Below are 144,179 nucleotides of genomic sequence, written 5' to 3' on the forward strand. Positions count from 1 at the left end.
ATACTGGTATTCTGAGAAAGCATGTGAGAAGGTGCCTAGATATCCACCAACTGGCTGAAAACTAGTGTAAAAAAAAATATTCATATGAAATATTTAATATGCATCTGACTGATACAAACGTGAGTCTCATGCTCCTACTTCCCTCCTCAATCGATCTTGGTACTCTTGCACTCACTCTGCACCGATTGGCCAATGAGAGTGAGCCCTCTCTGTCTGATTGGCTGGAGCCACACACCCCTGCCTCCAGTTGCTCTGGCTGATTGGCTGCACTTCTCTGCTGCTTTATTTAAGCATCTGGGCTTGTAATAGTGTTCCTGATCCTGGCTCCTCACCTGTGTCTCTGCTAGTTCCTGCCTTGTCTACCTGCCTTGCTGTTTCTTTCTTGGATTACTGTCTATTCATTTAGATTGATGTTCTTTTTTTAACTCTGTTAATTATAAAAAAAAGTGTGGAAACTTTTTGAAGACCCCTCCTATATTTCTGATTATAATGAATAATTACATAGAATATACATTAAACCTCTGTACGTTCCCTTTTTTTTAATTCTGATTTTGCAGTATTTTGGTTTGCTTATATTGTGTATTGAATTTTTCTCAGACATTACTAGCCAGTGATCTGATAAAACAAGTAAACAATTGCAACTCCTTAAATAAAAGAGAGAGAACAGAGCAGCGCCACCTGAGTGTAGCATTAAAACAATCCTTTATTGGCATAAAAGGTAATGCACTCACATGAGTGATAGGAAAGCAGGCTTTACTGCAAGTCATCCGATCCACTGCAGGGGAGGCAGGAGAGGTGTAGACAGCCCTGGTGCTAGCGTTCGAGGCATGCGTGCCCCTTCATCAAGCTAGCACCACCCCGCTTCCACTGGATGTGATGAGGGAGAAGCTGTGACACCGACAGGACACCGGGAAGTGCCAGAAGCCACTGACACAGCCAGGACCCAGGGCTGTCTACACCTCTCCTGCCTCCCCTGCAGTGGATCGGGTGACTTGCAGTAAAGCCTGCTTTCCTATCACTCATGTGAGTTCATTGCCTTTTATGCCAATAAAAGATTGTTTTGATACTACGCTCAGGTGGCGCTGCTCTGTTCTCTCTCTTCTATTTATCTACCATGCGCAGAGTCCCCTCGTAACTCTGATAGAGCCGGCGGCCACCCAGCCATCCATCTCTACATAGACTCTACTCCATGGACTTTGTATCTATATACACCTGAAACATTTATCATTATTGGTTTTTTTATCAATATTTTTTGATTCTCTATATCTGCTTTTATATCTATTGTTTACATTTGTTTTTATAAGTTTCCCCTAACACTGTGGGTTTATTAGCGCTGGTCCAGCATCTGTTATAAATTGCAACTCCTTAGCTACTTATTTATGTAAACTTTGGGGAACTACAATCCCCAGCAGCACTTCCACAGCAACAAGAAGTTGTTCTTACAAATCTTTTTCAAATTTATAGCACTTTACCATAACGCTCTAGAGTTTTTACGAATCCTCGAAAATTGCTGTTTGTACCTCAAACTCTAGGAACATTGGGGTTGATTTACTAAGGGCAAATAGACTAAGCACTCTGCAAAGTGCAGTTGCTCCAGAGCTTAGTAAATGAGCAAAAACTCTGCCGACTTCCATCATCCAATTATGTGCAAGCAAAAATGCAGTTTTTTTATTTTATTTTCCTAGCACATGATTGAGTACTTTTGGCAAAGTGACGCTTTACTTCATTTACTAAGCTCTGGAGCAACTGCCCTTGCAGAGTGCAATCTGCACTTTTCAAAGTGCACAGTCTATTTGCCTTTAGTAAATCAACCACATTATCTTTCTTACTATGTTTTCTGTTGACAACTCCTCAAACAATATTTCGATTTTATTTAATAAAGATACCTAACAGGTACAGTGTGATCTTTCCATAGGGACTCATACCTTAATTTTTTTATATTTACATTTATATAAATGTGTTGTTTGCCCAGTTTCTCTATACTAGCTGCCATTTTGTCTGAAAGGATGGCGCTAAAAATATTATTGTTTCCTCCTATGGGATAATTAGACAATAATTTTACTGCATATTTGATAATACCACTCCACCGAATATCACCTTCATTTTAGTTATCTGTTTTCTGATAGTCTCTTGAAACATTTTATACAGTTAGTCACCTATGAGTGTTAATAGAACTTCTTTATGCAAACATGCTGGTAATTTACTGTATGTTTAGTGGCCCTGGAAACACTGGTATTTCTGATATTAAGCGAATGTGCAGGTGGTATTGGTAATTTATTGCTTTACTCGTCTCAGCTTGTTTTGTCATAAAACCTGATTTGATTTGTTTTTGACCCCCCCCCCAAGTTCCCAAGTTTAAAATCGCATTATTATTTTTCCTTGCATGGAACGGTTTAGTGTGAATTAGCATAACAAGAAAATACAACAAAATGCAAAAATAAATATGATAGATAAGAACATTTTTAATTGCTAATTTATCAATGCTGTTGATCACCATGGTGATCATGTGGCTTTATTTTGCAACAAGGTGTTAGCATTAGGTCACTGATATGCCATGTTATGTTATTATTTATTTATTTATTTATTTTTTACCCAATGAATTTTCAAAGAAAGAACATTTTTATAAAAATTCAGTTTCTTCTGGGTAAAAAGTCATATTACATGGAGGGTATTGGCTGCACAGAAATATTTTTTAGCAATGGTATGTGCCAGTTCCTTACTATAAAACTGTAGTTTCTGTTTGACTACTGCCCTACCATCTTCATTGTTGTTTGTTGTTGTTTTTTTACTATTTAGCTATTTTTTTGTATTTTTTGCTTGATTAAAAAGTAATAGATTAGGGTTAAGGGCTCAATTAGACTTGCCATTGGGGGAGTAAAAAACACACAGTTGAGCCACAATTTTAGTGCCTTCAGCTGCCTGCCCTAAAGCTGCAAAGTCATGATGCTTTGCTTCCCCCTGGCAGCAAAAACTCTGCAAAATAACTTTTGGTGTTCAACCTCATGGGGAAGCACTGCAAACACCCCGCAACTATGTGCAATATGTTGTGGCGTGTTGGTTCGGCAATTACAGGGAAAAACTGGCAGCGAGGAGGCATCACATTGCCTGTGTACCACCTGTCGAACGTGTCTAAAAAGCAATATGAACATCCATTTACCATTTTCAGAGGCACAGCAGTTCAGGTGAAAGTCCAAACTTAGCCATAGTGTTTCAGATTACGGTATATATTTTATCAAAGGTATATTTTATTTTCTGTTGCTAGAGCCTTTTTTTTGTTTCAGGGTTTGCAGCATACATTTCTTGCTGACACAGGAAAAGCTACCCTTGCCCCTTGTACTCTTCTGCTAAACCCTCCATAGCTTTGCAAACTATCTATGAGAACTCACTGAATTGATTTGATCACATGCTTGTTAATTTGCTTGCAAGTGAAAGAACTTGGTCATAATCAAGCGTTCCTTGTTTCAAATATTGAGGGTAAGGAGGTTAGCACCTTGACCACAGAAGGAGAGGAGCATTTAGCCACACAGCAGTCAAGACTCAAGAGCTCTGCAGTATGGGCATTTTTATTTAATGTATCTGCTGCTCATAGTACAACTGTGGCCTGCAACCTCTGCCTGCAGTGTATCAGCTGCATAGCCTATGGTGACCAGATTTTTAAAATGAAATCCAGGGACATATTTTTTTTTTTTTATTGGCAAATGGCACAGGACTGCATAATACACAGAGCGCTGGACACAGGACTACATAAAACAAAGAGCGCTGGGCACAGGACTACATAATACACAGAGCGCTGGGCACAGGACTACATAATACACAGAGAACTGAGAACAGGACTACATAATACACAGAGCACCGGGCACAGGACTGCATAATATACAGAGCGATGGGCACAGGACTACATAATACACAGAGCGCTGGGTACAGGACTGCATAATACACAGAGCGCTGGGCACAGGACTACATAATACACAGTGTGCTGGGCACAGGACTCCATAATACACAGAGTGCTGGGCACATGACTACATAATACACAGAGCACTGGGCACAGGACTACATAATACACAGAGCGCTAGGCACAGGACTACATAATACACAGAGAACTGAGTACAGGACTACATAATACACAGAGCACCGGGCACAGGACTGCATAATATACAGAGCGATGGGCACAGGACTACATAATACACAGAGCGCTGGGTACAGGACTGCATAATACACAGAGCGCTGGGCACAGGACTACATAATACACAGTGCACTGGGCACAGGACTGCATAATACACAGAGCGCTGGGCACAGGACTACATAATACACAGAGCGATGGGCACAGGACTACATAATATAGAAGAGGGTGTTAGGCATAAAATACAGGGTTCACGTTTGTCCCAACATCCATAGCTCACCTCTGCACCCTTCTCTCACAGATTGTCTCTGCAGCCACCTCTTAGCCCTTCGCCCATAACAGCTAAACTCTCCATGCAGCTGCATCAGCTCTGACCCCTGCTCCCCCACTGCACTAACCTATGTACAAACAGACCCCCTTCCTCTGCTCATCTCCCGTTCTTAGCCCTCCACACAGTCAATTTTTAGCTCTGCCTCTCCTCCACTGAACAGCAGCAGGGGCGGCAGTGAGATCGTCCAGCAGGGGACATCTGCATTTGAGCCACCAGGCTGTTTCTCAGCCAGCATTAGATGCCCTGTCTACATTAATCCGGCCCTGAATCCGGGGATAAAACTGGGGACGGATTTGGACCGGGGACAGTGTCCTCAATCTGGGGATGTCTGGTCACCCTAGCCTGGGTCCAAGATCTGCATTAACAGTTACAACAAGCAATGTTGTAAGACATTATATTTTATGTTATTTTCTTGTATCTAACAATTCTAATAAAGAACAGTAAGAAAAAAAAAAGTAAGCACACAAATATATACACTTATAATTGGTAACAGGCAGTGAGATGCAGGGAGATAGTCTCTCGGGGGTAGTCTGGGGAAAGCCGAACCCGACAAGACTCCTTGGGCTGACAGGTCATTTTTTGAGCTTGACAGCTCTCTCTTCGTGGCGTCCACTAACAGGAATATCCAAGCCTCAGCTTCATTGCTCCAGCGGTCCTCTGCATAGTCAACTTCAGCTTTCCCTGGACTACTCCAGAGAGACTCTCCTGCATCTCACTGCCTGTTACCCAGTGTGAGTGTATATTTTTGTGTGCTTACTTTTTAATAATAAAATTGTGCTACACCAATGGCTGCTTGGCGCCTCTCTTCCCTTACCCTCTTTTGTCACAGCACCTGGGTTACCAGCCCTATCTGAGAAGGCAACCTGGCATGAGCCCTTATTACTAGCAAGCGACTGAGATTATCACTTTATTCCTAACCTCCGAGAATATATTATACTATTTTAGCTGAGTACATTGGGATACGTATCCCTTTTGTAATCAATGCATAGAAAAGGGTAGCATAGACAAGGGTCGGGCTGAGCGTGGTTTTCTGTTAGGGCTACTGAAAATGCTTCAGTGGAGTATTAAAAGAAAAGTGCGGAAAAACAAGATAATAAACATATACTGTACATTCACACCAATTTTTTTTTTCAATTACTTTCTTTATTATAATTAATTACAAAATTTACAATCATCACCACATTTATCATCAACAAGGAAAAAAAATTATAATACAAATTACCATTTCATCTACTTGGATCTGTTCTATCTCAACCATTTTTTTATCCTAGATGATTGTTTATATCAGAATACGCTATGGCCTCCATTTTTCTTTTATATATGGAACAAAATTCACATCAAATCATAAAGACAGACTTAATATAACAAAACTAAACGAGACAAGACAAACAAACAGACGAAAAAATAAAAAAAAATTAAAAATGGGGGATAAAGGGGGGAGGGGAGGGTAGGGACAAGAGGGGAAGGTGATAAGGGATCTATTAGGAAAAAAAAAAAAACTTCCATGTATATAAATATTTTTCTATTTTTATCTGTTATTACTTAGGCTCTTTATCTCCTCAAGTTCTATTCTGACAAATCACACTCCTTTGAACAGACAAAGTTGTTCCATTTACTCCATTTCAGGATATATTTATCTAATTTATGGTTAGCACTTAATACCCAATTTTCCAGTTTATTAATCTCCTCCACTTTCCTAAACCACATTTTTATGTCTGGTGGCGCTGTACTTTTCCATTTTAATGGAATACATATTTTAGCTGCATTCAGCAACTGAGGAATTATCGAATCTTTATATTGATTTTTAGGGCTGCTGGAGGCGTGTAAGAGGAAGAGTGCCGGGTTTGACCCCAACTGTTGATCTGTGAGTTTCTGAATTATTTCACTGATCTGTGCCCAGAAACACCTCAGTTTAGGGCATGACCAGAAGATATGTAACATTGTTCCTCTTCCTGTCGCACATCTCCAGCATCTATCAGTATTCACTCCTGACATTTTGTTCATTTTAACTGGTGTTTGGTACCATCTCGTTAAGATCTTATAGTTAACTTCTTGTATCTTTGTACATATTGATGAAAAGAATGTTGATTGAATTATTTGTCCTTTCTTTTCTGTGGAGAGGGTACATTCAAGTTCCCTTTCCCACTCTGTAATATAAGGGAGATGGTATCGTTCCTCTGGTCTTATCAACATCGTATATAGTCTAGATATTGTGTGTGTTAAAGGTCCTCTTTGCCCACAGAGTTCTTCAAAAGGTGTCAGTTCTTGGTCTTCCTGATTAGATATTGGTACAGAATTTAGAAAATGTCGAAGTTGCATTGCTCTCCAACTATCTAATTTAAAATCTCCTATTGGGTCCATCAGCTCTTTCACTGTGGGCCATCCTGTTGGTGTCACAAAGTGATTCCTCTGATAGCTTCCTGTTTCAATTAAGGCTTTAAATCGTTTATCTAAGTATCCCGGAGTAAATTGGGGGTTTCCCAGAATTGGGAATAGGGCCGAATTTTTTTTTATTAATCCAAATTGTGTAATGATTTTTGAACATATTTTAATTGTGTGTCCAATGATTGGATGTGTATGCATTAGTTCCGGTAAAGTTTGGAAACACCATGGGGCTCTCTTTAGAGGTATCTCAAATTGTGCTTGTTCTAATTTGGTCCAAGTTTTTAATTCTGTATGTCGACACCAATCTATAAGTCTCCCTAATTGAGTAGCTTGGTAGTACTTCCTTATATCTGGTACCGACAATCCTCCCTCCTCTTTCGGCAGTTTAAGAATTGTTTTACTGAGTCTAGGATGTTTAGAAGTCCAAATAAATTTCATCAACATGGTTTCAAGTTGTTTAAAATAGTTAGATGGAATATTTATTGGCAAGGTTTGGAATAAGTATAAGAACTTTGGGAGTATACACATTTTAATTATGTTACATCCCCCAAACCATGAGTGGTATCCATTACTCCAGTTTCAGGCTGAAACTTAGTTGTATTTGTCGTATCATTGATTGTGTAACCCCCCACTCCCATTGCTTCCGACTTATTTAAATTAATTTTAAGGTTGGACATGACTCCATATTCTCTAAATTCGGATAGGAGATTTGGTAATGATATCACAGGGTTTGTTAAGGAAAACAACATATCATCAGCAAACGCTGATATTTTATATTGAATTTGTCTCACTTTCATCCCTGTGATATCCTGGTTTAGCCTTATTTTACACAAGAAAGGTTCCAGTGATAATATAAAGAATAAGGGCGAAATGGGGCAACCTTGCCTAGTCCCATTCTGAATCTGAAAGTCTTCAGATAGGACACCATTTGCCTTTACTCTTGCTGTTGGATTTGAGTAAATTTGAGTAATCCAATTGAACATGACATCTCCTATACCAATATAGCGGAGAACAGCAAACATAAAGTCCCTTTGGACTCTATCGAATGCTTTCTCCGCATCAATACTAATTGATATACTCTCCATATGTTTCTGTCTCGCTATTTCTATCAAGTTTAGTACCTTTATTGTGTTGTCTCGTGCCTCCCTGAAGGGGACAAAACCCACCTGGTCTAGATCGATCAATTGCGGAAGATATGTTTGAATTCTAGTAGCCAATACCTTTGTGAAAAGTTTAAGGTCTGTATTCAACAGAGAGATCGGCCTATAACTTGAGCATGATGTGGGATCTTTATCTTCTTTTGGAATGACCGTTATATGTGCCTGTAGTGTCTCCTTTGGGATTTTATTTCCTGTTCCCCACCTATTAAATGTTTCTACCATGTTCCTTTCCAATTGCGGAAGAAACATTTTATAGTATTGGATGGTATACCCATCTGGGCCTGGGGCTTTTCCTGCCTTAGTGTTGGCTATTGCTTCCGCCAGTTCTTTTTCTGTTATCTCCGACTCCAGGGCCTCCCTATCACTTTCAGTCAGACATGGCATCCGAGATGCAGTCAAATATTCCTTCATTTTGGGTTGTCCCGGAGTTGGAGATTGCAAGTTGTATAGCGACATATAGTAGGATTTAAATTCTTGAGCTATTTGTTTAGGGAGACTGGCTTTCTGTCCTGTACTTGTTACTATTTGTGGTATATATGATGCTAGCTTTTGTTCTCTCAGGGACCTGGCTAATATTTTACCACATTTATCTCCTGCTTCATACATAATTTTATGGCCTACTTGTATTGCTGCTTTTGCTTTGTAAGAAAGTAGATCGTTAATTTCCCTCCTTGTTATCATAAGATCTTTCCCTATAGTTGGGGAAACATTATGTTTATGTAAAGCTTCCAATTTTTGTAGTTTCCGTAATAGGGATTCTAATTTTTCTGTTCGTTGTTTTTTTATTCTGGCTCCATGTTTTATTAGAATACCTCTAATTACCGCTTTCTGCGTCTCCCATACTATCCCTGGGTCAGAGTCTATCGTAACATTAGTTTGAAAAAAAAAATTTAGTTCTGTTTTAATTTCGGTCGTAACAAGTTCATTCTGCAACAAGCTTTCATTTAATCTCCATGTCTTTTGTCCCCTGTCTTGTCTATCTGCTATTTCATAAGTCAAAACTATAGGGGCATGGTCAGACCAAGTAATCACATTTATTGTTATGCTTCTAATTGCTTGTAATTGATTATGGGGAATAAAAAAATAATCTATTCGGGAGTATGACTGGTAGACGGGTGAATAAAAAGAGTAATCTCTTTCCCCGGGGTGTAGTAAGCGCCATGCGTCCCATAGTTGGGCTTTATACAGGCATTTTGAAATATTTTTTCGAGTCCTCACTGGTATAGAAGAGGTTCCCTGAGATGTATCTTCTGTCGGTATTAATGGAATGTTAAAATCTCCTCCTAGTATTAAGTGCCCTTCTTTAAATTCTAACAGTTTGTCAATGTTTCTCTTTATAAAATTATCTTGTTGGCTATTTGGTACATAAAATGTGGCTAGAGTGATCTTGACGTTTCCTATGTAACCCTTCACAAATAAGAAGCGTCCATTAGGGTCTCTAATTATTTGTTCACTTTTACAAGGTACCTTTTTTGAAATTATAATAGAGACTCCTTTAGATTTTGTGTCTATGTTTGTGGCATGATATGATAGAGGGAAAAACCTATTTTTCAAGATTGGTATTTTACTGTCTCGGAAGTGTGTCTCCTGTAGGAAAGCTATATCAACTTTGAGGCGTTTTAAATCATGTAGAAGAATTCTTCTTTTTTCAGGAATATTAAGTCCTTTTGCGTTTACTGTATAAATTCGTAGTGTTTCCATGATCTCATTTATTATACACAGAAGGGGAAAAAAGGGAAGGAAAGGACACAAGGAAGGTAAAGAGGGAAAAAAAAAAAACTCAAGCTACCACAAACCTACTAAAAAGAGGGAGAATCCCTCCCCCTTTTTTTTTTTAACTAGTGTTATCTCGCTCTCCAGGCTATCTGGATCTCAGAGCGTATTCCTATCTAGGGTAGTGATCCAAGAGTGATTGGAGGACGTTGCTCCCGCCCTCCCTGTCCTGACAGACCATTTCATTTTAAATTTTTTAGAGTCCTTACATTTCCTAAAGATAAGGAGGGGAAAGAGAGGGAGACACGGGGCTCAGCAGGGGCGAGGGAAAAAAAAAAAGAAAAAGGGGGGGGGAATTCCCCTCTCGCACCCTCCTCCTTGCCTAATGCCTCCTCCCGTGTCCCCGCAGCGTCTCTCCCATTCACTTTCATCTCAATTGGAATTTATCTATTATTTATCTAGTGTCTCTTTTCCATCCGGTTTCTCCATGTTTTGGTATATGGGGTATATCTATTAGCCAATTTGGTATCCGTATTGGCTCACTTCCCAAAAACTTGAAAAGATCTGTCAGATCTGTGGGACTACGTAAGGTGTATGTTCTCATGTCCTTACGTATAGTAACTGATAGTGGGTAACCCCATCTATAAGTAAAGCCTAGCTCTTTAGCCTTCTCTAGGATTGGGCGTAGCAGAGCTCTTCTGTGTAGGGTGGCTTTTGAGATATCGGGTAAGATTTTAATTTTTGCACCTCCATATTCCACAGTTCCCAAGTCCCACGCTTTATGTAGTATCTCCTCTTTCTGGGTATACCGACAAAGATGGCATACACCAATTTTTATCAGGATCCCTGCAGAGCCTGGACTGACAGTGGACCTTAACTGTCAGCTGAAGAACTAAGTGCAGAACTAAGTGCACTCCTGTGACCCACAGGATAAGTATGGCCAAAAGAGTTCTCCTTTAATGTTGGCCCATAAGTTTCATTTACACTGGTATGGTAGTCTTACAGTTCTCCAATCTGAAAACATATTTTTTACACTTAATCTCCTCTTTGAGCACTTTAAATTATGGTCTAGCCACAAGAATGTAAAAAAAAGTAATACTTGCCAAATATATTTTATCTTTCTCTTAAAAGTAATTGTGAAATTGGTATTGCTTTTATTGCTTTTATAAGTGTGCTTACATGTGGTGGATATTTTGAAGTTTAGGCAATCTTTCCACGTACATTTTAACTAGTATGTGAACAGTGGACATGCTAAATACCTCATTGTTATAACCACATTGCCCCTCCCCCTCTCACTCAGCTATGACAGCTTTTCATCAATATCAGTTAAAGCAATCATTTTCTAATTATTCATTTTTAACCCTTTTTTTTTAATCATTTTGTTTTTCTTTAGATTTTTTTTTAATGTTGCATTGCAAAAGTGCAAAATGAAAAAAGACAGAATCAGGATTTTATTGTAATTTTAGCCAATTACTGGGAACCCGCCTACTGGGCACTTATACCCCCTTCCTGACCAGGCCAATTTTTAACTTTAAGCACTCTTACACTTTGAATGACAATTGCGCAGTTATGCAACACTGTTTCCATATGACAATTTTATGATATAAATAAAACTTTCTTTTGGTGGTATTTATTCACCACTGGGTTTTATACTGTTTGCTAAACAAACAAAAAAAAAAGACCTAAATGTGAAAAAAATACCAAAACTTTTTTCCTACTGAAGAAACCAATCCAATGGCGATACGCGTGGGGGGAATTCAGTCCAGGACGTCACACAGCTGCTGAAAACTGAATGGTGTGGTATGCAGTCTGACGATCGTTTAGTGATTTATATATGCTTTTTTAATCAAATTTCTTGTAGGTGTATTTTAATTGGGGCATCCTAATAAATTTTTTTAAATTGAGAGCACTATAGAGTTGCCTTTGTGTTACATGTGGTCCGTGCCAGGAATATTGGCACAGACTGGAGTACTAGATCTAAGGAAGGAAGTTTTACATCCACTTCAGAGTGACTGGCAGAAGTTGTGAAATAAGTCTGTTATTAACAGGAGTGAGGTGAGTGTTCAATTCACCTGGTGCTGGTTGCACCAGTGCTGTATCTTGGCCTAGGCCAACAAGGCTCAGGCCTAGAGTGGCACTTTGCAGGGGGGCAGGGCCGGATTAACATAGGGGCTATTGGAGCTGCAGCACCAGGCCCCCTCCCTTAAGATAGGCCCATCCAGCCAGCAGTATGAGCCTGATTTCTCCTGTCCATAAACGTCTATGGGACAGGAGAAGCGGTGGGTAAATGTAGGGGTGGCTGGCTGCACCTGGGTTGGCTCAGTGTGAATATTACAGTGTCACAGAGCACAGTTCCCCCTGCACAAATGGAAGAGGAGAGAGGTTGGATTGGCTCTGCCTTCTCCCGCCCCTCTCCCTCTGTGCCCGCACACACCAGTCTGTACAGTGAAGTGAAGGAGCCGTGTGGGTGGGAATTTATACACAGAGCAGCTCACAGATACAACATGAATAAGATGTGTGAGTGATAAGCCTCCAGGAACTATCCATATCTGAGCTCAGTGACTGGACTCTTCCCCCTGCCTCCTTTTTTCTCTCCCTCCCCCTCTTTTTTAACTTTTTCTCCAGCTTTAGCTGTTAAAACTGCAGCCAAAGTGTTTAGAATTGTGTCATCAGCCTATGGTAGTGCCCAGTGCTTTGTGCGTTTAAGTGGGTTCACACTGGTTTGCTATGGTTTGTCCCATTGCATGTGTATCTGCAGTTTTCCTGCGTTAAAGCCACAGTCTTATTGATTCCTATTAGGTTGCATGTTTTTTCTGTATTTTCTGAAAGCGCAACAAAATTCCTGCATGCTGCATCTTTGGTACACTTTAAGAAAAAAGAAAAAGCAGCAAAAACTTGCAACCTAATAGAAATCAATAGGATCGCAGCTAAAACTGCAGGTAAAACGCAGGAAACTTCGGATACACAAACATTGCGGCCAAACTGCACTAGTGTGAACCCAAAGGCTTGTACACACTTGCAGCTGGCACTGTCACTAAACTGAAAAGTGGCCGGCAGTGAGGAGGTGATATGATACCTCTTCACTGCATGTTTTACCCCCCAAATGCCAATTCCTGCAGATAATAGTATGGTTCACTTTGAACTCCACCTTATTTCTGTCGCTCTCTTTAGGTATTCAATGTGCTCTCATCTTATTTTCTACACATGCAATACCTAAAAAAAAGGAATTGAAATAAGGTGGAGTGCAAAGTGAATTTCTACACTTAAGCGGAGCCCTTCACAGAACATTTTAAGACATTGGTAAAGTATAACTAAATGCAATTTTTTTTTCTAGTTTGTTGATAGAGTGGAGAGGGATTAGATCCTCTGTCAGGTTTCAATAACTGCCTATGGCCCTGTTAGGGAGATTTACCCTTTCTTTTTGACTCTATTTGTCCTGTTTACTGTCATCATCACATGTGGAAGTAAATGAAAACCCTATATTTTGGGTGTCCCCGGAGCAGGAATAGAGGGGAAATCATCCAATGGTGACACAAGTTCTGGTAACAACCAGGGATTCCCTTACTTTGGAGGGATTTTCTCTTACTTCCTGTTTGGCTATGGGACAGAAAGTGAAGAGAAATCTCAATGGGACACAGATTGGAAAAAAAGCTGATGGGTATGAGCCTTGTTTCAGACTATTGCAAACACAGACATCGCATGCGATTTGCACCACATTGCTATGCAGATCACATGGGATGTCTATGCAATGCAAATTCAGCCATACATTTTGTATGGCTAAACTTCCATTGCATTCCCAAGAAAATGCTGCAGGAACCTTTTTTTCCCCGCACTGGAATTGGATCCAATGCGATCCAATTCCTGTCCAAATTTCATCTGCAAACCAATCTGGGGGTGTCATTACCTTTGTTTTGACACCGGCTGCTGTTCGCAGAGCGGAATGTGAACTGCCTGCGGGGAGATGCGATGCGGGAACCCACACAGGAATGGCGGTGGCTCCCGTATCGCAGTAGTGTGAACCCAGGCTAACCCCTCCTTACTCTATCCAAAAAAATAAATAAAATAAAAGCTTTCTCTTTGGTTACACTTTAAACCCAGAGACTGACGGCCTTTTACTATTAGTAGGAATAGTATTGCACATAATATCAGAGATATACAGAACTTCAGGTTTGGGTGGAGTAATATTTTCTATATTGCATTATTGTTTGATACACAGGATTTAAAATGTCCTTTTATTAGGGTTTACATCTCCCCAACCCCCCTCCCTTCCTCCTCCCTGTCTCTCCCATCTTCTCCCTTATGGCACAATAATAATGAGTATTATGTGGGTACAATGACGTTGGCATGAGTGTGCAGTGTATATAGTGACTAAGATTCTGTTTCCACCCAAAAGTAGAACTTCTGCTTTAAGGCCTCCTGACCCCCTGATATGCCACATTTGGCATGTCCTTTTTTTGAGGAAGTGGGTACCTAGATTTGACAGGTACCCACTCTCACTTCCTTAGCAAAAAATCGTTTGTTTTTTTATTTTATTTATTTCCATAAAAAGGCCCACCAAAATCTTCAGCACCAGGCCCATGATGCTCTTAATCCGGCCCTGCAGGGGGGCAGCAAAAAGCTGCACCCCGACCAAAAAAAAAAAAAAAAAACCAGCCTCCTCCCTGCTCCCGCACGAAAAGGGTCCCCTTCGGCTTACACTACACTTTTAGTATAGTGCCAGTCTCATGGGGTGAATTGGGCCAGAGGGCAGGGTCCAGGAGGCAAATTAGTCTGGCACCCACATAAAGCACTCACACCTGCCGGTATGAGTGAGGACATTTGGATGAGGACATTCGGACAGATCGCAGGCGGCCAACCACACTTAATACAACTGGCCCGATGGCCCCCAATGCTTTAATGAGTGGAACTGCAGCCTAATGCTCCACCTACCCTCCTCCACCCCCAGATATGGCAGGCATCATGTCAATAATATAATTTCATTTCTTTAAACATCCTTTACCTTGAGCGAGCATATTGAATTGCATCAAATACAATTAAGACTTTTAATTGTATAGGATGGAATTAATATTTTGGATCTGCTTACCTCATATATCCTATTGCAATATGTCACTGGATTAGTAAGATTACTCCTATCTTATAAGATATTTGGACTTGTGTTTGCTGCCACTGATTATTTTACTTATTTGTATAATGACTATGGACATCCTAGTCATTATACAAATAAATAAGTAAAATATTCCTATAATTACAATCAGTGGCAGCAAACACAAGTCCAAATATCTTAGGCTGCACTAATGGGCACTGATAAGCTGCACTGGTGGCCACTGATGGGGCTGTACTGATATGCTGCACTGATGAGGCTGCACTGATGGGCAGTAATAAGGCGGCACTGATAAGGCTGCACTGATGGGCACTGATGAGGCTACACTGATATGCTGCACTGATGAGGCTGCACTGATGGGCAGTAATAAGGCGGCACTGATAAGGTTGCACTGATGGGCACTGATGAGCCTGAACATATGGGAACTGATGAACTCCCAGAACACTCCCTGGAATCAGGAAGAACTCCCAGAACACTCCCTGGAATCAGGAAGAAGGACACAGCAGATTACACTGCGGCTTCAGATGCCCACATCCAAGATGGCTGTGCTCAGACAGCATTTTTAAAAGTACGATTTTGACTAAAATCCAATACACTTTGTGGCAGTCCTTTACGCTTGAGAAAGGAGCCGAGTGCGCATGCTCCGAAACGCGTTGCGTCATTTCCGGGAGCCTGCGTTCCACTGCGGCTTCCGGTGTTACCAAGTCTCCAGACCAGCTTCCTGTGACGTCACCTCCGGGCCGGATCGTGCGGCTGGATACGCTGATACACGGACTGAAGCTTACCCCAGTGTAAGTTATTATGTAAAACGTTGTGCAATAAATTACTTTGGCTTACTACATGGCGCCTGTCTCTCTTCTCACTATGAGAACTGATGAGGCTACGCTGATGGGCACTGATACACTGTGGTTGTGGTCTGTGGTTTACAGATGACAGAACGGGTCAGAAATAGGAAGGGGTGTGGCCTTTACAGGAAGGGGTGGGTCATATTTAAATTATGGGATGCACAAGTTTAGTCAGGCCTAGGGCAGAAAAAACCTAAATACACCACTGGGTTGCACCAATTCATTTGTTTAAAAAGATTTGAGCATGGCAGTGGAATATATATTTATACAGAACTTTTACTTTACACATTTATATGTTTATTCATTCATTATTATTGTCTGTGGTTGTGGTCTGTGGTTTACAGATGACAGAACGGGTCATAAACAGGAAGGGGTGTGGCCTTTACAGGAAGGGGTGGGTCATATATACATGATGGGGTGCACAAGTTTAGTAAGGCCTAGGGCAGAAAAAAACCTAAATACACCAATGGGTTGCACCAGTTCATTTGTGTAAGAAGATTTGAGCACGGCAGTGGAATATATATTTATACAGGACTTTTACTTTACACATTTATATGTTTATTCATTTATTATTATTGTATTTTGTGATTTAATAAGAGTTGTTCACAGTATTGAATATTTCAGCAGCGCTGCACCATATGTTTATATATATTGATTATTCCTTAGTGTGGTGAAATCACTAATATGTGTTCAGCAGCTACTGAACACAGAGTTTGACATATAGTTATTTTGTTTGATCGCTGAGTGCCAGTTCACACTTCCGCGTTTGCGGAGATTGCATGTAATTCGGAGCGCACTGCTCCTAATTACATGCGATCTGATGTGCGGATGCGAGTTCAGCCATACACTTTGTATGGCTGAATTCGCACTGTATCCGCACCAAACATGCACATGAGGCTTTTTTTGAGCCGCAGTAGAATCGGATCGCACAGTGGTTCACACTTCTGTGATCGGATTCTGTGCGTACTTGCAGATCGCACTGCGATATGCGATCACAACTGGGGGTGCCGTTAACTTTTAATTGACACCCCCTGCGTATCGCATATGGCAGTGTGAACTGCCAGATGTGCGGATGCGATGCGGGAACACGCTGCATATTCGCAGCGTTCCCGCATCGCAGAAGTGTGAACCGGCACTAAGTGTAGGAGTTACAATAAAAATAAAAATAGAAAAGTATACTGTATCTCACAAAAGTGAGTACACACCTCACATATTTGTAAATATTTTATTATATCTTTTCATGTGACAACACTGAAGAAATGACACTCTGCTACAATGTAAAGTAGTGAGTGTACAGCTTGTATAACAGTGTAAATTTGTTGTCCCCTCAAAACTACTCAACACACAGCCATTAATGTCTAAACTGCTGGCAACAAAAGTGAATAGACTCCTCAGTGGAAATGTCAAAATTGGGCCCAAAGTGTCAATATTTTGTGTGGCCATTATTATTTTCCAGCACTGGCTTCGGTAAGGGAGCCAGTCCATTAGTGGTGGTGGGATAACTGCACATCCAGTTGCTGTGAATTTCTTTCATTTGGAGTCACATTGAATGTGTTCTGTTATATCATGGACGTTTTGGACTTTTCATTTCAACACTTTCATTTATCATTTTATCAGTTTTTGTAATATTGCATCAATTTATTTTGTGAATTGCATATTTATGTACTTGCATTGTAACCCACTTTATTTATCAGTATTTTTGTTACTCATTTGCATGGGTTGATCAGATCACTTGATTTGTTGTGATTTTCACACATGGTCTAGGTTACTTATTAGTGATGGACCTTCTGTTCAGTTTTTATATTTAATGTTGTCATTTGTTTGACAAGATTATTTAAAAAGTTTAGCGCATCTGCTTTTTTTCACTTTATCACATTCATTCCTATTTGGATCTAAGGTTGCAGCTTTACTTTATTTATCCAGCGCACTTTTTTTCATTTATCTTTATATTGGATTTCTGCCAGACATATTATTTGGTGCGGAGGCCAAATAATTAAATTTTAGTCTTATCTGACCATAACACCTTCTTCCATGTGGCCTCAGAATCTTCAAGGTGTGTTTTGGCAAAGCTCAGTTGTCACTGCATGTGGACTTTTCTTGAGGAGTGGCTTTTTTCTTGCAACCCTCCCACATAAGCTACATTTGTGGAGAATTTGTGATATTGTTGTCACATGCACATAATGGATATGCTTTGTCATAAATTCCTGCAACTGCTTCAGAGTTGCTGTAGGCCTCATGGTAGACTCTCTGACCAGTTTCCTCTTGGCTCTTTCATCCAGTTTGGAGAGATGTCCTGATCCAGGGAGGGTCTGTGTTGTACCAATCACATTCCACTTAATAATAGACTTCGCTGTGCTTGCATTGATAAAGCCTTCCACATTTTTTTGTATCCATCTTCTGACTTGTGCCTGCCACATCTTTATCCCGGAGATCTTTTGACTGCGCCTTTCTACCCATAGTAGAATGTTTGCTTTAGGTTCACTACCAGGGACTGCTCCAGGAAAGCTTTTTTCATGCTGAGCTAATAAAAATGAACACAGCTGATCACAGTTAAAAGTCAAATGACTTTGTATGCCATTGAGAAGGTGATTAGCTATACCTTATTGAGTTTACAAGTCATTTTTAGGAGGGGGTGATCCTCCGGTGGACCTTCAGCTTTCCTTGCTGGGAGCTTGCCGGAAAATGACTCACGCGCGCATGCGCGGGAGTGACGTCATTGCGGCTCCGGCCAATCACAGTGCCGGAGCCGCCGAACCCGGAAAAGACGCAGAGGGATCATGTCAGCTACCACAACGGTGTCTGGGGGTCCGTGTCAGGGCTTCGGTCTAAGGTAAGTAATTCATAATGAGCTAGTATACGATGCATACTAGCTCATTATGCCTTTGTCTTGCAGGGGTTTTTTTTTTTATTATTAATTATTTATTTATTTATTTATTTAGGTATACAACCCCTGTAAAGGCTTGTACTGCTCCTTCCAAGGTTTCAGTAATCAACATGATGTTCTGAACAACCACAGCTTTGCTTTGTCTTGGGCTCAATTGGTAGTGGCAGAAGTGAACAATGAACACAGCAGGGACCCTCAAGAATGGTCCAAGCAGGTTTGTCCTGCACTTTTATTCAGGAGTTATACAGTTTCCAAGCAGGATCCAGCCTTACTTTTGAGTCTAAAACTACCTGGACCTTTTGTGGCTTGGAATCCAGGACAATACTAGAAATGACAACATCTTCTAAATATGCTGAAGCATATGCTTTGTGGGGCCCTATTGGCGCTTTTCCACTGCATGGAACCAAACGGTTCGGCTCGCTTTTGCGCTTTTCCACTGCATGGTACCGCATGGTACGGTGTTGGAACGGTTCGGTACAGTACGGTACGGCGGCGCTTTTCCGCTACATGGAACCGAACGGTACAGCTCGCTTAAACAGTACCACCTCAGTTGTGGTTCCAAGAGGGCCGTACCGGTACCATATCCCACAATCCTTTGCATGCAGCCTTGACTGTTTGTCACTACTAGCCACTGATTGGTCAGAGAATCATTGTTATCCCTCCCACTTTACTGTAGTGGAAAAGTAAACCGTACCAAACCGTACCGAACCGTTCCAACACCGTACCATGCGGTACCAGCAGTGGAAAACCAAACAGAGCCAAGCAGGGCCGAGTGGAGCCGAGCCGGTACTTGCAGTGGAAAAGTGCCATATGTAAGCAAAAAGGGAGGACCACATACTTGAACAAATATGTATTTTCTTTTGTCTGTTAAATTAATCTGCCAGTACCCATAATTAGGCTTGAGGTTGGTAATGTACCTTGCAGGACTCAACCCTTCAATCAACTCATCCATCCAGTGCATGTAATAAGAATCATATTTTGATATTTTGTTTAGTTTCCTGAAGTTTATTATGGAACCTTAAGCTTCCACTATTGGACTTGAGTCACTTGACTACTTGCTGCTATTAGATTCCTCTGTGAATGCATAACATTTTCTGTACTTCTTTTGAAATGGCTTTTCTCTGAGCTTCAGGTATCCAATAGGATCTTAACTTTTCTTTGACAATGAGGCTCTGTCAAAACATACTGGTGAATTATTTTAGTTCAGCCTGGAAATTCTGAAAACACCTCTCAAATGTTCTGCAAAAACTCTCTCATCTACTGAATCTGATTAGCAGATAGGATCTCTGACATTCTAATCTTCTATTACACCTTTTGTTGGCGATACTTTGGATTGTCTTTCTGCTGAACCCTTTCATGGATTTATTCAGTTAGTTTGGCATATTTGGGGGGGGGGGGGGTGGGGTGGCTCTCTTACTCGGCTGATATGTCTGGTAGTTGACATTTTCTTTCTGATCTCATAGAGTCCCTGCTACTTTGTCAAAACCTACCCAGACCTGCACATAAACCTCCCTCCACTGATGTGTGTCCCTCCACTGGTCTGTTGTTTTTTTTTTTTTTTTCTTTTTTTAACCTGTTTTACTGACTTTCTTAAATGTAAACTTCTGCCAAAAATTATACCTATATCTTTGAGAAGCACTGAGGATGAGACCCAAAATCAGAGAATCGCCCTGTATTTGTAATCTTAGTCAAGTATTTGTAATCTAAAACAGGGGCCTTCAAAAAAACAAAAAAATAATAGTAACCAAAAAGATTTAGCAAAAGATGAATGGCAGAATGAATAAACACTCAGCAAGTAGGCTGTGTCTTTCTAGTTATTTTACAAAGGAAATGTTCATGATTAAATGGAGTATAAATGAGTTAGGGGTAGAATAATACCGAGACCACAAATCACTTAAATTGAGGACAATAAAGTCAGGACACCATTGCATAAAATGTGACTACACCAGAAATAATAATAAATAACTTTACTTAATAGAGAAATAACAAAATAGCATTTATGTAAGAATAGAAAGTCTATTTATAAAAAAAATGTTAGATGAACGTCACTTGCTTTCTTAAAGGCTACATGGATATTCCCAGTATTTTCTCGGAATCTATGACAACTTCATCTAGTGGCCAAATGTGATGTGCTGTTCTGAAATACCTTAATCAGATAATATATAGAATTTTGGCCACTAGATGGAGCTGACACTCATTGGAAGTCAAAATGTTAGGGGAAATTCATATGGCTTTGACAACCGCTTATGACAAAAAAAAAAAAAAGGTCCCTAAGTGTCACAGGATTCAACATATACAATTTTATTCTGTTTAACAAAACAAGATAAATGTACTTTTAAAATGAATGGAAAATAAAAGATTTGAAATGTGCAAAAAAAATGTAATATATCTGTTGTAGTTTTACATCCCAAAGTTCCCCCGTAAAAGATTATCTATATGGTTGATGTTGGATGGGAGTTTATAAAGTAGGAATAGGAATGATTAATTCTGCCCAGGTTTAAATAGGGGGTTATGGTTGTTGAATACTGTTCAAAACTTGCAAAACCCAAGCTTAGCCACACGAGCCATTGAAGCCATGCAGCGAAATTTTTGATGCTAAATACTTAATACTAAATGATTAAATACAGCAGCAACAACATGGAAAAAAAAGACTTTTAAAGTACTTTTGGCTAAAATAAATTACTTTTTTATCAATTGGTAATTGACTTAAATTAACCAATGAAGTCTAGGGAGCAAATCTTGATGCTAAATTGATTCTAAAACATAGATGATAAAAAATCACAGCAGCAAAAACTTGGAAAAGGGGCTTTTTAGGTACTTTTGGTTACAGCACCTGTTTTTTGTTTTTATCAAGTGGTGATACTATATCATTTGGTGATACTATATGCAGCTGATGTAGATTAGAAAGTTCCCCAGAAGCCTGAATGCTGGCAATCTCTAATATACAGATAACAACACTTAATAGCAGTGTAAATAGCTGGCAAATACTTCTTCCTTCCACACCAGTTATTAGTCTATCACTATGACATACATCGTTGCAAGCCAATAGGAAGGTGCAGGAAGTAGTGTTAAGTCAGCTATCAATGTACTGTAACTTAAGATGGCCTCATCCTGTTATAAAGAGGTGACACAAGAAGGATCTGTTTTACATTTACATTTAAACCTATAATTGGCTTCTATGTATATAATATCATATGTAAAGTATCTCACAAAAGAGAGTACACCCCTCACATTTTTATAAATATTTTATTATATCTGTTCATGAGACAACACTGAAGAAATAACACTTTGCTACAATGTAAAATAGTGAGTGTACAGTTTGTATAACAGTGTAAATTTGCTAAAAATAACTCAACACAATGCAGCCCCAGACCATGACACTCCAACCACCATGCTTGACTGTAGGCAAGACACACTTGTCTTTGTACTCCTCACCTGGTTGCCACCACACATGCTTGGAACCATCTAATTCACTGAACCAAATAAGTTTATCTTGGTCTCATCAGACCACGGGACATGGTTCCAGTAATCCATGTCCTTAGTCTGCTTGAATTCAGCAAACTGTTTGTGGGCTTTCTCGTGCATCATCTTTAGAAGAGGCTTCCTTCTGGGACGACAGCCATGCAGACCAATTTGATGCAGTGTGTGGCATATGGTCTGAGCACTGACAGGCTGACCCCCCTACCTCTTTAACATCTGCAGCAATTTTGGCAGCATTCATACGTCTATTTCACAAGAAAACCTCTGGATATGACACTAAGCATGTGCACTCAACTTCTTTGGTCGACCATGGAGAGGCCTGTTCTGAGTGGAACCTGTCCTGTTAAACAGCTGTATAGTCTTGGCCACCATTCTGCAGCTTAGTTTCAGGGTCTTGGCAATCTTCTTAAAGCCTGGGCCATCTTCATGTAGAGCAACAATTCTTTTTTTCAGATCATTAAAGTTCTTTGCCATGAGGTGCCATGTTGAACTTCCAGTGACCAGTATGAGATAAATGAGAGCGATAACACCAAATTTAACACACCTTCTCCCCATTCACACCTGAGACCTTGTAACACTAACGAGTCACATGGCCCTGGGAAGGGAATATAGCCTAATGGGCCCAATTTGGACTTTTTTACTTAGGGGTGTACTCACTTATGTTGCCAGCGGTTTAGACAATAATGGGTTTGTGTTGAGTTATTTTTAGCAAATTTACACTGTTATACAAACTGTACACTCACTATTTTACATTGTAGCAAAGTGTTATTTCTTCAGTGTTGTCACATGAAAAGATATAATAAAATATTTGAAAAAATGTAAGGGGTGTACTCACTTTTGTGAGATATTGTATATATCATATTTTATGAACTTGCAATGTATGAAAAAACACTTCCAATTTCAGGCCATATGTTCTTCAGTGCTTAAATGTTTTTTTCTTGTTGGCTATGCCTTTGAATAAATAGTTGCTTAGACATCCAATGAGCAGGTTATGGAAGAAGTGAAGATGAATTCACGTGCTGAAACAATAATGCAAAAAAATAAAAAAGTCAGTGTAGTAGAAGAAAACTGTTGTCTAATTAAAAGCCAAGACATTGCTCTAAAATTAAGGGATTTTTTTTTTTTTTTCTAATGAGGATGATGCCAGCATTTTCTCACCGATAAAGATGTTGCCAAGGGTGGCTCCATGGCTTGCAGGGCCCTATAAAGCCCCCCATAGCCTCCCTTACGTGCGCAATCACAGTATGCCTCCCGCCGCCTCCTGTGCTGGACATGCACAGGCAGCCCAGGGAAATAGAAATTATGACAATATAGCACGTGTCACGGTTCTAGGCATGATGGGGCATGTGCCTTGAGGAGGGAAACCATGAGACTTGTTTTTAACTGAGAACTCCCCAACCGAAAGTTCAGGAAAGCCACGTGGAGGGAACTGTAAGCGGTGCTATTTCTAGGTAAAGAAAAGTAAGTGTTTTGTGGCATTGTGCCAGATCATCAATAAATGGTAAGTATCATGAAAAAGTTTTAATGAGTTTTCATGATACTTAGGATGTGGGTACCTGTATTTTAGAATAAACCTTTTCCTGAGCAGTTACTTCAAAATATAATAATTGGTAAGTGATTAATAAAGCAAGTGGAATATGGCTGTAATAAAACCACTAAAAAACGCTAATAAAAAGCTTTAGTACTACTTTAAACCATTAAGCACCCCCAGAAAATACTTATAGTTCCTGACCTTGTAATAGTAGATAAAAGGCTTCCCAGTATAATATGCAAAGTGTAGCAATGGGCCTGTTTTCAGGCTGTGCTGGTTTTAGTACCCCCCCCCCCCCCAACGGTTGAGTCCTTTGGTGTCATTCCATGCTACTTGACTGCATGAACAGGGTACCGTTTTCTAATCTCTGGGCTTTTTTAGTCCATATGTCTCTACTTTGCACACCACACCTTAGGTGACTAATGATGAAGGTTACCTATTCTCACTGCTTCAGCAAAGCCTGTCAGAGTGGGTAGAGGACTGAGCCACTACAGACGAGCACAGGGCTGGATCAAGTGAGTTATGCTTATGGAAAATGTAGGTCAGTATATAGATGAGTTTTTCAAACTCCTAGTAACAGAACTTCCCAGTTAAGTAAGTTATACTGGCCATTTAATAAAAATTATAGAGGATATCTGGGTCCCAGAGGGAACATTGCTAATTGGTCTAGACATTAAGACCCTTATAAGTATCTAAATAATCAAGACAAAGGGAAGTGAAGAACAAGAGCACTAAAACTTTATTTAAAGATGTTGTAGTTAAATTTTGCCCACCATAACTTAATGATTGATAGGGTCCATTACACCCAAGTACAGGGGCTTACTATAGGCACTACTTGTACAACAACATATGCCAACCTGTACCTCGGGTGGTTGGAGCACCACATATTTTTCATTTTTTATGACTTTAGGGAATATGTAGAGCATAGTAGCAACATGGCATTGCTTCATAAACAATGTGATTCTTTAGTGGCTTGGCACAGTAAAAAAAAATGCTTAAGAGTTTTATTAAAAGTTAAATCCAGATTTATTTAAAAGTAACCTTTTTTTTTCAAATGAAACATCTAACTTTTTTTGGATATGGCACTAAAATCAATACTGACAGAAGATTCACAACTTAACTCCATCATAAAGAAACAATTAATAACATTATCTTATGCGCAGACTGGGTCAGTATTTAAAGTTATTTTAAAGTAACATTGTTACCCCAACATATTCCTGATACGTGCCTGCTGTATCATGTACTTGTATGAGAAAGTATCCTGTTCTCTTTGTATTGCTTCCTTTGCGTGAAATCCATGGTGTTCCTGCAAGTCCCTCTGCTTTCCTACTGAAATCTGACCACACTAAGCAGGAAGGCACACCGTGGTCATTTCCCTAGATATGCTGGGAATTCACTGTGCTCTCCTCCAATGACCAGACTTGTCGTGACACTCCCCTGCTGCACAGCCATTTACTGAGATACTCTGCTGCTTCCCCCCAGCTAAGAACACAGGGAACAGATTGAATGTGGTAATTTATATAAAAGGAAAAAAAGGTATTTATAATTTTTTTTTACATCTTTAAAAAAATGTTTTGTATTTAATTTCTATTTTAAACTGAATGGCTTGTTTTACAATGAGATCATTTACAATCACTTTAAGAGCAAGACAAACTTACTCTAAGATCTCTGGCTTTTTGGAGAAGGCCATACATTTTGGAGCAAAAAAATAGTTTTTAACCTATAACAGCCAAAATAGTGAAAGTTGCATGATAGATAAAAAGCATAAGATAGCGGATAAAATGACCAGAACGGTAACAATCTTGGACACAAGGTAGAGGAATACCTTAAAAAAGCCAGAAATACTGGCAAAACATCAGGTGAAGTTAGCATGTTGTGATCCAACATGATGCTCTTGGATGATTCAACTTATGAATTATGTTTTATTAATAAAAGTAACCCAGAACTTAAAACACTGTATTAGTGACTGAATTCTATTTTCTCAAGGAACCTTGTGAATATGATTTGTGAAAGATCTTTTTGGTCTGACCCAGGAGTGGAAACACTAAGCAAGCAGCAACTCTAAGGATTGCTCTAGTGGTCTCCCACAAGGGATCAGTGGAGTGGAAGGACTGCAATCTCCTTAAAGAGAATTGGGAAGAGTGTTCTGACTACCACAACTAGAAAAAAAAAAAAGTAACTGCCTATGAACTGTATCCAGGAGCAATTATTTTCTAGTGCAATATAGATGAGGAGTACAGTGTCAATATGGATCTCTAGTTAAGAGGTATGGGTTAGGCCATGCTTTTTTTCTGTTAGGTGTTGAATCCCTTAAGGGAACCGGTTAACATAGCACATTATCCTGTTTAATTCTTTGCAGTGTCGTGGACTTGCAGTGTGGTTGGACAGCTTACCCCGCAACTTCACCCAACCTTCTGCATTCTGACCACACTGGATGAAGGACACTATTAAATTGTGCTTCAGCCTAGGATGGATCTACAACCAGCATTGACAAAACTAAAAATGCAATTGTATTTAAAAAGTCACTGCAAACATTTTAGTGGGACCAAGTGGGGTTCAAACATTTTAAAATTCTGGCGATACCTCTTCTTTAAACCCCAAATCCAAACAAAAACTTTTTTTGTGTTAAGTGGGGTTTTTGTGTGTAGAGTGGGGTTATTTATTTTGATCTGTGTCTCTTGAGAGAAGATCACAAGGTCTCCATCTTGGGTCGCCTCACTTTGTGTATTGGTGGCAGTTGTCATCAAGACATATAGAGGCCGAATCTTTCCAGCAGGGACACATAGCACAATAAAAAATTGGCAGAGGGTTTAAGCAGTCCCCACTCTATCCAAATCTAAAAAAGTTTTGCCTCTACATACACTTTAAATATACTGTATTTCAACAGAAAGTTAATTTTAACACTGTAAACACCATGGGTAACCCAGTGTTGGTAACTTGTCTGGGCTAGCTGAAAAAGCTGGTAGACAAGCTCTTCATAGAGTTCTCTGATACAACAGTATGGCAACTCCATGATCAGAAGACTTCTAGCACAGAGAAAAGTTTCAGCATCGGGGCCCATGGATTGGCTGATTGGAAGTATCTAATACTCTGATAGGGCTGCTAAGCAGGGAAAGCACTTGGATGACAGGTGCATAGCAGTACAACTTTGCCTTTTTGCAGGAGATTCTCTAATGACTGGTCACTGCAGCTCTCTATCCTTGTGAAGACTCTGAATGATCTAATTTATTGCAGGCAGCCTGTAGTTGGTAGGCTTTCTGTCCACCCCCTACAAAGATATAGCTATATACATAGCTATTTGTTATAAATATAAATTCACAATTTTTGTTTTACCTTCTTCACTTGACAAATTTCACATGTATTTCTTGATGTTCTTCTTTAAGGTTTGCATGTAATGTTGTTTCTGCATTCAAAGTAGCTTAAAAATAAAAAATAAAATATATGTGTTATTAACATAAAATAGTGCCTATGATATTTTCCTATATGAACTCTTTAAAGACAAAACATCAAAAATCATTGGTAAAATTAAAAAAACCTAGGAAATTTACCATGGTAATATTTAGTAATCATAGTAGAGCAGCTACTAATAAAGTAAATGGTTCTGGCAGGAGTGGTATTTATTCATATACTGTATATATATATATATATATATATATATATATATATATATATATATATATATATATAAAATATATATATATATAAATACTATATTGTCAATAAAGAGCTATAACAGCTTCACCTCTTCTGGGAAGGCTGTGCACAAGATCTAGGAGTGTGCCTATGGCAATGCTTGGCCCCTTAGTTTCACTGAAGGGAACTCTTAAGGCATCAGCATACCAAGACATTTTGGACAATTTCATGCTCCCAACTTTTGGAACAGTTTGGGGATGGCCCCTTCCTGCCCCAAGATGACTGTGCACCAGTGCATAAAGACCTGGATGAGTGAGTTTGGGATGGGCCAACTCAATATTGAATCCTACGGACTAAGACTGGGAGGCCAATTAAAGTTCATGTGCGTGTAAAGGCAGGCGTCCCAATACTTTCTGCAATATTGTGTAGAGATGGTGTTGTTCAAACTGTTGTTTGTTATTAAAGTTCTGCAAAGACAGTGACTTTGAATTATGGGAGATATAGTTATGGGAGAAGCCAGGACCATAGCCTGCTATGTAAGGAGACTCTTCTCCCAGGGAGCAATGTGACTCGCGGAGCTTGCTGGGAGTGTCTTTATAAAGGGGGCGGGATACAATTTTGCTCTATTGCCTCGAGGACAGCGCGCTGTAAGGAAGGGGAAGAGCTGCTGTGGTTCGCAGAGAAGCAGGCCAGTGGCGGACACCAGAGCTGAGGCGGGCGGTGTGTGCATGGAGGAGACTCGGTAGTGTGACCGAGAGGAAGGTCGTTTGACAGGCCGAGGGAGTCGCTGAGCAGAGTGGGGCCTGGTTGTAGCGGAGAACAGAGTTCCCGGTTTGGGTCAGAGATATCCAGTATCCACATCTACATCACTCACAGACCTAGACTGAGTCAGGTCAGGACTGCCAAAATGTTTGAATAGGAAGCCCATACTGAGTTATAGAAATAACACTGGACACTGCAGTTACATATAGTGCGAGGTGGGTGAATTAGGCCTTAAGCCCTATGTCCAGTCCTAGGCTGTTAGCCTGTTAAGAAGCATCCAGATCTGTTTTACATTCATCTCTGTGGATTACAATTATTGACTACTTTGGGGATTACAGTTCATCATCACCTTTATTTGGATTACAATTACTTTCCCTGGATTGATTGGGGATTCCTTGCCGGTGAAGACTAGTGAGGCCTCACTCTCCAGGAGACTCTTGCAATTCAGTATAAAGGGGGCCCCCGTTAGTACACAGAGTGCACTCTGATAATTGAGCTAGTATTGTTATACTGTTTATTCTATGATATTCACTAAGTCTAGTCAATCTTAATTTGCGGTCACTCTCTATATAAACTAAAATATTCAGCGTGTTATTATTGTTGCTGAACGCAGTCCTCTACCACATATATGTTCTCATTTACATATATATGTGTGGCCTGTGTTCCAGATCCTGAGTACTGAACTCTATTTAAATTGTTGGTTGGGAACTTAGGATCTACTTCATTGGCAACCTTTGCATTTTCTCTGATTCTGTTTGTATACTCTTGTTTTATTTCAAATCTAAAAGCAGTAAATGTGTTCTTTCACTGAAATACTTGTGGTTCTTAATCATTTAACATGACAGAACTAATAGTGTCAGTTGGGTCGGAGCAGGCTCAGGGTGAAAGAAGGGAAGAGGATACACCTGCATTAAGCCACTCCCCTGGGAGCAGGGCTACATATATATATATTTTTTTTTTCACTACTATAGAGAGTATTGAATGCCTGTATGGGTGCAAGTTTTTACCTTAGATTGTAAGCTCCTTCAGGGCAGGGACTGATTTGACTGTAAAATATATAAAGTGCTGCGTAACATTGACAGCGATATAGAAGTACCTATTATAATAATAATAACTATGACTTTTAGATACAGGAATGATAACAAATACCAATGTTTCCTAACAATGCAATACAATTCTTTACTGTGTGTTACACATGGAATCCCCCTTGATCTATTTCTCTTCTGTCCTGTTCATGAAAACACATTCATCTCTTTCAATGTTCTCACTCTACATACAATAAATCCTCTGGATGACCCCATTCTTTTCATTTCTACACGATCTCTGCTAACACCTCTTCCCAATTCTCTGTATTGATATCAATCCTGGCCACATTACGTAACTGACTTCTCCCAATCGATTTGCGCACATGCGGTGAGTGGGAAGCTATCACACCTTAGTAACTGCTTCTTGCCTTTTTTTTATAAAGGTGTTTGGTGTATATAGATGTAGGCCATTTACACACAGGGAGGTTGATTTATTAAAGCCAAATATGCTGTGCACTGTAAGTGCAGTTGCGCTAGATCTGAGGGGAAACTCTGAAATGAGGGAAAGCTCTGCTGATTTCTATCATCCAATCATGTGCAAGGAAAAATGTGTTCTTTTTTTCCCTTGCATGTTCCTCTTAAATCTAGAGCAACTGCACTTGCAATGCACTTGAAGTGCACAGACTATTTGCCCTTAGTATATCAACCCCAAAGTGTCTAAAAATGCCACTTGTTTTTTATCCATTGTCAAACTGAATTGTATATCTGGGTCTTGTTCATTTAACCATTCATTAATTGTGGTGAGGGATTCTGTGTCACCCCACCAGTTCATGTAGATGTCTTCAATGAAACACCATCACATCACAGTGTTGGGTGAACATCTCATAGACAAAAATGGGATAAATCAAAAATGTTCCATAACCAATCAATGGGGCAACATTGTATCCCATCACCACCCTGACACTGCAAAAATAAGCAAGTTCATCGGAAGAAAAAAAAGAAAAGAAAACCCAAGTTCATTAGAATTAAAATGAACTTATTTTAAAACAAATCAATTTAAAGTGGAACTGCACCCATAACAACTTGCTTCTTGCTGGAGGCTGTCATTTTGCTGAAGCCCAGAGCCCTCAAACAGCAGTAAATCATAAAGTGGAGCTAAACTCTTTGATTTAACAGTTTAAAAAAACAGTTACATTCCTGGAATTTCGGGATTGTTAACTGTCACATTTGATTGTGTCCTCAACCAAACCATCAAATGGCTGGTGTCATAACTGATCACATGCGCAGCACCCTGGCAGTAGCAGTTTAAAGAGAAGCAGCGGTTGTAAAGGATAGGAGGGTTTAATTTTGCTTTAAGGCTGTCAGCAGACCGGCCTCTACAAACTGCCTTAAAGAGAAGGTAAACCCACCAAAAAAAATGTAAAAAAAAAGAAAAAACCCTGTAAGACAAAGGCATATTGAGCTTGTATGCAGCGTATACTAGCTCATTATGAAATACTTACCTTAGAACAAAGCCCCCGCAGTGCCGCCCGCTCAGCGACAGGACGGCCGACATGCTCGGCCGTCCTGCTTCCTGGTTTGCGTCCTCCGGCCATCTGATTAGATAACATCTCACAATTTAGAAGTACAATGCATTCGTTGTGTATAAGCCGCCGGCCGGACGGCTCCGCACATCCGCACTTCCTAGTCGCAGTAAGATGACGTCAGTACGCCGTGTCCTTACGTCGTTTCATCACAGATGACATTTTCAAAGGTGCTTTGGAAACTTCTAAATTGTGAGTTTTATTCCTTTTCTTTTAAATAAAGTCTATGCGGTTTTACACTATGGCCCCTCTTATTTCTTTATGGCGGTGATCATCTTGGGGTCATTCCTTGGAGTTATCTGGGTTGGAACCTGCCTTAATAAGAAGTTCTAGATGCAAGTGTTTCATCTTTGGAGCTTGAGTTACCTGCAAGTGTTTTACTACTTTTGTTTGGTAAGAAGCCAATTTATCTGGTGAAGGATAGCATTGTCATTTGGGTGTTCATGCGATTGCCATTTTTCACTTTGGTAAGGAGTACCTTAAGGTGTCTTTCTATAAAGGATCTTCATTTTTCTTTTGGTTTTTGTGCATGCCTATCTACCCTGTTTTGCAAGCAGTGAAAAAGATTGGTGGAGGTTACACCTTTTTCACCATTTTTGTGCACTTTTTCTGTTTTAATCACTGATAATCACATTGGTGTCAATAGTCACAATTTACCATATTTTGTTGGGTTTTACGCTATTGCGTCTCTTTTTTTTTTCATAATTTTTCATGACCCAACGATCACATTCATCACGAGTCTTCTGGTTTCCTGCCTTCCATCAAGTGGATAAGATTCTGGTATTAAAGAACCTGCATTAATCTTTTACCTATCTGGTAAGCATATATCCATGAGGAGCCTGGTTTGAGAATCACGGATTACACCATTTTTATTTATGGACTTTATATGGACTTTATTTGTTCCATTCTTATTGTTTTAGGGCGACTTGTTTTATAATTTGGTTCACTGGGGTGTGGTCACACTTGAAGTTGCAGCTTTTCACAATTTCCATTAGCGCGGTTATTATTTCCATTACACACCTCCATAAAGAGTACCTGTCACTGCATATTGCTGTCACAAGGGATGTTTATATTGCTTGTGACAGCAATAAGGCTCCGTTCACATCTAGGCGTTTTGGGGCGTTTTTGGGGCGTTTTTCTGCTCTAGGATCAGCTCTCAAAACGCCCAACAAGACAAATCCTATTCATTTCAATGGCCCCTGTTCACATCTGAGCGTTTTGACGCTGTTTACAAAACGCCCAACGCTCAAAAAAGTACATGAGCTTCTTTTTGGGCAGATTACAGGCGTTTTCCATTGATCTCTATTCAATCTAAAAACGCCTGCACAAAAATCGCGGTAAAAATCGCGGTAAAATCGCGGTAAAAAACGCCGCAAAAATCGCGGTAAAATCGCGGTAAAAAACGCGCGAAAAACGCTACGCTCAGGTGTGAATGTAGCCTAAAAGTGATCAGATTTTTTTATTTTTTTTTAAAAACCTGTGATAAAGTTAAAAATAAATAAATAAATAAATAGGAAAAAAAAAGTTAGCCGCCCCGTCGCCGTTAGCTCGCGCACAAAAGAAACGCATATGGAAGTCGAGCCGCAAATGAAATCGCTGTTTAAACCACACATGTGAGGTATCGCCGCGATCGCCAGAGAGTGAGCAATAATTTAAAAAAAAGAGCTACACTCTAACTCTAAACTGGTAACCGTTAAAAAGTATTAAAGCGTCACATATTGAGATTTCTATTGACCATAGTTTGTCGCCATCCCACGGGTGTACGCAATTTAAACCATAACATGTTGGGTATCTATTTACTCGGAGTGACATCATCTTTCACAATATACAAATAAAATGGGCTACTTTTACTGTTTAGTTTTTTTAAATGCAGTGAAATGTGATTTTTCATAATTTTTCCAAAAAAATGGCGTTTTAAAGACCGCACCGCAAATACCGTGTGACAAAAAATATTGCAATGAACGCCATTTTATTCTCCAGAGTCTTTGCTAAAAAATATATATAATGTTTGGGGGTTCTAAGTAGTTTTCTAGGAAAAAATACTGATTTCAACTTGTAAACAAAAAGTGTCCGAAATAGGCCTGGGGCTTAAGTGGTTAACTGCTCAAAAAATATTAGCTGGAGTTAAGCTTTTGTTATACCTGAAGGGTTTCACATGTACTGTCACTTTAAGGCTGGCTCCACCCAGGAGTGATGACAAGGGTCAAGGGGCAGAGTGGCCATCTTTAGAGACATGTAGAGATGTATTGATATGCAGAGCTGTCCTGTAATGCTGTACAGTGAGTCCTGAATAAACAACCGTTGTTCCAGACCAGAGTCCTGTGTCTCTCACAACACGGAGAATATAACAGTGGCGACGAGGATGGGATTTTCAAGGTTACTATCCGTGTGAGAAAGGAAAGGAAGAAAAAAAACTCTGGATTGTCAGGAATACAAACACCCACAGAGCCCAGCAGGAAAATGTCATTGATCGGGACATTAAGTGAATTTGATGGCGAACAGACAACGTGGATTTCTTGGATTGAAAGATTAGAACAATATTTCTGTGCAAATGCCATCCCAGGCGACAGGCAAGTAGCAGTGTTTCTGACAGTGGTTGGTGCTAGGACATATGACACTCTTAGGGATCTCCTTTTCCCTGAAAAACCAGCAACTAAGACTTTGGCAGAGCTCCTGACACTGTTAGGGAATCACTTCCAGCCTAAACCACTAGAGATTGCAGAAAGATTCAGGTTCTATCAGCGGCAGCAGCAGCCAGGTGAAGATATTAAGGCTTATGTGCTCGCCCTTCGCAGACTAGCCTCAACCTGTTCTTTTGGGGAGTATTTACCAACTGCACTGAGGGATAAGTTTGTCATGGGACTAAATAGTGAGTCTAGCCAAAAGAGACTGTTAACAGAGAAAGACCTTACCCTTACAAAGGCAATTGAGATAGCTTCAGTGATGGAAATGGCTGTGAAAGATACAGAAGCTTTGAACCCCCAGAGCAGAAGGGGAGAGGTTAAAGAGGAAGTTTTCAGAACAGCAGTCAAGCAAACTGCAGCTAACGGTAAATATAGACTCTCATCAAGCCGGGAGTCAGCTTGCTACCGTTGTGGGAATACAGACCATGATCACAAAGTCTGCCGGTTTAAGGATCAGCTCTGTCATAATTGTGGTAAGGCAGGCCATCTGAAACGAGTCTGCCGTAGTAAGAAGGTGCGAAATAAACAACCTCTGAACACCAGGACAAAGGCATATATGGTGGGAAGATATACATCGTCATCTGAATCAGAGGATGAGGAAGTGCTCCACAGATTGGACATACATCATATGCATTCAGCACCCTCAGCAATGACTGTAGAGGTAACCGTGGAAGGAAAGAAACTCAAGATGGATGTAGACACAGGAGCAGCAGTTTCAGTTATCACCCAGAAACAATGGAGAAAACTTCTGATCCGAACAACTGTCCGTCCAACACCAATCAAACTGCAGACATACTCAAAGCAGATACTCCACCCACTGGGGTACGTGAAAGTACAGGTATCCTACAAGGGTCAGACAAAGAGAATGCCATTATATATCCTAGAACATGGGGGACCCCCTCTTTTTGGGAGAGACTGGATTGCTCACTTTGGCATGCCAGACATCGCCATTAACCCCTGCAACACCGTGACCATCCCATCAGGGGATGAAGAGGGATGGGTGAAGTCCCTGAAACAGCGATTCCCGCAAGTCTTTGATAACCATTTGGGAAAAATAAAGCATGAATGTGTGAGACTCAGGCTGAAACCCAACGCCCAGCCTAGGTTCTTCAAAGCTCGGACGGTACCTTTCGCACTCCGAGCAGGTGTGGAAGCTGAACTAAGCCGGCTGGAGGAACAAGGTGTCATCTCAAAGGTAGAGCACAGCGAGTGGGCATCACCAGTTGTACCAGTAAAGAAAGCGAATGGGGACTTACGCATTTGTGGCGATTTCCGCATGGCACTAAATTCTCAACTGGAGATAGACCAGTATCCCCTACCCAGAGTAGATGACATTTTTGCCTCTCTTGCAGGAGGTCAAAAGTTCACCAAGCTTGATCTCAGGCAAGCTTATTTACAGTTTGAGGTCCACCCTTCGTCCCGCAAGTTTCTAACCATCAACACTCACAAGGGACTGTATGAATACAATCGGATGGTGTTTGGGGTAGCCTCCGCCCCAGCCATTTGGCAACGCAAAATGGATGAGATTTTGGCGGACATTCCTTTCACACAGTGCCTGTTAGATGACATGCTCATCACGGGCCTGACGGACCAGGAACACAAGCGTAACGTGGAGCTTGTGTTGGCCAGACTCCAAGAGCAGGGTCTAAAAGTGAACTTAGCGAAATGCCAATTCATGGTACCTAAATTGGAGTTTTGTGGCCACCTTGTGGATGCAGAGGGTATACACACCACGGAAGCCAAAGTTGATGCTTTAGTAAAAGCTCCAGCCCCGACCAACGTCCAGCAGCTGCGATCATACCTGGGCTTGCTGAACTATTACCACAAATTCCTGCCGGATCTAGCACACACTTTGTTTCCATTAAACAAGCTTTTGGAGAAACACTCCAGATGGAACTGGTCGGCTGCATGCCAACGTGCTTTTGAAGTTTCTAAGCGAAAGCTGTTGGCGTCACGCATGCTCGTGCACTATGACCTCCAAAGGCCTCTCACCTTGGCTTGTGATGCCTCACCCTATGGTCTAGGGGCTGTACTATCTCACGTTTTACCAGATGGGTCAGAGAAACCTGTGGCATTCGCCTCCAGGTCCTTGACAAAAGCAGAAAGCAATTACTCTCACATTGACAAAGAGGCTCTGGCGCTCATATGGGCAATTAAGAAGTTTCATCTTTACCTGTATGGTAGGGAATTCACCATACTGACTGATCATAAACCACTCCTTCAGATCTTTAGCCCTGACAAAGGCATCTCCCAGACGACTGCAGCCCGTCTTCAACGCTATGCCCTATTCTTGGGAGCATATAGCTACAAAATCCAGTATCGCAGCCATGATGCCAACGCTAATGCAGACGCCATGTCCCGTCTGACAAGGACATTAACAGACTCTTCTCCACCTGTCAAGAGTTGTCGTTACACTAGCCTGTCCTTTCTGTCTTCCGGGGAAGTAGCAGCCCATACAGCCAAGGATACCTTCCTTAAGACAATACTCTCCTGGGTACGGTACGGTTGGCCTGCAACTGTCACACAGGATTACGAGCCTTACTTCCGTAGGCGTCTGGAATTAACTGTGTCTGGCAACTGTGTTTTATGGGGAGACCGAGTGATCGTTCCACAGACCCTCCGGAGACACATTCTGGAATTGCTACATACTGGTCATCCCGGGGGCACACGTATGAAACAAAAGGCCCGAGGCTATGTGTGGTGGCCAAACCTCGACTCCGATATCACGACATATGTGAATGCGTGTGCTGGATGTGCACAAACTGCGAGAGACCCTCCTCGAGGGTGCGTCCAGCCCTGGACTTGGCCCACGGTTCCCTGGTTTCGCCTACACTTGGACTTTGCAGGCCCGATCAGAGGACACACCTTTTTGATCATTATTGATGCCCATTCAAAGTGGCCTGAGGTCGTTCCTGTTACTCAGCCAACGACTAAGGCGACGATTTCCATACTGTTACATCTCGCTGCTACGTTTGGATACCCCAGAGAAATTGTCACAGACAACGGTGCACAATTCACAAGCCAGGAGTTTCAGGGTTTCCTGACTGCCCACAACATCAAACACAAGTTGACCGCACCTTACCACCCGGCTACAAATGGTCAAGCAGAAAGGTTTGTACAGACCTTCAAACGCTATTTCAAAGCTACTGTGGCTACAAGTAAACAACAGTCCCTGTCACCCCAGCAGCTGGACTCCTTCCTTTCTGCTTACAGAACCACACCACATGCAACCACTGGGAAAACTCCAGCTGAACTTCTTTTGGGTCGGCAGCCATGGACTGTTTTGGATATGCTCCGCCCTCAAACGGTCCAGGAACATGTACGGCAGTCCCAAGACAAGAGGGTCGAACACGACGAGATTCCCCGGTTTACAGCCCAGCAAAAGGTATGGGCCCGATCTTATGGCGCTTCCAACACTCGTTGGCTTCCTGCTATCGTCGCAGAGACTTTGGGACCCAAAATGTATAGGGTCTGCCTGGAAGATGGTTCCATTTGCAGACGGCATGCGGACCAATTGCGTTCTCGTTCTCAGCTGCCCGAATCCCTGACATCGGCTGCACCTCCAGTGTCTCAAGGATCTGCTCCTACCGGATCAGGAGGCATTGAGACTGATGCTTGGGGAGACTCTGAACTTTTGAACTCAGCTCCAACAGAGCCCTCCAGCCCTGGTCCAGAGGTCTGCTCACCCTCTGAGCTAGGGAATCCCCTCTTGGCCCCGCCGGTGTCCATTCCGGCCAGCCCTGCTTCCTCCAGCCCCGAGTCGCTGGGTGCCCGTCCTCAACGACACTGTCGCCCTCCTGACCGGTTTCAAATGCAAGACCGGTTACGAGACTTTCGACGGGCCCGCCGAAAGTGATCCGCTGCCATTTTCTCCCCGGAGCTTCCCTGGAAGTTGTTCTCACATCCGGACGTGGAAGAAACCATGTAAATCTCCTGAGTTGGAGGACTGTATTGGACAATTATGAGTTACTGTTTTATGCCTGTTCTCGTTTTGTTGTTTTTTTTTTTTTTGTTTTTTGTTTTTTTTTTTAGGTATGGATGGAAGGTGTTATACCTGAAGGGTTTCACATGTACTGTCACTTTAAGGCTGGCTCCACCCAGGAGTGATGACAAGGGTCAAGGGGCAGAGTGGCCATCTTTAGAGACATGTAGAGATGTATTGATATGCAGAGCTGTCCTGTAATGCTGTACAGTGAGTCCTGAATAAACAACCGTTGTTCCAGACCAGAGTCCTGTGTCTCTCACAACACGGAGAATATAACAGCTTTAGCCCTCGTTCACCCTGAACAAGGCTTTGAAATCGTGCGACTTCATCTGAACGCGCACAATTTCAAAGCCACATTTTAGTTAGACTTTGGGGGAGACTTGAAAGACATCTGTGCTGGTTCGTGCACAGATGTCTATTGAAGTCGCCCCCAAAGTAGCCAAAAGTAGTGCAGGAACTGGATTGGGACTGTGCCATTGCCGGCAATAGGCTGTGATTTGTCATGCGATTTTACCCTTCAAATTGCATGTCAAAACGCGCTGGTGTGAACAGGGGCCTAACTTTTTAGTCGCTTCTGTTAAATCCATCTAAATCTACTATTCCATCTAACACTACCTTCATCAGTCAGTGCTGCTGCCCAAAGATGTCTCCATTGCTCCTTTATAGATAAAGGAGTCACCCTAAGACAGGAAGTGTGTTACTGGCCAGATCACCAGGTGAAATTGATTGAGAAAAATAAAAACAGAAAAAAAAAATACATCAATAGCATTTAAAGTGGTTGTTAAGGCTAAAGTTTGTTTGTTTGTTTTTTACTTAAGGGTTTCTCCTAATTTGGGTAAAAAAACTTTCGAGAAAAGCCCCCCCAAATATTGTAATGAGTGATCCAGCGATCCAGCTCTGTGTCTGAGAGCATCAGCGCTGCACTCTCTCTCTCTTTCTCCTGACAGATTCAGAGAGTAGTGGAAGTCATTGGCTTCTGCTGCTGCTAATCAAACCCTGTGATGAGAGAGCAGGGCTGAGCTACACTGTGTATGCCAATAGATGCACACAGCCAGACTCATGATTGAGTCCGCATGCAGGGCACCATAGGGATCAGCTTCCTATGGTGGCACACGAAGAAGAGCAGGAGCCAAGAGCGCTGGTTGTGACCCCAGAAAAGGAGGATTGGGGCTGATCTGTGTAAAACCATTGCATAGAGCAGGTAGGTAATACCATAATTGTTTATTAAAAAAAAAAAAAAACCTTTACAATCACTTTAAGGATTGGTAAGCTGCAATATGATACATTATTGTTTTTGAGTTTAAATACACTTAAAAAAGACTACCAAATTATTTGAAATTAATCTTGAAACTATAAGCATAATAATAGTCTTTAAGTGGTGTAGATTTTAGAATGACTGCTACTTTGTCCAGGACTGGCTGGCCTAGCAAATTCTGCTTTAAGATCTCCTTGTTTGATGCTAAACAAAATGTTTTCTATCCAAAAAACATTAAAGCATGACCACAGTATGTCATTAAACATAAAGACAGGGTCTTCTGCAATGAATATAGAGTTATACAGTATAAACTGTAGCTGTAGATATGACACAAACTGAAGACAGCATTTCAAGAGAAGAACCAACTGTGAAGCAAGGTGGTAAAAATAGTGAAATGTATGGTTTCTGTGTTGTTTCTGGGCCTGGGCAACTTGTAACCATCAAGTCCGCTATTAATTCAATATCATATGATAATGTTTTCAATGTGAATGTGAGGCTCTCTGTCTGAAAGATAAAGCTAAACATGAAAATGATATGAAGCACACTGATAAATCTACAAAGGAATGGCCCAAAAAGAAGAAATGGAGGTTTATAGACTGACCTAATTAAAGAACTGATTTGAATTCAGTAAATATGTGGGTGATTTGAAAACAGCAGATCATGCACGGAAACCCACATACAGTACATCTTGCAGTAAAATTCATTTTGCATTGAGGAGTGGTCAGACTTCACTAATTTGATGTCAGAGACTGGCAGGCAGTTTTTCAAAACGCCTAACAAAGTAAATTCTACTTCAGGTGGCAATTACAGCTTCTAAGGCCAGGGGTACACTTACATTCTTCATAAGACGCCTTTACATCTATTGATATTTTTGTCTAAGAAATTATTGAAAAATCACTTCTGCCTGTTCAAATATTTATACAAATTCACCAATTTCCATGGAGTATACTTACGTTTTCACATAGCTGTACTACTTAACCACTTGCCGACTGCCTAACGCAGACCTACGTCGGCAGTCAGTCTAGGGAGCGAGCGCGCGCCGCCGGAGGCACGCTCCCGCTCCCGCACGGTCACGCACCCCCCCCGCGCGTGTGACCGGCGGACCCGATGTCCGCCGGTCGCTCTGCGATTGTCGGGGGAGAGGGAGAAAGTCAGGCGGCTTGTGTAAACAAGCTGCCTGTCATTCTCCCCTGTGTATGAAGGATGATCATACTGTTCTACTATGTAGAACCGTTGATCACTGTTCATACATCTGAAGCCACAGCCAATCACAGTAGAAAGCACGCCCCTAGGGACACACATAGCCCCTCCCTTTCAAAAAAAGTTAACCCCTTCACTGCCAGTGTATTTTTACAGTAACAGTGCATATGTATAGCACTGATTACTGTAGAAATGTCACTGGTAACCCCAAAAGTGTCAAAAATGTCAGTCAAGGGTCCGATCTGTCCACCGCAATGTCGCAGTACCACAAAAAAAATCGCAGATCGCCGCCATTACGCGTTAAAAAAAAAACAACAAAAATGACAAAAATCTTTCCCTTTGTTAGTAAACGCGATAACGTTTGCGCAAACCAATCAAAATACGCTTTTTGCAATTTTTTTTTACCAAACATAGGTAGCATAAAACAAATTGGCCGAACATGTTAAAAAATTTTGATTTTTACATTTTTTTTGGGGGGAATTTCATATAAAAAAATGTGAAAAATATTGCTATTTTTGCAAAATTTACGCTCTTTTTTTGTTTATAGCGCATGATCAAAAAATCGCACAGGTGATCAAATACCACCAAAAGAAAGCTCTGTTTGTGGGAAAAAAAGGACGCCAAATTCGTTTAGGTACAGTGTCGCACGACTGCGCAATTGTCCGTTAAAGTCACGCAGTGCCGAATCGCAAAATACCCCCTGGTCAGGAAGGGGGTAAAATCTTCCGGGGCTTAAGTGGTTAAAACAGGAAACCATGATAGTCTCAAAGCAAATCTACTTTGATGTTATAAACATGTACTTTTCTAGCAAAATCTGTTTGCTGTTGCTTCACTTCTACTCATTTCCACTAGAATTTTAGGCCTAGTGTTGTTTATTTAAAAATAACCATATCCAACAATATGGGACTCGGCATATCACACAAGATTGCAGAACCACCTACCTATATACCTTAAGATCTTAACTGTGTATATTGTAAAGAGTACAAAAACCATGAAGGAAACCAGAGATCGGATTGTTATCTTGAATACATGGATACCTTTGGCTGAGGAAGTCTCTCCATTATCCAAGACTGAAAAATAAACAAAGAGACAATGAGGTTGATTACTAAAGGCAAATAGGCTGCTCACTTTGCAAGAAAAGTTGCACTGTGCACAGGGCTGCTGTTGGAAATCACGGAGCCCCATACAGCCTACCTGGCAGCCCCCCCTGAATATATCAAGACAATATTTTAACTAAAAATACACTAAAATCATTATTAGTGAACATAAACATGAAAGAGAAGCCTGCAGTGCTGTGAGGAAGGGGCACAGTGAAAGAGGGGCACACAAGGAGGGGGGGGGGGGGATCAGAAGCAGGCAGAACAGGGAGGGTGATCAGTGTCAGAGAAGTAATTACAGGAACAATGCCCTGAAAGCTGGCAGGAGGGGGAGAAACTGGCTTTCAGCTGCTGAATGCCTTCCTTCTGTAATTGCCTGACCGTACTGATTCCCCTTGCCGTTGGGGCCCCCCTGTGTGCTCGGCCCGCCTACAGGAAGACTGGTGGTCCCCCCTATCAGTGGCCCTGACCCTGCGAAGGAATTTTTCCAAGAGCTTAGTAATGTGGTGAAATTTTAATTTTCAAAATTAAACCAAACCATTTTTGCTTGCACATGATTTGATGATGGAAGTCAACAAAGCTTCACCTTCATTAACCTGGGACTTAACTGTATCAGCATGAGCACAACAAACATAAAACACTATTTAATACATTTTTATTATTCAAAGAAAACTCAGTCATTCGTGCTTTATTTTGTTGATAAATCAGTTTGAAAAACACCATAAAGCATTTCTAGGCACGACCATCTTGAGCAAGGGTGGATGATTCATGTAGCATTTACTTCTTGGAATCCATCTGCCCTTAGCTCAGGCATACAGGTAGGGGGATGTGTTTAGCTGAGAAAGCCCCTCGTCCAGATGAAAGAAAAGAAAATTCCCATAAAGACTTATGGGTTGTATAAAATAGATTTGGCCTGCATCAGAAACCATGAAGCAACTGAATAAATATAAAACAAAAGTTCAAAACAAGTAAATATAATATACCTTCCTATCGATTTACTAATGCTAGTAAAGCATAAGGATTGGTTGAGAGAGTTTAGTTCCACTTTAAGCTTTAGGGAAAATTAATTTACAAAGTGCAACTTAGTGGCCATAGATGGATTGAAATTTGTCCAGTTGAGCAGGAATGGAATTTTGACCATTTTGTGGCTTTTCTTTGTTCAGTGGAAATCAACTGATAGAATCAACTTCTGTTGATTGAACAAGTTTGGAAATGTAACACTTTTGTCAATCAGCAGCTGCAGACAACTTGAGCTGTCAGAATACAATGTCTCATCAGGGGGATTCCTCCAACCACCTCCCTTGTATGGATGGAGAAACCTGTTAGTTTTTTTTCCTTTAGCCCGCTGGCCAAATGAAAAAAAAAAATCATCTTTGGCCAGCTTTGCTATCTATCTCAATGCCTGCCCCAAAGCAAGCCTTAACATAAGTAACAATCAAACAGCTTGGTCAACACACTAACTCGTTTTTATTTACTGTATGTCAAGTTTCTACATCTTCATGTGTTTTTGGGATTACAACATACAAAACAAATAGTAAGATTGCAAGACTATAAGCATTTTCTACCTATCACAATTTGCGGTGTAGTCCTCCCTGCATTCTACTGGGCACATGGTAAGGCAGCCCATACATTAGTCTTTTTTTTTTTTTACGTTCAACCAACGAGTTGAACAAAAAAAAAAAACTTGATTCCCCATCCACACCATCAGTGTGGATGAGGAAATCCTTCCCACTGAGTGATTGTATTCAGACAATAGCTGGTGGCACTGACCGATCAGCTATAGCCATCTATATTGGGAAAAACCCAACAAGCTGGTTGTGCAGAGGTTGATTGGTAAATTGACTTTTATACCACCAGCCTGCCCATACATAGATTAAAGTTTGGCCAGTCCCTGCTGAACCAGCAGAATTTTAAATCCATGTATGGCCGGCTTCATTATATAGGCCACTACAGCAGAATTTCTATTCATAGTGGATACGTAAATGGAAAAAAATCTGATACAATACCTGGGCTTGGCTCTGTTTCATAATCGGAGGTTGTTGATTTAAAAGTTGGCTTCATGGTATAATTCAGTTTTGTTTGAATGAAACCAACCAAGAAATTGTTATTGAACACCAAACAAGTCCAATCTGTTCTGCTTTCATCAACATTCTTCACATGCAGAGTATTTTCCATTTGCATGATGGACAATTTTCTACTTTTTACAGGAACAGAGGAAGTTGCGTTCATCTGTACCCACAGTAACATGATATTGATACTAGGCAAAAGATGAGATACTGAACATGTAAGGTGTACATCACTGCCTTGAAGAACTAATTCAGAAGGATGTATTTTCACTGCAAATCATAAAAATAGATGAAAAAGAATTTCAGTGTACAAAATTGTAATATCACAGGCAAACTTTAGTTTACTTTTAATATTAAATACTTCTTTGTCTAGTAGTAAAATGTACTTTTTCTTTGAGATGGTAAAACATTCTGAGGATCATCAGTTCTTAGGTCATTTTAAATGTATTAATTTTGTTTTGTATGGTTTCAGTACAAGGTCACCTGTAAGTTATATCTAATTCCAATTAAACCTAACATTACATCTGGAATTCTACCATGCATGCATAAGAGGGCAGATATATAATCTAGCTCCCTCGTCACCTCCTCCCATACTCGTCTCCAGGACTTTTCCAGAGCCTCTCCTCTCCAATCCTATGGAACTCCTTATCCTTATCTGTCCGATTATCTCCTACTCTATTAGCTTTTAGGCGATCTCTGAAAACCCTCCTTTTCAGAGAAGCCTATCCTACCCACACCTAACAAATATACCTCCATTTTCTCCCTCAGCCCATCCCCCACGGTTATTGCCTTTTGTTTCACTTGACCCTCCCTTCTAGATTGTAAGCTCTAATGAACTGGGCCCTCTAGTTCCTCCTGTTTTGAATTGTATTGTAACTGTATTGACTTCCCTCACATTGTAAAGCGCTGTGCAAACTGTTGGCGCTATATAAATCCTGTATAATAATAATATAATTATGAGAGGCCTATACAAGAAGTGTTGATGATGTTTGATGCCACCCTTCAAAAATACCTTGACATTTTTATGATAAAAAATACAAGGAAAACACCTATGTTCCACACTTTCCATCTTTGCATTACACATATTATTACATCTTTAAATGATAAATAATATAACACATTTGTAACAAGCAACATTGGTGAATTGCAAAATAATGCAGTATTGTAATGCATTCGGCTTTGGACTAATTAAAGCAGACCTTAGACCCCAAACCTATGGCAAAACACTGCATGATAGCTATAATAGAAAAAAAAAACTGTGAAAAAAAGTTAAAAATTCAACTTTCCTTTGACCCAGCTTTACCTAATGCAGCCTAGGCAAGGATGACATTAGAATCCTTCAGGCAAGATTATGGGAATGATGAGGACCCAAATGTCTCAAAAGGATCCTCTCACACTGTGCAGTGGTGTCTTCATACTAGATTTGAGATACTCAGCTTTCCCAGTATATTGCCGGAAGGATTGTGATGTCACTTTCACCAGTTCAGAATCCAGGTTTAAGATATTTGTACATTTTAACTTTTTTTCTCATGTTTTCTTTTTTTTCATCTATGATGTGCGATTTGGCATTGGTGTTGGGGGCCTGATGTAATTGATGGACCTTTCCTTTTGTGTAAGGCCTATTTAAAAATACCTTGGGTACAGGGGTTCCTGCAGCTACTATGATTTAAGGCTGAGTGAGTCATAGCTATAGAAATGCAAATAAAATAGAAAGAATTGTGAGTTTTGGAGCTAGTTAGGAGCCTCCACGGATTATTGTTCTACTTCTGGAGATATCTAATGAGACAAAAGCTGGTGAGGAAGAAGGAAGCATATATGAAGAGAAAATTGTTTATAGTCTAGTGTGGAGCATAAATGATAACAGGTGATAAAATCTGGTGTGCCCCATAATCATGTTACCTCTGTCCTTCCTTCATGGTGTCATCCTGCTTCCATACTAAGAAAAAGAGCAATATACATCTTATACAAAACCAATGCACACTGCTACTGAGCACTTTATTAATTCCACTGCCAAAATCTTGTTGGCATGGTCAGGGGCCAGGCTCAGAGACCAGTAGGTATAGCAGTAGAGAGACCAGCAAGATAACTACACAGGAAGGGCACCCTTGAGGATGGCGCAGGCTCACCTGAGGATCTAAGCTCTAACAGAATATTAGCATGCATAAAGAAAGGGATGTATTCCAGAGATAAAACTATAATCCTTCCACTTTATAAAACTCTGGTCCGACCTCATCTGGAGTATTCGGTCCAGTTCTGGTCACCAGTCCTCAGAAGGGATGTGTTGGAGCTGGAGAGAGTCCAGAGAAGGGCAACTAAACTAATTAGGGGATTGGAGGACCTTGATTATGAGGAGCGTCTGCAATCGCTTGATTTATTCTCCCTGGAGAAGAGACGCCTGAGGGGGGACATGATAGCAATTTTTAAATATCTAAATGGGGATCTAGGCTTAGAAAAAAAGCTGTTCAGTCGAAGGGATTGCATGAGAACTCGGGGGCATACAATGCGATTAGAGGAGAAGCGTTTTAACCTCAGGCAACGTGGGGGGTTCTTTACTGTTAGGGCTACAAGATTGTGGAATTCTCTACCACATGAGGTGGTTTCTGCGGGTAGTATGGTGGCTTTCAAAAGACTCTTAGACGTACATCTCAAGGATCAGAACATTCAGGGGTATGCAAGATGATTACAGCCACACACATCTACACAGGTTGAACTGGATGGACTTTTGTCTTTATTCAACCTCACCAACTATGTAACTATGTAACTATGTAAGGTATTCACCACAGCTCCTGATGGTGAAGATGGGTTTTGTTGCTTGTTAGTACCAGGTTGTTGTCCTCAAGATCTCCCCACCAGGATGTGAGCAAGCTAGGTCCAGTGGCAGATACAGGTAGGGATCAAGCAGAAGTGTAGTCAGTGAAAAAGCCAAAGGTTGGTAACAAGCGGTTGCAGGTTGGGATTGAGCAGAAGCGTAGTCGAGAAACAAGCCAAAGCTTGGTAACAAGTGATAGCGATGATATGGATGGCAGCAGATGTAACAAGAATTATTGCCTGGAGAGAGTACAATAATCTGGCAAACAGGAAGTGCATGGCATGGCTTTAATAAGAAGTTCATGCTAGGTGAAATTAGTTCAAGGTTCACCAGAAACAATGTACAAGGTCAGATTGTCTAAGGGATCAGGCAGGGCACTTTCCAACATCTCAAGTGGCTCAACTAGATGAGTTACTGGCTGCCACACTCAGCAGGGGCAATGGGTTCAGATCCAGGTCCTGACACTTGTTTTGGCTTGGCCCACAGTTGTAAAGTATAACAATAGAATTTATAAACTTGTGACATAGTATACCCTTAGTTTTAGGATATTTACTTTTAAAAAGTATACTCACCTTCCACAGTAACAAGATTTACTGTAATTTCAGCACTGTCATCTGACGAAAAGCATTTATATTGACCAGAATCATTAAAGCTCACTGGTGAAATTTTAATAGCAAAATCTGCTTCATCTGTGGTCTCCACATGAAAATGCCCATTACTCGTAATTTGATTACCAGAGTTAACCTGTATGGTGGCACTGTTTATTGAGTCAGATGATGTCCATTGCCACTTAACGTATGTGACTTTTTTCATGATGGTGCAAATCAGTAGCAGAGTGTCCCCAACAGACCGAAACTTAATGATTGTTTCTGAGGTAGAAACTGGAAAAAAGAGTAAAGAATACCAATAATTGAGTAAAATACAATCTTTAAAAACTACTGTTTGCATTCATAAAAACTTAAAATGATGTCTGAAGAGTACCATGTCAATAAATTATTTCCTAAAACAGTGGCTGACCTTACTTCAGCTACTTTTATTTTCAGAGGATAATGTATATTTTTATCATACTGCATGGCATTTTGGCACGGCTCCAACATGGCCACAGTGGTTAGCACAGCTGCTGATATTTGTCTGTTCTTTGCCCTTGCAAGAAAGCTATGTCTTCTGATAAATTGAGGCAGGAGACTCATTTTCAAATGACAGTACTGGTGGTTGGCGAGTGGGCTAACACTGTCTTAAGGGGGGTGTTAAAAATATACACCTGAAGATGCTTTTACCTGATCTCCAGCAATTGCCTAAAAGCCTGGGTCCTCACTGCCTACGGAGATCATTAACCCACTCTAACCTGAGTCAAGTAACTTCTCTAAGGGTATTTCTACTGTTTACAGACCATAGGCTGATTATTTGCTAGGAAGTAGGTAATGTAGCATTCTGCTTGTTATAGGTATATCTGTTAGTCTTGTATTGTATTCCTTTAACTGTAATAGCAGTTTGTATGTAAAGCCTTTTTGTTTAGTAAAAGCATATTTATACACTGAAGAGGTCTGAGCTTCCTTGCTTATACTGCAAAGTAACCCTAATAGACCAAAGCAAAACAACCTCGACATTTGAATTTGGCCATTACCTTTGACCCTGACCCTGACCTAGATCAAACCGTGATTTAGCTATTTCTTTTTTCTTTAACACACTGTTCTTTGTTTTATTATTATTCTCCTCTAGAAAGGAGATAATGATACAATGTGTCTTTTTCTCCATTCAAGATGAGAAAAAACAAAGAGGTGGAGTATACAGTCACTGATCACTGTGACAGCTAATCAGAGTAATCACAGTATGATCACAGCAACCAGGTGACCAATGACCCAGGGTTCTCTGTGAGAGGTCTCTGTTCAGGAAGCATGCTGTGCAGCATGCTCCAGCAAAAATAAAAACATGCATATATGCAGCCCCACAGGTAAAGACCCACTTCTGTGTGGCTGCATATATGTATACACTCAAAAGGAAGGGGTTAATACTACACTTGTATTTACTAACTGACTGTACCTAAACATCCAGTACTTGTTTGCTGTGTTGGTGAAAGGGCTAGGAGAGCAAAGCATTTTCCACAAGGTCCTAAGATCTTATGCCCTTAAATAGATTAACTGATGTCAACAAAAGACTGCTTTGTTATATGATTATTGGCACCCTAAAAAGGAAATGTACTTACTTTCATTAAACTCTAATATTGTTCCATTACTATTAATACATAAATAGGGGCCTTTATGATATTCACTAAAGTCTGGAATTATGATATACAAAGTATCTTTGTAACTGAACTGTCTGATGTTCCTTTTTGTAGGGATAGAAACAGAGGGCGATGGTCCACCAACTTCTAACGATGGGCAGGTCAGTGTAATATCTGTTCCAGGAGGAGCTCCTTTTTTCTGTATGTCTGAAATAAGATTTTAAAAGTTATAAGTTAATACACAGGGCATGCAAAGCGGTTTTGGGGAAAAAAAGCATTAAAACCAAAAGTAGAAATGTTAACCATGCTGTAAAAGAAAAAGACCAGTTTTATGTACAAGTTACAAAAATGATCTGCTGATGCCAATAATGAGCTAATACCACCAATTGTGGAAGAGAGTTCCATATTCTTACTGCCCTGACAGTGAAAAACCCCCCCAAGCAGCTTAAGGTTAAACCCCTTATCTCATTGTGTGGCCACTTGTCCTTTTACACTCTCTGAGACTAAATAGTTTATTTCCTATGCTGGGATTGCCATTGAGGTATTTGTAAATCACTATCATGTCCCCTCTTAGGCGTCTTTTCTCCAGGGAGAATAAATTAAGCGCTTGTAATCACTCCTCGTAATTAAGGTCCTCCAATCCCCTAATTCATTTAGTTGCCCTTCTTTGGACTCTCTCCAGTTCCAGCACACCTCTTCTGAGGATTGGTGACCAGAACTGGACGGAATACTCCAGATGTGGCCGGACCAGAGTTTTATAATTGTGGCAGGATTATAGTTTTATCTCTGGAATATATCCCTTTCTTTATGCATGCTAACATTCTGCTGGATATGGGAGCTGCAGCTTGACATTGCATGCTATTGCTTAGTCTATCTATCATTAGGACCCCCAGATCTTTCTCCATCCTTTATTCCCCCGGGCATCCCCCCATAGTGAGTAGTTTGCTTTATGTTTTTAGCCCCCAAGTGCTTTACCTTACATTTCTCCAAAAGAAACCTAATTTACCATGTTGTTGCCCACTCCGTTATTTTGTTCAGTTTATTCTGTAAGATTTCTATATCCTGATTAGTGATGAGCCGAACACCCCCCTGTTCAGTTCGCACCAGAACATCTCAAACAGGGGAAATGTTCTAGTGAACATACAAACACGAACAATCACAAGTCCTCATTTTAGAGGCTTAAGTGTAAGTGATTATTAATCAACTGCTGGCCAGGGGAGATTTGAACCCATAGCCTCTAACTACCAGCTACGCTACCGAGCCAGCTGATTAACCTAAGACTCTCTCTGCCTGAGAGAGACTTAGGTTAATCAGCTTGCTTGGTGGCCTAGCTGGTAGTATAACGGGCTGGTAAATGAGAGGCTGTGGATTCGAATCCCCTGGCCATGGGGTGATTAATATTAATTATGGATTTTAATTAAAACCTATTTATTGTCCCTGCCCTTTCTGACGTGACATCAGTAATTTATTCACTGCACCTGAGCAGTGGATTATGGGGCTCTGGTGACTTGAGAGCCTTATAAAAGAGCTGTCAAACTAAGATAGAAGTTAGTTAGGCAGAGGGAGTCTTAGGTTAATCAGCTGGCTCGGTGGCGAAGCTGGTAGAATAACAGGCTTGCAAGTGAGAGGCTGTGGGTTTGAATACCCTGGCCAGCAGGTGAATAATATTAATTATGGATTTTAATTAAAACCTAATAATTGTCCTTCCCTTCTGATGTGACATCTGTAATTTATTCACTGCACCTGAGCAGTGGATTATGGGGCGCTGGTGACATCAGAGCCCTATAAAAGAGCTGTCAAACTCAGATAGAAGTTAGTTAGGCAGAGAGAGTCTAAAGCCCCGTACACACGTACCGATGGTCGGCATACAAATGTTCCTCTTTTCTCCCCGGGATGTCGGTGTCTGCTGAAAAGTGCAAAGACAGCACAAGGACAGCACAAGAATTTTGTCCGCCGACTGCAGAAGTGATGTCATGTAATGGTTAACTTTCCCTGTGTTTTCTATTTTCTGAGCATGCCCAGTCTTGCAAATCTGCGGTCTGTCGGCCGAATTGTGTACTGACAGGCGAACAATCGTCCGTTCTGGTGTCGGCATACAAATATTTTCATGTTTGCAAGAAAGACTTTTGTCCGCGGATTGTGCGCAGACATCTGTCGGAGGCACCATACTAACACGCGTACAATCGGCAGATCCTTCGTCCACCGACGTTTGTATGCCGACGATCGGTACGTGTGTACGGGCCTTTAGGTTAAACAGCTGGCACGGTGGCAAAGGTTCTGGAATAACGGAATTGCAAATGAGAGGCTGTGGGTTTGATTCCCTGGCCAGTAGATGATTAATATTAATTATGGATATTAAATAAAACCTATTAAATTAATTATGGATGCAGGGACTCAAAGTTCCCGTGAAGAAGCCCATTTGTTCGCCATTCAGCAAATAGGTGAACAGGCAGTGTTCCAGTTGAACTTAGGTTCGACTCGAACACGAAGCTAATAACTAATCCTAATGTGAAGTTATTGCCCTGCCTATCTTTGTGTCATCTGTGAAAACTGAGATTGAGCTAATAATCCCATCCTCTATATTATTTATGAATAATATGAACAGAATTGGTCCCAGGACCGAGCCTTTCAGGACTCCACTTACCACTCCAGACCAATCTGAGTACAGGTTTTTTATCACCACCCTTTGGACACACCCCTTTAACCAGTTTTCTATCCAAGAACAAACCTTGTGGTGAATGCCTGCAGACCTTAGCTTGTAGATTAAGCATTTATGGGGAACAGTATCGAAATGCCTTCGCAAAATCCAGATACACCACATCAACAGGCCTCCCCCTGTCTAGATCACTGCTCACCTTCTCGTAGAATGTTAACAGATTGGTCTGGCAAGAATGTCCCTTTGTAAACACATGCTGATTACTACTAATGATACTGTTGTCCTCAGATACTGTTGTACTACTAAGGATATTGATCTCGGATATAGTCCCTTATCATCCCCTCCAATAATTTACATACTATTGATGTCAGGCTGACTGGCCTGTCGTTTCCCGGGAATATGTCTCTTCCCTTTTTTGAATATTGGTATCACATTGGCTTTCCTCCAGTCAACAGGTACAGTTCCTGTCAGTATACTGTCCGCAAAGATTAGGAACAACGGTCTAGATATAACACGACTGAGTTCCTTGAGTACTCTTGGGTGTAAGCCATCTGGTCCTGGTGATTTTTTTGCATTTTGCAATCTTTTCAAGTCTTTCCTTGATTCCACCCTCTGTTAGCCACAGCGGTACGTCCTGTGATGTGCTGCTAACAATACTGTCAAGGTCAGTATACCCCTCCTTTTCTTGTGTAAAAACTGAGGAGAAGAAAGCATTTAGTACAGTTGAAGACAGCAAGAAAAGGAGAAGCAAGGCGCCCAGTATAACCAACATTGGCAACTTGCTATTTTAAACACTGCACTTTTATTCAAACCATCCTTGTATGATAGCCTCTACCAGAAGCGCTTTTTCCTTTCCCCAGTTGCATTTAGTACAGTTGCTTGCCATCTCTGTGTCATCTGTAACCATCCTCCCTCCATGGTTTTAATGTGTGCAACGTGCTCTGACCTCACTTTTTTACTATATCTAAAGAATTTCTTAGGGTTTGTCTTACTCTCCTCTGCTATGTGTCTCTTGTAGTCTTTTTTAGCCGCCCTGATTTTGTTTTTACATTTCTTGTTACATTCCTTATATTTTTGGAAACCTGATAGTGCCCCCTCAGTTTTATATTTCTTAAAGGCTATTTTTTTTCTCTAATAAGAATTTTTACTTTACGGTTTAGCCACCCCGGTTTGACCTTGGCTCTTCTGTACTATTTCCCATTGGAATACACAGTGTGATACCTTTGTTTAATATGTTTCTAAAGCATTCCCATTTCTCCTCTGTGTTACCTGGGTACAACACATGGATGTGTCCAGATAGCAAGCAATAGAGCTGCAAGTTTGAAAATGACTTGCAACACTATTGCTAGATTTGCCAGGCTTCACAAGTTTGTTACACAATTGCAGCAAGTCCGCATTGCATGACTCCAGATCAACTTTCTTTGCAAACATTCAGCAAGTCTGCTGCAAGTTCTGGTTCAGTTATGTTGTGCAATAGTCATCTCACTGGCTGAATTAGGAAAAGTGTCAACAAAAACTTGTGCTTCAAATGCTCTGCAAGTGTACAACTTGCCAATGAAAGTGTGCAGCAAGTTAACAAGACTTACAATGCAAAACTGCCACAAAGTTGTGGCACGTTATCCTTGCTATCTGGGTGGTTCCTACTATGTCTTTTTTAAAATTTGTATGATCATTTTAAAATGTTAGGTGATATATTTCTGTTTTGTTGGTTTTGTTCACTACATTTTGCCCTTTTACAGTCCCTGTGCTACAACACACATTCTATATTAGTGGGATGTGGGCATATTAGCATGTTATCTTCTTCCCCTTTTGAGATAAATAGTTGGCATGTCCTTTTTTGGATTGGTTTAGAGTTAATATTTCCTTAAATGCTTAATTACAGAATGAAACTGCTGGTTATGACAGGGCTTGACAAAACCATGGTAGGTAATCCCTGGTGCATATTAGCTCCTAAATTATGCCATTCCTGTTTTTCAGAATTTTTGCTCAGCTGTCAGTGGTGACATGATCCCCCTTCTATGATGTCCTTGGCTTGCCACTGTGTTATCCCCATAAGGATTTTTGTTTCCTGCTGTGGATATTCATGTTCACTCTGGATCCTGTTTTACGCCTTTTTCAGTTTCACTGTTTTTTTTTTTCCTGCTGTCCTTTCTGGCATTCACTGCGACCTATAAGAAAACTTTCATAAAGTGCCTCTCTAAGTGCTGAGAAGGGGTTGATTTACTAAAGGAAAATAGACCGTTCAGTTGCAAGTGCATTTGTTCCAGAGTTTAGTAAACAAGGTGAAGATTCACTTTACAACAAATGCCTGATCACGTTCAAGCAGAATTAAAAAAAACTGCATTTTGGTTGCACATTATTGGATGATGGAAATCAGTTACAGTTTCAGTTTCCTCTCATTTACTAAGCTCTGGAGCAACTGCACTTGCAAAGTGCACAGTCTATTTGCACTTAGTAAATTAACCCCTAAGCTTGTTCCTGCATAGCTAAAATTGCCTAAAATGTTATTTACTAGATAAATGACAACATTAAAAAATATTGGAGCACTAGTTTAGTATCACATTACTTCATTAAAGAAAAACAGCTGTAATCTAAAGCCAGTTCCTTTTGGTCGCGATCACTGCTTCCAATATGAAGCTGCTCTAGTAATGCAAAAGAATCAGACCAAAAAAGAATGCCACTGAGTGTTATAGGTTAGTAGAAACAGTATATCATAGATGAGGTGAATAGGAATGATCTGGCTGTTTGGCCTGAATCCAGGTTTGGACTGAATTTTGGCTGTTTGGGCTTTTGGATGAACATCCAAACTCTAGCTCATTCAGCCCCCTCTTTGGTGGAAGTTGTGCATCATATATAGAAGAAGTATTTCTACTTCTTCTATATACAGTATAACACCTTCCCCCTGTCACTAGTGGTTAAGCAAAGGGAGGGGATAGCAGTGATATCCCTGCACAAACATGGCCACTGGCTGTATTTGGGCAATGACATTGACCAAATATGGTCATGGCCATATTTGGTCAATGATGTCACCACTATTCCTGCCCCCATCCCTTATGTAGCTGATTACAGCTCGGTGAGCTGTGATTTGGTTATAGTGTTACTGTCAGGATTGGTCATAGGTGCTGGGTCATTTTTTTTAATTTTTGCTAGGTGGCAGGCATCATGGTTGACTGTGGATTTAAAATGAGCGGCACTTTTTGGGGATTTTTATTTTTTTAATAAAGGACCTGTCAAAAGTTTAGGTGTCTAGGTTAATTTCTAGGTTACAACTTTTTTTTTAAGGTATTCACATGGGGGGGGGGAGCATCTGGGGGTCCCATTTTTAAAGTGGGCTTCCATATTATGATAAGTCTCTGGCCTCAGACCCACAAGCACTGGGCAAGGGTTGTGGGGAAGAGGCCCTTGTGCTTATCAATCTGGGGTTCACCCTGGCAAGACACCACCAGTGCTGAGGGCATGTGGCATTGTATGCTTAAGGAGATGAGGGGTACACACTCATGCTCCCCACTTTCTTGGACAGCCAGGCTACCTGTTCATATTCAGGATTGGGTATGTATCATATAGGGGGCCTTACGCATTGTTTTTTCTTTTTTTTCACTGGGAGTCCCCCTTTAAATTTATACCCAATCTTAACAGTCTGGTATGGATTTCCTGGAGGGCCTTATGCATTTTTTCTGTTATTTATTTATTTTTTCTTTGTTGTTTTTTGCAGGAGGTACCCCTTTAAAATCAAAACTAGCATCAGATGGTCTGCTATGTATGTATGTATGTGAAACAGCAAAAATTACATTTGCAAAAAAAAAATTATACAGTTTAAATTGTCGACAGATGACATGGATTGCCAGCTTCTGAAAAACAAAGAAAGCTGTCAAAGTAATTTGCTGGCAATTTTAAAACTTGTTTTTTCCCTTTGTAATTATCAGTGCTGTTGCAACACTTTCTGTACACAACAGAGATGTGCCCCTTCACATGCAGGATTAGGGCACCCACAGGCATTTTAGTGAATGGAAATTGACATTTTTAAGTACACAAATATCCCTACTCCTGGCAAAATAGATTTTTACATGGATACATGTTCCTCAAGGCAGTGTCCACCCCCCATGCTACTTTTATTTTATACCCCGTTGCCTATTAGCCCAGAAAATAAGCATCTTAAATTTGACTGATTTGGCTCCCATTAATTTCAGTGAGGTTCGGGTTTGGCATCCAAACTTTCTTGAAGTTCCCTGGACCCTGCTTAAACCCAGGGTAGTTTACTCATCTTTAAAGGGGAATGATCGCCGCTATTCATAGGCTTATCTGAATGCTGTTAAAGTGTATGTGTATCAAATTGTCCCTTTGCTCACCACGCTCAGATGCAGGCTTTAAACTACTTTTCCACTGGGTTCCCACAATCCTCTGGGCTCCTGTTACACCCAAAGACTATAGGTTTACCAATTGGCCACCCTTAACGCTCAGGGATGCAACACTTGATGTGACCGAGGTGTATAGGCATGTGATCTGCCACCAGGTGTACTGTCATTCACCTTGAAAACAGGCATGCAGACAGCCAGGCTGGAGCCCAACAGCGTGCAACTTCCTTGGAAGAGCCAGCTACTGCGAAGAGTGATGTGGCATTTGCTACTACATTGCTGTGTTACAAGTTGGGTAGGTCTGGGTACACAGGTGAACAGCTGGAAGGATTCTCTGGGCTGGCACCATAGGCTGGAGGAGTCCCAAGTGGGGTTGCCCTGTATCTCCAGCTGCTCGCCTGTTGTATCAGCCCTGCAACTCCTCCAGCCACTTATCTGTGATGCCAGCCGAGATCCCTTCAGCAGTTCGCCTTTGTACTCAGACCTACCCTAAGAAAAAAACAACAACATTTCCCAGTAATTTACATTTTGTAGGCAACTTCTTTATTTTTGTAAATAGGGTTCCCACCAAACCAATCCTTAAGGTTACGTTCTTTACAATGAATACCATGTTGGTGGGGACATTTTATTTACTGGAAATTTAAACATAACTTTTTCATTGTAAAATGTCGGTGTTGCTGTAGTACATTGTATACATTGTACAGGAGTGCCAATTCACATGCAGTTTAAATGCATCACCCAGGCAAGCTTTTTAAAGGAAGAGAGCATTTTTAATATTTTACTTTAAACATAATTAAAAAACAGTATTTTTGCAGTACCCAGCCCCTCCCCACCATACTACTTGTTCAACAATCTCTTGCCTAATAGCCTTAAAAAAAAAAGTCCCATTGACTTCAGATTAACATTCAGAACTTGTGAGTGTACAAACAAACCCAGGTACATTTGGATCATCCCTACTTATGGAAACTGTGCTGTACTGCAATTTGGTGTCCTTATTGAGTTGCTGATATGTTGCTCTTATGAACTTCATAATCAGTTTAATATTTTACTGTACTGTTTGCACACCCTTTTGCCATTTTGACCCTGATTGCATTTTTAATCCAATTCTGCATTTGTAAATTAAGGTTCAATGTAGCTACCCTTTGTCTGACCTAATCTGGCTCATTACTCTTTCCAGTTTTGGTACAAATAGGGAAAAGTTATTACCCTTGTTTTTTTTTTTTGTTTTTTTTGGTGTCACATTGGGTATTTACCTTTACTTTCTGCCATGAAAATTTAACAGGAAGGGGGAGCATATTGTTACTAAATGAATACTTCCCTTAGTTGTCATCAGAGAAGGTGTAATCAAAATGTAACCTCACCTTTTGTTTTGGATTTGGAATATTTTGGATTTCCCTTCACTTTATCTCTTAGTGGTCTGACAATGGTCACCAGGACAAATAGAAAGAGTTACAACTTTACAGTGGTTTTAATCCTACTGTACTCTCTCCAAAAAAGTTTTGGAGAGAGTACAGTAGGATTAGAACCACTAGTGTTAATTTTGGTGGACCGAAGAGTGTTTAAAACAGATGTCTGTGTGCTTTCCTGGATGTCATAGGCAAAGGCAATAATAGGAGTGCCACAGGATCAATTCAATAACCTAAATTTAGACCAGAATTGTTCAATTGCAATAAAATATGTACCTGTTTCTAAAAGCCAATGTTTGACAAAAAACCTTCTGGCACTGGTTACATTGCCTGAAGTACCTCTGTGTATGTATACATGTTTTCTAAATTATCTTATATGCTCCTAAATGAATAAAATGTGTCCTTAGATCTGTTTAAACATTATTTATTTTTCATTAGACGTCTACACTGGTAGGATGAATTCACATTACCTAACATAAATCCCCCCCTAAACCTTGATGATGTGGCCCCCGGGATTCACATGTCATTACATTTTAGCATTTTGTATTTCAAGAAGAACTTTTATCCTCGAAGTGATAATACTTTTAATATGAATGGATTTAATTTAAATGTTGACAACAATTAGATTTCAGGTAATTTGAAATGGATGTGTACTGACAATCAATTGAGTGAATTAAAATGATATGCAGTAAATTATGGCTATGAATACTGATCATTTGTAACAACAAATTCAGCTTTTACTGATTGTGAGATCCATTTCTCATTATTTGTCAATTTTCCCTTGGCTTTTTAGGTCGCTCTTTACTGACAGGCTGTATTAACAAAATAGTAGAGAAGTAGACAGTAAAAAGTGTCCCTTGAAATCTTTTTTTAAAATACTAGTAGCTTAACTGCTTCCCACCCTGCCTATTATAAAATGAGGGCCGAGCTGGAGCTCTGTTATGTTGGGAGGACATCAGACGTTGTCTTCCCAGGATCACACCTCACGTGTGCCCCACGGGATGCGCCCCAGCGCGATCTGTCACTCGCTGTGTCCACTGCCCAATGCTGGTACCATGTAATCACTATGAGCAATCACAGCAGATCAAATGACAGTTGCACAGAATGAATGGGGTTCATTATTACTGTTCATTGTATACTATTGCAATGAGCTCTGTTATTGGTCCCAGTGATCACATGGTACAGAGATGGTACAGGGGCCAATCTGTACCATGTGATTAGCTGTGGCCAATCACAGCTAATTGCAATAGTAAATACTGAATGAATAATTTTCATAAAAAAAAAAGAAATGGTTGCTTATAAAAGTATAATTGATTGTTATAAGCAATCATAGTGTGTAAAGTCCTTGAGAACATATTACTCCAACTACCCATACCTCTCATCTAACTAGATGGAGTTGGCTTTATCCCAGGTAGGGAAACCAAGGATATTACCCTAAATATTACCCTATATACCCCTTTGGCTGGCCAAAAACAAACAGAAAGTTTGACAGGCATTTGACAGAATATCCTGGTACCATATGGAAGCCGCCCCGAAAGCTGTAGGACTCCAGAGAAAAATGCATACTAGACTCTCAATAATATATTGCAACCCTCAGGTGAGAATTAGGTCAATGGTCAGCTGTCAAACGCCTTCCGGATCCACAATGGGACTGTACAAAGCTGTCCCCTGCTAATTTCCATGCTATCCCTCAGACCATTCCTTAATCAGTTATGTGCAAGCCAGACAAAAAGGGGCTGCTGGTAAGTGGTAGAGAGGAAATATAAGTGGTGTTCATGGATTATGCTGTATACACTGTATCAGAACCCCCTATTACCGTTTACAACCTAATGAAAGATCTTGACCATTTCCACCTTCTTTTGAACTTCTCTCAACTCCCTCCACCTTCCTTTTTTCCTTATCCTTTCTAATCAATACTAACATCTCCTCTACCTAGGGCCGGTGCTAGACTAGTTTGCACCCTAGGCAAGACTAGCTACTTGCACCCCCCAAAAAAATAAAACCTCAAAATTTCAATCAGCAGAAATCTCTGATCTCAAAAAATGCAGCCTATGCAGGGCTTCTTTTTACCTCCCTGCCAGGAAAAAGTGGGGTAGGCTGATCTGTCAATCTGTCAGTGTTTTTTTTGTACAATGGTATTATCATGGTAATATTTTTTATAATTACACTTTTTTATTATTTCACTGTGTGCCATTATAAAAATATATTACCATGATGGTACCATTATATTAAAAAAAGCATATGATTTGCAGTCCAAGTTCAACTACTGATTCATTTCTTAACATATCAGCAAATGCAGCCTGTGCAGAGATGCTTTCTCACCTCCTTACCAACTTTAGTTCTGTGTGGAGACTGAGTAGCTGGAACGAAGTGTTGTTGTTTGCAGCACAGCTTGCATGGCACCCCCTTGGCTGGATACCTCTTCTTCATGGATTGGCTGAAGTTTGCAGGAGACGGCTTCACCTTAAGCTAACATCATCTAATCCTGCAGCTGTATGCAAAATGTCAGTGCAGTGTGTGGGGAACATCGGTGGACTGTGTGGGGAAGCCAGCGGAGTGTTAGTAAGCCAGTGGGGAGTAGGTAAACCAGCGGCTGTGACTGCGCCCTAGACTGCAATGCGGCTGCCTAGTTCACCTAGCAGTCATGTCTGCCCTGCATCTACCTATTCTCTACCTTATTCCATTTCTATTTTGCTCTTATCGCTATCCCTATCTAGGCTACTCTCTACTCCTTCCCTTTCCACTCTCTTATTCTTTTGTTTAACATGTCAATATATTACTCCCTGTGCTACAAAGAGCAAACAGGGCCAGTGTATGCATATTTTGGGACCATATCCCTACTTATTGTGTGCACTATCTTTCTACCTTTCCCTTATTAATCTGAGTTGTCATTTTAGCCTGTTCTTATATCTACAGTATCTGAGCTGTATTCCCATACATGTATTGTTATGTACAAGATCTATTCTGAACTGCTGCACTTGTGGAAATGCAATAAAATACGTATGGAATAATAAAAAAGAGATTGAAAAATGCATTGTAAATAGCCATGTAAAAATGACACTAAAGTCATGCTAGCCAGCTCTTTACATTTCCCCCTAAAAAAAAAGCAGAAAGGAATGCATCAACATCTACATGGATACTGAAGTCACTCTTTGTTCATTCAAATAATTTACCATTGACTGCTAATAAGAAACAATTATGTTCTCTTTTACACGCAAAATTGAAGTTACTCTGCAGTCAATATTGTAAACTCAGATCTGATTCTAAATATTAATAAATCCCAAAATGCTGGGATGCTGCAAATTAATTTAATTTAAAAATGCATATGGTTATTAAAGCTGTTCACCCAATGCAGATTCCTATATGTCTGAGTTACCTGATGCTTATATGCTGCAACCATTAGAAGGGGGTTTCACATTCTCTACAGAGAATATTGTTACACACAGATGATATTTTACACATTTTACATTACAGAAAAGGCAGCAGGATCAGTAAGGACAATGGAAGCAATTAAAATAATATATTTAAACTTACCAAAAGCAGATGTTAAACCAGTTGATAGGAAGAGCATGCAGATTGCAGACAAATTGGACAACTGCATTATCATTCTGTTTATCATAAAGTGAATAATGACAACTGCTTGTGGCCAAAGAGGTCAGCTTCTGTGTAGTGTGGCAAATTCTGCAAAATCTTTAAGAATAGGTTTAAAAAAACAGCCACTTCCTGTTACAATACAGAAGGGAGATTGTGGCATTACAATTGTAAGAATTACATACAACTCTGGTTTATTATCTAAACACATATTGCAGAAATGAATTGGCCCTCCAATTCCCTTTAATTTATGCTAGACACAGAGAAGCAGTACCATTTATACTTACATGTTATGGTCCATCCCATCAGACATCAACTGCTGACAAGTGGATCTTCCCTTGTAAAGTGACAGGCAGATGCAGATCTTTCACTAATTGCTCAATCCACCTGGTTTACTGCAGGAGCTTGAAGGTTGTAGCTGGGACCCTTAAATGTATACCTGGCCCTAGTCTACCTTGTGGGTTATCCAGCTCTGATATACTGTGCAATATGTTATCTTCTAAAGTACGGTAAATGTAGACTACTGGTCTGTTTGTAAAGTATTAAATTAGATCAGCTGATAATTTTCCCACTTGTTTGTAGAGGTGTTTAGTCATGCATGGGAAAGCAACAGGTGCACTTAGTCGCCTCCCTCCACCAGATGCTTGATCGCTTAGACACCCAGCAGAGGATCATGGAAGGAATGAGAGAGTCACATGATCTTTCACAGAAGAATCAGGTACTTTTCTTTGCTTCTAACGAAAATGCGCAAGGAGGGAAATTCAGGTTGGCAGGGATCCATGTTTGTTATTTCCAGCAATGGAGTAGTGAACTCCAGCTTCAGCCTTGCACTGCAGCTTAGGCACACCCTAAGCTCCAGGGCTGCTCCAATACCTTTAAATTTAGTTTCGGAGCTGCTTCAAAACCCTCAGCTCCTACTCCAGAGCTGCTTATATATGTGCTTAGGCAGTACTCTGGGAATTATAGTGGAAGTAAAACTGATTTTGTAAAAGTGCAGAAAGCCAGTACTCCCATCGCTCACCATCCTGAATCCTCTGGCAGCTGTCCCAAGATCATGTTGAAGCCAAGTGGGCCCAAGAACCACAGCAGAGAGGGCTGTGATAGGGTGTGAATGCTTTCTCTATATGATTATGCTGAATGACTTAAAATAGCAGAAATATGACATCCAATATTTTATTTAATTTTTAAACAGTTGGGTTTTATTGAGAATATAATAAATATTATAACAAAGGCGTTTTGATCTTTCCAGGAAAAGACATTACATTAACAAGCATAGTTCAGAAAATGTTGAATAACAATTATACTTTGAAGCGAATTATGTAGAAAATATTACCATAGAGGTCATATCAAGATTTTTCTGGAACAACAGGAAACCACATATTTAGAGAAATTAACTTTTCAGGTTCAACTGTTAAACCAACAGCAAAATAAGTGATTTCGTCAGCAACTGTAACAACTGACCAAACCAAGATACCGATGAGGAGTATCAGAGAAAAAAATAATAGAAATGTTAATAGAGGGGATAAAAAGGAAGGAGGAAGGAAGAAGGAGGAGGGAATATTGTGCTAGGGGGGAGAAGGGGAAAGAAATGTTATGAGACATGTATCTTGTAGCATGACCTACTCAGAGCAAACAGCGTCTTCTGGTGAATTTACACCGTAATTCAGGTGGGGAGAAGTGTTTTGTATTGGGCTGACAATGTAAAATAAATCCAGTTATCCCAAATTTTCCGATATTTAAAGATTTTGTCGTCAGACATGGTAAGGGTCTTTTCCATTTCGTTTATTTTTCCAATTTCCAAAAGCCATTCTTCAATAGATGGGATAGTTTGTGTTTTCCATTTTTTTTGGAATTAGGACTTTAGCTGCATTTAAGAGATGTCTGGTCAGTGTACATCTATATTGTGTAACATTGTGCGGGTATATGTTCAGGAGACAGCGAGCTGGGTCATCATGAGGATGGGATCCTGTGATTACTTGTATTAAATCACAGACTTGTGCCCAGAAACTGGTAATCAACAGGCAATTCCACCAAATGTGTAACATTGTGCCTCTTGCCTGACCGCATCTCCAGCATTTGTCTCTTGTCTGAGGGAACCACCTCTGCAGCTTATGCGGTGTGCCGTACCAATGAGTAAGTAGCTTGTAGGAGGACTCCTATATTTTTGTGCTTATAGAGCATTTATGAGCCAGTATACATGCTGTGTTTCATTGACTCTCAGTGTTTAGTTCATCTTCCCAAAACTTTTTAAAATTATCTGGAGTGTCATCGTGCTTTGATTGGAGCCATGAGTAAGCCAGAGAGGTGGTCCCACTTATACCTGAACTGAAGATAAAAAGGGGATTAAAGAAGGTGTGTGTGTGTAGAAACCAACCGGCCCTTAGTTTGCTATACTTACCCACCATTCTGCTGACAAACCAAATAAACCTGTCTAACATAATAGGTTAAAAACAGGGGTTTAGTTAACACACATTTGCAAATGCATGTATAAGCTGCAGGCCACTCCAAGGCACCCTGTGTATTCTGCAGTCCTAAACACTACCTAACACTACTCAAACTGAGTGTCTACTGAGTGTCTCCAATATAGGAGTACATGAATGCTAATGGTTGGATGGGAAACAGGTGAGCAAGGAGGTGGCCTAATCCTCCCCCAACCTGCTCCCAGCCATGACTGGTATTGAAAAACCAATGGCTATGTGAAAGCCATAGGGTGCAAACTAAAAAATGACCAGCTGGGAGACACACACTCCCATCCCAGTATTATAGATGGTAAAGGCAAATTGGGACTTTAGATGAAACATCAGCCTGTAAAGCGAGCGTCTCCATCCCTGGCAACATGGAAAATTTTGGGCAGTTTTGGGACTTTACATGAAACACCAGTCATGGCTGGGAGCAGGTTGGGGGAGGATTAGGCCACCTCCTTGCTCACCTGTTTCTCATCCATCCATTAGCATTCATGTACTCCTATATTGGAGACACTTAGTAGACACTCAGTTTGAGTAGTGCTAGGTAGTGTTTAGGACTGCAGAATACACAGGGTGCCTTGGAGTGGCCTGCAGCTTATACATGCTTTTGAAAATGTGTGTTAACTAAACCCCTGTTTTTAACCTATTATGTTAGACAGGTTTATTTGGTCTGTCAGCAGACTGGTGGGTAAGTATAGCAAACTAAGGGCCGGTTGGTTTCTCCACACACACACCTTCTTTAATCCCCTTTTTCTCTTCAGTTCTGTTATATACAGGGATGGAGACGCTGAGCAGTGCTTGCCGGTGTTTCATGTAAAGTCCCAAAACTGCCCAAAATTTTCCATGTTGCCAGGGATGGAGACGCTCGCTTTACAGGCTGGTGTTTCATCTAAAGTCCCAATTTGCCTTTACCATCTATAATACTGGGATGGGGGTGTGTGTCCCCCAGCTGGTCATTTTTTATTTTGTACCCTATGGCTTTCACATAGCCATTCGTTTTTCAATACCAGTCATGGCTGGGAGCAGGTTGGGGGAGGATTAGGCCACCTCCTTACTCACCTGTTTCCCATCCATCCATTAGTATTCATGTACTCCTATATTGGAGACACTCAGTAGACACTCAGTTTGAGTAGTGTTAGGTAGTGTTTAGGACTGCAGAATACACAGGGTGCCTTGGAGTGGCCTGCAGCTTATACATGCGTTTGCAAATGTGTGTTAACTAAACTCCTGTTTTTAACCTATTATGTTAGACAGGTTTATTTGGTTTGTCAGCAGACTGGTGGGTAAGTATAGCAAACTAAGGGCCGGTTGGTTTCTACACACACACACCTTCTTTAATCCCCTTTTTCTCTTCAGTTCTGTTATATACAGGGATGGAGACGCTGAGCAGTGCTCGCCGGTGTTTCATGTAAAGTTCCAAAACTGCCCAAAATTTTCCATGTTGCCAGGCATGGAGACGCTCGCTTTACAGGCTGGTGTTTCATCTAAAGTCCCAATTTGCCTTTACCATCTATAATACTGGGATGGGGGTGTGTGTCCCCCAGCTGGTCATTTTTTAGTTTGCACCCTATGGCTTTCACATAGCCATTCGTTTTTCAATACCAGTCATGGCTGGGAGCAGGTTGGGGGAGGATTAGGCCACCTCCTTGCTCACCTGTTTCCCATCCATCCATTAGCATTCATGTACTCCTATATTGGAGACACTCAGTAGATAGGGTTGAGCGGACACCTAGATGTCCGTGTTCGACGGGTTCGGCCGAACTTTAAAAAAAAGTCCGGGTCCGTGTCCCGGACTTTTACCGAACTTTTCCCGGACACCGAACCCCATTAAAGTCAATGGGGACCCGAACTTTAAGGCACTAAAATGGCTCTAAAACACCAAAGGAAAGGGCTAGAGTGCTGCAAATGGCAGCAAAACGTAATTAAGAGCATGGCAAGTGCTCTGCAAACAAATGTGGATAGGGAAATAACTTAAAACAACAAAAAAAAACAGAAAAATAAAACAATGTTCTTCTTCATCTCTGAAGGACGAGGCCCATATGGAGTAGGAGGGAGTTTGAGGTGGTGGTGGATGTGGCGGTGACATAGGCGTGTGCACAGGGTGTGCCGGGTGTGCCTGGGCACACCCTAATCACCTAGGGCACATAGCATTGCCAGTGAGGATATGAGAAAGATCTCCCTTGGACCTGCTCTGCTCTATTTCTCTTTGCCAGCAGGGAGAGTAATGTATCGGGGCCATGTACCTGTAGGCAAACACATGCATGTGTATTTCAACTTTGGGGTGCACACCTTAATGCAATAGGCTGCGCACACCTATGGGCGGTGTAGGTGGAAGCGGCGGTGGAGGAGGACCAGGGCCGGATTAAGAGCATCATGGGCTTGGTGCTGAGGATTTTGAAGGGCCTTAAGGGCCGTGCCTTGGCATTCACCCAGAGGAGGAAGGGTGCAGCCATGCATGCCTAATTCAACATGGGATGCTGTCTCTGAAGCCCATAAACACATCCATGCATCGGCAACTGTCCCTCCTTGTCCGGCCTTCGCGCTGTGTGGGGAGGTTCTGAGGGTGCTGCCTGGGGAAGCGAGCATAGAAGCCAGACTTCTGTGTTTACAAGTGACAGAAGAGCGGTAACAGTGAATATGGCCAACCCGGGGCCTATATAAAAGGTAGGGGCCTGGAGCTGCAGCTCCAATAGCCCCTACGTTAATCTGGCCCTGAGGAGGAGGACGAGGTAGCCAACACTGCTTCTTTTCACAAATTTTAAATGAGGGTACACCCCAAAAGAGTGAGAAAGAGCAAAAATGGAACAATGGGTGGGTAAGGTCGGAATCCATTGCTATTCTGCATAAGGTACGGAAAAGTCCCGTGGGATCCATGCCTGGTTCATTTTAATGAACGTGAGCTTGTCCACATTGTCTCTGGACAGGCGGCTGCGCTTGTCTGTTATAACGCCCCCAGCCGTGCTAAATACCCGTTCAGATGATACACTGGCTGCAGGGCACGCCAGCACCTCCAAGGCGTAAAGGGCAAGCTCAGGCCATGTGCCCAATTTGGAGACCCAGAAGTTGAAGGGGGCAGACCCGTCATTCACTACATGTAGGCGTGTGCACACATACTGCTCCACCATGTTGGTAAAATGCTGCCTCCTGCTAAGACGTTCCATCTGAGCTGCTGGTGCTGCTGTTTGTTGTGGCGTGCTGACAAAGCTTTTCCCCATTTCGGCCATGCTAACCCTGCCTTCTGAGGTGCTGGCGGTGCCCTGGTTGCGTTGGCGACCTCCTCCTCCTCTGCCTTGTGCTTCCACTGCGGCCCCGCTGTCAGATGGGAATGCCAGCAGCATGGCGTCTACCAGCGTGCGCTTGTACTCGCGCATCTTGCGATCGCGCTCCAGTGAGTGAATTAAGGACGGTACGTTGTCCTTGTAACTGGGATCCAGCAGCGTGGCAACCCAGTAATCAGAACAAGTTAGAATGTGGGCAACTCGGCGGTCGTTGTGGAGACACTGCAGCATGTAATCGCTCATGTGTGCCAGGCTGCCCAAAGGCTGTCCTCTGTGGGAGGTGTATCGTCCGTGTCCTCTGTATCCCCCCAGCCACGCACCAGTGATGGCCATGAGCTGGCCTGGGTGCCACCCTGCTGTGAACATGGTTCCATCTCCTCCTCCAGCTCCTCCTCCTCCTCCTCATCCTCCAGAACTGTGCCCCTGCTGGACAATTGTGTCCCTGGCGTTTGTGTGTGCAGGAACCCACCCTCGGAGCCCCTTGCGAATGACTGCCCTGAAAGCCTTGGAAATGTTACCTCTTCATCCTCCTCCTCCTCCTCATCCTGTGCCACATCCTCTTCCATCATCGCCCGAATTGTTTTTTCAAGGAGGCATAGAAGTGGGATAGTTAAGCTGAGAACGGCGTCATTGCCACTGGACATGTTGGTGGAGTACTCAAAACAGCGCAACAAGGCACACAGGTCTCGCATGGAGGCCCAGTTATTGGTGGTGAAGTGGTGCTGTTCCGCAGAGCGACTCACGCGTGCGTGCTGCAGCTGAAACTCCACTATGGCCTGCTGCTGCTCGCACAGTCTTTCCAGCATGTGCAAGGTGGAGTTCCACCTTGTGGGCACGTCATATATGAGGCGGTGAGCGGGAAGGCCGAAGTTACGCTGCAGCGCTGCCAGGCGAGCAGCAGCAGGGTGAGAACGCCGAAAGTGCGCACAAACGGCCCGCACTTTCTGCAGCAGCTCTGACATATCGGGGTAGTTTTTAAGGAGCCTCTGCACCACCAAATTCAGCACATGCGCCAGGCAAGGGATGTGCGTCCAACCGGCTAGGCCCAGAGCTGCTATGATATTTCGCCCAGGCCGGGCTTGAGGCTCGCTGGCAGCAACCACTCATTTGTCTGCTGTTCCATGCTCCTCCACAACTCCTGCGCGGTGTGTGGTTTGTCCCCCAAACAGGCAAGTTGTAAAACTGCCTGCTGTCGTTTACCCCTGGCCGTGCGACAGAGTCATCAAAAAGAAGAAGAGACTGCTGTATGGCTTGGGGCTCAGACTGCTTGCCTGATTTGCAAGGGGGTGAGGTGAAAGACGGTTGGACATCGGCTGCAGGTGCCAACTGTGACCTTTCTGCAGTAGACTGGGTGGGAGACAATGTGAAGGAACTGGAGGCACTGTCAGCAGCAAACCAATCTACTATCGCCTCCACTTGTTCTGGCCTCATCACTTCTAGAGGCGTATGATGCCCTACCAAATACTGATGCAGGTTCTGTCGCCTACTCACACTTGAGGAAGATGTTTCACTTGTGCGTGTAGCTGGCACAGATCGACCACGTCTTCTCCTTGCAACAGGAGCTCTACCAGCAGCACCACGACCCAGGCCACGGCCCTTATTTGACGGTCTCCTCATATTTCTGTAATTTAAGATCTTGCCCTAGAAAGGTTTTTATTGAATTGCGGAATAGGAAATATGATCCAAAAAAGTGTATGTATCTCACACGTACACAACCACACTAGGCCCCAATTACTATTGTTTCTACCCCTAAAAGGATGGATGAGGAGTAGGAGGAGTATGGAACAGACAGCACCCTCAAATCTTCAGAAGTATGAGATGAACCTCAAAAACTTGGAAAGGTGGATCTCACACGTACCGACACAGACTATCCCGCAATTCAATTGATCCTCAAAGGTTTTTATTGAATAGCGTAATAGGAAATATGATCCAAAAAAGTGTATGTATCTCACACGTACACAACCACACTAGGCCCCAATTACTATTGTTTCTACCCCTAAAAGGATGGATGAGGAGTAGGAGGAGTATGGAACAGACAGCACCCTCAAATCTTCAGAAGTATGAGATGAACCTCAAAAACTTGGAAAGGTGGATCTCACACGTACCGACACAGACTATCCCGCAATTCAATTGATCCTCAAAGGTTTTTATTGAATAGCGGAATAGGAAATATGATAAAAAAAAAAAAAGGGAAATTTCTCACACGTACACCACCACACTAGGCCCCAATTACTATTGTTTGTACCCCTAAAAGGATGGATGAGGAGTAGGAGGAGGAGTATGGAACAGGCAGCACCCTCAAATCTTCAGAAGTATGAGATGAACCTCAAAAACTTGGAAAGGTGGATCTCACACGTACCGACACAGACTATCCCGCAATTCAATTGATCCTCAAAGGATTTTATTGAATAGCAGAATAGGAAATATGATAAAAAAAAAAAGGGTATGTATCTCACACGTACACCACCACACTAGGCCCCAATTACTATTGTTTGTACCCCTAAAAGGATGGATGAGGAGTAGGAGGAGGAGTATGGAACAGGCAGCACCCTCAAATCTTCAGAAGTATGAGATGAACCCCAAAAACTTGGAAAGGTGGATCTCACACGTACCGACACAGACTATCACGCAATTTAATTGATCCCCAAAGGTTTTAATTGAATAGCGGAATAGAAAATATGATCAAAAAGAAAGTGTATGTATCTCACACGTACACCACCACACTAGGCCCCAATTACTATTGTTTGTACCCCTAAAAGGATGGTTGAGCAGTAGGAGGAGGAGTATGGAACAGGCAGCACCCTCAAATCTTCAGAAGTATGAGATGAACCCCAAAAACTTGGAAAGGTGGATCTCACACGTACCGACACAGACTATCACGCAATTTAATTGATCCCCAAAGGTTTTAATTGAATAGCGGAATAGAAAATATGATCAAAAAGAAAGTGTATGTATCTCACACGTACACCACCACACTAGGCCCCAATTACTATTGTTTGTACCCCTAAAAGGATGGTTGAGGAGTAGGAGGAGGAGTATGGAACAGGCAGCACCTTCAAATCTTCAGAAGTATGAGATGAACCCCAAAAACTTGGAAAGGTGGATCTCACACGTACCGACACAGACTATCACGCAATTTAATTGATCCCCAAAGGTTTTAATTGAATAGCGGAATAGAAAATATGATCAAAAAGAAAGTGTATGTATCTCACACGTACACCACCACACTAGGCCCCAATTACTATTGTTTGTACCCCTAAAAGGATGGTTGAGCAGTAGGAGGAGGAGTATGGAACAGGCAGCACCCTCAAATCTTCAGAAGTATGAGATGAACCCCAAAAACTTGGAAAGGTGGATCTCACACGTACCGACACAGACTATCACATAGATTACATAGATTACATAGAAGTGAGGCTGAATAAAGACAATAGTCCATCCAGTTCAACCTGTGTAGGTGTGTGTGGCTGTAATCATCTCACATACCCCTGAATGTTCTGATCCTTGAGATGTAAGTCTAAGAGTCTTTTGAAAGCCACCATACTACCCGCAGAAACCACCTCTTGTGGTAGAGAATTCCACAATCTTGTAGCCCTAACAGTAAAGAACCCCCCACGTTGCCTGAGGTTAAAACGCTTCTCCTCTAATCGCATTGTATGCCCTCGAGTCCTCATGCAATCCCTTCGAATGAACAGCTTTTTTTCTAAGCTGGGATCCCCATTAAGATATTTATAAATTGCTATCATGTCCCCCCTCAGACGTCTCTTCTCCAGGGAGAATAAATCGAGCGATTGTAGACGCTCTTCATAGTCAAGGTCCTCCAATCCCCTAATTAGTTTAGTTGCCCTTCTCTGGACTCTCTCCAGCTCCAACACATCCCTCCTGAGGACTGGCGACCAGAACTGGACAGAATACTCCAGATGCGGTCGGACCAGAGTTTTATAAAGTGGAAGGATTATAGTCTTATCTCTGGAATACATCCCTTTCTTTATGCATGCTAATATTCTGCTGGCTTTGGCAGCTGCCGCTTGACATTGCATGCTGTTGCCTAATCTATCATCAACCAAGACTCCCAGATCCTTCTCCATTTTTGATTCCCCCAAGGGTTCCCCTCCTAACATGTATTGTGCTTTTATGTTTTTAGTCCCCAAGTGCAAAACCTTACACTTCTCCACGTTAAACCTCATTTGCCATGTCGTTGCCCACTCTGTAATTTTGTCCAGGTCATTCTGTAGGATATCTACTTCATGCTGTGCAGTTATTGCTCTGGACAATTTTGTGTCATCTGCAAAAACTGATATCGAACTACTGATCCCGACCTCAATGTTGTTTATGAATAAATTGAACAAGGTTGGTCCCAGGACTGAGCCCTGGGGCACCCCGCTTACTACCTCAGACCAGTCTGAGTATGCGCTGTTTATTACCACTCTTTGGACACGCCCTTTAAGCCAATTCCCTATCCAAGAGCAAACCCTGCTGTCGATACCTGCAGACCTTATTTTATAAATTAAGCGCTTGTGGGGAACTGTATCAAACGCCTTAGCGAAATCCAAGTACACCACATCCACTGGTCTCCCCCTATCTAGCTCACAGCTCACCTCCTCGTAGAATGTTAATAGATTGGTTTGACAAGAACGCCCATTTGTAAACCCGTGCTGATTACTGCTGATGATGTTGTTGTCTTTAGCAAACTCTACGATATAGTCCCTTATCATCCCCTCCAGAAGTTTACATACTATTGATGTCAAACTGACAGGCCTATAATTTCCCGGGATATGCCTCTGGCCCTTTTTGAATATCGGAATCACGTTAGCTTTCTTCCAATCCCCTGGTACATCTCCTGTCCTAATACTGTCAGCAAAGATCAGGAACAGTGGTCTGGATATAACCTTACTGAGTTCCTTGAGTACTCTCGGATGTACGCCATCCGGGCCTGGTGATTTGTTTGTGTTGAGTTTATCCAGCCTTTCCCTGATTTCACCCTCTGTTAGCCATAGTGGCAAGTCCTGTGTATTACTACTAACCAAACAGTCATGGTCAGTGTACCCCTCCGTTTCCTGTGTAAAGACTGACGAGAAAAAAGCATTCAGCACGGTTGCTTTTTCAGTGTCCTCTGTAACCATCCTCCCATCATTGTTAATTATGTGTGCAATATGCTCTGCCCTAGTTTTTTTGCTGTTGATATATTTAAAGAATTTCTTTGGGTTTTTTTTACTATCCTCCGCTATTTGTCTCTCAAAGTTGATTTTAGCCATCTTGATTTCTTGTTTACTTTTCTTATTTGCCTCCTTGTATTGCTCGAAAGTCGATACTGTGCCCTCTGATTTATACTTCTTGAAGGCCAATTTTTTTCCCCTAATAAGTTTTTTGACGCTACAGTTTAACCAGCCAGGTTTGGCTTTGTCTCTTCTAAATTTATTTCCCATAGGAATGCACTGCAAGATGCCTTTGCCCAATATGTTCCTAAAGCATTCTCATTTTTCCTCTGTGGTCAGGGATCCCAGGGTTTGGTCCCAGTTTACCCTTTCCATCAATGAGTACAATTTTGGAAAGTTTGCCCTTCTGAAGTTTAGGGTTCTTATGTTCCCCACTTGCCTTGTTATATTGTTATTTATACTAAATGTGATCATCCTGTGATCGCTAGAGCCCAGGTTGTCCTGGACTCCTACCTGCGAGATTAGGTCTGGGTCATTAGTGATCAATAGATCCAGGACTGCATTTTCTCTAGTCGGAGAATCCACCAACTGTGACATGTAATTATCCAGTAAGGTTTCCGTGAATAGGCGGGCCTTCTGTGAGTGTGTAGTCCCCTCGTCCCAGTCAATGTCGGGATAATTGAAGTCCCCCAATATGACGACTGATCCCAATTTTGCCACTTTACTCATTAGTGCTAAGAATTCCAGCTCTACCTCCTCCCCTTGGTTAGGTGGCCTATAGCAAACCCCCACAATTACTTTCCCCTTTTCTCCTTCCCTATGGAGTTCAACCCACACAGATTCTAAATCCATGCTCATCCCATCCGTAATGTTACTCCTTTCTATCACCTTTATATTGTTCTTGACATAGAGACATACCCCTCCCCCTCTTTTTCCTACCCTGTCCTTCCGGTACACCGAATACCCTTGGATATTGGCCAGCCAGTCATGTGAGGGGTCGAACCAAGTCTCTGTTATTCCCACAAGGTCTATGTCCTCCTCATGTACCAATATTTCCAACTCATCCATTTTATTAGCTAGGCTCCTGGCATTAGCATATACCCTCTTAGTTTTACGGAAGTTAAGCGCAATTGGCGGTTATGTTTATTCCTGTTTGGTCTGAGATTTTCCCGCACAGACCTGCCAATTGACATTGTGGACCTACTGTCGCTGCTGACCCTACAGCTGCCTTCAGTCCTCTGCTCCCTCCTGACTGACTCTACTTCTGAGCCTTCCCCCCCGTCTCCTAGTTTAAAAGCCCCTCCAACTTGGTGGCCATCTTTCTCCCCAAAAGAGCTGTACCGTCCCCATTAAGGTGCAGCCCATCCTTACTAAAGAGCCGGTAGCCGACTGAGAAGTCAGCCCAGTTCTCCAGGAACCCAAACCCCTCCTTCCTACACCAGTTCCTCAGCCACTTGTTAAGTTCCCTAATCTCCTTCTGCCTCTCCTGTGTGGCTCGAGGTACAGGCAGTATTTCAGAGAAAACCACCTTGGAGGTCCTTTTCCTCAATCTATTACCTAAGTCCCTGAAATCGTTCTTAAGGATCCTCCACCTACCTTTAACTTTGTCATTAGTGCCCACATGCACCATGACCGCTGGGTCATCCCCAGCCCCCCACATCAATCTGTCTGCCAGATCTGCGATGTGCCGAACTCGGGCGCCCTGTAAACAACAAACTGTTCAGTTCACAAGATCTTTTTTACAGATTGCCCTCTCTGTCCTCTTGATAATTGAGTCCCCAACTACCACAACCTTTCTAACCTTACCTGAGTTACAGCCCCCCCTTCTTCCTGGAGCCGTCCCTCCCCTGGCAGCTGGGGGAGGGCGCGTTCTCCAGCTCTGCCACCCCTGAGTTGATATCCCCCTCAACCTGCAACTCGGCAAATTTGTTAGGGTGTACCAACTCAGGATTGGCCTCCCTGGCACTAATCCCTCTACCCTTCCTAACAGTCACCCAGCTGCGTACCTCTGCTGCTTGCGTCTCCTCTATTCCTCCCTCCTCTATGCTGGCCCCTGCCAGCGCCTGATAGGTAATGTCCAAGCTCCTTTCCAGGTTGTTGATGCCACGCAGTGTTGCCACTGTGTTCTGTAGGTCCAGGATCTGGTCTAACAGAGCAACAAGTCGCTCACATCTTGCACAGCAGTATTCGCCCTCAATTGGTTCATCAAGGAACGCATACATGCAGCAAGAAGTGCACTGAGTAGCATCCGCAATCCTGTTGGACATTATTACCCTCTACTCTATGGGGATAATATTAACGACCTGCTCTTCCTTACCTACACTACCTCTGTCTCCCCTGGTACTAAACCTGGGGTCCTCACCAGTCGCTAATATACTAACCAGTCGCTAAGATACTCACCAGTCGCTAAGATCCAACAGACGCAAAGATAATCACCAGTCGCAAAGATCCAACAGACGCAAAGATACACCAGTCGCAAGATACTCACCAGTCGCAAGATACTCACCAGTCGCAAGGATACTCACCAGTCGCAAAGATACTCACCAGTCGCAAAGATACTCACCAGTCGCAAGGATACTCACCAGTCGCAAAGATACTCACCAGTCGCAAGGATACTCACCAGTCGCAAGGATACTCACCAGTCACAAGATACTTGCCAGTCGCAAGGATACTCACCAGTCACAAGATACTTACCAGTCGCAAGGATACTCACCAGACTTCCCAGGTACTCAGTTGCAGAGACAGTCACACAGCAGTCAGTCGCAGCACTGTCAAACAGCTATTAATTTCTCACAGAGCTCAGTCACACAGCTTTCTCCCTGTTTGCAGCTGCTGCCTTACTCACAGCTGCTGCCACACACACACTGGGGCGGATGTCTCCTCCTCCTCACTAAATTAAATCACGCAATTTAATTGATCCCCAAAGGTTTTAATTGAATAGCGGAATAGAAAATATGATCAAAAAGAAAGTGTATGTATCTCACACGTACACCACCACACTAGGCCCCAATTACTATTGTTTATACCCCTAAAAGGATGGATGAGGAGTAGGAGGAGTAGGAGGAGTATGGAACAGGCAGCACCCTCAAATCTTCAGAAGTATGAGATGAACCTCAAAAACTTGGAAAGGTGGATCTCACACGTACCGACACAGACTATCACGCAATTTAATTGTTCCCCGAAAGGTTTTTATTGAATAGTGGAATAGGAAATATGATCAAAAAAAGTGTATGTATCTCGCACGTACACCACCACACTAGGCCCCAATTACTATTGTTTGTACCCCTAAAAGGATGGATGAGGAGTAGGAGGAGTAGGAGGAGTATGGAACAGGCAGCACCCTCAAATCTTCAGAAGTATGAGATGAACCTCAAAAACTTGGAAAGGTGGATCTCACACGTACCGACACAGACTATCACGCAATTTAATTGTTCCCCGAAAGGTTTTTATTGAATAGTGGAATAGGAAATATGATCAAAAAAAGTGTATGTATCTCGCACGTACACCACCACACTAGGCCCCAATTACTATTGTTTGTACCCCTAAAAGGATGGATGAGGAGTAGGAGGAGTAGGAGGAGTATGGAACAGGCAGCACCCTCAAATCTTCAGAAGTATGAGATGAACCTCAAAAACTTGGAAAGGTGGATCTCACACGTACCGACACAGACTATCACGCAATTTAATTGTTTATACCCAAAGGTTTTAATTAAATAGCGGAATAGAAAATATGATCAAAAAAAAAGTGTATGTATCTCACACGTACACCACCACACTAGGCCCCAATTACTATTGTTTGTACCCCTAAAAGGATGGTTGAGGAGTAGGAGGAGGAGTATGGAACAGGCAGCACCCTCAAATCTTCAGAAGTATGAGATGAACCCCAAAAACTTGGAAAGGTGGATCTCACACGTACCGACACAGACTATCACGCAATTTAATTGATCCCCAAAGGTTTTAATTGAATAGCGGAATAGAAAATATGATCAAAAAGAAAGTGTATGTATCTCACACGTACACCACCACACTAGGCCCCAATTACTATTGTTTGTACCCCTAAAAGGATGGATGAGGAGTAGGAGGAGGAGTATGGAACAGGCAGCACCCTCAAATCTTCAGAAGTATGAGATGAACCCCAAAAACTTGGAAAGGTGGATCTCACACGTACCGACACAGACTATCACGCAATTTAATTGATCCCCAAAGGTTTTAATTGAATAGCGGAATAGAAAATATGATCAAAAAGAAAGTGTATGTATCTCACACGTACACCACCACACTAGGCCCCAATTACTATTGTTTGTACCCCTAAAAGGATGGATGAGGAGTAGGAGGAGGAGTATGGAACAGGCAGCACCCTCAAATCTTCAGAAGTATGAGATTGTGTTCACTGTACCCCACAAAGATTGTGTTCACTGCACCCCACAAAGATTGTGTTCACTGTACCCCACAAAGATTGTGTTCACTGAACCCTAAAAGGATTTTGTTCACTGCACCCCAAAAAGGATGTTGTTCACTGCACCCCAAAAAGGATTTTGTTCACTGCACCCCAAAAAGGATGTTGTTCACTGCACCCCAAAAAGGATTTTGTTCACTGCATCCCAAAAAGATTGTGTTCACTGCACCCCACAAAGATTGTGTTCACTGCACCACACAAAGTATTTTGTTCACTGCACCCCAAAAAGATTGTGTTCACTGCACCCCAAAAGTATTTTGTTCACTGCACCCCACAAAGATTGTGTTCACTGCACCCTAAAAGGATTTTGTTCACTGCACCCCAAAAAGATTGTGTTCACTGTACCCCCCAAAGATTGTGTTCACTGCACCCCACAAAGATTCTGTTCACTGTACCCCACAAAGATTGTGTTCACTGCACCCTAAAAGGATGTTGTTCACTGCACCCCACAAAGATTGTGTTCACTGCACCCTAAAAGGATGTTGTTCACTGCACCCCACAAAGATTGTGTTCACTGCACCCTAAAAGGATGTTGTTCACTGCACCCCAAAAAGGATGTTGTTCACTGCACCCCACAAAGATTGTGTTCACTAGATCCCACAAAGATTGTGTTCACTGCACCCCACAAAGGATTTTGTTCACTGCACCCCAAAAAGATTGTGTTCACTGCACCCAAAAAGGATGTTCACTGCACCCCAAAAAGGATGTTGTTCACTGCACCCCAAAAAGGATTTTGTTCACTGCACCCACAAAGATTGTGTTCACTGCACCCCACAAAGGATTTTGTTCACTGCACCCCAAAAAGATTGTGTTCACTGCACCCCAAAAAGGATGTTGTTCACTGCACCCCAAAAAGATTGTGTTCACTGCACCCCACAAAGATTGTGTTCACTGCACCCCACAAAGGATTTTGTTCACTGCACCCCAAAAAGATTGTGTTCACTGCACCCCTAAAAGGATGTTCACTGCACCCCAAAAAGGATGTTGTTCACTGCACCCCAAAAAGGATTTTGTTCACTGCACCCACAAAGATTGTGTTCACTGCACCCCACAAAGGATTTTGTTCACTGCACCCCAAAAAGATTGTGTTCACTGCACCCCAAAAAGGATGTTGTTCACTGCACCCCAAAAAGATTGTGTTCACTGCACCCCACAAAGATTGTGTTCACTGCACCCCACAAAGGATTTTGTTCACTGCACCCCAAAAAGATTGTGTTCACTGCACCCCAAAAAGGATGTTGTTCACTGCACCCCAAAAAGGATTTTGTTCACTGCACCCCAAAAAGGATGTTGTTCACTGCACCCCAAAAAGGATGCTGTTCACTGCACCCCAAAAAGGATGTTGTTCACTGCACCCCAAAAAGGATGCTGTTCACTGCACCCCAAAAAGATTGTGTTCACTGCACCCCACAAAGGATTTTGTTCACTGCAACCCAAAAAGATTGTGTTCACTGCACCCCAAAAAGGATGTTGTTCACTGCACCCCAAAAAGGATTTTGTTCACTGCACCCCAAAAAGATTGTGTTCACTGCACCCAACAAAGATTGTGTTCACTGCACCCCACAAAGGATTGGGGCCTAGTGTGGTGGTGTACGTGTGAGATACATACACTTTCTTTTTGATCATATTTTCTATTCCGCTATTCAATTAAAACCTTTGGGGATCAATTAAATTGCGTGATAGTCTGTGTCGGTACGTGTGAGATCCACCTTTCCAAGTTTTTGGGGTTCATCTCATACTTCTGAAGATTTGAGGGTGCTGCCTGTTCCATACTCCTCCTCCTACTCCTCATCCATCCTTTTAGGGGTACAAACAATAGTAATTGGGGCCTAGTGTGGTGGTGTACGTGTGAGATACATACACTTTCTTTTTGATCATATTTTCTATTCCATTTTCGATTTTCGATTTCTATTATTTTGTTCACTGCACCCCACAAAGATTGTGTTCACTGCACCCTAAAAGGATTTTGTTCACTGCACCCCAAAAAGATTGTGTTCACTGTACCCCCCAAAGATTGTGTTCACTGCACCCCACAAAGATTCTGTTCACTGTACCCCACAAAGATTGTGTTCACTGCACCCTAAAAGGATGTTGTTCACTGCACCCCACAAAGATTGTGTTCACTGCACCCTAAAAGGATGTTGTTCACTGCACCCCACAAAGATTGTGTTCACTGCACCCTAAAAGGATGTTGTTCACTGCACCCCAAAAAGGATGTTGTTCACTGCACCCCACAAAGATTGTGTTCACTGCATCCCACATCCAAAAAGGATGTTGTTCACTGCACCCCACAAAGATTGTGTTCACTGCATCCCACAAAGATTGTGTTCACTGCACCCCACAAAGGATTTTGTTCACTGCACCCCAAAAAGATTGTGTTCACTGCACCCCAAAAAGGATGTTCACTGCACCCCAAAAAGGATGTTGTTCACTGCACCCCAAAAGGATTTTGTTCACTGCACCCACAAAGATTGTGTTCACTGCACCCCACAAAGGATTTTGTTCACTGCACCCCAAAAAGATTGTGTTCACTGCACCCCAAAAAGGATGTTGTTCACTGCACCCCAAAAAGGATGTTGTTCACTGCACCCCAAAAAGATTGTGTTCACTGCACCCCACAAAGATTGTGTTCACTGCACCCCACAAAGGATTTTGTTCACTGCACCCCAAAAAGATTGTGTTCACTGCACCCCAAAAAGGATGTTGTTCACTGCACCCCAAAAAGGATTTTGTTCACTGCACCCCACAAAGATTGTGTTCACTGCATCCCACAAAGATTGTGTTCACTGCACCCCACAAAGGATTTTGTTCACTGCACCCCAAAAAGATTGTGTTCACTGCACCCCAAAAAGGATGTTCACTGCACCCCAAAAAGGATGTTGTTCACTGCACCCCAAAAAGGATTTTGTTCACTGCACCCACAAAGATTGTGTTCACTGCACCCCACAAAGGATTTTGTTCACTGCACCCCAAAAAGATTGTGTTCACTGCACCCCAAAAAGGATGTTGTTCACTGCACCCCAAAAGGGATGTTGTTCACTGCACCCCAAAAAGATTGTGTTCACTGCACCCCACAAAGATTGTGTTCACTGCACCCCACAAAGGATTTTGTTCACTGCACCCCAAAAAGATTGTGTTCACTGCACCCCAAAAAGGATGTTGTTCACTGCACCCCAAAAAGGATTTTGTTCACTGCACCCCAAAAAGATTGTGTTCACTGCACCCCACAAAGATTGTGTTCACTGCACCCCACAAAGGATTTTGTTCACTGCACCCCAAAAAGATTGTGTTCACTGCACCCCAAAAAGGATGTTGTTCACTGCACCCCAAAAAGGATGCTGTTCACTGCACCCCAAAAAGATTGTGTTCACTGCACCCCACAAAGGATTTTGTTCACTGCACCCCAAAAAGATTGTGTTCACTGCACCCCAAAAAGGATGTTGTTCACTGCACCCCAAAAAGGATTTTGTTCACTGCACCCCAAAAATATTGTGTTCACTGCACCCCACAAAGATTGTGTTCACTGCACCCCACAAAGGATTTTGTTCACTGCACCCCAAAAAGATTGTGTTCACTGCACCCCAAAAAGGATGTTGTTCACTGCACCCCAAAAAGGATTTTGTTCACTGCACCCCAAAAAGATTGTGTTCACTGCACCCTAAAAGGATGTTGTTCACTGCACCCCACAAAGATTGTGTTCACTGCACCCTAAAAGGATGTTGTTCACTGCACCCCACAAAGATTGTGTTCACTGCACCCTAAAAGGATGTTGTTCACTGCACCCCAAAAAGATTGTGTTCACTGCAGCCCAAAAAGATTGTGTTCACTGCAGCTCACACACAGAAAAATGGATGTGGATCACTGACACCTGCCTATATCCTATCCCACCCCCACACAGCAATATCGATTGTAGTTTGTAGAACACAGTTTCCCTAAAATTCAGCAGCAGCCTCTCCCTAACAGGATTGAGAAGAGATCGTAGATCGGGACTAAGTGCAGACCCCACACAGCAATATCGATTGTAGTTTGTAGAACACTCTGACCCTAAAATTCAGCAGCAGCAGCCTTTCCCTAACAGGATTGAGAAGAGATCGTAGATCAGGATTGAGTGCAGACCCCACCCCCCACACAGCAATATCGATTGTAGTTTGTAGAAGACACTGACCCTATAATTCAGCAGACTCTATCCCTAAAATGCCTACAACTCGCCCTGCCTAAACACTCCGACCTGTCCCTCAATTCTATCCGGACACCAATTCGTTTTCCCTGCCTGTCTTTCCCTAATCAGCAGCCAGCACGTATGTGTGCTCTGTCCCTGATCTAAGCAGCAGAATGAAGCCGCTGCGGCTGCCTGGAACTTATAAAGACTTGGTCACATGCTTCAGACGGCCAATCACAGCTACTGAGATATTTGCAGGCATGGCTGGGATGGCTTAAGGCACACCAGTTAAACGATTGTTGATTGGCTGTTGAAAGCCTGCCATGAAAAGAGCGCCAAAGCATGCAAAACCCGGAAATAAAACGACCAAACACGGATTTTTACCCGAACATACAGTAAAGTGTCCGTGTCCGTGTTCGGGTACAAAAAATCCAATTATTCGGTACGAACACGAATAATACAGTCCGTGTTCGCTCAACACTATCAGTAGACACTCAGTTTGAGTAGTGTTAGGTAGTGTTTAGGACTGCAGAATACACAGGGTGCCTTAGAGTGGCCTGCAGCTTATACATGCGTTTGCAAATGTGTGTTAACTAAACCCCTGTTTTTAACCTATTATGTTAGACAGGTTTATTTTGTTTGTCAGCAGACTGGTGGGTAAGTATAGCAAACTAAGGTTCGGTTGGTTTCTACACACACACACCTTCTTTAATCCCCTTTTTCTCTTCAGTTCTGTTATATACAGGGATGGAGACGCTGAGCAGTGCTCGCCGGTGTTTCATGTAAAGTTCCTAAACTGCCCAAAATTTTCCAAATTGTCCCACTTATACCTTTACCTGCCAAGCAGATCTTCTCTAGATCTGTAACATCAGCTGAAAGTTGGTGCTTCTTTTTGTGCGTAGTAAGAAAGTTGTGAAGGTATGTCCAAAATGGGATTTTTACCGTATTGCAGATGTGCTGTAGTTCTGCCTTGCTGACAATTAAAGAGTCATTCAGGCAATGTTTAATTAGCAAGGGTTTGTTTCCCCCTGTGTGTATGGGGGACATTACAGACATTCCTGGCATTCCTGGGGGGAACTCGGAGTTATTAAATATAGGTGACAGGGGGGCAGGTGTAATAGAAAAATGAAAAGTCTTTGCTATCTTGTGGCAAATTTCCAAGGTGTTGGAAATTAGTGGGTGTTCCATCAGTGTCTTTGGATAAAAAGATTTGGCTATCCACGGAGTAAGACCCAGTGGGAGGTTTGTGTAGGACCTTTCTAAGTTCATCCAATCCTTGTTTTTGGTGTGGCAATTCCAGTCAATTATTCTGGTAAGCAGTTGCATAGTAGTATCTTTTGAAGTCCGGGAGGCCCATGCCTCTCGAGCCCTTCGAACGTGTGATAAGTTGAAATCTAATTCTGGGTTTCTTATGTGCCCATACAAATGACCTCTGTAATTGTTACAATTTTTCAAAAAAGAGGAGGGGGAGATTAATTGGTAGGGCATTCATATAGCAAACTGGGGAGAGTAACCATTTTTATGATAACCGCCCTGCCAAACCAAGAAAAAATTTTAAGATTCCAAAGTTTTAGATCTGACTCTATTTTGTTTAGCAATGGTATGTAGTTTTGTTTGTATAAATCCTTCCACTGTGGAGTGATCCAAATGCCTAAGTATTTAAGGGCCTCCGAGACCCATCTGAACAAGCTATTTCATTTAGTTCTAACCCTATCCTTCTCTGACAAGGAGATGTTCATAGCTTCTGACTTAGAGTAACTTATTTTAAAGTTAGAAATATATGCAAAGGTCTTGAAGTTCATCAACAGATTTGGTATTGATATAAGAGGTTTGGAAAGGAAAAAAAGAAGATCATCAGCGTAAGCAGCAATTTTGAATTCCCTGTCATCTATCATAAAGCCACTGATAGAGTTGTTTTGATTGACCGTTCTAATCAGAGGCTCAAGGGTGAGTATAAAAAGAAGGGGGGGGAGAGGACAGCCTTGCCGGGTTCCATTATTAATGTGTACATCTTCTGAGAGGGAGCTATTGACTTTGATCTTAGCTGTGGGTTGTTGGAATAAAGAGGCGATTCGGGTCATCATTTTTGGTCCAAATCCTATATGGGAGCAAACTGATAGCAAGTAATCTCAGGAAACGTGATCAAAGGCCTTCTCTGGATCAGTGGAGAGGAGAAGGCCCTCGATTCCCCCCCCCCCTCGGGGCCCTGAACATCAGATTGAGGGTCTTGGTGATATTGTCCCCTGCCTCCCTTCCTGGCACAAAGCTAACCTGTTTGGGGCCGATAATTTTAGAGAGCAAGGGGCGTAATCTATTAGCTAGTATTTTTTCAAAGAGTTTTACATCGTTGCTGTGTAGTGAGATCGGTCTGAAATTAGAGCATTCTGTGGGGTCTTTTTCTTTTTTGGGAATGACGGCTATATGTGCCAGCAGGAAGGAGCTAGGCACCTCCTGCTGGCGTGATAGGGCGTTAAAAGTGTCACAGAGGGGTTTTGAAAGGAGATTAATAAAGGATTTATAATATTGGGAAGTTAGGCCATCCGGGCCAGGGCTTTTCCCTGGTTTCATGGATTTAATGGCAGTCAAGAGTTCTTGTTCTTCTATTGGGTTCTCTAAAGATTGAACATCTGATGTTGTGGCAATTTACTTTGTGATTTCCGTGAGTGTAAGCGGTGCTTCAGAATGATCTGAGTCTCTTATCAGCTTGTCCGATAGTGCCAGTGACTCATCGCCTGAGTCCTCCTCGTGGTGGGCTGTTGTCATCTTGCCGGCAGATATGCTGGACTTGCAGGACTGCGTAGATTGAAAGATAGCAGGTATGTTCCGCACAGAAGAGGATCCAGAAGGGCGCTGTGGCTTGCTGCTCGAGGCTGCCTTAGTAAGTCGCCCCATTTCAGGTCCACTGCAAGCTTAAATTGCTGCCGATAAGCGAGTGGGCTCCCGGAGCTCTGTCTCTAAGCTGCCATGCTGCGCGTGCGCCAAGCAATGCCCCCAATATTTTATAATTAGCCCTTGGCTGCTAATGCTATTACCTACTGTAATACAGTGATTGCAGCAAAAGCTTTAAGGGCTACATGACAAACTCTACATTTTCCAACATTTCCAATAGTTAGGCAATTCATACATAAAAAATAGTAAGATGATAAAGAGTTTAAATGTAGCATATTCGCATGAAGATATTTCTCAAGACGTGTTTCAAAATTGCAAAAATATACCTAATAAAGCACATTGAACAAACACTTTATTCCACTATTTAGTGAGAATAAAGTGCTCAGCTCTGGCCTATTTTAAGCTCTGCATTAAAAATAGAGCATATATGTGATGAGCTCTGCTACACTTGCAGCCAATGGAGGTAGTTCCAAGCTCTAGAGTCGAAGCCTTGTGAACATTAAGAGCGAGAAAGAGTAGGTAAAACTAGCTGGTGTGTGACAAAAAGATTACCCCTAGCTTGGTTCTGCATGAGCAAAACACAGGTTCTCTTTCGTTTCTTTTTTCAGAATGTAAAAATGGCTGCATGGTAGACCAAACCCTAGCTGGCAGATTTCCTTCTGACAAATTAAAATTTGTTGCAAATTGCAATTTAATATGTTAACAACAATTGCCCATAAGGCTATATTGACATCTCTGCCCATACAGCTATATTTATAGCTCTGCATTTTAGTGTGATGCATTCAAATTTTGCATTGAGTGCATGTAAAGACACAATATAGCACAATTGCCCTGCATGAAGAAACACAGAGATATGAAAGTGTTTAAAAGGTGTTATGAAAAAGTTATTTCTTGCTAGCATGAAGTAAAAGTGAAAGCAGAAGTTTTATAATAGCAGAAGTGGACAAGTATGATTAGGTACTTTCTAAAAACACATCACAAAAAAATTACTAAAATTTAAACATTTCCACAAAATAATGACATTTTTTTTTTTGAAGCAGGATCATCGATCGTACAAAATTGGGGAACAAAATGCGGATAATATCCAGTGATTCCTAAAAGTGCTTGAATCTGCTTCTTGTTGATGGGGCATGGCCAACTTTGAATAGCCTCAACTTTGTTTAGCTGGGGCTTTATTATACCTCTCCAATGGTATGGCTCAAATACTTGGCCTTCTCTAGCACAATGGTACATTTTTTTCGATTGGTTGTAAACCCAGCGTTGTAGCTAGAATCTAACATGGCCCTGACCCTTTAGTAAATGTAAGTTCCAATCCTCACTATGGATGATCACGTCATCTAGGTATGCAGCAGCGTAGGCTCAAAGGGGCCAAAGGGTCTTATCCATCACCCATTGAGATTCACCCAGTCTATTGCTGGAGAGAAAAGAGCAAGGAGAATTAACCCTTTCCATACATGTGGCAGTATGGATTAAGTAGTGCAGCTGCTTCCATAAGCAACCCGGTGAGGCCAAGTGAGAGTTGTCCTTATCCATTGTTAATAGTTACAGTTGGAGTATCCCACTATTCCCTTCTCCCATTCAAGTTCCAAAATAAACACTGAAAAAAAATATCCCTGGACTGTTTATTATGTGACGAGCCATTGGGAGTAAGGAGGGATGTGTGAACTGTTCCCTAAGTGAGTGTGTGCTGGTAATCAGAGGAGGCCCAACAAGTCATCATACAGCAAGCCCTATGGGGACAGTGCTACAGGGGATTATAGAGGAGTCAAATAGTGATTGGTCAAGTCCTATTGTGTTAGTGCCCAAACCAGATGGGAGTTGGTGGTTTTTAATGACTTTTGCCACTTGAATAAGATTACTAAGTTTGACACCTATCCCATGCCACACATAGACAAACTGATTGCCTAGTAAATGGCAACGTTGTACATGACCAACGGGTATTGACAGATTCCTCTCTTGGAATCAACCAAGGAAAAAAATGCATTTGTAACTCCAGAGGGGTCGTTACAGTATCAGGGGATGCCTTTTGGGTTGCAAAATGTATGTATGAAATACAATGGCTCACAAATAGACAAGTGTAATACAAGGTAAAAAAGATCCAACCCGTTTAAGAATAAATTAGTATTCCTTCTTCAGGGATAACATGCATCTTGTAGTATCCTAGTTATTTATAATGAAAGCCAATAGAGACATACTTAACAGCCGGAACTTAAAACCAAGGGCAGGATAGTTGGCAGCAGGGAGAGATGAACACACATGAAGAAATCATCCCAGAATTCCCCACAAACAGCAATTCATCCAACAAGATCCAAAAGGCCCAAGACAGGATAAATGAGGCAAAATCTGAAAGCCTGTTAAATAAAAATGATAATAAATCAGTGCAACTGAAAGAATCAAAAAATCAGTGCAGCTGAGAAACCAAAACAAAAATAGAGTATAAATGTATATGCATGTGAAGATAAATATCTCCACAGCATACAAATACAAATCTATGTATTATCAGAGGCCATCATGACTGCAATAAAAGCACAAGGAGGATATGGTGTCCGCAGATATGAGTATTGTATATAAGCCCTCCAAGATGGAAGTAATAAGAGGATATGTATACACAACCATGTATATATACATATATCAAAGAGGTATAGCCATTAACAAATAGAGCCAATGGGGTTAATGGAGAACTAGTTGAGTATGTTTAAGGCCTAAACTCCAAGATATTATTTAGATCTCAAATGTACCAAAATCATAAATAAATAAAAAATGTTAACAGGCTGATGGCAATGGAAAACACTAGGCAGCGGGGGTGCCAATCCACGGAGCCAGTGGCCGCAATTGCCGCCGGGCACTCGCGATCGCTCCCCGCTGAAAGAGAACGACGGCCTGCTGTTGTAAACACAGCTGACTATTGTTTTCTCTGAAATGATAACAGAGCGCCTGTGATCCTTCTATATAGGAACACAGGTCTCTATGGTCATTTCCCATACAGTTAGAAAACACCCCCTAGGATCACACTTAACCCTTTGATCACCCCCGGGTTAACCCCTTCCCTCCCAGTGTCATTATTACAGTAACAGGGCATATTTGTAGCACTGATTACTGTAGTAATGTCAATGGTCCCCCCAAAAGTGTCAGAAATGTCAGTTAGGGGTCCAATCTGTCTGCCACAATGTCACAGTCCCGCTAAAAATCGCAGATTGACGCTATTACTAGTAAAAAAAAACGAAAAAAATTAAAATGACATAAATCTTTCCTCTAGTTTGTAGATACAATAACTTTTGCGTAAACCAATCAATATACACTTATTGGGATTTTTTTTAACCAAAAATATGTAGCAGAATACAAATTGGCCTAAAAGGATGACAAAATTAGATTTTTTAATTTTTATGGGGGAATGTTATATAGCAGAATGCGAAAAACAATATATTTTTTTTCCGAATTTTTGCTCTTTTTTTTGTTTAAAACGCAATAAATAAAAATTGCACAGGGGATCAAATACCACCAAAAGAAAGTTCTATTTGTGGGAAAGAAAGGACATTCATTTTTTTAGGGTACAGTCTCGCACGACCATGCAATTGTCCTTTAAAGTAATGCAGTCCTGAATCGCAAAAAATGGCCTGGTCATTAAGGGGGGGGAAATATTCCAGGGCCCCGGGCATGGTGCAGGGGCTGCGGGCATGGTACAGGAGATGCAGGGGTTGCGGGTATAGTGCAGGGGCTGCAGACATGGTATAGGAGATGCAGGCATAGTGCAGGGGCTGCAGACATGGTACAGGAGATGCAGGGGTTGCGGGCATAGTGCAGGGGCTGCAGACAAGGTACAGGAGATGCAGGCATGGTGCAGGGGCTGCGGACATGGTACAGGAGATGCAGGGGTTGTGGGCATAGTGCAGGGGCTGCAGACATGGTACAGGAGATGCAGGCATGGTGCAGGGGCTGCGGACATGGTACAGGAGATGCAGGGGTTGGGGGCATAGTGCAGGGGCTGCAGACATGGAGATGCGGTGCTGCGGGCATGGTACAGGCATGGTACAGGAGATGCAGGGCTGTGGGCAGCATGGCACAGGAGATGCAGGGCTGTGGGCAGCATGGTAAGGAGATGCAGTGCTGTGGGCATGGTACAGGAGATGCAGGGCTGTGGGCAGCATGGTACAGGAGATGCAGGGCTGTGGGCACTGGGCAGCATGGTACAGGAGATGCAGGGCTGTGGGCAGCATGGTACAGGGGATGCAGGGCTGTGGGCACCATGGCACAGGAGATGCCCTTCCCCCACAAAGTGTCGGCCTTGGCCTAAATACAGCAGTGATAATTGTGTTGAATTACTTATCCCACCCTCCTGATATAAAGCCCTCCAGGAAAGGCCTAAAATTGGTGGCCTCATTCATACCTAGAGCGATGGTAGCTGACAATTGATGAATCCATTTTAATTCACGTTGCAACAGCATTTCATTCCAGTCACCCCCTCTCAAAGGGGGGTGAATACTATCAATAACGAGAAATTGTATTTTGTGAAAATTGCCATAATAGACAGAAGACACATGACGACCCTATGGAAGTTCGGGGTTACATGTGCACATACTTAAGATATGTCTGTAAGTGCATTTCCAAAACTCTTGGATCGTTTTACCGACATAAAAACTGCTTCACTCGCAGGTCAGGAGATAGATGACCCCCGCAGTTTTGCAGTTGGCATAATGACGATGTTAAACATGGTACCATTGGGGAGGCGCACTTGTTTGTCAGTGCACATATACTGGCAGTAGTTACACCCTCAAGATAGGTCAAGATATTTGCAGTGGTCGCATGATGCGTTGCCCCTATATTAACTGTGCACCAATTGATCCCTAATCTATCTCGCCCTTCTGTAGGTGACTGAGGGTTTTGCAGACACGAACAGGCTAATGGCGGGATCAATAGTGAGGAGGTGCCAATATTTGACAATGATTCTCCTGACCTGCGAGTGCTGGCTGCAATACCGAGTAACGAACCGAGTGGTATCGTTATGCAGAGTTTTTTTCTGTCCATAGAGCAACGTGCGTCTGGAAGGTGCCTTAGCCTTGTTATAGGCTTTCCTTAAACATGACTTAGAATAACCCCTTGCCAAAAGTCTATCCCACAGAGCCACAGCCTCCAGCTGGAAAGAGTAGTCAGTGGAACAATTCCTACGGACCCTGAGGTATTGGCTGTGCAGGATAGACCTGACAAGAGGTTTGGGATGAAAACTGGAATATTGCAGAATGGTATTACCAGCCATGGGTTTACAGTATAGAGAACTATTCAGTTCCCTATCGGGGGCTTTAAAGATTGTGATGTCAAGAAATTATATGAATGAAAGACTATATTCCAAGGAATCCAAAACAAATTAATTCAATCTCCACTCCGCATGATGTTTTTGTGAAAGAAAATGTTTTATCACATTGATGCCCTTACGATGAGGGATGGAGCAGTACAGAGTCTCAACGTCCACTGAGACTAAGAATGCTGTGCTATGGATAATCATTCCATCGATTGTCTGTAGTAGGTGTGGGGTGTCTATAATCTAACTAGATAGACTGATAACATGTGGTCGAAGAGATTCATCCACAAACCTACTTAGATTTTCTGTTAATGATCCATTACCAGATATAATGGGTCTACCTGGAGGATTGTTTTTGCATTTATGGATCTTGGACAGCGCATAAAATGTTGGAGTGACCGGGAAAGTAGTTCTAATAAATTCCCAGGTCTGCTTAGAGATGGTATTCTCAAGATATGCCAAATCCACCATTTTGTAGAAATGTTCATTGTATTTTTTTATATGTGCAGTAGAAATGGGGGCATACCAATCCTTATTTTTCAATATGTTGGTACACATCCGTTCATACTGTTCATTGTCCAGGATAACAGTGTTGTCACCTTTGTCGGATGGCTTCACAGTGATCCCTTGTACTAAATTGAAAAAAAGCTTTACGCTCACCAGGTGTGAGATTATCATTGGTAGATCTAACTTTCAAATCCTGAATTTCTTTGATGGTGAATTGAAGAAAGGCTGCCAGATTTTAATTAGAACTCGGACTTGGAAAAAAATATGACTTTTTTTTCCCAAAGATAGATTTTACTTAGGTAGCCAGGCTACGAGAATCCAACAATGAAACAACATTTTTACCATCTATACAAATTTTGCATAAAGGTTTCTCATCTCCCCTTACTGCAGTGCATGTAACGGTTGCAAATAATGACTGACGTCTTTCTCTAAGAAAGTCACAGTGCATTAGCTCAACTGGACAAACTCCCACTACATGTCCCGGCAATGGTAACAAATTATCCTAGTCACCTGTGGGTTTAGCCTACCAGGCCACTCTTGCCAGACATTAGAAGCAGTCCCCAAAGTGCCTTTGGTTCACTCTTTTCCATTCTCTCCACCTCAATTCCTTGGTGCAGTCCTACCCACAGCTGGGGATGGTCTGACCTTGGGGTGGAAAATTTGGGAGTCTTTGAGGGAAGACATAAGATTCTCTGTCATTAGGTACTTTTCCACAAGGTCAACAAGTTTGTCTGCTGTTTCTGGATCTCTGCGGTTCACCCATTTTTGTAAGGCAGTAGGGAGAGACTCGTTCCACAATTTTTAGTCCAGACAAAGTTTTTGGCTGCAGCCATTTTCTGGTCAAATGAATATGGTCATACATTTGTAACTAGTGGTTTCCCCAGTTGATAACTCCAGCTGTGTACCTGCTGAGCAAGGGTTTCTTTTAAGCAACATGTCTTTACAGAGAGTCTTGAAGTTTCAACAGAAGATTTTTGTTTTTCTTTAAGCCATAAATAATTAGTTTCCTGACACTTCACCAGATAAGGTCCTGTCATACTGGAGCCAGACCAGGTTCTAATGATGGTGATGTTATTCTTGACTATCTGTGTTTCACAATGAACAATAGTTCCTTATATTTCTTTAAGGGTTCATCTAAAATATGTTTAAGGAATTATTATATTTTATCGTGATGTTTTAGTAACAATATTATTATTATGTCATTATATACGTGTGGCATATATATATATATGATTATAGGGATGCCTTGTATACTATGTTTTGTTTTATATAATTGCTAAGTACTAATTATATTTAAGTTGCATTACTTACTCACTTACAGAGAATGTGTTTGCATAAGGTTCTTTACGTTTTTATGGTCACCATAAATACTACACTCTAGCCACAGTCTTGACAATGTGACATATTTATGGGATTTAGCCCTTTCTACCAGACTTAGGCCAAAGGGTTATCTTTGGGAAAATAGTGAAATTAAATTCAATGTCCCAAATTTGATCGTAATACAACATTGCCCTCTGGTGATTACTTAATTTTGGGTCAGAGTCATCAAAATCTTAGGAAATAAGCCCCTTTGTGATGTAATGGTCACATGGAAATGAGATCCCCCGCCTACATTTCATGTAGCATAAAGTTTCAAGTCAGTTAGGGGGGAAGAATGGAAGAGATCGTGAGAGGAAGAAGAGGCTTTAAAGTGTGCTCTGGAATACTGATGGGTGACATTTGATCCTGAAGCCAGGAAAGCGTGACATCTCATACAACAGAAAAATAATTTTGTTTTGGTAACAATTATATTTTCCTACAGGCATTTAATTGCCTTATCCATATACTCCTAACTGATCCATTCTCACACCAAAACTGTTAGCATCAAGATTTGAATTTAGATCATTCTAACTGCAGTATGATTGGTTTAATTTTTCTTATCTTGGAGTTTTAAGCTAATTTTGGCTTTAGTAAATGGTTCAGTTATGACGTATTCTTTATAGTAGATTAACTAAATAGAAGTTTACTTTACCAAAACTATCTGGACTTTTAACAAGTCTCAATGCATGGTATAACAATTTGTAGCCATGCAACTTTATTTAAAACATTGGAATTATTAATATCTGTTGGCTGAGAGAAGTCACGTGTCAAATCTGTCAGATTGGTTGCCATCTTTTATGTCCTCTTGGTAGGCTATTAATCATATTCTAGAAGTCATTGGTTATGATTATCTTACTATTGTGAAATAATATTCTTTGATTATAATTCTCATATTACCTGTGTGATACATTTTATTGCATTTTATTCTAAACTTTGTGTTTATCACCAATTATATTTTTGACATTTTATTTTGCACTGAAGTATTTAATAAATATATATATTTTTGCACAGAATTGTATTCTCCTTATCTTCAGTTTAGCGTCACTTAAAACTATCTCATATTTTTGTTGATTTATGGAAATAAGTTGAGAATCTCCTTACTTATCAGATCTTTGCTTATTTGCATAAATAGACACTGTTTATCAGAGCAGTATAAACATTCTGACAGGTTACACCAGCCATGCCAATATTTCTGTTTTTAAATGATCATAGTTCTTGGCTTCCACAGGCTCCAAGACATTATAAGCCTTTTGGGACTCTCCAGATATATGGGGGGGGGGGGCACTAGTTCAGCTCATTGCTCTTTAGGCCAACTCTCTTTTTCTGCTGTCATTTCAAACGGGTTCAAAAATATTTCAGGGTTATCATTCGCAATAATTTTTGGCAACAGGTGGCTTCCCCAAAAAGTCGGTATGTTTTTGGCATGACTCCCAGCCCTGTCTTCTGCCTCTGCTGAAGCGTCTTCATGATTGCCTCAATTTTTTGTTGATATTTCTGTTCCTGCAGTGCCAGCAATTCCCTATGGTGGGCCTCTGCCTGTTGTTGGACTGCAAGGCTCTGTTGTAAACTTGCATTTGTCTGCTGCTGATTTACATTCGCCCGAGCACGATGTCTCAGTAACTTCTCCATGCTGGCCTTTCTTCCCCTGCCCTGAAAATCTCCTTCATATGTGAGGAATTAGCTCGGTAGCAGGTTGTGCCTGACCCCTTGGATGAGTCACAGCATGGTGAAAAAGGCACAGCAGGATCTGTGGTTTATTTACAAAGTTTGTGTGTAAAAAGTGCAGGTATCAAAATGGCAAAATAAAACCAAAACAGAAAATAAACCCTTCCCATGTTGAGTGTCTAACTACAAATACAGGAACCTAAGTACATGTCCTGAAGCAGCCTACTGCTGCCTAGGCCTCTGGCTGTCACACTAAATAGATCAGAGTCTTTACTCACACAGACTTAAGGCCCGTACACACGTAGCGATTGTCGGCCATAAATTTTCGGCCAACGTCCGATCGGCCGATTGTCGGCTTGCTAGTATGATGCTTCCGACAACTGACTGCGACTTTTCGGCCGAACAGTATCTGTTGTGCAGGGTAAAATTTTTGTTGGCCAACACCAGAACGGCCGATTGTTCCTCAGTCAGTACAGAATTTGGCCGACAAACAGCAGATGAGCAAGACTGGGCATGCTCAGAGAAGAAAAAACACACGGAAAGTTAACCATCACATGACATCACTTCTGCAGTCTGCTGTTGTTGGCCGACAAAATTCGTATGCAGTCTTTAGCACTTTTCAACCGACAGGACAGCACCGGACAAAAGACGGCCGATCGTTCGGCCGACAATTGCTACGTGTGTACGGGGCTTTAATCTCACCACACTGAGAAGTTACTGCTCTCCAGTCTGTCATGCACAGTGATCTTGTTCCAGTGTGGTGCATCCTTCCTAAGGAGCCTGGGAGTTTTATAGAGCCCAGAGTACTCAACCTGGTTCAGCTGAGTCTAATAACCCCTCAGTGAGCCAATCAAGCTCAACACCCAGCACAAAAAAGCAAAGCAGTTTGTATATTGCATGAACCTTGGACAAATAAAGCTCCCACCCTGGACACAACCAATAGTTTCCCCTAACTTCCTGTCACAATTGATTTTGTAAAAAGAAGGTGGTTCATTTGAAATGTTACTTATTTGTATGCCTTCACCAAATAAAGAATAAGTCACACTCCATTTGTATACTAAATGTAAATGGTGTACAGTGCCTTGAAAAAGTATTCATACCCCTTAAAAATGTCCACACTTTGTCATGTTACAACCAAAAATGAAAATGTATTTTATTGGGATTCTATGTGATATACCAAAATAAAGTGGCCCATAATTGTGAAGTGGAAGGAAAATGATAAATGGTTTTCAGCCCTCAGAGGTTTGTTATTGATCCCTAGTGAACAAACAGCATCACAAAGGCCATGGAACACAGCAGACAGGTCAGGGATAAAGTTGTGGAGAAGTTTAAATCAGGGTTAGGTTATAAAAAAATATCCCAAGCTTTAAACATCTTGCGGAGCACTGTCAATACATCATCTGAAAATGGAAAGAATGTGGCACATCTTCAAACCTACCAAGATATGGCTGTCCACCTAAACTGACAGGCTGGGCAAGGAGAGCATTAATCAGAGAAGCAGCCAAGAGGCCCATGGTAAACTCTGGAGGAGCTGCAGAGATACACAGCTCAGGTGGGAGAATCTGTCCAGGGGACAACTATTAATCGTGCGCTCCACAAATCTGGCCTTTATGGAAGAGTGGCAAGAAGAAAGCCATTGTTGAAAGAAAGCCAAGAAGTCTTGTTTGCATTTTGTGAGAAGCCATGTGGGGGACACAGCAAGCATGTGGAAGAAGGTGCTCTGGTCAGATGAGATCAAAATTTAACTTTTTGGCCTAAAAAGAAAATGCTGTGTGGTGGAAAACTAACACTACACATCACCCTGAACACACCCTCCCCACCGTGAAACATGGTGGTGGCAGTATCATGTTGTGGGGAATCTTTTCTTCAGCAGGGAAGCTGGTAAGAGTTGATGGGAAGATGGATGGAGCCAAATACAGGCAATATTAAAAGAAAACCTGAGTCTGCAAAAGACTTGAGACTGGGGCGGAGAATCAACTTCCAGCAGGACAATGTCTCTAAACATTCAGCCAGAGCTACAATGGAATGGTTTAGATCAAAGCATATTCATGTGTTAGAATGGCCCAGTCAAAGACCAGACCTAAATCCAATTGAGAATCTGTGGCAAGGCTTGAAAATTGCTGTCCACAAATGCTCTCCATTCAATCTGACAGAGCTTGAGCTATTTTGCAAAGAAGAATGGGCAAAATGTAACTCTCTAGATGTGCAAAGCTGGTAGAGACATCCCAAAAAGACTTGCAGCTGTAATTGCAGCAAAAGGTGGTTCTACAAAGTATTGACTCAGGGGGGCTGAATACAAATGCACGCTACAATTTTAAGATACTTATTTGTAAACAATTTTGAAAAACATTTATCATTTTCCTTCCACTTCACAATTGTGTGCCACTTTGTGTTGGTCTATCACATAAAATCTCATTAAAATACATTTTCAATTTTGGTTGTAACATGACAAAATGTGGAAAATTTCAAGGGGTATGAATACTTTTTCAAGGCATTGTATGTTGTCCGAACACCAGAAATATGTTTGCTGCAGCACAAGTATGTTGTTCAACCACCCTTTTCAGTCCAGGAGTTCTAAAACGAACCTTTTGGTTCAACTCAGCCTATTGCAACTTAGTCAGAAACACTTATGCAAACGAAATTTCACACTGTAGTTGATTTACTAAAACTGGAGAGTGAAAAACCTGGTGCAGCTCTGCGTATAGAAACCATCTTGGAGTCCTTCAGGTGTTTTTTTAGCAAACTCCATGCGGGCTTTCATGTGTCTTACACTGAGAAGAGGCTTCCGTCGGGCCACTCTGCCATAAAGCCCCGACTGGTGGAGGGCTGCAGTGATGGTTGACTTTCTACAACTTTCTCCCATCTCCTGACTGCATCTCTGGAGCTCAGCCACAGTGATCTTTGGGTTCTTCTTTACCTCTCTCACCAAGGTTCTTCTCCCCCGATAGCTCAGTTTGGCCGGACGGCCAGCTCTAGGAAGGGTTCTGGTCGTCCCAAACTTCTTCCATTTGAGGATTATGGAGGCCACTGTGCTCTTAGGAACCTTAAGTGCAGCAGAAATCTTTTTGTAACCTTGGCCAGATCTGTGCCTTGCCACAATTCTGTCTCTGAGCTCTTCAGGCAGTTCCTTTGACCTCATGATTCTCATTTGCTCTGACATGCATTGTGATCTGGAAGGTCTTATATAGACAGGTGTGTGGCTTTCCTAATCAAGTCCAATCAGTATAATCAAACACAGCTGGACTCAAATGAAGGTGTAGAACCATCTCAAGGATGATCAAAAGAAATGGAAAGCACCTGAGTTAAATATATGAGTGTCACAGCAAAGGGTCTGAATACTTAGGACCATGTGATATTTCAGTTTTTCTTTTTTAATAAATCTGCAACAATGTCAACAATTCTGTGTTTTTCTGTCAGTATGGGGTGCTATGTGTACATTCATGAGGAAGAAGAATGAACTTAAATGATTTTAGCAAATGGCTACAATATAACAAAGAGTGAAAAATTTAAGGGGGTCTGAATACTTTACGTACCCACTGTATATCTCATGCCGGAATTTCTGGTAGGAGTGTGGAAATCATTTGGTATATGAATTTTTTCAAGTCACCTGGTAGCACTGATTCTGCTACCCCTCTAAATTTGAGGTTGTTGCGTCTGGAGCGGTCCTCCAAATCCACAATTTTCATTCTGAGTTGAGAGATTCTATCTTCTGTATCCCTGTATACATCCACTTGGTCATTATGGGCTTCTGTATATTCTCCCATTTTGTTTTCCATGAAATCGACTCTATCGCCCAATTCTGCTACTTCAGCTTTGAAGTGTGAGACTGCAGACAGCATATCCCTATGCAGTGTGCTGCAAAGAGCAACTAACATGTTTTTCATTGTGGTGTCCAGTATAAGCTGGCCTGTGGTTGGAAAACTGTGTAATGGGGTCATTGTGTTCTTCAGGTTCTGTTATATAGGAGCCTTCTCCTACACCTCCATCATGTTTCTCTGTACCTTTGTATTACAGGATCTAGTGGGGGTCTGGATTTCTGGGGGCTTTGTGAGGGAGATATTTGCTCGCTCCCATGTTGAAGAGGGGCCTACTGTCGCATCTGGTCTGTGGTTGCTGTGAGGAGGTTTACCTCGGGGTGCCGCTGCTGATGAGCAGGCGCTGTGATGCTTGTGAGAGCCTCTGGCCAAGGTAAAGAGATCTGAAAGTCTGCAGTTTTGCTCTAGGACTTATGCTTGCTCATCGTGTTCTCTGATGATGTGGGGATGTCTCCGCAGGTTCGTGGGAGGTTTTCGGGTCTCCTCGTCACTTTAGGCCGCTGCAGGAAGACACGATGTCACAGAGCTCTATTGCACTGCGGCCATCTTCCCAGCTGCCCGCCACGTCCCCAACATTGTTTTATTTTTATTCATAATAATATTTTTATTATGATTTTTCAAAAATTCTAGTAGGGCTTTTTGTTGAATCTTTTAGTTATTAGACATATTTGCTCCCGGATTTTGTGCTAGTAATGTTTGAATTTGTTGTTCTATCATGGTTAGCTCGGTTTGATAATGTCCTTTTTAAGAGCTGCATAATTTTAAAAGAGCAAGCTTCTTTACTAACTTGTGGTATTGTTGGAAAAATTTGGATCTAAAAGGGACACATTGTTGATCCAAATATTTTTTAAAAAATCTATTGTGCCAAGAGAGACTAGACTTTTTGATTAACAATTGTTTCAATTTTAGAAAATAAGTGTCTGCATCAACTTGTGAATTATCTAGACCTGAGATCTCCAACAATAATTTATCCATCATTCCATTGTCCACAGTAACTCGCCATTATGAACACACTAGAGTCAAAGTTGGTCACTATGGTGACCACTGATTTTTAGATGGACAACCCATAGAAATCGTATATTTCTATCACGGTCCTACAAGCCAATGTTCTATGTTATATGGCTACAAAAATTATATTATTTTCTAAATAGGATTATATTGAGTCGTTGTATCTCATGGTAAAAAGGGGGTGTTTGCCCCCCATGAAAAAGTATATGTGACAAGATATCAGACAGGACACAAATATGTGTGGCACCACATCCCAATATGTATATTGCAAAAAAAAAAAGGGGGAAAGAAAAGTAGGATTTTGAAGGTAGCCACTAGTAATCCCATTAAAAAACTCGAGTACTAAATTTATAAAATGTATACGTTTATTACTACAACATTAAGAGATATATTAAAAACCAAATCATGAACAGACATGTGTGGAAAGTACAAAACAATATCTCCTCATTATATAGCAAGATTTCCCCAGTCAGGGTACATGTATAGATTTATTATGAAAACATTAAAAGATATATTAAAAACCAAATCATGAACGGTGGACACATCCTAGATCCCCCAAGCAGAGGGGTATTTAACAAGGAATCAGCACAAGTGGGGGCAATTGCTCCACATCCTAACAGAAATAAGCTGTTTGAAGGGATAACTACACTACCATTCACTCTATACTGGATTGAATTTTGTCTATCCTAGGTCGGCCAATTTTGGAAAGTGTCATTGGCCCTGGAACGACACTCCTGAGGCTCTGACTATAGAGAGAGATTTCTTGGTGGTATGTGTGCTCCCCCCCTTTCTAGCTGGAGCTTGTGTGTTTGTGTGTATCGAGTACTTCATGTCTCTTCTTTTTCCCTCTGGGATTTGGCAACATTAGGATCTCCTGACGAAGCTATAAGCAAATGCATAGTGATCCTTTGACAACAGCAACCTGACATACCCGTGAGACCTGGATACCTTCTCAATTATCGCAGATTCTGCATTTCCTAACACCAAATGGGTATTCTTACAGGTCTCCCGGCTATACATGTACCCTGACTGGGGAAATCTTGCTATACAATGAGGAAATATTATTTTGTACTTTCCACACATGTCTGTTCATGATTTGGATATTAATAGAACTTTTAATGCTGTCATAATAAATGTATACATTTCATAAATTTAGTACTTGAGTTCCTTAATGGGATTACTAGTAGCTACCTATAAAGTTCTACAATACTTTATGAAAAATTAATAAAAAGGCTACCTTATTCCCAGACTTCTGGTGAGCTTGCCTAGTCCAAGTGACATCAGTGTGGATTTTGAGGATGTCAAATCCTCCTTACAGTGCAGTAATGTCAGCTCCCAAGAATTTGGATTCTGAGCTTTCCTCTCTCTGTGAGGTCTAGTCACATCAGCGACATGTGTTTTTTACTTCTGTAATTCAGCGATTTGGTAATAGGCTGGAACAGCCCCAAATGTAGAGTTTCCATTCCATTTTTTTTTCTTTATTTAATGAAAGACAGTTAACATTCACAATATCTGAAGCTGTATAAAGGACAAATAAACAAAAAGGATTTCAGCGCTTATAACAAGTGAAGTGCAGACATATTAAAGTGCAACAATTATATACAATTATATACATTGTCCCAGTGAAGAATTGTGACAAATCATGTAATAAATGTTCATCAAAAAGTTCATGAATATATCCCGGTGCAAATGATGAAAAACGGTTCACACGTGTTGCTATGTCCACCGTATGAGTGAAATTCAAACTCACCAGAGCCAGATGCTGTCTATATTATAGGACAGCAATAGGGTATTTTGCAATAGGCCATGTGATCTTTGGACGTCTGGATAATCAGCGACATCCGGCCACGGGAACAACCTCCAATCGATTTTTCGGCTCAACACATCACCTGATTTGGTGTCTTCTGCAGGTTCCCATTCAAGCAGAACACAAACAGGCAAAGCCAAATTAACCCCTAACTGGGATATATTCATGAACTTTTTGATGAACATTTATTACATGATTTGTCACAATTCTTCACTGGGACAATGTATATAATTGTTGCACTTTAATATGTCTGCACTTCACTTGTTATAACCGCCTGATGACGCACAATGAGCGAAATGCATTGTGGTTAATGCTAAACCCGGAACTAACAGAGGCATTCGAGGCAGTGGCTGGGACGCAAGCCGACCGGCATAAACGGAACAGGGAGAGAGATACATGAGGGAGCTGCAGATCCCCTGAGGATATCCTCCCAACACCCGTGACCCATACTGCTTAATTGCCCAGTGCCAGGAGGGCACGACAAAGAGTAAGAGGCAAATTGTTATCCTTAGTGTGTGTTTTTTACCAAATAAACAATATTTCACCATTGGAGGCTTTTTTCCTATCTTTATATGTACGGACTATATTGTCCACCTCGAGTAACGTAGGAGCAGGATATACAAAGTATCGAGGAGAGGTTTGATCCACCCAATTTAAAGGGATCACATGCGCTGGAGGTCCTTGTGACCTGTGGAAAGCTGGTAAGAGGCCACATGTGACACACCCCAGCACTTGGAGCACTTTTTAAAGAAAGAATCAAAGATCACAAAAAACGCACAATTTGGTTGCATGAAAAATCCAGAATCATAGAGACTTTCTTCACAAATTTTTGAGCACTAATAATTTTTTCTTTATTTAATATATGTGAATATAACTTATTGGTGGAGATATTAAGCACTTTTATAATACTTAATAATTTATTGGAAAATCAAGGTCAGCATTTGCACTTTAATTAAGTTTATGCACTATAAGCACTTTTTTTCTGTTACACTTAAAATACTAATACCATATTTATATAATTTATACACTATCAAATATTTGGGACATAAATATTAATATTAATAAGCACCTTGATATTTAATGAGTATACTTTTTAATGCACGTGTCTCATATACTATATCGTCTATATATTTTTTATATATGATTTTTATAAAATACGTGACCAACTAATATTTATATCCAGCTAAAAGATCACCAGCGCCTCTTTACCCATTTTTATATCCACTTGTTATAAGCGCTGCAATCCTTTTTGTTTATTTGTATTTCAGTGTACGTATATTTTACACTTTTTTGCTAGCAGCTTATCTTTTATATCATAAGCACTGATTCACTCAGACACAGCTGAGGGATTAGCAAATACAAGCAATCAAATTATACCTCAGTTAAAGAAAGGTCAAGGGGTCAAATGCCCCTGTTGGTAGAGTCATAGGGGGAGATTTACTTAAAATGAAGCACACAGGATCTGGTGCAACTGCACATAGGAACCAATCAGCTTTTAACCTCAGCTTGTCCAATTAGGTTTTGACAAGAAAACCTTGAAGCTGATTGGTCACTGCTGCCCCAGATTTTGTGTCCTCCAGTTTTAATAAATCTCCTCCATAATGTCATATAAAAATGGTTAGCCATGATAGACTGGATGTAAATCTCCTAATGGGTGTGACAAGTTTCCCAAGCAAGCTGCCTGCCAAAAATAGAAACCCAATGCCTTCTGTAAAAGCATTTTATATATATTTTAAGAAAGAGAGAAAAAATACAGTGACAAGATGATATAGACAAAAAAGGAAACAAGGGAGTGTGGGAGAAAGGAATAAGAAAGAGAAAGAAAAAAAATGCAATGGGGGGGTGGGGAAAAAAGGTGGGGGGAGGGCTAGGTAAGGACAGAAAGGAGAGAGAGTGAGGGGCGCCGGATAGCTGAAGTTAGGTCAAACCCAACGGATCATACATTGACCTTGCATTTAAGTGTAAGGTCCACTTTAAGTAATGTACAGTGCGTACGGAAAGTATTCAGACCCCCTTAAATTTTTCACTCTTTGTTATATTGCAGCCATTTGCTAAAAATCATTTAAGTTCATTCTTCTTCCTCATGAATGTACACATAGCACCCCATACTGACAGAAAAACACAGAATTGTTGACATTGTTGCAGATTTATTAAAAAAGAAAAACTGAAATATCACATGGTCCTAAGTATTCAGACCCTTTGCTGTGACACTCATATATTTAACTCAGGTGCTTTCCATTTCTTCTGATCATCCTTGAGATGGTTCTACACCTTCATTTGAGTCCAGCTGTGTTTGATTATACTGATTGGACTTGATTAGGAAAGCCACACACCTGTCTATATAAGATCACAATGTCATGTCAGAGCAAATGAGAATCATGAGGTCAAAGGAACTGCCTGAAGAGCTCAGAGACAGAATTGTGGCAAGGCACAGATCTGGCCAAGGTTACAAAAAGATTTCTGCTGCACTTAAGGTTCCTAAGAGCACAGTGGCCTCCATAATCCTCAAATGGAAGACGTTTGGGATGACCAGAACCCTTCCTAGAGCTGGCCGTCCAGCCAAACTGAGCTATCGGGGGAGAAGAGCCTTGGTGAGAGAGGTAAAGAAGAACCCAAAGATCACTGTGGCTGAGCTCCAGAGATGCAGTCAGGAGATGGGAGAAAGTTGTAGAAAGTCAACCATCACTGCAGCCCTCCACCAGTCGGGGGTTTTATGGCAGAGTGGCCCGACGGAAGCCTCCCCTCAGTGTAAGACACATGAAAGCCCGCATGGAGTTTGCTAAAAAAACACCTGAAGGACTCCAAGATGGTGAGAAATAAGATTCTCTGGTCTGATGAGACCAAAATAGAACTTTTTGGCCTTAATTCTAAGCGGTATGTGTGGAGAAAACCAGGCACTGCTCATCACCTGTCCAATACAGTCCCAACAGTGAAGCATGGTGGTGGCAGCATCATGCTGTGGGGGTGTTTTTCAGCTGCAGGGACAGGACGACTGGTTGCAATCGAGGGAAAGATGAATGCGGCCAAGTACAGGGATATCCTGGACAAAAACCTTCTCCAGAGTGCTCTGGACCTCAGACTGGGCCGAAGGTTTACCTTCCAACAAGACAATGACCCTAAGCACACAGCTAAAAGAACGAAGGAGTGGCTTCACAACAACTCCGTGACTGTTCTTGAATGGCCCAGCCAGAGCCCTGACTTAAACCCAATTGAGCATCTCTGGAGAGACCTAAAAATGGCTGTCCACCAACGTTTACCATCCAACCTGACAGAACTGGAGAGGATCTGCAAGGAGGAATGGCAGAGGATCCCCAAATCCAGGTGTGAAAGACTTGTTGCATCTTTCCCAAAAAGACTCCTGGCTGTATTAGATCAAAAGGGGGCTTCTACTAAATACTGAGCAAAGGGTCTGAATACTTAGGACCATGTGATATTTCAGTTTTTCTTTTTTAATAAATCTGCAACAATGTCAACAATTCTGTGTTTTTCTGTCAGTATGGGGTGCTATGTGTACATTCATGAGGAAGAAGAATGAACTTAAATGATTTTAGCAAATGGCTGCAATATAACAAAGAGTGAAAAATTTAAGGGGGTCTGAATACTTTCCGTACCCACTGTATATGTATGAATATGTATATGTATGAATATTTAACACACAAGAGAGGCTTATTAATTTGTAATAAATGTATGGTGTTGTGAGTTATGAATAATGATTTTGATGTTATGCATAATGGTTATTAATCACGTTATGAGGTACTATTAGAACAAAATTATTTATTAATTATGGGTCTTATCATTAAGTATATTGATAAAATATGTATTAGTGTTTGTGCTATAAATTATTCATAATAATATATTTATTTATAATTAAAAAATATAGTCTGCCTTTTGGAGTAGCATGCCATGCCTATTTTCTGTCCTTGCCAATTAAAGTTTGCTGGGTTTGCTTTATTTGGAGTTGGGTGTTTGGGGGGCTGATAATATCTTAAACTGGCATCCAGCCTTCGACATGATAAGAATAGTAATTATGTAAAGACTATAGGTTGTAAAAAATGTATATTACAGCCTGCCAATGTATCTTACAGCCTGTAAGAAAAAAGTAACATAACAGGGGGGCTGATGATGAAGGCAAGTCTGCCTGATTAGGGGTTAAGTTAGGTGTTATTTGTTTGGCTATGTTTAAAGTCAGGCTAGGAGTAAGGTTATGGCTTAAGAGATTAATGGTTCCATGTTAGTTTAGATTTAACATCTTAAATTAAAGTAGAAGTAACAGTAAAACTTTTTTTCTTGATTTTTAATAGCACAAGGTAGAGTTTTAACCCCGACAGTTTCTTTTTTGCCATCTGTATACCATTGGGAGATTTCCCTTCGCTAAATAGGAAGTTAGAGAAACTCCCTCCAAAGTGAGAAAATCTGTGGTTGTCACCAATATCATCACCCAAGCAGCAGATCTGCACTGTCTCGTTCCCTGCATTGGTCTGCCCAGATCCTGCACATTTTCCTGGGAAAAGTTCTCTCTCTCCTCCTTTTGGTGAGCGAGGAATCCTGGGTATTTAAGTCCACAGCCCAATATCCTCCACAGCAGCTCTTTAAGACTACATTTCTCAGAATACTGAGTAACTGCATAGTAAATCCTCTCCTTGCCTCTGATTGGTTCAGGTCCTTTTCAACCAGGAAGGATGGGGGGTAGGGCAGAAGTGAGGGGGGTGATTTCACATTGAACCACTCCTGTCAGCTGTAGTGAGAGAGGCGACATACGCTGGCTGCATTCCTCTCCATCTGTAGCGCTGAGCAGCTCACTACCACTGCTAGCAGAGGAGAGGGGGGATGGGCAAGTTGGGGATCACACAGTCGGTAGGCGCCAAGCTACACTCCTGATGTCAGAGAAAGCGGTAAGTAAGCAATTGGTTTGGGGGTCTAGCTGAGGTTAGTTACACAGCTTTGGAGGTTGAATTTTGTTTTTTTATGGAAAGTTGTCTATTTAGGGTTAAGTTTTCTTTAGGGCTTTTTTAGTGGATACAGTGGGGAAGGGTTCTTGTGTACAATTTCATTGCTGTTTTTGTTTTCATTGGGGAGATTTCCTCTTATTACATGTCTCAGAGACTCAACTGGAAGTGACAGTAAATATGCCAATTTTCAGGTAAAATCTTAGCTTTTAGATTTCTCATCACTTTCTTAGAATGAACCTACCAAACAGTGATATAGATGTAATGTTGTTTGTAGTGATTTCCATTGTTACACATGAATGTTGATCTTCAGCTATCAAACGGCTATATTATGAAGTATCTAAATCCATATTTACAGTAAATTCCCACAAACAATCATCTCAGGTTAGGTTGATTTATTTTGATGCTCAAAAAAAATGGGCACCATTTAGATTTTACAATAAAAAAAGGTTTAATGCGTAAGACAATATGAGAGGGAGGGTGAGATCTAAATACATTGGATCCCATATCCTAGACTAGGCCATAATCTGTTTTCAGTCTATCATCAAGTCTCTCTGAAAATGTCAGAAGGTTACTTTCAGAATCACAGCCTGTGATGGCTGGATTCCTGCAGAGCTCAGGTTTCTTGGCAGTTGAGGTTCAAGTGTTATATAAAATTTCACTTCCATGAAAGGACATCTCACCTCTCAACTTTCTGAGATGGAAATGAGAGTGATCTGTTTGCAAAAGTATGTGGGCATAGGACACAATCCTTCCCACCAACCCGCCCCCCCCTTAAAGGGAATTGTAAAAATAAAATGATTGATTAGACCCACAAGTGCTTTTTTACCACTACTATTCTTTACATTCACTTTTGGAATTTAGACATGCAGCAATTTAGAAATTGGATGAAAGGTTTAGCACTTGGAAACACTTTTTGATAGATAGGTAGTGCATTTTTTCACAACTATATAGATCAGACCAAAATGAGAGACAAATGAGGAGGAAAGAGGGACAGATGGATCCATATGTTTAAAATCAGGGACAGTCCCTCAATATCAGACATATGAGAGCTGTGGACAATGTGTAAAGGTTCTTGTATAACTTCCCACTCAGCCATACCTCGCTATATGTCGAAATGCAAGGGACAGTTAATTTTGTGCTTCCCCTGGGCCTTACGCACTCTATTCATGCAGTAAGCACTTTCAGGAGTTCCTCCCTGGAGGGAAGAACCCTGTATCATTCTATGTGTTTAGGTCACTGGCTTCCTCAATAGTTTCCCAAAGGGCCACAGATTGGCCTGGCTATCTTATATCCATAATGCAGAATCAAAACTCTAGCAAACCTTGCTGAACCAAGCTCACTTAGTGGGAAGAAAATACATTCTCTGATTGGAAAAGCATCTCTGTTGAGTACAGTTAGGCTGACAACAGCCAATTGCTGGAAACAAAATTCCTAAAAATACAAAAAGGAATTAAGTAAAAATACTACACCCCAACACAGGCAAAAATATAAATCTGACAGAGGTTCTAATCCTTCCCAACACTACCCAAAATGTAAAAAAGAATTAAGCACTTCAGTCCCAGAGCATTTTCCAACTTCCATTTCATCACCCCACCCCCTAGACTGGATCTTTTTTTTCTACAGATTCCATATTTGTTTTGCTCCATAGTTTAAACTTTTTTATTTAGTACAGAATTTTAGATGTTACATTACAATGCGAGTAGGACACAATCTTCTGCTAGCATGAATTTTAGTGTAAAGCTAGGCACACACAATTGTCAAAAAATGGTCAGTTCTGCAGTCACTGGCCAACTTTCGACCCGTAGGTACAGACCTCAGATCAGAGATATAAAGGGAGGCTCCTCATGGTATAGTACATCAGACTAAGGATTTATTGAAAGTAAAATTGGCCACTTACACATTATCCAGTAAAACACAGCATGGAACGATATGTATGGAGATCAGTAGCTCTGGACTCCAAAAAAGATGGCGGCCGGATCCTCCTCAGCAACAAGCACCACGCCAGCCAAACTCTGCCTACATGTTTCGTTTTACACAAACGTCATCAGGGGGGCTCCACATGAGTGATTGTTTATTGGGCACGCCTGACTGATCTCTGTAATGGGGATCTGTCAGATCTGGTAAGAGGCTAGGACACCTGGTGTTTGCTGGTGGTGGCTTCTGGATTCACAACTTACAATTTTTACTCTGTCTGTTCCTGGGATTCCCCATTCATTCATATGTGTGTGGACTTCTTATGAACTTTTACTCCCCAATTGATTTTCTGTGGATTTTAATATCAAAAGTGCTGCATGTTATTTTAATGTTACAGACTTGCCATCGCCAAAACTCCAAATGCCATTTGGAATGAAATTGTACACATTTACTTAGGGTCTGAGCTTTTTGTCATTATCAGAAAAGTAGTTCCAATATTAATGCTTAGACTCGGCACCAGTTTAAAATGGCTCTGGGACAATAAAATATCAGTCACAGAAATTATTTATCACTTCAATACTGGGCACTTTTACCCCCTTCCTTCCCAGGCCAATTTTCAGCTTTCAGCGCTGTTGCATTTTGAAGGACAATTGCACGGTCATGCAACACTACTCAAACTAAATGTTTATATTTTTTTTTCACACAAAAGAGCTTTCTTTGGTGATATTCAATCACCACTGGGTTTTTTTCATTTTAACTAAATAAACAAAAAAATACAGAATTTGAACAAAAGTGCATTTTACTGTTTCTGTTATAAAATTTTGCAAATAAACAAGCTTTCTTCATAAATTTAGGCATTCTATTCTGGCAATATGTTAGGCAATATGGATTCTGCTACATTTTTACAAAATTACCCAAATCAGTGTATATTATTTAGTCTTTAGTAAATTTATAGATTCCATAAGCTATGGTATATATATATATGAAAATCGATCAATCTTGAGGCCTGGAAACACCAGGACAGAACAAATATCCCTTAAGTGACCCCTTTTTGGAAAGTAGATAGTCCAAAGTATTTAGTAAGTAGCATAGCAAGTTTTTTGAAGTTTTAATTGTTAGTCACAATTTATAGGAAAATTAAGAATTAAAAAAAAGAAAAATTGTGAACCAGTCACCTGTACATTACAGCATTATCATATATATATAAAAAAAAGAATAATAATATTTTTTCAAATTATTTTATAAATGATTTCATTTTTTTCAATTTTTTACCGGTTTTCTTTTTTTTTTTTTATACACTGTGACCAGAGCAATACAGTGTTACCACAGTAACACTGTACTACTCAGTCAAAGTGACGAATGAAATTAATGATTCATTCTGTGTGTTTTGTTGTAATTAGCTGTGAATGGTCACAGCTAATCACATGGTACAGATGCGCTGTGATTGGTCCTGTCTGTACTATAGCTAGCAACACATTTGTACACAACAGATGGCATGAAAAGAAGCCATCCATTGTTTACAATTGTCATGTGATCTGCTGTGATCGGTCACAGTAATCACATGGTACGGGCAGCAGACAAAAACACTGGTTAGCCATCGGCTGTGTCTGACAGACCCAGCCAGTGACAGATCATACCTTAGCACAGCTCCAGGTGCATTCCGGGAGGACGTTGTATGACGTCCACCTGAATGGATGAAAGTCCCGCCTGGCTGTCATTTTGCTATAGTGGTTAAAATTGTACCTAGTCATTAACCACTTACCGCCCGCCCGCCGTCATACGACGGCGGGACGGTGCGGCTATTATCCTGGGCGGACGTCATATGACGTGACCCAGTAAATGCACGGCAGGCGCGCGATCACGGGCGCGCCGCCGTGCACTGCCGGTGTCGGCGTGTCCCCGGGACACAGCCGGTCACCGGCAGGGGGGAAACAGCCAATAGGCATGGCTGTTTCCCACGTGATCGGCTGTGTTCCAATGACACAGCCGATCACAATGGAGGCGCCCGGGAGATGACCGCGCATGCGCGATCGGGAGCGCGCAGCGCGGTCATGTCGGTGGCACTGTGTTCCGTAGGAACACAGCTGTCACCGGCGGTAGTAAACAGTCACTGACAGTGACTGTTTACTATGTGATCGGCTGTGAATCCATTCACAGCCGATCACAAAATGTAAACAAAGAGCAGTAACTCACTGTTACTAGCTCTTCTCCCCTCATACAGCTTCCAGTATGAGGGGAGAAGAGCTAGAAACATTGAGTTACTGCTCTGTACCCCTGTAAAAAGCACACAAATAAAGGTCACCCACACACAGTCCTCAGCCCCCCCCAATGTCCCCTGTCACCCAACAGTCACCTCATCAGTGCCCAGAAATTGACACCCATAAGGCTACGCTCACATGTGAGAGTAGCGATCGCAGGCAGAATAACCGCGATTCTGCCCGCGATCCGGAAATCATTGCAAATCGCGGGACGCCTGTGCGTTGCCCGTGATTTGCAATAGCACCCCAAACGCTGTGCGATGTTGCCGCCATTTCCGCCTGCCGAATCGCGGTAACATCGCGCAAACATCGCATGATGCCCAAAAAAGGTACAAGAGTTTCTTTGGGGCGTCATGCGTTGTTTGCGTGATGTTACCTCGATTCGGCAGGCGGAAATCGCTGCAACGTCGCACAGCGTTTGGGGTGCTATTGCAAATCACGGGCAACGCACAGGCGTCCCGCCATTTGCAATGATTTCTGGATCACGGGCAGAATCGCAGTGATTCTGCCCATGATCGCTACGCTCACATGTGAACGTAGCCTAAAATTCACCGGTCACCAGAGACTGCCATCAGTACCGCCGTGCACCATCGCCCGTCACCTGTCACCCATCAGTGACCATCGCCCGTCACCTGTCACCCCATCAATCACCGTCACCTGTCACCCCATCAAACATCGTCACCTGTCACCCCATCAGTCACCGTCATCTGTCACCCTATCAATCATCGTCATTTGACACCCCATCAGTGATCGTCACTTGTCACCCCATCAATCATCGTCACATGTCACCCCGTCAGTGATTGTCATTTGTCACCCCATCAATCATCGTCACTTGTCACCTCATCAATCATCGTCGCCTGTCACCTCATCAATCATCATCACCTGTCACCCCATCAGTCATCGTCACCTGTCACCCCATCAGTCATCGTCACCTGTCACCCCATCAGTCATCGTCACCTGTCACCCCATCAGTCATTGTCACCTGTCACCCCATCAGTCATCGTCACCTGTCACCCCATCAGTCATCGTCACCTGTTTGTCATATACATGCAATCACTTACTGACCGCCTAACGACTATATGCGTCGGCCATTAAAAGCTAAATACTGGAGTTATGGCAGCAGATAGCCCCCATAACCCCGGTATTTTTTGAAACGGCGGGCGGTCGGCTTTCAGATAAGGGTGGTCCCAGTGACGGATTCGCCGCGGAATTACCCTTACGGTGCAGGGGAAGAGATGCCCCCCCCCCCCTCCTGCCGCGTCCCAGACGTTTTCCCAGCTTACCGGACCCGCCGGCAGCGGGGAAAACTATCCGGTCCCGGATCCTCAGAGACAGGAAGTCGAGTGAGGGCAAGATGGCCCTCACTCAACTCTATGGTCTTGGAGGACCGGAGCTACGTCAAAAGACGTTGCCTAGCAACCGGTTTAAAGGGCCGCTTTTTTTTTTTGCTTTTTTTTTTTTCCTCTTTCAACAATTTTTTTTTTTTTTTTTTCTTTTTTAGTGTAGTTGTGAGGTGTGAGGTCTTTTTGACCCCAGATCTCACAATAAAGAGGACCTGTCATGCCTATTTCTATTACAAGGGATGTTTACATTCCTTGTAATAGCAATAAAAATGATCAAAACATTTTTTTTTTTTTAAACTGTGTAAAAATAAAAAAATAATAAATAAAATAAATAGGAAAAAAAAAAAAATTAAAGCGCCCTGCCTCCGTTAGCTCGCGCGCAGAAGCAAACGCATACGCAAGTCCCGCCCACATATGTAAACGGTGTTCAAACCATACATGTGAGGTATCGCCGCGATCGTTAGAGCGAGAGCAATAATTTGAGCCATAGACCTCCTCTGTAACTCTAAGCTAGTAACCTGCAGAAATTTTTAAAATGTTGCCTATGGGGATTTTTAAGTACCAATGTTTGGCGCCATTCTGTGAGCATGCACAATTTTGAAGCATGACATGTTGGGTATCTAATTACTCGGCGTAACATTATCTTTTATATTATGGAAAAAAAATGTGCTAAATTTACTGTTTTCTTATGTTTTAGTTCAAAAAAGTGAATTTTTTTTCAAAAAAATCGCATTTGGAAGACTGCTGCGCAAATATGGTGTGATAAAAAATATTGCAACGATCTCCATTTTATTCTCTAGGGTCTCTGCTAAAAAAAAATATATAATGTTTGGGGGTTCTAAGTAGTTTTCTAGCAAAAAAAAATGATTTTAGTTTGTAAACACCAAGTGTCAAAAATAGGCCCAGTCTTAAAGTGGATAAATGGACAACTTTGTGTAAAGCGCTACTTGGATGTTAGGCCTATGTATGTGGCCAGGCTGTGAAAAAGTGTTACACATGTGGTATCGCCATACTCAGGAGGAATAGCAGAATGTATTTTGGGGTGCAATTTTTGCTATGTACATGCTATGTGTTAGAAATATTGCATAAATGGACAGCTTTGTGTAAAAAAAATGTGTTTTCATTTTCTTTCCACATTTTCCAAAAACTTGTGGAAAAAAATGACATATTCAAAAGACTCATTATGCCTCAAAAATTATACGTTGGGCTGTTTGCTTTCCAAAATGGGGTAATTTTATGGGGGTTTCCATTGTCCTGGTGCTCCAGGGCCTTCAAAAGTGCGATAGGTTGTCAGGAAATTATATGTGTAATTTGTGCTCCTAGAATGCCGGACGGGGCTACTTGGATGCTAGGCCTCTGTATGTGGCCAGGCTGTGAAAAAGTCTCACACATGTGGTATCTCCATACTCAGGAGGAGTAGTAGAATGTGTTTTGGGGTGTAGTTGCAAGTATACATGTGCTGTGTGAGAGAAATAACCTGTTAATACGGCAATTTGTAAAAAAAAAAAAAAAAAAAAAAACAAAATCTTCATTTTGCAAAGCATTGTGGGAAAAAATTACAACTTCAAAAAACTCACCATGCCCCTTATTAAATACCTTGGAATGTCTACTTTCCAAAAAGGGGTCATTTGGGGGGTATTTGTACTTTCCTGACTTTTTAGTGTCTCAAGAAATGAGATAGGCCTTCAGTACATCAGGTGTGATCAAGTGTGATCAATTTTCAATGATTCGCACCATAGCTTGTGGACTCTATAACTTTCACAAAGACCAAATAATATACACTTACTTGGGTTATTTTTACCAAAGATAAGTAGCAGTATAAATTTTGGCCAAAATTTGTGAAGAAAAATTACTAATTTGCAAAATTTTATGACAGAAACAAAGAAAAATGCGTTTTTTCACAATATTTTCAGTCTTTTTTTATTTATAGCACAAAAAATAAAAAACCCAGTATTGATCAAATACCATCAAAAGAAAGCTCTATTTGTGTGAAAAAAAGGACACAATTTTTGTATGGGTACAGTGTTGCATGACTGAGTAATTCTCAGTCAAAGTGTGAGAGCGCTGAAAGCTGAAAATCGGTCTGGGCAGGAAGGGGGTGAAAGTGCACTGTAGGCAAGTGGTTAAAAGAAAAAGATTAGAACCATATGAATAAAAGGGGACCACTGTAAGGACCCCTGGAAGTGTTATTGTTTATACCAAACTCTGCCTTTTAACTTTTTCCAGTCAGCTAAATGTCCATATAAATTTGAGGGAAATCAAAAAATAAAAAGAAACTTGTATAATAAATATTATTTTTAGATATGTTTACAGCACACAATGAGAGGGAGCTTTTCTAGAGTGTGCAAACATCCTAATGTGTAACAAATCGAAAAACAGGACTTTTCCCTATATAACTAAAGTGGACTTTAAAGGCAAAACATGAGACATATATACTGTATATATATATATATATATACACAAGGCAACTTACATAAAACTTAATTTATTAGAACAAGCAATAAAAAATATATCACATGTTAACCACTTCTGGACCGGCCTTTTTACGACTTAAAATCCTTTATTTTTGCTAGAAAATTACTTAGAACTCCCAAACATTATATATTTTTTTTTAGCAGAGACCATAGAGAATAAAATGGGGATCGTTGCAATATTTTTTATCACACCGTATTTGTGCAGCGTTCTTACAAACACAATTTTTTGGGGAAAAATACATTTTTTGAATAAAAAAATAAGAAAACAGTAAAGTTAGCCCAATTTTTTCTATAATGTGATAATGTTACACTGAGTAAATAGATACCCAACATGTCATGCTTCAAAATTGCACACGCTCGTGGAAAACATTGGTACTTAAAAATCCCCATAGGTGACATTTTAAAAACTTCTACAATTTACTAATTTAGAGATATAGAGGGGGTCCAGGGCTCAAATTATTGCTCTTGCTCAAATGATCGCGGCAATACCTCACATTTTTTTTTTTTTTTTTTTTTACATGATACTATCACAAGGGGTGAATAAACCCTTATGGGATAGCATTAGGAAGGTTACAGGTGCTATTTATAGACCCCAATGTCTCCCCTGCCCTTTACACCATCTTACCAAGCACAGATTGGCTTGGTTAGCGGTGTCCCCTGGCTATACTGGCCAGGAAAGTGTGACATCACTTCCGGTTACATGGTCTGCATGTGGGATCGAGGCATGGATTTGCCTGGGCCTCACTGCAGTCTCTCTCCCAGCCCAGAAACAACGGGTGGAGGGCTGGCCACCAGCAGTGGGGGGGGGGGGGGGGTGGTATGGCATGGCCGGCTGTTTGAAAGTGGTCGGCAGCTGCCACATCACTTTCACTTTGAAGCCGGTCGATCTACAAAACCCACACAAGCCATCAGCTTGTGATCAAAGGTTCACTCTTTTAATGTACATAGTACGCCTGAAGAGCTGAACTGGTTAAATTATGTACATTTAGGAAATAATCAAGGCCTTTTTTAAAGCAATCTACTGAGCTGGGTATAACCAGCTCTTGAGAAAGTCTATTGCACATTTACACCGCCCTTACTGTGAAGAAACCTTTCCATATAAAAAATATATTTTCCTCTTGACATAAAGAGTGCCCCCTTGTCCACTGTAATAACCTTAAAGTGAATAACTCAACACCAAGTTCACTATATGGCCCCTGTATGTATTTATACATGTTGATCATATCCCCCCTTAATCTCCTCTTCTCAAGAGAGAATAAATTCAGTTCCTCTAATCTTTCCTTATAACTGATCTCCTCCATGCCTCTTATCAGTTTATTTGCCCTTCTCTGCACTTTCTCCAGTTCCCCAATATCCTTTTTGGGAACTAGTGCCCAAAACTGAACTGCATATTCCAGATGAGGTCTTACTAATGTAGCACTGCCCCCTAGGGAGCCGCTGAGAATTGCACTTTCTGGATTCCCCTGGGTTACCTGTAGCAAGAGTCTATGGAACTTATCACTTTAAATCCTTGGCTCAGACAATGAAAAGACCTGGGGATTTGGTTTTTGTGTTTTATTTTAGAACTGGGATGGGAGAAGGGATGAGTGGGACACTCCAACTATGAACTATGCACACCTTGAGGACAACTAGCTGTAGTGTGTGTGGCAAGGCCGCTACTTCACCTTGCCACTGAAGTGAAGATAAGAATATGATCCTGTGATAATTTCTCTTCATGGTCCTAACTTGGCACCCCCTTTCTCACTTGCTGTGTATGCTAGCTCCTGTCCACTGACCCTGACCGGAGCTGTCCCCTTCCTGGGTAGACCCCTGGCAAGCTTCCCGGTACTCACAGACACTGTTTTTCCCAAGGTTGCTTTGTCTTCAGCTTTGCTTGTCAGCATCCACTGGACTTCCTGGCTCAGCACCACACTTCTGGTCCACTAGGCCGACCGCCTGTGACCACCTTCCATACAAACAGGAGGAGAGACACAGCCATCACCCTCCTCCTGGGACCTGGCTTCCTGCCCAAAGACCCCCTGTTACATGTGCCTGTGGCTTTTATAACATATTTCAGGATGCACCACTGTTGTGCCAACCCACTGGGATGGTCCTAAAAGCCTGTGTGTTACTGGCTGGGTTTCCTCCATTGTCCAACAGGCTCCCCTATTGGATACAGTGGGGACACTCCCTCAGACAAGATAAATTACACATGGACACATGCAACAGGCAAAAATAAACAATCAGACTCCCCTGATAAGCAGATGGAGCTGCTAAGCTTTTATCCACCTACCACCAGTGGCGGCTGGTGCTTCAAAATTTTTTTGGGGGGGGCGCAAAAAGAAAAATGTAATAGGTATTGCTTCGCGTCAAAAAATGCAGTAAAAAATTGTGTGACTTTGAAGTCATGGTACAGGCATGGCACAGGTGATGGTATAGGCATGGCATAGGTGATGGTACAGGCATGGCACAGGTGATGGTACAGGAGATGGTATAGGCATGGCACAGATATGGTATAGGCATGGCACAGATATGGTATAGGCATGTCACAGGTCATGGTACAGGAGATGGTATATGCCCCCTTTCAATGCAGAGACCAGCGTACATGCCCACTTTCAATGCAGTGACCAGGGTACATGCCCCCTTTCAATGCAGAGACCAGCGTACATGCCCCCTTTCAATGCAGAGACCAGCGTACATGCCCCCTTTCAATGCAGAGATCAGCGTGCGTGCCCCCTTCAATGCAATGAATATGGTGCTGTGCCCCCTTCAATGCAATGAACACTTTGCTATGCCCCCTTCAATGCAATAAACACTGTGCTGTGCCCCCTTCAATGCAATAAACACTGTGCTGTGCCCCCTTCAATGCAATAAACACTGTGCTGTGCCCTCTTCAATGCAATAAACACTGTGCTGTGCCCCCTTCAATGCAACTGTGCTGTGCCCCCTTCAATGCAACTGTGCTGTGCCCCCTTCAATGCAACTGTGCTGTGTCCCCTTCAATGCAATGAACACTGTGCTGTGCCCCCACAATGCAGAGTTCAGCGTGCATGCCCCCTTCAATGCAACTGTGCTGTGCCCCCTTCAATGCAATGAACACTGTGCTGTGCCCCCTTCAATGCAATAAACACTGTGCTGTGCCCTCTTCAATGCAATAAACACTGTGCTGTGCCCCCTTCAATGCAACTGTGCTGTGCCCCCTTCAATGCAACTGTGCTGTGCCCCCTTCAATGCAATGAACACTGTGCTGTGCCCCCACAATGCAGAGTTCAGCGTGCATGCCCCCTTCAATGCAACTGTGCTGTGCCCCCTTCAATGCAACTGTGCTGTGCCCCCTTCAATGCAATGAACAATGTGCTGTGCCCCCTTCAATGCAATAAACACTGTGCTGTGCCCCCTTCAATGCAATAAACACTGTTCTGTGCCCCCTTCAATGCAATAAACACTGTGCTGTGCCCCCACAATACAGAGTTCAGCGTGCGTGCCCCCTTCAATGCAACTGTGCTGTGCCCCCTTCAATGCAATGAACACTGTTCAAAGCCCCCATCAATGCAGAGTTCAGCGCGCGAGCCCCTTTCAATGCAGAGCACCACAGCATTGTCCCTAATCACTTCAGAGCGCCACAGCATTGTCCCCAATCACTGCAGAGTGCCCACAGCATTGTCCCCCAATGATTGCAGAGTGCCACAGCATTGTACCCCAATGATTGCAGATTGCCCACAGCATTTTACCCCAATGATTGCAGAGTGCCCGCAGCATTGTACCCCAATGATTGCAGAGTGCCACAGCATTGTACCCCAATGATTGCAGAGTGCCCACAGCATTTTACCCCAATGATTGCAGATTGCCACAGCATTGTACCCCAATGATTGCATAGTGCCCACAGCATTGTACCCCAATGATTGCAGAGTGCCACAGCATTGTACCCCAATGATTGCAGAGTGCCCACAGCATTGTACCCCAATGATTGCAGAGTTCCCACAGCATTGTACCCCCAATGATTGCAGAGTGCCACAGCATTGTACCCCAATGATTGCAGAGTGCCACAGCATTGTACCCAAATGATTGCAGAGTGCCCACAGCATTGTACCCCAATGATTGCAGAGTTCCCACAGCATTGTACCCCCAATGATTGCAGAGTGCCACAGCATTGTACCCCAATGATTGCAGAGTGCCCACAGCATTGTACCCCAATGATTGCAGAGTGCCCACAGCATTGTACCCCAATGATTGCAGAGTGCCACAGCATTGTACCCCAATGATTGCAGAGTGCCCACAGCATTGTCCCCCAACCCAATGTACTTACCTGGCGGCGGCTCGGCTATCGGCGGTGGCTTCTCCCCCTCCTCGATCCTTCGTCCTCTTCTGCGGCAGCGGGAAGGTGAGCAGAGCGGCTTCTCTCTCATCCTCTTCTGCGGCGGGAACCGGCGGGAAGGTGAGCGGCGGTGACGGTGAGTGACTGATGCACGCACCGGCACCGCCCCCATTGCCACGTCAGCGATGTCCTGGATGATGATTGGTCCAGGCTGGAGACTGGACCAATCACAGCCAGGATATCACGAAGGTGGGGGTGGCCAAGCGCTCTTTCCTGTGCCCAGGTTACGCCCCCAGAAGGCAGCCAATCGGCGCCTTTCTGGGTCGTAAACCCCACCCCCCCTTTAGATACCACATAGGCCGGCGAACCGTTTTTTTTTTTTTTCTATAACTTTATTGTTTTTTTTTTTCCTTTTTTTTAAGGGGGCGGCGCCCTGGCGCCCCCTATGCACGGGCCGCCACTGCCTACCACCTACCTAGGAGGGTGCTACACTAATGATTTGTACAGGGGCAAAATTATATCTTTCTCTCTGGAGTCCATACCTCTCTTAATACAAGAAAGGATTTTACCTCCTTTGGAAACCGCAGCTTGGCATTGGATGCTATTGTTAAGCTTATGATCTACCAAAACATCCAGATCCTTCTCCACCATTGATTCCCCCAGTTGTACTCCTCCTAATATGTAAGATGCCCACTCCTGTTCCTTGTTTAACAAACACGTCTGAGCCCTGCACCCTGTGCAATATGCACTTTTGAGCCTGGTGCCCTGTGTGACATGCACTCCTAAAGCCTTGTAACCTGTGGAACACTCGCTCCTGAGCCCTGTAAGACGTGCACTCTTGAGCCCTGCACCCTCTGTGAAACACATCTCTTAGCCCTGTTCCCTGCACAACATGCACTCCTGATCCCTGTACACTTTGTTGTACATTTCATACTTCTGACAACTGCACTCTGTATGCTGGGCTGCATATGGCAAACTCCTAATCGCTACACTAACTGTGTACATTAAATATTACATTACATACTTTTGACCAAAGTGTTTGGCCCCTTTCACACAGGCTTTCCAATCTGGTCTGCCTGTCATTTTCCCAGACCAATCCAATCAGAAAATTCCATGCAACTCTTTGGGCAGGCAGATGTAAAAGGACAGGCTGTTTGCATACAGCCTCCAACAGAACCATGACAGGTCTGTCATAGTCCTCTGTGAACATGTGGTCACAAACTGAATGTACACAGATGTCACATAAATGTGACGGCTCCAATTCAGGATGGATAAGTTCACAGATTCCTTGCTAAATGGAGCGGAGTGGCACCATATGAAAGGACCCTTAAATGTCTCACCAGTTGCTTCTTGGTAAGTAGTCCCCAACTATTTTATGAGGTTCTTCTTTGAGGAAGGCTGAAAAAACATATGTGACGGAAGAGTAGCTTTTCTACCAAATTATGTTGTTTTTGAGTAGGTAAAAGGACTGACGCACACAGCACGTAGTACCATGCCCCTTTCAGAGCCTTACAGTGGTAACTATTGAGCACTGCATTTTACTACTCCACCTCCAGGTGGTGGTGGTTGAGTACCAGCGCCTATTTACTGAGAAAAGAAGACATGACTTTTATACACCTTGTTGTATGAATTTCTATGGCGAATATAAGCAGTACTGGATGCAACGTATTCTAGGTACATCAATATTAAAGTGTTACTAAACCTAGGATCCTGCATTCACTATATCTGGTCCCCCACGGTACACAGAACATGGAAATTCAATTATTTTAGTAAATATAAACTGTTAAATACCTTTTGTCATCAGCAGTATGTCGCAGTCTCATGACTTCTATCAATGTCCAGCCAAGCACTGGTTAAAGCTTGTAGGAGGAGTTTTCATTCTTCTATGACTGTCCTATGAGGCTACATGATCCCTAACCCCCTGTCCGGACAGTGCTGATTGGCCCTGTGCTGATCACATGCACCCTCCCGAAAAAAAAAAAAAAACTGTACAGCAATGCACACCAAATTGAGCATGTGCAGAGTGACTCCAAAGGCTCTGTCTTATCCGGAGATGGATGGGGAGCAGTGGAAGAAGGGGAGGATTAGAGAAGACAGCCTTTTTACACAATGGGAAGGATTAACCTCTTAGGTTCTACACTGAGTACGAGAAGCATGTTTTACTGCATATACAGACTGATTTTATTGTTGTGTGTTTAGTAACACTTTAAGGGAAAATACACTATGATCATTTGATCTGAAAGGAAAATACTCTAAGAACATTTCATCCTAAGAGATATTAACCTAAGAACATTAAATCCTAAGAGAAAATAGCACGACACAATCTGATGTTTTCCCATATACACAACAGACACAGCTTTATACATTATGCAAAAAATTCATAAAACTATTAAGGGAAATCTGGGTAATTTATATAGAACTAATGTGAATGCAGCATTATTGCACAAATATCTAAACATGTTTTTTTTTAAATAAAAATAGACTCTAGTGATCGGCCAGAGGTCATGTAGATGCTTATGCACAATTTTATGCTCACTTCTTTTTAGTGCAAAAAGCCTCACACCAAAAAGGTTTCGGGTGCTAAAATAAATGTACTGGCTTTTTCATGGTTAATAGGAGTTTCATTGGTAGCACAGTTGAATAAATATACAGTTTATGTGAATGCAACTATTGTAAAAGAAAGAAAAATCTTTTCATTTAATCCTGTTGCTATTTTTATCTAATTAGCTAGAAGCCAGATGGCTTTCTCAAAATGTAAGTAGCTCATTCTGATGAGCATAGGAAAGCTACATAATTATACGGCAAAAAATGAAATATTTCATATTTGCATCACTTTTTTTTATTTCAGTTTTTAAAATAATTGCAACCAAATACACCAAATACTGTTTCGCTGTTAATTAGACAGATAATGTAACAGGGAGTCAAGACAGGGCAAAGATTTTGCTAAACAGATTGGAGGGGGGAGGGGGGCATTATATTTTCTGTATATGAGAAAATGTATTTATTAAGGCTGTTTAAACAGCATTAATAGCATTCAAAATGCATTCAAGAGCAATTTCAGACATAAATTGAAACAAATTAGCGAGCTACTAATGCTATACGGCAAACAATGCAGCTGTGCTAAAATGAGAAAGTTCACTGAATCGTGACCTAAGGGCTCTGCAATTAAAAGCTGATAGAATCCAGACAGCATCTGAACGGGTTACTCAGTATGTACTTACTTAAAGAGTAACTCCATTTTTGTTGAGAAAAAAAACAATCTCCTCTGGGTGATCTATGTACATTGTAAGGATTTTTAACACACCTTGTTGCAGATTCCTACCTTTTGTTATTCTGAAGAAATCATTGTATGTTCCTCATAATTATCTGTCAGCTGTGGCAGCTGCAGGGCTCTAATGAGAAAAGCTGCTGGGTCTGCATCCCTTTAGACGTATTCCTATTAGGAGTATCTCACCAAAAATGACATTTTTTTTGCAGGGGATGCCAGAAATCTGACTTGTATCTGTAGGCAGACTTCTGGGAAAATTGATGAGCCAATCACACAAGCAGGAAATGATGTTTCTGGGGTGTGGTCAGTACACATTCTGTGTACAGAAGAGCTCCAGATAGCCATATTGCTGTGCATTTTCACAAAAGTACAAGAGCTGCAGATTGAAAAGGAAAGGTAATTTTTAACCACTTAAGCCCTGGAGGATTCGGCTGCTCAAAGACCAGGCGCCTTTTTTCAAATTGGCACTGTGTGAATTTAACTGACAATTGCGCAGTCATGCAATACTGTACCCAAACAAAATGTATGTCCTTTTTTTCCCACAAACAGAGCTTTCTTTTGGTGGTATTTGATCACCTCTGCGCTTTTTCTTTTTTGTGATATTAATAAAAAAAGAGCGAAAATTTTGAGAAAAAAATGACATTTTCAAATTTGTCTTTTAAAAAATATCCAATATACTCAATTTATGTCATATAATTTGGCCAAAATGTATTTAGCTACATGTCTTTAACAAAAAAAAATCTCAATGAGCGAATTTTTATTGGTTTGCGCAATAAAGTTATAGCGTCTACAAACTTTGGTGTAAATTCTGGAATTTATGCAGCTTTTACTTTCTGACTGCCTATTTCATTTCATGAAGTGTTAAAATGGCCGGGCAGTACAACCCCCCCCCCAAATTACCACTTTTTAGAAAGTAGACATCCTAAGAAATGTCCTGAGAGGCATGTTGATCTTATTGAATATTTCCTTTTTGTTTGTCACAGGTGTTTGAAAAATGACTAAAAAAAAAAAATATATATTTTTTTTTTTTTACACAAAGTTGTCATTGAAATGATATATTGCTCATGCATGCCATGGGTATATGTGAAATCACACCCCAAAATATATTCTAATGCTTCTCCTGAGTACAGGGATACCACATATGTGAGACTTTTTGGGAGCCTAGCTATGTACGGGACCCCGAAATCCAATCACCACCTTCAGAATTTCAAAGGGCGTTCATAGGCACCCCAAGCTGTTTGCTGAGAGGCATGGTGAGTCCATGGAATATTTTATATTTTGCCACAAGTTTCTGGAAAATTACATTTTTTTTATTTATTTTTTTTAACACAAATTTGTCACTAAAAGATAAATTGCTCACACTTTTTGGGAGCCTAGCTGTGTATGGGACCCTGAAAACCAATCACCGCCTTCAGGTTTTGTAATGGCGTAAATTGTGCATTTCACTACCTGTCACAGTTTCAGAGGCCCTGAAATTTTAAGGTAGCACAAACCCCCCCAATGACCCCATTTTGCAAAGTAGACACTCCAAGCTATATGTGAAATGACACCCCAAAATACATTCTGCTGCTTCTCCTGAGTATGGGGATACCCCATGTGTGAGACTTTTTTGCAGTCTAGCCGAGTACAGGACCCCAAAAACCAATCACCACCTTCAGGCTTTCCAAGGGCATAGATTGTTGATTTCACTCCTGACTACCTATCACAGTTTCGGAGGCCATGAAATGCCAAGACAGCACAACCCCCCCCCCCCCAAATGACCCCTTTTCATAAAGTAGACACCCTAAGCTATTTGCAGAGAGGCATGTTGAGTGTTTTGCAGATCTCACTTTTTGTCACAAAGTTTTGAAGTGAAAAATTAAGAGGAAAAAAATGCATTTTCCTTTTTTTTTCTTAATTTTCCAAAATATATGAGAGCTGCAAAATACTCACCATGCCTCTCAGCAAATAGCTTGGAGTGTCTACTTTTCAAAATGGGGTCATTTGGTGGGGTTTTGTGCTATCTTGGCATTTCATGGCCTTCAAAACTGTGATAGGTAGTAACGAGTGAAATCAACAATTTACGCCCTTAGAAAGCCCGAAGGTGGTGATTGGTTTTCTGGGTCCTGTACGCAGCTAGACTGCCACAAAGTCTCACACATGGGGTATCTCTGTACTCAAGAGAAGCAGCAGAATGTATTTTGGGGTGTTATTTCACATATACCCATGGCATGTGTGAGCAATATATCATTTAGTGACAACTTTGTGTAAAAAAACAAAAAAAATAATAATAATTTTCCCGAAACTTGTGGCAAAATATAAAATATTGCATGGACTCACCATGCCTTTCAGCTAATAGCTTGGAGTGTCTACTTTTCAAAATGGGGTAATTTAGGGGAGTTTTGTGCTATCTTGAAATTTCAGGGCCTCCGAAACTGTGACAGGTAGTGCGGAGGTGAAATGCACAATTTACATCATTAGAAAACCTGAAGGTGGTGATTGGCTTTCGGGGTCCTGTACACAGCTAGGCTCCCAAAAAGTCTCACACATGGGGTATCCCTGTACTCAGGAGAAGCAGCAGAATGTTTTTTTGGGGTGTAATTTCACATATACCCATGGCATGCGTGAGCAATATATCATTTAGTGACAACTTTGTGTAAAAAAAAAAAATTGTCACCTTCCCGAAACCTAGGGCAAAATATAAAATACTCCATGGACTCAATATGCCTCTCATCACCCACTCTTCTAACCACTTGAAAACCAAGCCTTTTCTGTGACTTTTTGTTTACATAAAAAAATTTTTTTTTTTTACTAGAAAATTACTTTGAGCCCCCAAACATTATATATTTTTTTAAAGCAGAGGTCCTACAGAACCTCTGGTGGATGGTGGATGTTACAAATGTTTTTGTCACACGGTATTTGCGCACAGATTTTCCAAACGCAATTTCTGCGAAAAAATTAATTTTTTTAAAATTTACCGTACAAATTCCATATATAATTCCAAATTGTTTGGTAAAATTTAAAAGATGATCTTATGCTGTGTACATAGATACGAAACATGACATGCTTTAAAAATTGGGCACGCATGTGCAGCGGCAACAATCTACGTACATTTTTAAAAGCCTTCAAAGGTCTTTACAGGTTACCACTTACTTAGAGAGGAGGTCTACTGCAAGAATTACTGACTTTGACCTGGCGTTCACGGCGATACCTCACATGCATGCTGCAATTGCAGTTTACATATGACACTAGACCAACGCTTGCGTGCGCATTTGCGTGCAAGCGCGGGGGGACAGGGGGGCTTGATTTTTTTACTTTTTTTACTTTTTATGTTATTTTGACACCTTTCCTTTCATTTTTTTTTAAATCATTTTTATTGTTATCACCGTGAATTTAAATATCCCCTATAATAGCAATCTGTAGTGACAGCTACTCTTTTTTTAAAAAAATTGGGGTCTTTTAGACTCTAGATCTCTCCTCTGACCTTAACGCATCTGACCACACCAAAATTGGTGTGATAAAATGCTTTCCCAATTTCCCAATGGCGCTGTTTATGTATGGTGAAACAAAAGTCATTAAATGCTGGTAGCTTCCGGTATCTTAGGCCATAGAGATGATTGGAGCCATTCTCGTCTCCAATCAGCTCTATGGTTAGATAATTGAGCCACCGCCTGCACTCTCGGGTTAACGGGTGGGACAGGAGAGCCCGAGAAAAACCGCGGGAGGGGGGAGTCCCCTCCCACTGCTTGTAAAAGCAGTCTAGCGGCCAATTATCCGCTAGAATTGCTTTTACATGTAAGCTGACCGCTGACTGTAAAAAATTATACCAAGATGATGCCTAAATCTGCAGGCATCATCCTGGTATAACCACTCAACGTCCAGCAACGTACCAGTACATTGCTGGTCCTTGTATGGCATATAGTGTAGGTTTTTTTTCATGCAGCCTGTGGGCAGAACCAAAAAAAGAGAACCTAGCGGAAATCTCTGCAGGAAAATTGTGTAGTATACGCACCATTAACCGCCCAAACATCCAAACCCACTTCTTAATGGCGGGTATACATGACAAAATTCCACGTATACCTAAAGGTATTTTAACTGCAGTGGTGAAATCAACCTACCACAGCGCTGTTATCAGAGGATTTCAGAGCCCCATTGAAATCAATGGATCCGAACTTCGGTTATCAAAAAACACCATTTTAAAGCCCTAAAACCCAATAAATACCCCTAAAAAGTGCCTAGGGTTCTGGGTCATGCCACAGGGACTATTAATCACACAAAAAAAGTTCTTAAAAATTGTCATTTTTGATAAAAAAAAGCCAATTATTGAAAAAAATTTAAAAAAAATAGATGTTTTGATTTTGACTTTGGATTTGGGGGGGGTCTAAAAAGTGTACCTGTAAAGTTTCAGCTCTGTAGCATGTCCAGAACCAGAAAAAAAGATAATTTTTCATTAGAGCAGGGAACTTGGGACCCCACTTTTACACCTATATTATCTTTTTGGGGGGTTCTGGACATGCTACAGAGCTGAAACTTTACATGTACACCTTTTAGACCCCCCAGACACAAAATCACACAAAAAAAGTTCTTAAAAATTGTCATTTTTGATAGATTTTTGATAGAGAGCAAATTATTGAAAAAAAAAAAAAAAATAAAAAAAAAAGAAAAAAAATGTCTTTGGATTTAGTATCTGGGGGGTCTAAAAAGTGTACCTGTGAAGTTTCAGCTCTGTAGCATGTCCAGAACCATAAAAAAGAAGATCGTTTGTATTTGTGCAATTATAGATCTGGAATATGGCTTCACTATACATCTGAACTTGTGTATAGTGGTACTGTATACACAAGTTCAGATGTTTTGCCTGCCTCCAAAAACCCCCAAAAAATACCTTCAACAACACACCTGGGCGTTTTTTTTTTTTTTTTTGGCGCTAGCGTTTTTTTTTGGGCAGTTTTTTGGGTTCTTTGGAGGCAGGCAAAACATCTGAACTTGTGTATAGTGGTATATATAGCACTATACACAAGTTCAGATGTTTTTCCTGCCTCAAAAGAACCCCAAAAAATTTGGGGTGGGCATTTTCTTTTCCAAACACATGGGCTTCTCCCCCACATCGGAAGTTAGAGACCCAGAAGGGAGATATATTCTGGTGTCGGGGACTATGGAGGGGACTCCCTATACGTTTGTTTCTTACTATGCCCCCAATCAGGGACAAACTCGGTTTTTCGCTAAAATGTGGGCTAGGCTGGCCCCGTACCTTACGGGCTCTTTGATAGTAGGGGGGGACTCCAACACATCTTTTGACAGAATGTTAGACAAATCAAGCCCTAGGCGACCTCGGATCTTAGGCCCACCCAAACGTGGTCTCACCATCGCCAAGCATTTTCGCTCACTGGGCCTGATAGATATATGGCGGGAACTCAACCCTTCCTCCAGGGAATATACACACTTCTCTGCCCCTCATGGTACATTTGCCAGAATTGATCATATTTTCCTGTCTTCTGCTGATGTCCCTCTGGCCGTCAAAGCGATTATTAAGGACTCCCCACTGTCGGACCATTCATTGGTCATCCTAGATCTCATGTCCCCTCGGTCTCGGGATGGGGTGCTTAGATGGCGCCTGAACGAATCCTTGCTCAGTAATCCCTCTCTCTGCAATATGCTGGAAAAAGACATTACTGAGTACTTCCAATTGAATGAACAAAGTGAGGTCTCGCCAGGGACCCTGTGGACTGCTCACAAGGCAGTCATGCGGGGTAAGCTTATCCAGTTGGCGGCCAAACTTAAGCGGGAAAATCAAATTGATATAGCTAAACTGGAAAGGGAGTTCCAAGACTTGTCTAGGGCTCATAGGAAACAACCCTCGTTAGCTTCGCAACAGCATCTAGAAGCTAGCCTTCTGGCCCTAAACATGGCTCTTACCACCCGAGCTGAGAAAAGTCTGCGTTGGTCCTCTGCACAGTTTTATTACCAAAGTGACAAAATAGGGCCCAGACTTGCTGCCAAATTATCCCCCAGACCCAGATCCTATGCCTTTCCTAAAATTAGGACTTCGGAGGGGTCCATGACTCAGAACCCACAAAAAATTATGAACGCTTTTCACAAATTCTACTCTCAGTTATACAATTCCAGTGAGGGAGCAACCCCCCATGGCAGGACAGCCTTCCTGGATGGCCTTTTGCTACCCAGTATAACCAAATCTCATAGAGCCTCCATGGAATCCCCCATATCGGAGCTAGAAATCTTGGATGTAATCAAACATTTGAAAAAGGGGTCGGCCCCTGGGCCTGATGGTTTCTCCTCAGGTTACTATAAGGCGTTTGGTCAGGTGCTTGCCCCACATATGGCGCGTTTCTTTAACTCCCTCCGACAGGGTCAGCAACTAGAGGCTTCGGCCAATACGGCGTACATTTAGGTTATCCCGAAGCCGGGTAAGGACACTTATGATGTTAAAAATTATAGACCGATCTCGTTGATCAATAACGATTTGAAAATTATGACGAAAATATTGGCCAATAGGCTGGCAGACTTTATAGGTCGCTATGTCCACAAGGATCAGGTGGGGTTCATGCCGGGGAGGCAGGGTCCAGACCAGATCCGCAGGGCTGTAGACATCGTTTCACTTCTGGGGGCTCCTTGGGATGGCGGGAGGCCTCAGCAGGGCTTCCTCCTCTCCTTGAACCTCCAGAAGGCCTTTGATACGGTCGAATGGCCGTACGTGTTTGATGTCTTGGCCAGGTGGGGCTTTGGTCCCTCTTTCTTGAACGTCTTGGTAGCCCTTTACTCCTCCCCACTGCTCAAGTGAAACTGCAGGGCCACTATTTGGACGCGTTTCCGATTTACAGGGCACTAGACAGGGTTGCCCACTGTCTCCCCTTATTTTCGTGATGGCCATCGGAAAGCTGGCTATCGCTATCAGAAGCCATCGTGATATTAAAGGCATTTCATGTGGGAGTAGGGAACACAAGTGCGCACTGTTCGCTGATGACCTTCTCCTCTTCCTCTCAAGCCCGATCGTTTCAAGTCCCAACCTTCTCCAGCTTCTGGATGAGTTTGGGAAAGTCTCAGGCCTCCGGGTTAATCTTTCTAAGTCCGTAGCCTTGAACATCAGTCTCCCGCCGCCTGTATTACATACTCTCCGAGAACACTTTCCATTCTCCTGGGCCTCCACCTCCATCCCGTACCTAGGGGTTAATCTAACCTCCTCCATTTCTTCTTTATACCAAGCCAATTACCCCCCTCTTTTCGCTAAATTGTCCGCAGATATGGAACTTCGGGCCAGAGGGAACATCTCCTGGCTGGGAAGAGTTCATTCAGTTAAAATGAACCTTCTCCCCAGGATACTGTACCTCTTTTGTTCACTCCCAATACCGATAGCTAAGGGGAAACTTCAAAAGCTCCAGTCTAAAATAGCTCAGTTTATTTTGGGGCGCCAGGGGTCCCAGACTCCCACGGAGGGTCCTCACCAGAAGCCGCTTATACGGGGGCCTAGGGGTCCCCCTAGTCTGGAGATACTACCAGGCGGCCCGACTGGCACAATTCTCGATAATTTATGCTATGGGGGGCAGACCAGACTGGGTAGACATGGAACAACAAGTTGTTTCCAATCACACTATAGACTTCTTGGTTTGGTCCCCCTCACGCAGGAGACCCCCTATTTTGGCACCTACCCTCTCCCACTCTATAGCGCTTTGCGACAGGCTTTATACACATCCTATGCTCATCTCTGCTCATAAACCCCTGACACATATTTTTAACAATCCGTACTTCGCTCCGGGATTAAAAATTGGTGCTTTTAGATGGTGGACCAACAAGGGTCTATTCAGGATAGGGCACTTTCTGTCACCTCAGGGCCCCTTGTCGGTCGCGCACTGTTTGTGTAAACTTAATATGCCTCCCTCAGAGAAATTTAGGTTACACCAGATCAGACACTTCCTGTCTTCCATGGTCACGGGTTCAGATGCCGAACCCCAGGCCACTCCATATGAATGCTGGTGTTCGCAAGCCCAGGTCCAGAGGGGAGGTATTTTACAGGGCATTGATCGACTCACCTGAAAAGCCTGGATACGCCCTTTCTTGGGAAAGGGGCCTCGAGTTTTCATGGGAGCCGGACACCTGGAATGTCTCTCATAGAAGCAAATGTTAAGATTATTACTCGTTGGTATCTTGTTCCCACCCGTCTAGCTAAAATGTATCCAGGCACTGATCCTCTTTGCTTTCGCAACTGTGGACATCATGGCTCCATGCTTCATATTTGGTGGGAATGCCCGCGTATCCGTTGCTTCTGGAATAAGCTGTTTTGCATGATCCACAAAGTTACAGGGCTATCTGCTCCCAAGACCCCGGAAGTAGCGTTGCTTCTCGGCCCTGGAGTAAAAGGGCCTAGAACCAGTGTAAAACTCATGCACTTTATGTTGTTGGGAGGAAAGCTTACCCTGGCTCGGGCGTGGAAGTCTCCCTCGGTCTCTATGGGGGCGACCAAACGCAAAATCTCCTGAATCATGACCCAGGAGAAGATGGTTAGCATCTTCCGAGACAAGCAAGCGGAATTTGAGGTCATTTGGGAGCCCTGGTGTCTGTACATCACACCTCCTTCAACATAACTACTCTACCAGAAGGGGTTGTAGGAGTTTCATCTCCTTTTATCTCTCTTCGTATCCACTCCGGCATCTCTGTCCTTTCTCCTTTCTCTTCCTGAGTTCTTCCTTTTCTTTCCTTTCCTCTTTCTCTCTATTATTCTGACTCGTCTCTCCTTTTCTCTCATGGATTTCGGTATCTCTAGCTCTCTCAGGAATTATCTTCACCCAGCTTTTTTGTTTACCAAACCGAGTTGGTAAGGTTCTGGATAGGGATTCTTACCTTCCCAGTTCGCAGTAGGCACTTATCTTTTGCACACTTATTAACAGTTTTATATTTACTTGCTCCTACAGTGTCTTCGGACTCCGTTCTGGTCCACGGACATTTTTTGTTTTACTATGTTTTTGTCATGCCTATATTCCATTGCAATGTTTCTGTTGGCTTCCTCACTTGGGCTCTTCACAGGTGGGTGTTGATTGTATTTTAATGTGCGCCTGGTTTTGGCTATGTTCCCTGAGAATGTATGTTGTTGTTATCCTTTTGTCTTACAAAATAAAAAACTTTTGCAAGTAAAACTCCACTAGTGTGTGGTAGCGCTCAAAACATTCCCCGGTGAAGAGACCAGGTTGGTCAGGACAGGTGGGACAATAATAACAGGTGTCATGCCTAAATCCGTGCCTGCTACAGACACGACATCTTCTTTGGGGGTGTCTTTGGGTAGGGGTACTCGGGAGGACATGTGAAAAATGCATCTCATGCATCCGGCTCACTGCATCTGGAAGGGGAAGTTGGGCAGGAACACCTCCTGGGTACAGGTAGGCATTGATGATCTCTTCCTGGAATTCTCAGAAGGATCCAGTTCGTCCTGACGCTTTGTATAGTACAAAGGCGTTCAGCATAGCCAATTGAAATAAATAAACAGACACTTTTTTGTACCAGCGTCTGGCTTTACGGGCAACTAAGTATGGCGCCAAAAGCTGATCGTTAAGGTCCACCCTCCCATATTAAGGTTATAGTCGTGGACACAGAGGGGTTTCTCCATAACACCAGTTGCCGTAGTAATTTGGACTGTCGTGTCTGTGTGAAGGGAGAACAGAACGAAAACATTCCGTGTATCCCTCCACTTCACTGCAAGCAATTTGTCAGTTTTCAAGCAGGCTCTCTCCCCCCGACTAAGATGGGAATTTTTTCAAGCCGTTGGGGGAAACCCCGTCAATTAGGTCGCACGGTGCCACGTGCACCAATTTGTAATTCGAGCAGGTGACTAAAAAGTGTCACGCTTGTGTAAAAATTGTCCACGTACAAATGGTACCACTTTCCGGATAAGGGTGACACCAAGTCCCAAACTATCTTGCTGTTGCTCCCTATGTAGTCTGGGCAGTTGGGGGGCTCCACAGTGCTATCTTTTTCTCGTAGACCCGGAAACTAACTGTATAGCCTGTGGCCCTGTCACACAGCTTATACAGCTTGACCCCGTATCTGACACGCTTGCTAGGGAGATACTGTTTCATAGCAAGGCGGCCAGTAAACTTAATCAGGGACTCATCAATGCAGACAACTTGTTGGGGGGTAAACAAGGCTGAAAACCGCTGATTGAAATGGTCTACGAGAGGCCGCATTTTGTGGAGCCGGTCATATTCAGGGTCTCCCCAAGGACGACAGATTTCATTATCGTTGAAATGCACAAACCGCAGAATTTGCTCATATCTCACCCTGGACATGGAAGCAAACGCGCATATGGTGAATTGGGCTAGTAGACCAATATAACCGCAATTCACTCTTTTTGGTTATGCTCATGTTGAGGGAAAGGCCCAGAAACGTCCTAAACTCGGAAACCGTTACAGGTTTCCAGCCGAATTGTCTGGCAAGGGGCGAATTTGGGTTGGCGGCGATTAATTGACCAGCGTATAAATTTGTTTGATCCACAATAGATCTGAAAATGTCTTCAGTGAAAAACAGCTCATAAAAATTCAGGGGAGTAAAATTGGCTGTTTCCACGTGGATTCCAGGTTGGCCAGTGAATGGGGGAAGTACGAGCGCTGTAGTGTTGTCATGGACATGCAATAGTGTCTGGTAGCTTAACTTTCTTCATGTCTGCATTAGAGGCCAGACTCTTCCTTCTGGCTGCTTTTATCATCTCTCTTCCCTGTTTGGCTCCACCCCAGGCCATTCCAGGAAGTCTATATTAACCAGTGCATTGCAGGTCTGCTTTGCTGTTCCACAGTGTTTGTTAGTTGTCTTCCTGTCTACCGTGTGCTTGTTCCTGTCTACCTTTCTGTGTACCGACTTTGGCTTGTCTCTGACTACTCCTGTTTGCCTGTGACCCTGATCGTTGGCCTGTCCCTTGGTTACCCTCGTCTGCCTGTTACCCCGACCTTGGCTTACCCATCACTATTCCTTGTGTCCTGAGTGGCTGCTTCCCCTCTCTCCCTACGGAGCGTGACCCGGGGGACCCCAGGGGCCGCGACCTGGGCCCAGCTGCAGCTAAGTCCATCCTCACCACTAGAGGCTCTGGTAAACACCTGCTGGGTCTTAGACTCTGCACCCTGTGGAATCTTGGGCTCACGTTCCGGTCCATCTGCAGCAGTCAGCTATCGGGTTCACTACCTTGCGCTGCACCCCTGCCTCCAACAGGGTTCAGTTCTCACCTGCCCACAGGTGACCTGACAAGTGTTAGTGGGTTGCCAATCAGGATATGCCAGCGCATCAAGGAAGGGCACTATGGGCTCTACGGGCCTTGCTTAGAATATGTGGTGGCTGTGGGCGACTACTTGTGCTAGCCACCGCACCAGCTTCAACTGCACTTATGGGACTCGCCACATCACCAAGTGTTACTGCAATGCTGGTTGTACTAGGTCCAGGGTGTACTAGGCTGCTGGTGCTCGCCAGATCATCAGAAGGCTGAGGGGCACTAGTACCAACACTCTGCTCCATATGAGCACGCTGCGATCTCTGCACCTCTTCAACTCCAGAATGGGGTTGGGTATGCCTGGTTCTAACAGGGACCCATCCGTCGTCTGAGCTATCTGTCAGGTAGCCGCTGCTCTCTTCAGGTTTGTATACTGACCCTGGTTCTGCCAGTCAGGCTTCCCCATCGCTCTCATCTGATATGGTCAGTATACTGTAGGCCTCTGTGTGAAAAAACTGCTAATGCTAGCAGGGATCAGGGCTGACTCTGCTAACACAGCGGTTTTGTGTTTTTTGTAAGTGACAGTAATCTATTGATTACTACACTTGCCTGGGTAGGATGGGGTGGGCTGGGCAGAGGGGCTAAACGCAGGTACTGGCAGGAATCAGTGCTGATCGTGTAAACACCGCGTTTTGGGAACCCTAAACTATTGGGGACGCTAGTATAGTTCTAATCAGATCAGATATTGATCTGTTCAAACACTATACTAGTAATGGAGGTGTATGTGTGTGTATGTGTGTGTATGTGGTAACCAAGGGGTTATTTCTAACTATGCGCCAGGAATCTGCGTTATCCTAGGCTGACACTAACACTAACTAACTGTACACTATAAAAGTGACACTGTGACAGGGCAATCAAGGGGTTAAATGGGGGTGATCAGGGGGGATGAGGGGGTTTATCTTTATTGGGGGGTTTGGGGGTGGCAGGGACCCTAAACCTACTTCGGACAGAAATGTACTCGCTAGCGCTAACTGAAGTCACAATCACACTATCACAGATATACAGAAAAACACTATTTACCTGTGTATAGTGTGCAATGTGACAGGGGGGAAGGGGTTAGCTGGGGTGATCAGAGGGTTAAATCTTTATGGGGGGGTGGTGGGTATCCTAACCCTAAAAGGAACGGCTGCAAGCACTAAACCTGGTCACAAGTTACACTGATACAGGTATATAGGAAACTGCTATATACTGTATGCAGTGTGTGTTTTGACAGGGGGTGTAGGGGTTAACTGGGGGTGATCAGGGGGTTAAATATTTATTGGGGGGTGGCGGGGACCCTAAACCTCCTTGGGACAAAAACGAACTCGCTAGCGCTAACTCAAGTCACAATCACACTAATACAAAATACAGTAAACCACTATATTACCTGTATATTAGTGTGCAATGTGACAGGGGGGGAAAGGGGTTAACTGGGGGGATCGGGGGGTTAAATCTTTATTGGGGGGGTGGTGGGTATCCTAAGCCTAAAAGGAACAGCTACAAGCGCCAAACCTGGTCACAAGTCACACTTATACAGGTATATAGGAAAATGCTATATACTGTATACAGTGTGTTGTGACAGGGGGTGTAGGGTTTAACTGGGGGGTGATCGGGGGTTAAATGTGCCTAGCCTAGGTGTGTGTGGGTGTGCTTGGTGCAGTAATCACAGTTCAGATCCGCTCTCTCCTCTCGATGAATCCAAAAAGGATTTTGGGAGGAGAGAGCGGTCTTTTGTGTGCCTGTGTTTACATTTCACAGGCACAGACAGTATCTGATTGGGCAGGACCGATCAACAGGTCCAGGCCAAAAATCATTGGCCTGGACCTGATGACTGATCAGTTCTGAACCCAATCAGATCATTAGCGGGGCCGGGGAGCGCGCCCCAGAGCGACGTAGGGCTACGTCGCTTTGCCTGTAAGCAGCTGACTGCCGCAGTAAATAGTCGTGCGGCGGTTGGCAAGTGGTTAATAGAATTCAATTACAATATGATTTGTGTCACAATTGTATACGCTATATTGTTTTTTCTTTATTTACTGATTTTTTTTCCCCACAAAAGTGGAGTTACCCTTTAAGCCTATACTGCATAGATTTATTTTTCTAAATTTTCAGTTTCACCTATCACATTCAAACTTCCATGGCTGGCATAAATCTGGTATAACAAAATAGAGAAAAAATTAATGCGCTAACTTAAAAAAATATAATGTAAGCAGCTGACACCAATCACTGAACTAAAGAAAGTGATACAACAATACAAATACAAAAATATGTGCAGCGCTAAAGAAAGAAAAAAATGTATTATCCAACAAAATGAATTGTCCAATCACAGGAAACATTCCTCAACGACGGAATAAACAATGATGATGTAGAAAGTCCAATATGTATAAATTGGTGCAAATCAAATAAGTGCAGCAAATCCCGTCACCAGTGAAGGTAAAAATATGTTGCGCTCACCAGATAGATGGGACCCCAAACACCTTATAGTGTAGGAGTCAAACAGGCTTAAAATGATGGAGTGTCCCCACAGATTTTCACCGATTCTAATGGAAACCATGCAAATCTCCAGCAGATGGAATTGTTCAGAGATTCCCCTTCAACATGGTGGATGGTGAATCCGAAAAGAAATGGAGGGACATATAGCGTAATATTGCTAAGATCAATTTATTATCAATAAAGCTGATACACTTACAGACATCCGTGAAAGACAGGCATATAAAATGTAAAACAGCTGGGCTGACCAAGTCCTCTTTACATGTTTCGGCATAAATGCCTTTTTCAAAAGATAAAGTCAGCAGGTAGCTAGTACTCATATATATAGAAAAGTAAATCATTGGGTACACCTGTATGGAATGGGCAATGGACCGCAATAAAACCGGAAATAACGCCGGCGTGCGTTCCAAACCTCACTTTGATATGGCGCCCAAACAGCAGGTTTATTGTGTTACAAGGGGAGTAACAACAGGAAGTGATGTAATTAAAAGTTTGACAGGAAATGACGTCTATGGGGGACGGCTCTAGCCATCATCAACACCAAGCCTCGTTCTGGAATACAAAACCGGATATGTCGACATCACTTCTGGGATTGGGCGGAAGTGATGTCAACGGAATACGGCGGACCACTAAACCGGAAGATCGGGCGCATAAATCGCCATATCAACATCCGGAAAAGGGGACAGCTCGAATTAACCAATAGAACTAAGCTATATGACGCCAATAAAAGAACAAAAAGGAGACATAAAAAACAACATAATTATCGCACCAAGCTATAATATGTCCTCATATAGAAATGATTCAAAAATATGTCAAAAATGTGGGATATCTGTATTGTAAAAAACAAATCATGGGATATCCTTAATGAAAAAAGGGAAACATATAATATACGGTCCATAGTCCATCTCCATATTTGGTGTCCCATAATACAGGATGTCTATATTAAAAAACATCATACGTTAAAACAATAACTAAATAATGTATACAGCCAATAAATGAATAAGGATGTAATAAAATATAAAAAAAAATTTTAAAATTACATTAAGAATAATAAAACCATTAATGAAATTGATAGAGGGTAAAGGGAACAACAATAATTGGAAATAACAAAAAAGCAGATAAAAATGAGATAATGAATGGGATACACTAAGAAGTGTTTATAAAGGCGTTTATATCCCATTCTATATTTAACCCAAAGGGATAATAAGATTTCAGGGTATAGATCCAGTACGTCTCTCTCCTGGAGACACCACGAATTTTGGAGCCACCCCTCCAGGGAGGTACATACTGGTCTATAACCTGAAATAAAGTACCAGTGGGATCTTTATGGTGGTATGAAAGATAATGTTTGCCTACATTGTGCTTATCTTTACCTGTGATGATGCTAGTGATATGTTCATTAACACGCACATTAAATGCTCTAATAGTGCGTCCAACGTATTGCTTTTTACAAGGACACGTTATCAAATACACTATATGAGTGGTTATACAGGTGGCGAAAAACTTAATCTGATAAAGACTACCTGTTATTTCCGGTTTTATTGCGGTCCATTGCCCATTCCATACAGGTGTATCCAATGATTTACTTTTCTATATATATGAGTACTAGCTACCTGCTGACTTTATCTTTTGAAAAAGGCATTTATGCCGAAACATGTAAAGAGGACTTGGTCAGCCCAGCTGTTTTACATTTTATATGCCTGTCTTTCACGGATGTCTGTAAGTGTATCAGCTTTATTGATAATAAATTGATCTTAGCAATATTACGCTATATGTCCCTCCATTTCTTTTCGGATTCACCATCCACCATGTTGAAGGGGAATCTCTGAACAATTCCATCTGCTGGAGATTTGCATGGTTTCCATTGGAATCAGTGAAAATCTGTGGGGACACTCCATCATTTTAAGCCTGTTTGACTCCTACACTATAAGGTGTTTGGGGTCCCATCTATCTGGTGAGCGCAACATATTTTTACCTTCACTGGTGACGGGATTTGCTGCACTTATTTGATTTGCACCAATTTATACATATTGGACTTTCTACATCATCATTGTTTATTCCGTCGTTGAGGAATGTTTCCTGTGATTGGACAATTCATTTTGTTGGATAATACATTTTTTTCTTTCTTTAGCGCTGCACATATTTTTGTGTATGTATATATATAAATCTGGTATAAATCTGATTATTAAAAGCCAAATTGCACTTTTACAAAAATATAAAAAAAAGAAAAAAACTTTGCAGCCCCGCAGGTATTACAATTTAAAAAAAACAGCTCTGACTACAATGGCCAACTCCTCTTCATTATTGGCCCCCATGAACTTACTGCTCTCAGATCCAGCATTGGTCTTCTTCCAGTGAAGCCAAGAATAAAAATTGCGAGTTGGGATTTATTTGTTGATATTATTTAAATCAGACTTTTCATATGTGAGAAACAGTGAGGATGCTGCAGAGGGTATAGCGGGTATAGAAAATAATCACCCCCTTTAAAACAATTCACAATTTGTTGCTTTGAAGCCTGAAATAAAGACAGACACAGTTTGTTTTACCCAGCTGTATTTATAACATCCAAGTGAAACTTACAACAGCAATGTGTCAGAAAAAAATAACATGTTGTAAATTGCATATATACAGCTGGATAAAACAAAAACTGTTTCTGTCTTCATTTCAGGCAGCGAAACAACAAAATCTGAATATTTTAAAGAGAAATTAAACAAAGCTTTTTTTTTTATTTCATTTTTTTTTTTTTACCCTGATCTTAATGGAGCTGGTTCACACATCTCCGGGATGGCTGCGGAGTGCTTTGCAAAAAAAGTCCTGTGCATCTTCTGGTCTGCTTCCAGCTAAAAATTTGGGCCTGAATTATCCCTAAAACGGAGAACAGGGACGCACCAGACCCCTGCTGTGAGCCGATCCGCACAGCAATGTGAAACCAGCCTTAGGAAAGAATGTAGGCCTTTTTTAAAGCAATCTGCTGATCTGGACAGAACCACCTCTTGATGGAGTCTATTCCACATTTTCACAGCTTACTGTGAAAACATATTTCCATATTTGGAGATTAAATCTATTTTCCTCTAGATGTAAAGAGTGCCCCCTTTTCCTCTGTGATGACCTTAAAGTGAATAACACCAAGTTAACTATATGGACCACTTACGTATGTATGTACAAAGAAGGATTTTGCTCTAGCTATAGGTTATCACTTCTTGACAGTGCTGAACCCAACAAATTCCATACATTGAAACAAAAGTTTTTTTTTTACTTAGTCTGACTTCTACAATGGATCTTGCACTAGCACCAGAGTGTTGCAGCACCCAACATTTGATTCATTCTCCCTTGTCCCTATTTTGACAGGCAAAATATTATAACTCTGCTTCCCTAGTGGTATTACACTGCAGCAGTGGCGTCACTAGGGGGGGCAGAGGGGGCCAGAGGGGGCCATGCCCCCCCCACCCCCCCAAAATTAGTCTGTGCCCCCCATGTGCTCCCCAATTAATTATGTGCACAACAAAGTCAATTGAAATGTATTCTGTCTCGCGCCACGGGCAGCGCCTCTACAAACACAGGCCAGCGGGTGGAGGGGGGCGTGCACAGTGGAGCAGCATGACGCCAGCATAGAGAGAGTGCGCGGCGCGCATCTGCGCAGTGCGCACCAAGCACCAGCCCGCCCCAGCCTGGCCTAAAGTGCGCATGGGAGTGGCGTCACGTGGACAGTACTGACTGACTACTTTCTTAGTCAGCAGTCTGTCCACTGTGTGTCTGTCGGGGACCGGGACTGGACCGGACGGTGACGCGGAGCGAGGCAAAACACTGGCAGCAAGCATATGCCAGCCAGCCAGCAAGCCAAGCAGCAGTGCCAGTACAGAGGAGTGTGAGGAGGACTCTGAGGAGCTGAGCCAGCCACCAGGACAGGAGGAGCAGGCCAGGGGCTTCGGCTTAGAGGTGGCAGCCTCAGCCTGCCTGGGAGGTGAGTCACTGGAGCAGTGAGTCAACTCACTGCCCATTTGTAATGCATCATACCACTGTCACACCCAACAATTGTCAATGTGGACAGTGGTTGACATGCTGAGCTGACAGAATTTTACAGCTGAACAATGCTGTAAAATTCTGTCAGCATACTCAGCATGTCAGCCCACATTGTCATTTTCAGGGGTATGAGGGTGGTATGAGATGCAAATGTGCAATGGACTCACAGTGAGTTCACTGCACATTTGCATCTCATACCACCCTTGCACCCCTGAAAATGACAATGGGGGTTGACATGCTGACCGAATTTATTTTACAGCTGAGCTGAACTGCTCCACTAGTGTCACCTCTAAAACCGATGTCCCCGGGCCTGCTCCTTGTGTGCTGGCTGTGTCTGGTTCCATTGCTGCGTACTGCTGCCTCGCCTTACAGGTGACTTCACTAATGCTTACAAACAGAATAAAATAAAGATTATTGCGCTAACCTGAAAAATTTAAGCAGCTGACATCAATCACTGAACTAAGGAGAGTGATAAATCAATACAAATACAACCACTAATGCTGTCCGCATGCTCTGGGCCTTCAAATATATAAACATGTAATATTCGTGACTGATGCCAATTGTCAGCAATATTTAATGTTTATGCCTTTATTTGGCCAATTTTTCACAAATGTTTAATGGGACATTGGGTTTAGAGGTGGCAGGTAAGTGGAGCAGTGAGTCCACTGCACATTTCCTTTCTCGTACCACCCTCACGCCCCTGAAAATGACAATGTGGACTGACCCGCTGACAGAACTTTACAGTTGAACATGGCAAACATGTATAATACATGTCCGTAAATTTGCTATGTCCAGCTGTAAAATTCTGTCAGCGTGTCAGTCCACATTGTCATTAAAGGTTTATGCTTTTAATATCCATTGTCAGGAATATTTCATGTTTATGCGTTTGATTTCCATTTTTGGAATCAAACGCATAAACCTGACATATTCCTGACATTGGCCATCAAACACATAAACATGAAATATTCTTGACCATGGGCATCAAACGCATAAACATGACCATTTAGTAAAAAGGTGAATAGTACCTGCGCTATGGAGTTTTTTTTTTTTTGTGGGGTTAAAAGCTGCCACCAACCTACCACTGAGGTAGTATGTGAATAAAAAGGGTACAGATATGTTGGTACACCGGCGCTACCACTGTTTTCAAGGATAAAAAACATAAAACCATAGACCTATGCTGTGCCAGATAGTGAATTGTGTTTCGAAACCTAAAATCATATAACAGCCAACATAATGGTTTAGAATCTTATAAAAGTGCACAGTGCATTAAAGATAATTAAGTGCTGGATTTAAGATACTGGGGGTCAAATTGCTTGCACCCAGTTGGATATATACCAATATACAGATATCACCATTTTTTTATTTTTCCAGCACGCTGACACTTTATTACACATGATCTGGTCCCCTGGCTCCACAAGTAGGGTTGAGCGAACACGGACTGTATTATTCGTGTTCGTACCGAATAATTGGATTTTTGTTACCCGAACACGGACCCGAAAACTTTACTGTATATTCGGGTAAAAATCTGTGTTCGGTCGTTTTATTTTCGGGTTTTGCATGCATTGGCGCTCTTTTCATGGCGGGCTTTCAACAGCCAATCAACAAGCATTTTACTGGTGTGCCTAAGCCATCCCAGCCATGCCTACAAATGTATTAGTAGCTGTGATTGGCCGTCTGAAGCATGTGACCAAGTCTTTATAAGTTCGAGGCAGCGCCGCTGCGGCGTCATTCTGCTGTTTAGTTCAGGGACAGAGCACACATCAACGTGCTGGCTGCTGATTAGGGACAGACAGGAAAAAAAAAACATTTGTGTCCGGATAGAATTGAGGGACAGGTCGGAGTGTGTTAGGCAGGGTGAGTTGTAGGCATTTTAGGGCGAGGCTGCTGCTGATTTTTAAGGTCAGACAGTGTGTTCTACAAACTACAATCGATATTGCTGTGTGGGGTGGGGTTTGCAGTCACCCGATCTACGATCATCATCTTATCAATCCTTTTAGGGAGAGAGTCTGCTGATTTTTAGGGTCAGACAGTGTGTTCTACAAACTACAATCGATATTGCTGTGTGGGGTGGGGTTTGCAGTCACCCGATCTACGATCATCATCTTATCAATCCTTTTAGGGAGAGAGTCTGCTGATTTTTAGGGTCAGACAGTGTGTTCTACAAACTACAATCGATATTGCTGTGTGGGGGGGGGGGTTGCAGTAACCCGATCTACGATCTTATCAATCCTTTTAGGGAGAGAGTCTGCTGATTTTTAGGGTCAGACAGTGTGTTCTAAAAACTACAATCGATATTGCTGTGTGGGGTGGGATAGGAGATAGGCAGGTGTCAGTGGTCCACATCCATTTTGCTGTGTGTGGGCTGCAGTGAACACAATCTTTTTGGGGTGCAGTGAACACAATCTTTTTGGGGTGCAGTGAACACAATCTTTTTGGGGTGCAGTGAACACAATCTTTTTTGCCCACTGAGGAGGAGGGAGAAAAGTATTTTTCTATCAGTCACTGTGTGCAGCATTTTTCCTTCAGCTGTGCTGTGCTGACTGATCATACACTGCTGTGTTCAGTTCACATGTGCTATTATTGAGTGGTTTCAAAAATCATACACTTTTTTTCTATTCCACTATTCAGCCTTGGGTTAAAAAAAGTTAAATTGTGGCCTGCAGCAGAGCTGAATGATATTTGGGGTTTTTGGGGTTCATCTCATACTTCTGAAGATTTGAGGGTGCTGCCTGTTCCATACTCCTCCTACTCCTCATCCAGCCTTTTAGGGGTACAAACAATAGTAATTGGGGCCTAGTGTGCTTCTGTACGTGTGAGATACATACACTTTTTTTGATCATATTTTCTATTCCGCTATTCACTAAAAACCTTTGGGGATCAGTTAAATTGCGGGATAGTCTATGTTGGTACGTGTGAGATCCACCTTTCCAAGTTTTTGGGGTTCATCTCATACTTCTGAAGATTTGAGGGTGCTGCCTGTTCCATACTCCTCCTACTCCTCATCCAGCCTTTTAGGGGTACAAACAATAGTAATTGGGGCCTAGTGTGGTTTTGTACGTGTGAGATACATACACTTTTTTTGATCATATTTTCTATTCCGCTATTCAATAAAAACCTTTGGGGATCAGTTAAATTGCGGGATATTCTGTGTTGGTACTTGTGAGATCCACCTTTCCAAGTTTTTGGGGTTCATCTCATACTTCTGAAGATTTGAGGGTGCTGCCTGTTCCAAACTCCTCCTACTCCTCATCCTGCCTTTAGGGGTACAAACAATAGTAATTGGGGCCTAGTGTGCTTCTGTACGTGTGAGATACATACACTTTTTTTGATCATATTTTCTATTCCGCTATTCAATAAAAACCTTTGGGGATCAGTTAAATTGCGGGATAGTCTGTGTTGGTACGTGTGAGATCCACCTTTCCAAGTTTTTGGGGTTCATCTCATACTTCTGAAGATTTGAGGGTGCGGCCTGTTCCATACTCCTCCTACTCCTCATCCAGCCTTTTAGGGGTACAAACAATAGTAATTGGGGCCTAGTGTGCTTCTGTACGTGTGAGATACATACACTTTTTTTGATCATATTTTCTATTCCGCTAGTCAATAAAAACCATTGGGGATCAGTTAAATTGCGGGATAGTCTGTGTTGGTACGTGTGAGATCCACCTTTCCAAGTTTTTGGGGTTCATCTCATACTTCTGAAGATTTGAGGGTGCTGCCTGTTCCAAACTCCTCCTACTCCTCATCCTGCCTTTAGGGGTACAAACAATAGTAATTAGGGCCTAGTGTGCTTCTGTACGTGTGAGATACATACACTTTTTTTGATCATATTTTCTATTCCGCTATTCAATAAAAACCTTTGGGGATCAGTTAAATTGCGGGATAGTCTGTGTTGGTACGTGTGAGATCCACCTTTCCAAGTTTTTGGGGTTGATCTCATACTTCTGAAGATTTGAGGGTGCTGCCTGTTCCAAACTCCTCCTACTCCTCATCCTGCCTTTAGGGGTACAAACAATAGTAATTGGGGCCTAGTGTGCTTCTGTACGTGTGAGATACATACACTTTTCTTTATCATATTTTCTATTCCGCTATTCAATAAAAACCTTTGGGGATCAGTTAAATTGCGGGATAGTCTGTATTGGTACGTGTGAGATCCACCTTTCCAAGTTTTTGGGGTTCATCTCATACTTCTGAAGATTTGAGGGTGCTGCCTTTTCCAAACTCCTCCTACTCCTCATCCTGCCTTTAGGGGTACAAACAATAGTAATTGGGGCCTAGTGTGGTTCTGTACGTGTGAGATACATACACTTTTTTTGATCATATGTTCTATTTCGCTATTCAATAAAAACCTTTGGGGATCAATTAAATTGCAGGATAGTCTGTATTGGTACGTGTGAGATACACCTTTCCAAGTTTTTGGGGTTTATCTCATACTTCTGAAGATTTGAGGGTGCTGCCTGTTCCAAACTCCTCCTACTCCTCATCCTGCCTTTAGGGGTACAAACAATAGTAATTGGGGCCTAGTGTGCTTCTGTACGTGTGAGATACATACACTTTTTTTGATCATATTTTCTATTCCGCTATTCAATAAAAACCTTTGGGGATCAGTTAAATTGCGGGATAGTCTGTGTTGGTACGTGTGAGATCCACCTTTCCAAGTTTTTGGGGTTCATCTCATACTTCTGAAGATTTGAGGGTGCTGCCTGTTCCATACTCCTCCTACTCCTCATCCAGCCTTTTAGGGGTACAAACAATAGTAATTGGGGCCTAGTGTGCTTCTGTACGTGTGAGATACATACACTTTTTTTGATCATATTTTCTATTCCGCTATTCAATAAAAACCTTTGGGGATCAGTTAAATTGCGGGATAGTCTGTGTTGGTACGTGTGAGATCTACCGTTCCAAGTTTTTGGGGTTCATCTCATACTTCTGAAGATTTGAGGGTGCTGCCTGTTCCAAACTCCTCCTACTCCTCATCCTGCCTTTAGGGGTACAAACAATAGTAATTGGGGCCTAGTGTGCTTCTGTACTTGTGAGATACATACACTTTTTTTGATCATATTTTCTATTCCGCTATTCAATTAAAACCTTTGGGGATCAATTAAATTGCGGGATAGTCTGTGTTGGTACGTGTGAGATACACCTTTCCAAGTTTTTGGGGTTCATCTCATACTTCTGAAGATTTGAGAGTGCTGCCTGTTCCAAACTCCTCCTACTCCTCATCCTGCCTTTAGGGGTACAAACAATAGTAATTGGGGCCTAGTGTGGTTCTGTACGTGTGAGATACATACACTTTTTTTATCATATTTTCTATTCCGCTATTTAATCAAAACTTTTGGGTATAAACAATTAAATTGCGGGATAGTCTGTGTCGGTACGTGTGAGATACACCTTTCCAATTTTTGGGGCGCATCTCATACTGCCGAGGATTTGAGGGTGCTTCAGTCTGCCTCCTGCCTGTTCCGAACTCCTCCTACTCCTCATCCTGCCTTTAGGGTACAAAAAATTGTAATCGGGGCCTAGATTGTGTTTGTACGTGTGAGATACACCGTTTTGTAAAATTTGTCCTATTCCGCTATTCAATATACACCCTGTTTGAGTGTAAAAAATTAAATTGCGGGATAGTCTGTATCGGTACATGTGAGATACACCTTTTTAAATTTGTTTGGCGCATCTCCTTCTACCGCCGAGGATTGCAGGGCGCTTCAGTTTGCCTCCTGTTCCCAACTCCTCCTACTCCTCTTCCTCATCCTGCCTTTAGGGTACAAAAAATTGTAATCGGGGCCTAGTTTGTGTTTGTACGTGTGAGATACACTGTTTTGTAAAATTTGTCCTATTCCGCTATTCAATATACACCCTCTTTGAGTGTAAAAAATGAAATTGCGGGATAGTCTGTATCGGTACATGTGAGATACACCTTTTTAAATTTGTTTGGCGCATCTCCTTCTACCGCCGAGGATTGCAGGGCGCTTCAGTTTGCCTCCTGTTCCCAACTCCTCCTACTCCTCTTCCTCATCCTGCCTTTAGGGTACCAAAAATTGTAATCTGGGCATAGTCTGTGTTTGTACGTGTGAGATACACCGTATTATAAAATTTTTCCTATTCCGCTATTCAATATACACCCTTTTGGAGTGTAAAAAAATTAAATTACGGCATAGTCTGTATCGGTAAGTGTGAGATACACCTTTTAAATTTGTTTGGCGCATCTCCTTCCCCCACCAAGGATTGCAGGGCGCTTCAGTTTGCCTCCTGTTCCCAACTCCTCCTACTCCTCTTCCTCATCCTGCCTTTAGGGTACAAAAAATTGTAATCGGGGCCTAGTTTGTGTTTGTACGTGTGAGATACACTGTTTTGTAAAATTTGTCCTATTCCGCTATTCAATATACACCCTCTTTGAGTGTAAAAAATGAAATTGCGGGATAGTCTGTATCGGTACATGTGAGATACACCTTTTTAAATTTGTTTGGCGCATCTCCTTCTACCGCCGAGGATTGCAGGGCGCTTCAGTTTGCCTCCTGTTCCCAACTCCTCCTACTCCTCTTCCTCATCCTCCCTTTAGGGTACAAAAAATTTTAATCGGGGCCTAGTCTGTGTTTATACGTGTGAGATACACTGTTTTTTTATCCTTTTTCCTATTCCGCTATTCAATATACACCCTTTTGGGGTAAAAAAAACATTAAATTGCGGCATAGTTTGAATATTTGACTGTCAGATACACCCGTGCGATACTGTTGTTGTTTTGTTCCGCTATTCAATAAACACCTTTCTAGGGCAAGATCATAAATTACAGAAATATGAGGAGACCGTCAAATAGGGGCCGTGGCCTGGGTCGTGGTGCTGCTGGTAGAGCTCCTGTTGCAAGGAGAGGACGTGGTCGATCTGTGCCAGCTACACGCACAAGTGAAACACCTTCCTCAAGTGTGAGTAGGCGACAGAACCTGCAGCAGTATTTGGTAGGGCATAATGCGCCTCTAGACGTGATGAGGCCTGAAGAAGTACAGGCGATAGTAGATTGGGTTGCTGACAGTGCCTCCAGTTCCTTCACATTGTCTCCCACCCAGTCTACTGCAGAAAGGTCAAAGTTGGCACCTGCAGCCAATGTCCAACCGTCTTTCACCTCACCCCTTTGGAAATCAGGCAAGCAGTCTGAGCCCCAAGCCATACAGCAGTCTCTTCTTCTTTTTGAGGACTCTGTTAGCAGGGTTTCCCAGGGCCATCCACCTAACCCTGCCCCAGAAGTGGAAGAGATTGAGTGCAGCGATGCCCAACCACTTATTTCTCAAGATGAGCACATGCAAGGACCATCGCAGCACGTCTCCGATGATGACGAAACGCAGGTGCCAACTGCTGCGGCGTTCAGAATTGTGGAGATCGACAAGGAGGGCAGGGGTGAAGACTGGGTGGAAGATGATGTGGAGGACGATGAGGTCCTCGACCCCACATGGAATGAACGTCATGCAGGTGACCTGAGTAGTTTGGAGGAAGAGGCGGTGGTCGCACAGAGCCACCAGCACAGCAGAAGAGGGAGCAGGGTGCAGAAGCGGAGCGGCCGTGCCCTAGACACTACGCCCGCTACTGCCCAACGCAGCAAGGGAACGAGCGCACCAAAGTCAGCTCAAAGGAGTTCTCTAGCGTGGAAGTTCTTTAGAAAATGTGCTGATGACAGGACACGAGTGGTTTGCACCCTGTGCAATCAGAGCCTGAAGCGAGGCATAAACCTTCTCAACCTGAGCACAACCTGAATGATCAGGCATCTAAGTGCAAAGCACGAGCTGCAGTGGAGTAGACACCTTCAAAACCAAGAAACGTCTCTGGCTCATCCTGCTTCCTCTTCTGCTGCAGTCTCGGCCGCTCCAGCCACATCTGTAGTGATACCGGCACCTGCCACTCCGCAAACAGAGGATCTGTCAGCAACACCACCACCTGGGTCACCAACCATCTCAACAATGTCCCATGGAAGCGTTCAGCTTTCCATCTCCCAAACACTTGAGAGGAAGAGGAAGTACTCCCCTACCCACCCGCGATCCCTGGCCCTGAATGCCAGCATTTCAAAATTCTTGGCCTTTGAAATGCTGTCATTCCATCTGGTGGAGACGCACAGTTTTAAAAGCCTTATGTCGGTGGCTGTCCCACAGTACGTCGTGCCCAGCCACCACTACTTTTCCAGGCAAGCCATCCCTTCCCTGCACAACCAAGTGGGGGAAAAAATCAGGTGTGCACTGCACAACGCCA

General features: G+C 42.1%; 1 protein-coding gene across 1 annotated transcript; it reads right to left on the bottom strand.

Moving 5' to 3' along the window:
* Positions 1 to 26,888: 26,888 nt before the first annotated feature.
* Positions 26,889 to 82,277, bottom strand: LOC309552678 (uncharacterized protein; the record flags this gene model as incomplete). The annotated part of the gene is made up of 7 exons (XM_082253607.1): positions 26,889 to 26,968; positions 40,619 to 40,747; positions 42,781 to 43,110; positions 46,222 to 46,530; positions 47,853 to 48,077; positions 80,222 to 80,358; positions 82,033 to 82,277. The coding sequence occupies 7 exons, from the start codon at positions 82,275 to 82,277 to the stop codon at positions 26,889 to 26,891; spliced, it is 1,455 nt and encodes a 484-aa protein (XP_082109733.1).
* Between the last annotated feature and the right edge of the window lie 61,902 nt (positions 82,278 to 144,179).

This window comes from Pelophylax lessonae (genome assembly GCF_965119305.1).
Source record: "Pelophylax lessonae genome assembly, chromosome: 4".
NCBI lineage: Eukaryota > Metazoa > Chordata > Amphibia > Anura > Ranidae > Pelophylax > Pelophylax lessonae.